The following is a 139,719-nucleotide window of genomic DNA, read 5'->3' as shown; positions in this document are numbered from 1 at the left end:
CAGTTTAAGGCCTACAGCAGTTCGTGTATGAGCTTGTGGCTTGCAACAGACCGCCCCCTAGTATGTGGCCTACATCAGGTGTCCATCAGTTTAAAGTCAACACGATACCCTACAGCCATATATGTTCTCCAGAGAATTACAACAGTGCTCTCTTCAGGTTAGGGCCTGTAATAGAGTGTGCCTGTTTTACAGCCTTCAGCCGTTTAGGTCATAGAGTGCGGATACTGCAACAGGTTTCGTCAGTGCTTACCTATGACTACAGTCAACGGTAGAGTATACCTCAGTTATGAAGTACAACAATGCTTTCCTCGGTTGAAGCGGACCTCTTTTTTTCTTGGGATCTTGAGATAGACTGAAGAGGTAAGGAGATGGAGGCTTTTTTCCGCAGCCACAACTAATATTCCGCAAGCGGCGCTGTACGACGTGATGATTGTGGGTAAATACCCGCTTGGCTTTCATATCCTTGTACGTTGCTCCGCGATGATGATATTTGTTGATATGTTTGTTACGAAGCATCGAATATCACTGCCAGGATTACAAGCAACGTAGTCCCTGCTGGCAAAGAAAAACGGTTGTGAATGGTTGGGAAACTATATAATAATTTTTGCCTTGGACAAAGATAAAAAAAAAACGCTCTCATGGAAATCAGCGTCTGGACTGGTGAGCGAATTGTCAAGGTTCGAGACTGGTCAGGGAAGTTTTGGCTAGGCGTTAGTCCTTAACTGGGTCCCTGTTTATTATTATTATTATTATTTTCTACCACAGACGTGGCCACACATTTACAATGCTAACCAGCATATATCCATTTTCTTCTGTCCTCCACGGACACGGTGAGAGATTTGTGTTCAATGTGTCTATTACATAGTGTCATTCATGTGCATTTACAAATGTAACACGGGACGCGTATTGGCTCTACTTAGTCCTTTACCCGCCCGTAGTTATATATACTTAAACTTAATTCCAAGGGAATGAAGGGACGACGACGTTTCGGACCGTCTTGGACCATTCTCAAGTCGATTGTGGATGACACAATCGACACGAGAATGGTCCAGGACGGACCGAAACGTCGTCGTCCTTTCATTTTCTAGTGTGTGGATTGGTCAACATACTTCAGCCACGTTATTGTGACTCATCTCCTGCACTTGTACAATACATGCTATATCGCACTGTAACTCTGAAATGCCTCGGCGTCTGAAAATTAGTTTTACAGGCTGCGAGAACTTAGTGACAAGAATAGATACATTTTTATTTTCATTTACAGACTGACATATTTTCAACGTCGCTTTTATCTCGCAATATTCGTAATGTACTGACAAAATTATCTTAATCATGCCTCCACAAGCTCAGAATTCCGCAATGACACTCATGTAGTCGTCTCATTTTGTTTTTGTTCTCTAAGATCAGATATTTTAGAGAACAGGGGAACACACCACGGGACAGGCTCCATACGTGGTACTCACGAGAGGAGAATATTATTAGACAGCTCAATAATTTAATAGATAGAATTACAAATAACTTATTTCTCATAAATAAGCACTCCTGAACACCTCAACAAGAAATGATAAAGACGACAGAATCTTATCACGAACAATGCAAAACAGAGCGACAGACACTAAAGTAGAGTGTCACTCTACTTTATATATATAAAATATATGTCGTCAACGGAATTAGTAAGAACAGGGTACAAGAAATGACACAGTATATGATACAATACGAAGTCGAGCACAATACATATATAGACAGAGATTAACACTAAGAATTACAATTGTCAAGTTAAAGGCGCACGAACACACTAGTCACAGATTCGAGGAAATCACTCAAGAAATAGACAACTGCTCTCAGAGTAACACAGAAACCTAGACATTTTCAGTTGTTTGCTTACTGTTACTGGGAAGAAACTACCGAGAGGATATATGTCACAGCCTTGGATATTTCTGGAGCATTTAAATTTTAAAATTTGTCCCGGGGAGCGAGTTTACTGAGCAGCGCCACTCATCCTGTGAGTGGACACACCGTCATAGCAGCATGTACAACACTCCTCAATAGGAAGAAAGCCCGCTGGGTTGTTCATACTGTCACTTGTACCCAGACACAGCTGGTACTTGCTTAACTGTCTCAAGTGAACAGCTTCTCAAATAAGAAGATTAACATTTGTCATCCTTTAATATCTTACGTTATCTTGCGGGTGCAAAATGGGGGAATCTTTTAAGAACAGTATCTATATATGACAAATGGTATTTTCCTAACTCTAACAATGTGGGGTTTATAATTCTACACATATTTCTAATGTCTCTCGGACGTTCACATTCTCTTAGCTAGTGGTCATGGTGGTGTCCGTCACTCTCACCACAGATTCTACAACTCTGCTGCTCAACTGTTGTTTCTATTCCGAATCTCCATGGATATTTGTATCCAAGACGAATTCTTGCTATCACTTGATTGGCCACAATGATTGGGATTGCCAGCTGCAATCATGTTGTACTAGCGTACAGATTCACTGATTTGTGCTTCTATCCTCCTTTCCTCAGTTACCTTATTACGGTCATGTTGCCTGATAATACCTCTAATTTGTAGGAGAGTCATGGGTATGAAGTATTCAATATTGTCTCCTTCAGCAGCCAGCACATATGCTCGTTTATTTCCACACATTCCAACATGGGAGGGGATCCACAGAAACTTGACGACTTTCCCATGATTGATAAGTACTCTCATAGCTCTCTTGATTTCAGCGACTATCGCAACATTTTCAGCCCGATTTTTCCTTAGGCTTTGTAGTACTGCTTTTGAATCAGTGCAGATCACTGCATCGATAGTGGTTCGTTCAAGGAATATTAACACCATAATAATGACAGTTAGCTCTGCTTGCGTGGAAGAGGCATAGTTCTCAATACGTGCTTTATCTTAATTTCCACGTTGAAAGGTATTATTCCTAATTACAGTGTATGCTGCACCAGCCCTGCCATTGAGACGGTTTGATGACCCATCAGTGTAGATTTGATCTAATTCATCTCCGGCCTGTTTATAAATTTCATCGAGATACTTCTGCCTCATTTCTTGTGGAAACATCATGTTGGACGTTTTCGCTGTCATGTCATTGATGATATTCCTGCATGGGTCGTTTATCCAGAGAGGTAACCTCTCTACAGGCATGAGCTCACGGGCTTGCTCAAACAGAGGAAGTTCTTCGAGGTAGCAGACTGATCTATGATGCCATTTTTTTTGTTTCTCCTGTCTTCTCCTGTAAGTAACAAAGAACACTCAGTTTTTTCTTGGCAATATCATTGTAATGGGGATCTCTGGCTATCTTAGTTGCAAGCTTTGCATTCAGGTCTTTAACGGGAGAGAGATAACTTCTCTCGTAGATTAGATGTTTAGGCAGTTTTTAGGATTCGAATAATGACTGTCATGGTTTCATTTGGAATGCTTTCACGTTTTTTCATATCGCTTTGGGAGCATTTCATTTAGTTTGACATAGAACACTGGTGTGTGTAAGCTTAAGAGGCTCAAAGGTGAAGAAAATCTTCTGCACATCACTAAAAATGTCTTTACTAACTGAACTTTTCCAGTTGTCGGCAAGAATGAGTCCTCCCGCCGGCATACCACAGAGACCAGTGGCACCCAACTTGCCTCGACCAGTACGAGTGACTGGTAGCTGAGTGAACATTGCCCAAAGAAAAACACGCCACAGTTCAGAGCTGCCACATGCAGAATACGCGTCTTCAACTCATCCGGTGGTCAGCTATAAGCCAAACATAATTGATATCTGCTGGGTAGACATCCACAAACGTTCTAAATTATGGGACCTACAAGTACTTCTGTTCAGTGGATACTAGCTTAATATACTTGATCCACTGCCGTGCATACAGGTACAGCAGTTGGCATCTCTTCTGTGCTGTGCATACCCAGAACAGGAGAAATGTGGCGGGTCATTGTATATACGACAAAGTTCACAGAAGGTTAACAACCCCCATTTATCTTCTGTACAAGTTCCTCTCTCCGTAACTAAATTACCAAACCGGAGGTGTTTTATGTGACAACCAAATATATGTTCCCTTTGAATGGACAGATCAATATCAACCCTCATGTCACCCCGAAATACGCAAAACTATTCAACACATTTTGACTGCTGATCGTTCTCTAGAGTCGCATAGGCTCTGCCAGTTTCCTTGATCCCAGAACCATGTGGGTGATGCTGCAGTGTTAAAGCTGGTGTTCTGATGATCCAAAGACCCAGCTTAGCCCTGAGAACGACGTGTGATAAGGTGTTCTGCCAGACCAGTCAACACAAGGTCAACTGATGGACCTGATAATGTGAAAAGGAAACGTTTACACGTTTCGTTAGAACGCAGACAGCCAGGGAATCGTCAAATGCTCGTGCCACTTTGTGTTGGTTCATATCTCCCACAAGGATGAAGTGTTGACATTGGTTTTGATCCAGCAGTGCATCTAGAACATCAGTCAGACATAGTACTGGTTCACTTCCTTGCCATTAAGAGGGATAGCTTGAGAGAATCAACTCGAGGGTCATTAACAGTAGTAGAAAGATCAATTCGTTTAAGACCTTTCTATTATTATAATTATTATTATTATTATCATTATTATTATAATTATTATTATTATTATTATTATTATTATTATTATTATTATAAAATTTTTCCTCTTTCATTACGTAGGATTATAAAAAAATTACTAACAATGATAAACTTACATATATTTGGTAAAAATACAAATATATTTCGTATTGTCTAAATGACATGTAAAAGTTTTACAGGCTCAAACCTTCGTAACACCTTCATACATAACATTTCTGCTAAATATTTGCACTGCAGAAGAATAAAAACTAAAAATACAAACTGAAATTAAAAACTGAAATTAAAAGAACTGACCAAAAATATTGAAATAGATGTCATGTCTGTTGGTCGTCAGCTGACGGCGGGGGGGGGGATATGGTGTAGGTCGTGGACCAGGTCCCCGGCTGGTAGGGTTATTGGACGAGAATGACGGCATATCAAAATCTAACAGTGGAACCGGCGTTTTGCCTGTCGTCTTACAAATTACGGCAGAATTTGTCCGTTTGACCTTATGGCTGAAAATGGACGTAATTTGAAAATGAAAAAAAAATGAAAATAAATTTTGAATTTGAATTTTTCCAAAACAGTAAGTTAAGGGTCCTCTGGTAGGTTAGGTGGGCAGGAAATTCTCCTTAAGTTTCAAAACGTCATGAAAAATGTGAATTGAAAGTTTCCTCTCCTAACATTTCTGAGTAAGCCAGAGGACTCAAAGAGAAAACGGGACAGAACGTCACTTTCGTGAGCGGATTTCATTTAAAATTACGTCAATTATTGGCCATAGCGCGCAAACGAGCGAAAACCAACGTTATTTTTAAGAGATCGGGAGGCCACCAAACCGTATTTTGGGTCTTGATTGTTTTCCTGGTCTTCTGAGTAGCACTCCCTGTTGAGGAGGTCAAATATATATACTTTTAGTTCATAACATCTTGCACTCAATTACATTCACTTCCTGATCAATGTTTATAAGTAAGTAATGTGTCTGTAAGATCATAAATGTATTATTGATGTCAATAACGTTTTTGGAAGTTTATCAATTTTTTATCATAATTATTTTTATTATTTAATGACGAAATTTAAAATAGAATTAATATCAACCACGGGAGACCTTGAGAGAAAGACTTTCTTACCGTATGAGATTGCTTGGCATCCCAGCCTCCGGCGACATCTCTGAAACGTCTTGTCTTTCTGGTCACCCTTCCTGCAGGGAGTTCCCGGCCGCCACCTTCTGTAACCAACGACATGCGCGTGTTACAGCCGTCCTTAATGACAGTCAAAACACTCGTTATTGGGCAAGTTTACCGGTGATTAGAGCCGGCAAGGTTCATGCTTATACTGCATGTCAATTTACAAGTAACTCGTGCGAAAGAATTAATTGATATTATCATGCCCCCCCTCCCCCCCAAAAAAAAATCTACCTCTTGTCCAAACTGATGTTGTTCTAAAGTCACAGACAATTGGACTAAAAAAACATTTGTTATATTAGCACGGGGGATCTTAAAGTGGGGTACCGGTACCCTGGAACTCTGACTGGTGTGTGTGTATGTTCCATGCCTGCTCTAGTGTGTATATGTTCCAAGGTTGCTCTAGTATGTATATGTTCCAAGGTTTCTCTAGTGTGTATATGTTCCAAGGTTACTCTAGTGTGTATATATATATATTCCGAGATGAGACGAATATATATATATATATATATATATATATATATATATATATATATATATATATATATATATATATATATATATATATATATATGTCGTACCTAGTAGCCAGAACTCACTTCTCAGCCTACTATGCAAGGCCCGATTTGCCTAATAAGCCAGGTTTTCATGAATTAATATATTTTCTCTATTTTTTTTCTTATGAAATGATAAAGCTACCCATTTCATTATGTATGAGGTCAATTTTTTTTATTGGAGTTAAAATTAACGTAGATATATGACAGAACCTAACCAACCCTACCTAACCTAACCTAACCTATCTTAATATGTTAGGTTAGGTTAGGTAGCCGAAAAAGTTAGGTTAGGTTAGGTTAGGTAGGTTAGGTAGTCGAAAAACAATTAATTCATGAAAACTTGGCTTATTAGGCAAATCGGGCCTTGCATAGTAGGCTGAGAAGTGCGTTCTGGCTACTAGGTACGACATATATATATATATATATATATATATATATATATATATATATATATATATATATATATATATATATATATATATATATATATACATAAAGGCCACGTCTTGGGTGTAAAACAAAACACATGCAACCTCCCCGTGGCTCAGTGGTAAGACACTCGCTTGGCGTTTCTCGAGCGCTATGGCTTGGGTTCGAATCCTGGCCGAGGAGGATTGACCGGGCGCCAATCCTTAACTGTAGCCTCTGTTCACCCAGCAGTGAATGGGTACCTGGTTGTTAAACGATTCGGCGGGGGTTGTATTCCAGAGAAATTAGGATTAAGGACCTGCCCGAAACGCCATGCGTGCTTGTGGCTATACAAAAATATAAAACTCTTGTATGTAAATATAAACACGAGGAAACACACCAGGGAAAAGTGTACCCCCGTTAGAGAACTGTATAATAATTAGCAGGACAAAACTTCTTGATCAGTGTGACTACAGACCAGGGTTGGGTAGTGAGCTGACGAGGACGCTGCACCACAGAGCCAACACCACCACCACACACCACACCACACATGACACCCTCATCCCTCCGGCTCGTCTCCCACACCTCGGACCGGCTGTGCTGGCAAGGGGTCAAGGCCGGATACGGTCTGCTCGTCAGCCCTCGGTAAATGTTCTTCCCTCCTGCAGTAGAGGACAGCAAATTAAAACTCCTAATATTGTATTTTACTAAAAAATATATTGTCTAGAATAATAGTAAAAGAAGGAATAATAATAATAATAATAATAATAATAATAATAATAATAATAATAATAATGATAATAATAATAATAATAATAATAATAATAATAATAATAATAATAATAATAATAATAATAATAGTAATAATAATAATAATAATAATAATAATAATAATAATAATAATAATAGTAATAATAATAATAGTTGTATAAGATAGACAATACAAATAGTCACGTATATATACCCTGAATGTCTTACCAAGCTTCTCGGTGTATATATGCTGGGAGTTTAATGTAGTTCTAGACAATTCTCAGCACTAAAGTATATTTGCTGTTGGTCAATATAATCTACTGTGGCGGTATCAATACCCCGTCTGCCGTTAATAGGCTTTAAGCCCAAAATTAATCAGTTGGTAAGTACTTAGAAATATATCTTGTATAGACAAAAAAAATCTCTTAATAGAATGTATACTAAACCTTTTTTTTTTTTTTTTAGATGTAATAGAAGCCAATTACACCTGTTACTACAGGTGAAAATAAACTGAACAATTATCTTAAACGTAGAGAGGACTGAAGTGTCATTTCCAATGACACAGTTCGAACATTTCTTAGGCTTTGCCACAAACACTTGATTTACAGGCTAAGCGACTTGGTGTTGATGAAAATTTTCTGTGATTCCTTGAAAACTGCTTAAGGAAGCGAACTTGACATGTTTTCACTAACAGTCATTCCTCATGTGAGCTCATCGTAGATTTAAGTGGGCAACAGGAGAGTGAGACCTGACCATTGCTGTGCAACATTTACATCGCTAACATTGCAAATGATTACACACGGCTTTACAGGCGGTAGTCAGAAGATGTAGAACACATTAATGAAAACCTTCAAATTATTTTATCCCGAGGACAAGAGCAAGTTTTTGAGGACCCAGAAAAAAAACCGAGTTATTGCAGCATCCTTGAGTCATTCTTCACCACTAAGATAACAAGCAAGATTACCCTTAACCTCATGCACATCCAGCTATGTAATACTATAGTGTACTAATACTATTGTACTACTAGTGCACTATAGAATGCTAGTCTCTGCCTGAATCCTGCTCATCTGTTCAGTGGTGCTTTCTTCAGTTTAAGGCCTACAGTAGTTCATATTTGAACTTATGGCTTACAACAGACCGCCTTGTAGTATGTGGCCTACATCAGGTGTCCATCAGTTTAAAGTCAACACGATACCCTACAGCCATATATGTTCTCCAGAGAATTACAACAGTGCTCTCTTCAGGTTAGGGCCTGTAACAGAGTGTGCCTGTTTTACAGCCTTCAGCCGTTAGGTCATACAGTGCAGATTCTGCAAAAGGTTACGTCAGTGCTTACCTATGTTTGGGGCGGACGGTAGAGTATACCTCACTATTGAATTATAATAATGCTTTCCTCCGTTGAAGCCGACCTCCTTTTTCGCTGGGATCTTGAGAGAGACTGATGAGGTAAGGTGATGGAGTCTTATTTATGCAGCCACAACTGGTCGTAATAGTCCTGGAATGTCCGCCGCTTCCGTAGGCGGAGCTGTACGACGTGTGGGATCTGGGGAAATACCCTGTTGACTTCTCTGTGGATGTACGATGCACTGTGATGATGATATTTGTTGATATTTTTGTTACGAAGCATCGAATATCATTATTATTAAAATTATTATTTTCTACCAGTGCCAGTATTACAAACAATGTAGTCCCTCCTGGCAATGAAAACGGCTTTGAATGGTTGACAAACTATATCATAATAGGATTTTGTGTTAGGGAAAAAAGAAAAACTCTTTCTTGGATATAGTGACCGATTTGTCAAGGTTCTAGACGAGACATTATCAGGACCCTCAGTTGACGAGAAGGTCAACTGAGGAACCTGATAATGTGGGAACGAAACATTTACACGTTTCGTTAGAACGCAGACAGCCAGGGAATCGTCAAATGCTCGTGGCACTTTTTATTGGTTCATATCTCCCACAAGGATGAAGTGTTGACATTGGTTTTGATACAGCAGTGCATCTAGAACATCAGTCAGACATAGTACTGGTTCACTTCCTTTCCATTAAGAGAGATAGCTTGAGAGAATCAACTCGACGGTCAGTAACCGTAGTAGAAAGATCTATTTGTTTAAGACCTTTCTATTATTATTATTTGTATAATACTTTTCATCTTTCATTACGTAGGATTATACAAAATATACTAACAATAATAAGGTTACATATATTTGGTAAAAGTACATATATGTTTCGTACTAACTACATGATATGTAAAAGTTTCAGAGCCTCAAAGCTTCGTAACACCATTGTGTATAATATTTTTGCTAAATGTTTGCAATGCTGGAAAATAAAAACTGAGATTAAAAGAAATGTAAACAATATTAAATTAGATTTTATGTCTGGAAGTGGTGGTTGGTCCTCAGCTGATGGTGGGAATTAGTGGACCAGGTCCCCCAGCTGGTGGAGGTAGTGGACCAGGTCCCCCAGCTGGTGGAAGTAGTGGACCAGGTCCCCAGCTGGTGGAGGTAGTGGACCAGGTCCCCAGCTGGTGGTAGTGAACCAGGTTCCCAGGTGGTGGAGATCAGGTCCTCAGCTAGTGGGGGTAGTGATAGTGGGCGAGAATCCCGGCATATCAAAATCTAACCGTGGACCAGGCGTCTGCCAAACCATATTTTGGGTCTTCGTCTATTTCCTGGTCTTCTGAGTAGCGCTCCCTGTTGAAGAGGTCAAATATATATATATATATATATATATATATATATATATATATATATATATATATATATATATATATATATATATATATATATATATATATATATATATATTTAGTTCCTAACATCTCGTACTCATTTCCTGATGTAAGTAATGTGTGTGTAAGATCATGTGTATATTAATGATGCCAATATATAAACGTTAATGGAATTTTAAGTTCTTAACAGAGACTGTCTTACCGTATGAGGCCGCTTGGCGTTCTGGCCGCCGGCGACAGATATGTACACTAATTGCGCCTTTCTGGTCACCCTTCTTGCAGGGAGCTCCCCCCCGTCACCTTCTGTAACCAACGACATGCCCTCGTTACTGCCGTCCTTACTGACAATCAAAACACTCGTTATTGGAAAAGTTTACCGGTGATTAGAGTCGGTGAGGTTCATGCTTATACTGCATGTCAATTTACAGGTAACTCGTGCCAACAAACTAATTGATCTTATCCTGCCCCCCAAAAAATCTGCCTCTTGTTCAAACTGATGTTGTTCTAGAGTCACAGACAATTGGACCAAAAAACATTAGTTATATTAGCACGGGGGATCTTAAAGTGGGGTACCGGTACCCTGGAGCTCTGGCTGGTGTGTGTATGTTCCAAGTTTGTTCCAGTATGTATATGTTCCAAGGTTGCTCTAGTGTGGATATATTCCAAGATACGAATTTATATATATATATATATATATATATATATATATATATATATATATATATATATATATATATATATATATATATATATATATATATATATATATATATATATATATATATATATATATATATATATATATATATATATATATATATATATATGGTGGTTAGAGTTGCAATTTGCCATTGTGCAAACACTCCCATCACATTGTTTGGTTAGGTACCCAATAACCCACTGCACAATATGTATTAGAACCCTGACTAAGTAGAACAGATGAGATTGTACATATGCTGGTTAGCACTGTTAAAGATCTTTAGTCACCTCCTATCGTTGAGTGCTCAATAATCATGTCAATAGAGGGCAGAAGAAAATGTATATATTCTAGTTAGCATTGTATAAATAAAGGCCCACGTCTAAGATGGAAAACAAAACACGCGCAACCTTTTAACATATAAACACGAGGAAACACACCAGGGGAAAGTGTACCCCCTTAGAGAACTGTATAATAATTAACAAGACAAAACTACTTGATCAATGTGATTACAGACCAGGGTTGGGTAGTGAGCTGACGAGGACGCTGCACCACAGAGCCAACACCACCACCACACACCACACCACACATGACACCCTCATCGCTCCGGCTCGTCTCCCACACCTCGGACCGGCTGTGCTGGCAAGGGGTCAAAGCCAGATACTTCCTGCTCGTCAGCCCTCGGTGAATGTTTTTCCCACCTGCAGTAGAGGACAGCAAATTGAAACATAATATTATGTTTTACTAAAAATATATTATGTTTAGAATAATAGCAACAGAAGGAATAATAATAATACTAATAATACTACTACTAATAATACTAATACTAATACTAATACTAATACTAATACTAATACTAATACTAATAATAATAATAATAATAATAATAATAATAATTGTTTAAAGTAGATAATACAAATTTACACGTATATACATTGAATGTCTTACCAAATTTCTCGGCGTATATAAGCTGGGAGTTTACTCTACTCCTGGACTATACTTAGTATGAAAGTATACTTCCTGGTTGGTCAATATAATCTACTGTGGCGGCCTTAATACCCCTCCCACCATTAATAGGCCTTAAGCCCAAAATTAATCAAGTGGTAAGCACTTAGAAATATTTCTTGTATAGAGACAAAAAAAACTTTCAATAGAATATATACTAACAAACATATTTTGTTAGAGGACCATAAGACCTAGCTGTTACTACAGGTGAAAATAAACTGGACCCTTGTCTTGAACGTAGAGAGGACTCAGGTGCAGGCGATGAGTCACAATAACGTGGCTGAAGATTGTTGACCAGACCACACACCAGAAGGTGAAGGGACGACGACGTTTCGGTTCGTCCTGGACCATTCTGAAGTCGATTGAGACTTGAGAATGGTCCAGGACGGACCGAAGCGTCGTAGTCCCTTCACCTTCTAGTGTGTGATCTGGTCAACAGGACTCAAGTGTCATTTTCTTGGACACAGTTCGAGCATTTCTTAGACTTTGACACAAAGGCTTGATTTACAGGCTAAGCGACATGGTGTTGAAGGAAATTTTCTGTGATTCCTTGAAAACTGCTTAAGGAAGGGAACTTTACAGGTTTTCACTAACAGTCATTCCTCCTGTGAGCTCACAGTAGATTCAAGTGCCCAACAGGAGAGTGAGACCTGACCATTGCTGTGCAACATTTACATAGCCAACATTGCAAATTATTGCACACAGCTTTACATGTGCTAAGCAGAGGACGTAGATCACTTTAAACCTCCAAATTATTTTAACCTGAGGACGAGAGCAAAATGTTGATGATCCAGACAAAATCGCGAGTTATTGTAGCATCCTTGAATCATTCATGACCACTAAGATAACAAGCAAGATTACCCTTATCATCATGAACATCCAGCTATATAGTACTAGTCTCTGTCTGAGTCCTGCTTATCTGTAAGACTTAAGTTTAAGTAGGACTTTCTTCAGTGTAAGGCCTACAGCAGTTCGTATTTGAGCTTACAGCTTACAACAGACCGCCCTCTAGTATGTGGCCTACATCAGGTGTCCATCAGTTTAAAGTCAACAGGATACCCTACAGCTATCTATGTTCTCCAGAGGATTACAACAGTGCTTTCTTCAGGTTAGGGCCTGTAACAGAGTGTGCCTGTTTTACAGCCTTCAGCCGTTTAGGTCATAGAGTGCAGATTCTGCAACAGGTTACGTCAGTGCTTACCTATGACTGGGGCCAACGGTAGAGTAATGAAGTACAATAATAATAATAATACTTATGAAGACAATACTTATAACAATAATACTTATGAAGTACAATAATATTTTCCTCCATGGAAGCAGACCTCCTTTTTCCTTGGGATCCTGAGAGAAACTGATGAGGTAAGGTGATGGAGTCTTATTTACGCAGCCACAACTGGTCGTGATAGTCCTGGAATGTCCTTCCCTTCCGCAGGCGGCGCTGTACGACGTCTTAGATCTGGGGAAATACCCTGTTGGCTTCTCTGTCGATGTACGATGCTCCGCGATGATGATATTTGTTGATGTGTTTGTTACGAAGCATCGAATATCATTGCTAGGATTACAAACAACATAGTCTCTGCTGGCAAAGAAAACGGATCTGACTGGTTGCCTAACTATATCATAATAGGATTTTGTGTTCGGGGAGAAAATAAGAAAAAAAAAATGCTTGCTTGCAAATCAGCGACTGGACTGGTGACCGGTTTGTCAAGGTTCGAGACTGGTCAGGGAAGTTTTGGCTAGCCGTCAGACATAACCTATTCGCCTCTGTTCACTCAGCAGTAACTGGGTACCTGTTTTTATTATTATTATTTTCTGCCACAGACGTGCCCACACATTTACAATGCTAACCAGCATATATACATTTTCTTCGTCCTCCATGGACAGGGTGAGAGATCTGTTAAACATATAGTTCAGGGATTTATTGAACGCTCAACCGCAGAAGATAGTTGTAGTGATTTAAAAATGCTAAGCTAACCTACAGACTTAAATACATAGGTTGGTAACCTGTTGGAGGGTCGTGTTCCAGGGGAAACTAGTGGGTAAGTCTTACCATGAGATATGGGAAGGGAAAGCTCTAAGCCTGTTAACAGGAGTCAGCAATCATGTGTTCCTGTACCCTGATGTGTAAACAAACAAAAAATCTATGGAGACACCCTTTTAAAAAAATACACTAAGTAATAAAAATAAATAATATAAAAGAAAGTCCAAACGATGACGTGCTCAAAGTGCTGGTAACGTAGGTGCTGTTCAAAGTGCGGTTCTAGAAGTGGGCTTTTAGAACAAACCGTGTAAAGAAGCTCCTCTTTCGTGCCGCAGACAGCTGCAGTTTTACTAAATGCCGCGACAGTCATGGGAAAGATGTGTTCTCTATTCCTTTAGTCTGGTCCAGCAGACCCTAACCACGTAGGGAGCCAGACCAACCTATACCATAGGCACACTGGGCACTACAGTAGACTCTCGTATGCTTTAAAAGTTCCAAGCCACTCTTCTGTCAGCTTTAAACGAACAAATTCGTAATTTGGAGGGATTTTCCATCAATTACTATGACGCTTCGTCACCTTCCTCTTCTTTCCTAATCTCTTGCAACATTATTTGTCCACTTAAGAAACGTGGATTGCTCAGGCAACTAATACAAGAGAAACGTTTCTTGATGACCCCACTTTAGCGCGTCTCAAGTGACGATGTTCTTCACTAGGCCAGCAGGCAAGAAATAAAAAGCAGGTGTTATGTTATTTTTTATTTCAAAGGCTGGGGTTTGAGGTCGGGTAGGGTTGACTTCAGGCAGGAACAAGGCTATATTTTTCTCAAGTGTTGCAAGCAAGAACCTGTCAGTCAGGGGCGAACAGCTAAGGACTGCAATAGTTGCACTATTGTGATAACTAGTGGTGATTTGTCCTCTGTAGGCTGGGATCTTAACGTCACGCCTCTCTGATGGCGTGACTGATTAAGATTAAGTCACCCAAAAGGTGGCATAGACATGAATAGCCCGTAAGTGGAGGCTCCTTGGAGTCATTGCCAGTACCAATAGCTGATGCTGGAGATCTGTGGATGGATGGGGTCCTTTTGTGCGTATGGTTACAGTTTAACTAGGAGCTGCTTCGTATGGGATAGCCTAATTGCTGTGAGGTCGGTGCAGGTGTAAGACATGTGTAGGGTGAGGTGTGTACATGTATTAAACGGATACAGACTAAGGTCTTTAACAGGAAAAGTCTTGCTATCGACATTTTCCAAAACATTGGTATAAAACGAAATAAAATTAGTAAAGAGGGAACAACCTCTTGCTGTTAGACATATAATTATGCTTCTTAATAGGATGTTTAGGTCCATTATTACTTCCAGCAACATCACGACAGCTGGAACTAAGAAGATAGAGATCAGTCTTCCTTTTTTAAGGCTGGCAACACTTTAGCAACCCTCCATGACTTTTCTAAGTCAAATTTACTAAATGGTGCCTTATTTTACACAATCAACTGTCTAAAAAGACGCAGGAAAATAATTATTTTTTTGAGTGAATGTGTTAAACACTACCTACCTTTAGTAGTCATGCTTTGAACTTTTTATTAAGCTTTAATTTTCAAGTTGTATTCAATTTTCTGATTATCAATAAAAACAATTTTTCGCAATATAAAAAAAATGTTCAGTTTGAAATGCATGCATGTTGCTGAAATAGGGGTCACAAATTGAAAATCCCCTACATGGGCAGCTATCACTTTAGTGAAACAAGTGATCTTACATTGTGTTAGTGCCGTAGCGAGACACTTGTTGGGGCTGCAAGGGAACCCTCCCATCATTCCTTCTTGATGGAAAGTAAAAAAAAAAAAGTCAGGGTCGTGTGTTTTTAAAGTTTCAAGTTAATTCGGTAAGATTTCCTTTACCAGGTCGTTATATGCTGAAGAGGAGGGCAAGAAGGCTGGTAGAACGATCTGATTGGCTGTGCATAACCCGAAGCCCTAAAGGCTGGCGGGAAGGTGGATTATTGCCACTGTGGATCACCGCGAGGAAGGCTAAAGAAATTTCGCATAGATTTTAGTAAATGCTTCACTTAGCTTGTCTCACAATTATTTATATTGGTGATCATTCATATTGCACAATGGGTCGTCCCCTCTTTCGTCTTCTTGCTTTTTCCTGCTCTGATTTTTTTAGGTTTCGTATTTGTTATTGTTATCATTTGTGCATTGTGTGTGGTTTTTCGCACAAGTCGGAAAATGGAAATAGTTCTCTTTACTTGGATAGTCATTTGTCGTTCAGTGAATGAAGACACTAGTGTTTTGCCTCTCCTTAGAGGGACGACCAGATATGCATTGCCGAAGAATAAGAAGTTGTGCTAAGCTCATGTTGCTCCAAGAAAGTAATTTGCATCTTTCTTAAACTTATACAATACATGCTACATCGCACTGTACCTCTGAAATGAGAGCCTCGACGTCTACAAATTAATTTTACAGACTGCGGGAACTTAGTGACAAGAATTGGCACATTTTTATTATTTACAAATGGACATATTTTCAACGTCGCTTTTATCTCGCAATATTCGTAATGTACTGACAAAATTATCTTTATCATGCCTCCACAAGCTCGGAATTCCGCAATGACACTCATGTAGTCGTCTCATTTTTCCCCGTTCTCTAAGATCAGACATCTTAGAGAACAGGGGAACACACCACGGGACAGGCGCCACACGTGGTACTCAAGGAAGGAGGATATTAATAGACAGCTCAACAATTAAACAGATAGGATTACAATTAACAACATATTTCTCCATAAATAAGCACTCTTAAACACCTCAACAAGAAATGATAAGGACGACAGAATCTCATCACGGGCAATGCAAAACAGGGTGACAGAGCAGCTTAAAGCTGCTCTGTCACTCTACTTTATGCAAAAAAATATATATATGTCGTCAACGAAACTAGTAAAAACAGGGCACAAGAAATGTCACAGTATGTCATGCAATACAAAGACGAGCTCAATACATATATAGACAGAGATTAACATCAGGAAATATGAATGTCAAGTTAAGGGCGCATGAACACACTAGTCACAGATTCGAGGAAATCACTCAAGAAATAGACAACTGGTCTCTGTGTAACACAACAACCTAAACATTCTCAGCTGTTTATTATTACTGGGGAAGAAACTCTTACACGGGAAGTTTGGTGTGGGGCTTAATGCCTTTCAACTTCTGGAGGGTTATTGAGGCCACCAAATTAGTTTAGTAACCAACCAGCAGGTATACTTTACTCCTGTACATAGTCCAAAACTAAAATAAACTTAGTGTGCATACACCGAGAAGCCAAGTACACCACTGTATATATATATATATATATATTCTATATATATATAGAATGCATTCTTAAAAAAGACGAATATCTGGCGAAAATGAACATCATACTCTCTGACCAAACTAAGTTCCAAAGGGTAACGAAGGACACTACAGCCGAATTAAAAGCAAAGGTCAACAAACTGATCGAAACTGTGAACGCCAAGAAATCCGGACTCCACCTGCCAAAGATCATTGGGGAATATAAACCTGGATATGCGTATGGAAATGTCAAGACGCACAAGCCTGGAAACCCACTTCGGCCAATCATTAGCCAGATACCCACACCCACGTACAGACTGGCGAAGCGACTCAACGGCCTGCTGACTCCTTATGTTCCTTGCGCCTTCAGCCTGAAGTCTCCAAAGGAATTTGTTGACTTACTGCGGGGCACACGGGCCACAGGGATAAGAGCCTCGTTGGACGTAGAATCGCTGTTTACCAACGTACCTGTGGACGAGACAATCGGAATGATAGCCGACAGAGTGTATCGTGATCCAGCCTGTACTCCTCTTGACATACCAGAAAATGTTCTGAGGAAACTACTCCAAGCTTGTACTAAAGAGGCACCCTTCTTGAGCCCGGATGGGCACATGTATAAGCAAGTAGATGGGGTCGCCATGGGTTCTCCCCTAGGTGTCCTGTTTGCAAACTTCTATATGGGTACCATCGAGCAAAAAGTCTTAGTCGACATGAACTTGAAACCGGCCATATACTGCAGGTATGTTGACGACATTTTTACACAGGTACCTGATGTCAGACATCTGCAGGAGCTGAAGGAGGCATTTGAGCAGAGTTCCGTGCTGCGTTTCACTTACGAGACGGAAAAGGATGGTAAGCTGCCTTTTCTAGATGTAACAGTCATGGAAAAGGGCGGAGGTTTCCACACTGCAGTCTACACTAAGGAAACAAACATAGGAATGTGCCTAAATGCCAACAGCGACTGCCCCGGCAGGTACAAGAGGAGTGTTGTTAACGCATATGTCGACCGTGCTCTCAGCCACAGCTCAGAATGGAAGCAAGTCGACGAAGAACTCTGTAGGGTAAGGCAGGTCCTAGTCAATAACGGCTTCTCCAATATGGTTTCGTCGAAGACATCATAAGAAGGAAAGTGAAAAGCCATGCAACCTCTGAAGAGACAACTAACACAACACCTATACCCTCTATTAGACTATTTTACAGGAACTTCTTTTCCACAGCTCATAAAACGGAGGAAAGGGTCCTGAAGGATATTGTTAATAGAAACGTTATCCCTACAGACAAAAATCAGAGGATACAACTGACGATTTACTATAAAACCAGAAAAACGGCCAGCCTACTCATGAGAAACTCTCCAGACACAAAACAGAACGCTTTAAAAGAGACTAACGTCGTCTATGCCTTCAAATGCCCACGTGGGGACTGTAAGCTCCAAAAAACCCAGTATATAGGCAAGACAACAACATCTCTTTCTAGGCGTTTAACGATGCATAAGCAACAGGGCTCCATTAAGGAACATATAATCTCTTCCCACAACCAAACCATCGCCAGAGAAATCCTAGTAAACAACACAGAAATCATCGATAGATACAGCGATAGCAGGCGGCTTGACGTTTGCGAGGCACTACACATCAAGAAGTCAACACCAGCAATCAACAGCCAATTATTGCACAACTATATTCTACCCACCTCAAGACTCCGCTCCAATATAGAAGCATCAAGAAATATGGACCAATAGGCTTTCTACAAACACTTCTATTCAATACCCATTGTTTGTGTTCTGTCTTGTGTTGATACTTTTAATACCCTATTAATATCCCCTCTTGTTCTGTCTTGTGTTAATGCCACATCACCCCTCCCACCTCACTCAAATGTAGATATAAACTCGGAGATACGTAAGTTCTATTCAGTTGTGTATTTGTGAACTAAAGTCTTTGAAAATGTAATAAGTTTTACGAAACGCGCCCGTGTCGCGTCAGACTAGAAATAAAAATGAATTTTGGAGAATTAATTTTTGATTTACCTCCAACAGTGAAGCGTAATGTACGAAAGATTGAGAAAATTCGTGTTAGAATTATTAATCTTACTTTTTCGGTCATATTTAATAATATATATATATATATTATTAAAGGTACGACAGGTACGACATATATATATATATGTCGTACCTAGTAGCCAGAACGCACTTCTCAGCCTACTATGCAAGGCCCGATTTGCCTAATAAGCCACGTTTTCCTGAATTAATATATTTTCTCTAATTTTTTTCTTATGAAATGATAAAGCTACCCATTTCATTATGTATGAGGTCAATTTTTTTTATTGGAGTTAAAATTAACGTAGATATATGATCGAACCTAACCAACCCTACCTAACCTATCTTTATAGGTTAGGTTAGGTTAGGTAGCCGAAAAAGTTAGGTTAGGTTAGGTTAGGTAGGTTATGTAGTCGAAAAACAATTAATTCATAAAAACTTGGCTTATTAGGCAAATCGGGCCTTGCATAGTAGGCTGAGAAGTACGTTCTGGCTACTAGGTACGACATATATATATATATGACAATGTCAGACCACGGAGGAAAAATGAAACAGGAAATTTATTTAAGTACTTTCGTATATTAAATACATGTTCAGAAGGTGACCTTGACCTTCTGAAGATGTATTTAATATACGAAAGTACTTAAGGAAATTTCCTGTTTCATTTTTCCTCCGTGGTCTGACATTGTCACATTCTTAATCACGTGTTTATTTTCGTGATATACACATATATATATATATATATATATATATATATATATATATATATATATATATATATGTCGTATAATTAATTGTTTTTCGACTACCTAACCTACCTAACCTAACCTAACCTAACTTTTTCTGCTACCTAACCTAACCTAACCTATAAAGATAGGTTAGGTTAGGTTAGGTAGGGTTGGTTAGGTTCGGTCATATATCTACGTTAATTTTAACTCCAATAAAAAAAATTGACCTCATACATAATGAAATGGGTAGCTTTATCATTTCATAAGAAAAAAATTAGAGAAAATATATTAATTCAGGAAAACTTGGCTTATTAGGCAAATCGGGCCTTGCATAGTAGGCCGAGTACGACTTTCTGGCTACTAGGTACAACATATATATATATATATATATATATATATATATATATATATATATATATATATATATATATATATATATATATATATATATATATATATATATATATATATCCTGAGACATTCCAGCAACTTTCCGGCCCTCACGCACCAACAAAGACATCTTGCTAATCTTACTGTCGCCTCACACATCGAACATGCGCGACTTTTAAGACAAGAGGGAGACTATCCACCTGAGTCAATCCTGGATCGCCAATGAGAAGAACAGTCTATCGTATAGTTAGATCACGAACTTTATCTCTGATAACGTGCCCAAGAGGACTCGGTCACGTGATCGTTAGACGAGAGCGTTACGTGATACCACCGTAAGTTACGTGACTCTCACTGTCACTACAGTGAGCGTCTGTGACCATGATTATGTTGTCACATAGACTAACAATTAAAGTATCAATATACATATAAAGACCCCAAACGATGATCTATGAGATAATACTAATCTCAGATGACACATGACTCTCACGATATTGAACGAGGTATGCAGACTGACACTAAAGTATGTGAAAATGATCTCAGAGCCACAGGTGACGCGTAGCAGAGGGCGCTACAGGCCGCCGTACAAGACGCTGTCGATGAAGTCGATGTGGTCTGCCACGCTGATGTAGAAACCAGGCAGCACGGAGATGCCGATGTTTCGACAGGAGATGCCGGATCCCACGATCCCCACCAGGAAGCGACGCCCCTGTGGATCATCCAGGAACAGCGGCCCGCCGGAGTCGCCCTATAGGGAGGAGGAGGAGGAAGCAGAGTCAGCGCGTCGTGTTCAAGCTCAAGTGGCAGCACTTGAGTGATGGTGCTCACGCCATTCACAGAAACCATTGTATAACAAAAATCATCAGTGATCACCCAGTCATATATTCACACATGAATAAATAAAAATATATAATTAATTCATAATTATATAAATTATTATGAATAAATATAAAATCTACATCATACTCACATAGATTGCGAGTATGCGTGTGTGAATAAGATATTTTATCATTATATAGTTATTAAAATTTAGACAGTTTAGTAAATACTACCACATGCCAGACAATAGAAATATTTAATACCTGTTAATCTCTATTCCTGTTAATCTCTAAGAAAATAAATTGACTTTCGATTAGAGAAGAAATTTCAACAACGAGCTGTGAACAAAATGCCTCGATCATTACACCTACTGCAGTGTAATAAGAGCGTCTCACCTGACAGGTTCTTCTCTCGGGGAAGGAGGCACACATGATGTCCTTGCCCTGCAGGAGCTCTGGGTACAGCAGCCGCAGATGGGGCTCTAAGTTCTCCTTGATGAATCTGTACTGACACTCGCCCGTCTCCACCACCTTCAGCTCCACCTCCTGCAGGATGGGTGACTGGTGGGCTGCCGGGATCAACAAGCGCATGGGTTAATGTGGGGGTACTTTTCCCTTCCGCATATAAATTGCAAACCAAATTATTTCTCTAAGTTGCTATTGAAAATCTTATGTTTTACTAGTAGATAATTTGCCAGTTGTGGCAGAAAATAGTTATCAGTTAGCGGACAAAGACCTCTGTCAGTTACTCTCCAATATCTGTCAAAACATAAGCTTCTTTATCATTATCATTATATCCCGAAACGCATTGCGTAATTGCCCGAAACGCATTGCGTAATAGTGGCTTTAGGCATTGTATGTACTAGCTCTATCTATATATCAATCCATTAATGTAACATCACTTGTATGTATGTACCTTACCTGAATAAACATATTTATTTATTTATTTATTAACAAATACTAAAATATGTGGCATAAACAAATTGTTAATCATACATTACAGCTCATCTTCACCCATCACCAGAACCATATGTCACAAATAATAATGTATACTAAAAATAAATAAAAGGAAGAGGCTTAATAATAATGTGCAGGCGATGAGTCACAATAACGAGGCTGAAGTATGTTGACCAGACCACACACTAGAAATTGAAGGGACGACGACGTTTCGGTCCGTCCTGGACCATTCTCAAGTCGATTGTCGACTTGAGAATGGTCCAGGACGGACCGAAACGTCGTCGTCCCTTCAATTTCTAGTGTGTGGTCTGGTCAACTTAATAATAATGTCTTAAGCTGAGATGTACATTTACAATAAGCTGTTCCAGGTACCGTCATCTTAGTGAGTCTCCTTGCTCGTAAAAAGCCTCAGAGTCACGCTCGGTACAACACGGAGTATGAGATGCATCATGTATCTCATCAACTAAATAATCATACTTTTTAAAGGTTTTATTATCATGATTTCAATTAACCGTAATCCTTTTTTTCTCAAAATGCTTTTAGTATCCGACTCTTTTCGGGTGAAGAACAAGAGCCAGATCATCACTGCAGACGATCATCATTCCACACGATCATCATTGTAATATCCATATTATTATGGCCGTCCCATTAGGGCCTCAGGATTAAATTAAAATACGAAAATCATGGGTTATTATGGCCACTTTCTACCTCAGTGTCCCTCACAAACCGCATTTTCTGGAGTCTGTTTGCGGTGCTCAAAACAGAAAATGGTAATCATGTCATGGGAAGCTTCTACCAAAGCTTCGAGTTTACCCGAGAGCCACTAAAACCAATAGCCTCGACGAAGACAGGAAGCCAGCGGCTTGTCGAAGCCCCCCCACCTCCCGTTTGCCCAGATGATCTTTTTAAGCTGTGCTTTAAAACCCATCAGCGGTTTGGCATTAACGGCTTCGGCAGGTAGGCGGTTCCATGGGTTAATAACCCTGTGGGTGAAAAAGCCTCTCCTGTTTTCAGTCCTATATTGTGGCTTGTTGAAGTTGAATCCGTTGATCCTTCTTTAGGTTACCCCTGACCTTTTGAAGAAATTTTCCGGATCAACATTTCCGGAACAACAATTTGTTCCTGATATGTGAGATGTCTTCCCTCTGGAATGATTTTTGTTGACCGGTGTTGCATTTTCTCCAGAGCGGCTATATTCTCTTGCGGAATATAATTTTGTCTCCATGCTTGCAAACAGTAATTCAAATGGGGGCGCACCAGAGATTTATACCTTTGAATCACTACCTTCTTTTCCTTGAAACTGGAGGTACGCTTGATTATTCCATGTGTTTAGTTAGCTTTTTTAACTGCTGTTCCTACCTGCTGTGTAACTTTCATTGAGTGGTGTGTTTTGATTCCAAGGTCCTTTTCCACATCCATCTGTTGTAATGTAATGTTATTAATTTGGTAGTTGTGGCGCTGGTTGTTGTGCCCCACGTGCAGGGTTGTGTATTTGTCAATATTAAAAAGCATTTTAAATATGGCAAATGCGATATTTCATCATTTGTGGAGTTCCTGCAGATCTCTTTGTAACGCTCCAACATCATTATAATTTCCCACTTTGCCATAAATCTGTGTTTCACCTGCAAATTTCATGATGTGGTTTGTAATATTCTCATCTATGTCATTGATATATTTGACAAAAAGGGTTTGCCCCAAAATGGATCCCTGTGGTACCCCACATACCACATTTCTCTAATCAGATGCATTCCCAATTAGCATCACTCTTTGTTTTCTCTGTTTTATTCATGGTGTTATCCATTCTAGCATTCGTCCATTTATTCCACGTGCCTGTCATTCCCTTGCTAGTCTTTCATGAGGTACTTTGTCAAAGGCTTTAGGAAAATCCATGTATACTACGTCAAGTGGAAGTCCTGATTATGACTTGTTTGAATATCTTTGAATATTATTTATTCAAATATCATCGCTCTAGGCAGAGCCCAGGAGCTGAAGTCGTATATATCCATTAAACTAATGTCACGCTGCGTTCTAATTAAGTACATGACGTCAGAAGAGAATGATGAGATGTGTCGGTGATTCTTGAGATGAGAATTGGCATAATGGCAATACTTTACAGACTTCGATTATTATGATACGACAGTATTTGTCAGTATCAATGCTACAAACCACCAATACAGTACACAGAGAAATCACAATAGAGCTCAATATTCACATATGACACAGTTTAAAACATAATACGGACACTGTGTCTGTAGACTCATCTTCACCCCCTCCGCAAATACGTTTTTCTCGATTTGAATAGACACACAAACATACGGACACACACACACACACAGACACAAAGTCACACGGACACACAGACATACGGACACACAGATACACAGACAGACACATAGAGAGAATTTCTGCTGCTCTATATATTAAAGATACAAATCCATTCTATAATAAGGCTTGTGAGAACCTTGACCCAGTTATCTGGGGCGATTTAGTTAAGGTGAACAAAGATTAAATGTGAAGATCTCATGGAAAGATATAATTCCTGGAGCTGGTTGATGGGCTTCCACTGTGATATAGTTACTTAACATGACTTTACTATGTATTCTATCTCTCACAAATATGTGGCGCTCGAGCGCCATACGTATTTCTTATTAATATTTCAGTATTTGTTTCCATTCTGTAATATTACACACAAATTTATGAAGAGAGTGTTGTTGTTCCTTCATAACCTTCTGTCTGTTTACAATAACCTACCATAACTTAGTCTATAACAGCAGAGCAGGTAACGCCACAGGTGACCCGACATTTAGAACAGAATTCAATCCAAAGTTAAGAGAGGAGAAACTCACTTTCATTAATAAGGCCGAAGCCGGCGCCGGTGACGAGCGTCATAGGCTCCGGACGTACCCTCGTCAGGCAGTAAGGGAAGACGAATTCGTTGAATGCGATCGTTTCGAATGTCTTCAGCAGCGCTATGTCGTTATATCGCACGCGGGTTTGGTCGCTGTGGACACGGGGGCATGGTTAGTCGGAATATAAACACGGAAGAGATAGAAAAATAGCATCTACGTGAGGAGCAGATGAGTCACAATAACGTGGCTGAGAATGGCATGACCAAACCATACGTCAGAAGTTGAAGCAGCGACGACGACATTTCGGTTCTTCCTTGACCATTATCCAGTCACACGACTTGATAACGGTCCAGGACGGTGCGAAACGCCGTCGTTTCTTCATATTCTGATATGTGGTTTGGTTATCATATCTACGCGAGGAGTTAAACCAAGAGCTGAAACCGGTTAGGTTATTCCCCGGCGTTTTCCTCCTCGGAATACGGTCCTCCCCAATGGCTTGGTACGTGTAAAGGGGCTCCAATCGACCCACCTTTCACTAAGTCCTCTCACTTGCGAGACGAGAATGAGTTGCTGGGGTAAGAGAGGGCTGGGGCAAGAGAGAGGGCGTGGGAGACTCGCGATATGGATAAATGGGTTAGATAATGGAAGTTCTGAATATGGACACGTGTGTGTGTGTGTGTGTTATGGCTCGGTAGGCTGGGGTTTAGGACACGGCTGCATGGGTCGAGGTCATCGCAGCATCTGTTGATGACACGACACGATTGAGCGAGGACACGGCAGGATTGGGTGAGGACGCGCCAGGATTGGGTGAGGGCAAGGCAGGATTACGTAAGAACACGGCAGGATTGGGTGAGGACACGGCAGGATTGGGTGAGGGCAAGGCAGGATTACGTAAGAACACGGCATGATTGGGTGAGGACACGCCAGGATTGCGTGAGAGTAAGGCAGGATCGGTTGCTGATGAATGGAAGGGTGCCAATTTCTGAGGGAATTAAAAGTTGCAAGTTGCTGTGGAATCACAGAGTTGCAAGTTCTACTCCTGATAGAGGGAGTAGCAAGGTGCTCTCAGGGTTACCACACTTGCATGTGTTATAGAGACATCCAGAGATCCTGCTGGACCAAAGTAGGACACACATTAATATCCTAATACACTAAAATATCCAATAATTTCCAATAGAACCCCCACGTGAAACTCTTTTTTCCCCCTGACACAGTATTTTGATTTATTAAATGTAAATAATCGAGCAAAGAATAATATAATATTGACGTATTTACGAGCCGATTACATAACGGCCTTGGAAGAATACAGTAAGAGAGTAAATTAAATAGTAAAATGATTAATAACAAGAAGGAATTATATTGACCAGACCACACACTAGAAGGTGAAGGGACGACGGCGTTTTGGTCCGTCCTGGACCATTCTCAGTCGACTTGAGAATGGTCCAGGACGGACCGAAACGTCGTCGTCCCTTCACCTTCTAGTGTGTGTGGTCTGGTCAACATAATTTAACGACGTTATTGTGACTCGTTGCCTGCAACAAGAAGGAACATCAGCCTCCTGCAGACTACCTACCTAAAGTTTGGGTGGATGATGATCTCCTCAATCTCGTAGTCAACAGGAGCCGAATTCGCCTCTGTGTCTGAGTTAAAGTCCAGTTCCCCAAGGCGCACCACGTTTAACCTGTGGAACTCAGATATAGACGAGGCCTGTAGATGTATAGATAGGAGGGAGGAGAGCCTGGGGCAAGGCTAGAGACATTATAGATTGTTGTGCTCAAAAGAATTTCTGTTTTCAATTCGTATTTTAAAAAGATTGAATTTAATATACATACCATTAATTATCCGATGAAAAGTGGCTTTATATCAAATATACAAAATAATTTTTTATACAAAGTATCTTACCAATTTTTTTATGAGTAAATATATATATATATATATATATATATATATATATATATATATATATATATATATATATATATATATATATATATATTGTGACGATAATCTCCTTCAAGAGATTGAGCCTGCTCTTCCCTCCATAATTACGTCTTCACAATTATATAAAAAGACTATGGAAGAAATGTCCAACAACGACAACAACACCAGCAAGGCTTGCCAGGGTGAGCAGAAACGTATGCAGCCAGCCACCTGTTCGAACTCCAACCACCAAACTACCCGTTGATCGCTACGGCTCCGCTGATTGGTCGCCGGTCTGGCTGCACCTGCCTCGCCCCCCCCAATACTACCTGATGTCTGGGGTCGCCCCAACATCAGTCCTCAGAATGTTCAGTGCTTTCGTAGCCAGCACTCCTCCCAGCTAGACGTTAGCGTGTACTGAGAGAGGTGGTGGCTTTAAGCCAATATTCCAGCACCTCCCACTTACCTTTGTGTTGCACTTCTTGTTATTTTGCCTTAACGTAACTTTTCATTGTGTCATTTAAGTATTCTTATTATTTTGATTGATTGATTTTATTATAAGAATTTGTTTGTGCATTATTTTCATGTTTTGATTTATTTAACGTAATTAAAATTTCATTGTTAAAGTTTTACTTGTGTTTTGTGTGTCTTCTCCTTACCTTACCACAGACGAAGTTCCAGTTTTTCTATTTTTTTTTTATAACTATGTGACGAGGCCATACCCCTAGCCTTAAACAGCCGAACACCAACGCGTTACCGTCACAAGTTATATGGGGGCCTGTCCGGGAGCTTCACTCAGGTACTGGTGCCAAGTGGTAATTTATGGTAAGCGTATTTAACTTTGTTAACGTAGCTTTACTATTTTTCATTCAATTTCATTTTTTATAAGGTGCGGTGTATTGTGCATTACGAGAGTAACATATAGTGAAGGTGAGACAACTTTGGATTACGTGGTGACTGTAGGCCTCAGTCATACTCTTAATTGGTCATCTCTCCCTCCTTGTTATTACTCGTGTTTACCATCTATGTCCCTTGAATATTTCTCATTCTGACAGATCATCATATTGGTACCCTGGTACTGTGGTCTGCCCCGGGTCAAGAGTACCCAATCTTCTGCAATCTGACTGTAGGAGGACAAAGAGGGCCATAGTTCCTCTAGCTCGAACTTTAGTTGCTGAATTGGGACCTCAGCAGCAGTTCTCGTCACCAGTTGACACCTCGCACCCCTACACGTCAGTCAGAGATGATGATACATACAACGGTAGGGAATTAGCTTATTTTCTCAGAGCACAAAAATTCGCTAATTCTGTAAGTATCATATTAAATTCAGTAGGAAAAACTTGCTTTATGTCCTATAGAGACTTGGCAAGGTATGCCTACATCCTTGGACTACCAATTTTACTTTTGAAGCATTTAACTGTTTCATTTGTTTTCGAAACTCTGTTTCATTTGTTAGTAGGATTTTCTTGCCCTTATTCTCTTACATGAGTACCGGGTACAAGATTTCCTGCGCCCTTGATTTAATTTAATCATTTAATATCTTTCACTTAACGTTAATTGTTAAAGATCACACAGGATAGGTACCAGTTGCCACGTTGTCCCGTTTCTGACATTTCATTATTGAATATTCGTGTACCTTTATTTGCTAATTTCACCATGTTTCGTCTCCAAACTTTCCGTGCAAATCCAGCAGGTGAAATAGGGACTTTAAGTCGTGCCAAGAGGACTGAACTACAAACTCTTGCACATGAGTATCAACTAGAAGTTCCCTACCAAGCCAACAAAAATGACCTACACAACCTGTTGCTGGATTACTATTTAGAGCAAGGTAAGATAGACTCTGAAACTCATGAAACTTACTATATTGCAGATAAAACTGATTTGGCAACGCTGAAACTCAAACTAGAGCTGGCCAAGATTGAACGTGAGCAGCAAAGGGAAGCCCGTGAACAGCAAAGGGAAGCAGCTGCTTTGAGGAGAGAGGAACAAGAACGAGAAATCACCCTCAGAGAACGTGAAGCTGCCTTGAGGAGAGAAGAACACGAACGTGGACTCGCCCTCCAGGAACGTGAGGTTGCACTACTCCAGGAGCGGGAACGAGTACAGCTTGAAACCAAACGACGCGAGTTGGAAATACAACGCGAACATGACAAGCAACAAGCGACTCTGGCTCTTGAGTGTCGTCAACGGGAATACACGTTGGAAACTTCACACCTCGCTCAACGCCAGCAAGCTACTGCCAATCTTCCCGTCAGTTTTAATATATCACATGCAAGTAAGTTAATGCCATCCTTTGTAGAAGCAGAAGTTGATGTGTTCTTTACCACCTTTGAAACCCTTGCTAATCAACTCAGTTGGCCTGTCGACCAATGGGCCACACTTCTCAGAGTCCATCTTACAGGTAGAGCTGCAGTCACACTCAGTACTTTGGCGTCTGAGAATGACTACTACACTCTGAAACAAGCAGTGTTAGACGCCTACCTACTTTCCACAGAAAGTTATAGAAGGAAATTCCGTGACCACCTGAAGGCAAGTACCACTACCTTCCTTGAGTTTGCTAACACGAAACGGAGGTATTTCATGAAATGGCTGGAAGCAGCACATGTCTCTACTTTTACAGAACTCGTCAACCTGATGCTTGTTGAAGAATTCTTGAGACGTGTGCCACCTCCTGTCCGCCTCTACTTAGCAGATAAAGAAGAAACCGACTACCTGAAGTGTGCTAAGTCGGCTGACACTTACAGCCTCATCCACCGGCTGACACCTGAACCATCCTCCAGTAAGAAGTCGTGGTACAGTTACGAGAAGGTGAGCCCCGATCAAGCTGGTTCACAACTGTACTGCAAGTATTGTAGACTCTATGGACATACCATAGACAAGTGTGGTAAGTCTCAATACAAGGGAACCACTGACCAACAAAGACCCAAACCAACTCCTCCTAAGTCCGGTAAGCCTGTGATGAATGTTGGTGTTAATGTTAATGATCTTTCTCTTTTCAGTAACCACCTGTATACTGGAACTGTCTCTGCCAACGGTTCAAATCCGGAGGGACGTTTCAAATTGAAGATCTTGAGGGACACAGCGGCTCTACAATCGATCATCTTGAAGTCGGCTGTGCCCAACATAGTCTACACCGGGGAAACAGTCTTCATCACTGACCTCACTGCTACCACTCCATACCCTCTCGCCAGAGTCCACCTGGATTGTCCCTACGTGAACGGGGAAGTCCAAGTCGCCGTCAGGGAAAAGCCTTTTCCCATGCCTGGAGTGCAACTTCTCCTAGGCAACGACTTGGCAGAAGACCTGCAACCGACCAACCTGATCGTCATGGACAAACCCCAGGTGTGTAACTCTGTGCCAATAAATCCTATTCTTGAGTATGTTCCAGCAGAGGTTCAAGAGAGTGATGAAGTTTCTCCTCCGGTTCTCGTGACCACCCGTGCACAAGCCGCACGTCCACAGCCAGCTGACTCTACTGCTACCGCTGTCCCTCAAGACCCTCAGAAACTCCCCCCGCATCTGACCAAGTTGGAGTTCCGTAAGTTGCAGAGGGAAGATCTTACTTTAACACCATTGTTTTTCCAGGCTGAGACACAACCCGACAGTATTCCTGGGTTCTTCCTAGAGAACGACTTGCTCTACCGCAGATATAGACCCAGTAAACTGAAGGAGGAGGACGATTGGGCCAACACCGAACAACTTGTGATTCCCACCAGCCTGCGGCCCACTATTCTACACCTGGCCCATGGAGCATTCTCCCACTACGGCTTCAACAAGACTTACCATGGGATTCGTCAAGACTACTACTGGCCAGGTATGGTAAACAACGTCAAACAGTACGTAAAACAGTGTCATACATGTCAGATGGCAGGCAAACCGAACGTCTCCATTCCCAGAGCACCACTGATTCCCATACAGGTGCCTGCGGAACCTTTCCACAGACTCATAATAGACTGTGTTGGTCCTTTACCTCGGACCAGTTCAGGTAACGCCTACATCCTAACCATCCTGTGTCCTACCACCAGATTTCCCATAGCAGTTCCAGTGAAGAACATCACGGCTGCTACGGTTATCAAACATCTATTGAAGATCTTCACTCAATACGGATTTCCCAGGGAGATTCAAAGTGACTGTGGCACCAACTTCACCAGTGATCTCTTCAAAAGGACACTGGAGGAGTTCAACATCAAACAGGTATTGTCCAGCCCCTATCATCCTGCTTCACAGGGTTCTCTTGAACGTAGTCATCAGACCATCAAAGCACTCTTGAAAAAGTTTTGTAGTGAAACCTCGAAGGATTGGGATAAGCAGATTGACCTAATAATGTGTATTTTCAGAAGTCTCCCCAATGAGTCCCTAGGAGTATCTCCTTATGAGATGCTCTACGGCCGTAAGTGCCGTACTCCCCTTAAGGCTTTCAAAGACTCTCTCAGAGATGCCACCTTCAGTGAGCATCAGAATGTGCCCCAGTTTCTTCAAAACCTTCAACACATTCTAGAGAGAGTCCACCGCTTTGCCCATGATAATCTATTGAAAGCCCAGGTGAGAATGAAGACTCATTACGACCAGACCAGCAAAGTAAGAAAATTCAAGCCGGGAGACTTCGTCCTTGCTTATTTCCCTATCCCAGGTTCACCTTTACAGAACAGATTTTCAGGACCCTACTGCGTCAAAGAGTGCAGGAATAATAATAATTATGTGATAGAGACTCCAGATAGGCGGCGGAAGACCCAGCTGTGCCACGTCAACCTCCTGAAGCAATATAATGGTACTCCTCCCACTGTCTTGACTAACTATTCCACATTCACAGAACCCTACATCCACAGTGAGACCTTCCCAGCTTCTCCTCCCGAAAGCACTGACAAGGAGTCAGCGCTTTCTAATTCCGAAATCCTTAATGATCTTCCCAAATACTTTCAGGATAATCATAGTGCACCTCTCGTCAAGATCTTCAGAGAACATCAAGAGTTGTTCAGAGATGATCCCCAAGAGTGTAATGTTACCCAGCACGACATCCAACTGCTCCCCGACACCCGGCCGATTCGTCAACCCTTCTACCGAATCAGCCCAAGCAAGAAGGAAGTCATGCGTGCTGAGGTGCAATACCTCTTGGATCATGGACTGGCTACACCTTGTGAGTCCCCCTGGGCCTCACCTTGTATCTTGGTGCCCAAACCCCAAGGTAAGGTGCGGTTGTGCACTGACTATCGTAAACTGAACTCTGTCACTGTCAAGGATGCTTACCCCTTGCCAAGGATAGATGACATCCTTGATGCCATTGGTAGTGCCCAGTACTTGTCCCAAGTGGACTTGCTTAAGGGGTACTATCAAGTGTGTCTAACGGAGCGCGCTAAAGAGATATCTGCCTTCATCACTCCTTTTGGACTTTTCAGATATGAACGCCTTCCTTTCGGACTATGTAATGCCCCGGCCACCTTTCAAAGAGCTGTCAACCGTGTCATCCAGGGCTTGGATAACACATACGCCTACCTGGACGATATCGTCGTAGCCTCCAACTCCTGGAGTGAACATCTGCTCCAGCTGCGACGTCTGTTCTCCAAGCTCCTGACAGCCGGCCTCACCATCAACCTGGGCAAGTCCACTTTCGCGAAAGGTAAAGTGCGTTATCTGGGTCATGTTATAGGGAGTGGCAGCATAGCTCCGTTAGACTCACACACTCAAGCCATCCTACAGTATCCACAGCCTACCACCAGGAAGCAGCTCCTGCGCTTCCTTGGTCTTGCCTCTTACTACCGTAGGTTTGTGAGGAATTTCAGTACAGTCGCCACACCTCTAATTCTATTAACCAGTCCCAAGCAACGGTATAATTGGACCATGCAGCAAACCGTTGCTTTTGAACAACTCAAATTCCTCCTCTGTTCTAACCCCATTCTCGCCTCTCCAGATATCACCAAGCCTTTCGTCCTTCATGTCGACGCCAGTGGTACCGGCGTTGGTGGTGTCCTGATGCAACAACGAGGCGAGGAAGTTCTACCTGTCAGCTACTACAGCTACAAACTGAAACCACACCAGAGGAACTACAGCACTATTGAAAAGGAGCTACTATCCATCGTCCTGAACCTCCAACACTTCGCTCCGTACCTACAAGGCGCCAGGTCTACCACCATCTTCTCAGACCACAACCCTCTCCGCTTCCTACATCAAGCCCAATTCACCAACCAGCGTCTTCTACGATGGGCTCTGTATTTACAAGACTTCAACCTGGAGATCCGCTATATCAAGGGTTCTGACAACACCATAGCCGATGCCCTCTCCAGAGTTTATGAAGTAGAAGCGACTCCATCCATTACTCCACCACATAACGACGTACTTCTTCCAGAACCGCAGGCTTCGGGGGAGAGTTGTGACGATAATCTCCTTCAAGAGATTGAGCCTGCTCTTCCCTCCATAATTACGTCTTCACAATTATATAAAAAGACTATGGAAGAAATGTCCAACAACGACAACAACACCAGCAAGGCTTGCCAGGGTGAGCAGAAACGTATGCAGCCAGCCACCTGTTCGAACTCCAACCACCAAACTACCCGTTGATCGCTACGGCTCCGCTGATTGGTCGCCGGTCTGGCTGCACCTGCCTCGCCCCCCCCAATACTACCTGATGTCTGGGGTCGCCCCAACATCAGTCCTCAGAATGTTCAGTGCTTTCGTAGCCAGCACTCCTCCCAGCTAGACGTTAGCGTGTACTGAGAGAGGTGGTGGCTTTAAGCCAATATTCCAGCACCTCCCACTTACCTTTGTGTTGCACTTCTTGTTATTTTGCCTTAACGTAACTTTTCATTGTGTCATTTAAGTATTCTTATTATTTTGATTGATTGATTTTATTATAAGAATTTGTTTGTGCATTATTTTCATGTTTTGATTTATTTAACGTAATTAAAATTTCATTGTTAAAGTTTTACTTGTGTTTTGTGTGTCTTCTCCTTACCTTACCACAGACGAAGTTCCAGTTTTTCTATTTTTTTTTTATAACTATGTGACGAGGCCATACCCCTAGCCTTAAACAGCCGAACACCAACGCGTTACCGTCACAAGTTATATGGGGGCCTGTCCGGGAGCTTCACTCAGGTACTGGTGCCAAGTGGTAATTTATGGTAAGCGTATTTAACTTTGTTAACGTAGCTTTACTATTTTTCATTCAATTTCATTTTTTATAAGGTGCGGTGTATTGTGCATTACGAGAGTAACATATAGTGAAGGTGAGACAACTTTGGATTACGTGGTGACTGTAGGCCTCAGTCATACTCTTAATTGGTCATCTCTCCCTCCTTGTTATTACTCGTGTTTACCATCTATGTCCCTTGAATATTTCTCATTCTGACAGATCATCATATTGGTACCCTGGTACTGTGGTCTGCCCCGGGTCAAGAGTACCCAATCTTCTGCAATCTGACTGTAGGAGGACAAAGAGGGCCATAGTTCCTCTAGCTCGAACTTTAGTTGCTGAATTGGGACCTCAGCAGCAGTTCTCGTCACCAGTTGACACCTCGCACCCCTACACGTCAGTCAGAGATGATGATACATACAACGGTAGGGAATTAGCTTATTTTCTCAGAGCACAAAAATTCGCTAATTCTGTAAGTATCATATTAAATTCAGTAGGAAAAACTTGCTTTATGTCCTATAGAGACTTGGCAAGGTATGCCTACATCCTTGGACTACCAATTTTACTTTTGAAGCATTTAACTGTTTCATTTGTTTTCGAAACTCTGTTTCATTTGTTAGTAGGATTTTCTTGCCCTTATTCTCTTACATGAGTACCGGGTACAAGATTTCCTGCGCCCTTGATTTAATTTAATCATTTAATATCTTTCACTTAACGTTAATTGTTAAAGATCACACAGGATAGGTACCAGTTGCCACGTTGTCCCGTTTCTGACATTTCATTATTGAATATTCGTGTACCTTTATTTGCTAATTTCACCATGTTTCGTCTCCAAACTTTCCGTGCAAATCCAGCAGGTGAAATAGGGACTTTAAGTCGTGCCAAGAGGACTGAACTACAAACTCTTGCACATGAGTATCAACTAGAAGTTCCCTACCAAGCCAACAAAAATGACCTACACAACCTGTTGCTGGATTACTATTTAGAGCAAGGTAAGATAGACTCTGAAACTCATGAAACTTACTATATTGCAGATAAAACTGATTTGGCAACGCTGAAACTCAAACTAGAGCTGGCCAAGATTGAACGTGAGCAGCAAAGGGAAGCCCGTGAACAGCAAAGGGAAGCAGCTGCTTTGAGGAGAGAGGAACAAGAACGAGAAATCACCCTCAGAGAACGTGAAGCTGCCTTGAGGAGAGAAGAACACGAACGTGGACTCGCCCTCCAGGAACGTGAGGTTGCACTACTCCAGGAGCGGGAACGAGTACAGCTTGAAACCAAACGACGCGAGTTGGAAATACAACGCGAACATGACAAGCAACAAGCGACTCTGGCTCTTGAGTGTCGTCAACGGGAATACACGTTGGAAACTTCACACCTCGCTCAACGCCAGCAAGCTACTGCCAATCTTCCCGTCAGTTTTAATATATCACATGCAAGTAAGTTAATGCCATCCTTTGTAGAAGCAGAAGTTGATGTGTTCTTTACCACCTTTGAAACCCTTGCTAATCAACTCAGTTGGCCTGTCGACCAATGGGCCACACTTCTCAGAGTCCATCTTACAGGTAGAGCTGCAGTCACACTCAGTACTTTGGCGTCTGAGAATGACTACTACACTCTGAAACAAGCAGTGTTAGACGCCTACCTACTTTCCACAGAAAGTTATAGAAGGAAATTCCGTGACCACCTGAAGGCAAGTACCACTACCTTCCTTGAGTTTGCTAACACGAAACGGAGGTATTTCATGAAATGGCTGGAAGCAGCACATGTCTCTACTTTTACAGAACTCGTCAACCTGATGCTTGTTGAAGAATTCTTGAGACGTGTGCCACCTCCTGTCCGCCTCTACTTAGCAGATAAAGAAGAAACCGACTACCTGAAGTGTGCTAAGTCGGCTGACACTTACAGCCTCATCCACCGGCTGACACCTGAACCATCCTCCAGTAAGAAGTCGTGGTACAGTTACGAGAAGGTGAGCCCCGATCAAGCTGGTTCACAACTGTACTGCAAGTATTGTAGACTCTATGGACATACCATAGACAAGTGTGGTAAGTCTCAATACAAGGGAACCACTGACCAACAAAGACCCAAACCAACTCCTCCTAAGTCCGGTAAGCCTGTGATGAATGTTGGTGTTAATGTTAATGATCTTTCTCTTTTCAGTAACCACCTGTATACTGGAACTGTCTCTGCCAACGGTTCAAATCCGGAGGGACGTTTCAAATTGAAGATCTTGAGGGACACAGCGGCTCTACAATCGATCATCTTGAAGTCGGCTGTGCCCAACATAGTCTACACCGGGGAAACAGTCTTCATCACTGACCTCACTGCTACCACTCCATACCCTCTCGCCAGAGTCCACCTGGATTGTCCCTACGTGAACGGGGAAGTCCAAGTCGCCGTCAGGGAAAAGCCTTTTCCCATGCCTGGAGTGCAACTTCTCCTAGGCAACGACTTGGCAGAAGACCTGCAACCGACCAACCTGATCGTCATGGACAAACCCCAGGTGTGTAACTCTGTGCCAATAAATCCTATTCTTGAGTATGTTCCAGCAGAGGTTCAAGAGAGTGATGAAGTTTCTCCTCCGGTTCTCGTGACCACCCGTGCACAAGCCGCACGTCCACAGCCAGCTGACTCTACTGCTACCGCTGTCCCTCAAGACCCTCAGAAACTCCCCCCGCATCTGACCAAGTTGGAGTTCCGTAAGTTGCAGAGGGAAGATCTTACTTTAACACCATTGTTTTTCCAGGCTGAGACACAACCCGACAGTATTCCTGGGTTCTTCCTAGAGAACGACTTGCTCTACCGCAGATATAGACCCAGTAAACTGAAGGAGGAGGACGATTGGGCCAACACCGAACAACTTGTGATTCCCACCAGCCTGCGGCCCACTATTCTACACCTGGCCCATGGAGCATTCTCCCACTACGGCTTCAACAAGACTTACCATGGGATTCGTCAAGACTACTACTGGCCAGGTATGGTAAACAACGTCAAACAGTACGTAAAACAGTGTCATACATGTCAGATGGCAGGCAAACCGAACGTCTCCATTCCCAGAGCACCACTGATTCCCATACAGGTGCCTGCGGAACCTTTCCACAGACTCATAATAGACTGTGTTGGTCCTTTACCTCGGACCAGTTCAGGTAACGCCTACATCCTAACCATCCTGTGTCCTACCACCAGATTTCCCATAGCAGTTCCAGTGAAGAACATCACGGCTGCTACGGTTATCAAACATCTATTGAAGATCTTCACTCAATACGGATTTCCCAGGGAGATTCAAAGTGACTGTGGCACCAACTTCACCAGTGATCTCTTCAAAAGGACACTGGAGGAGTTCAACATCAAACAGGTATTGTCCAGCCCCTATCATCCTGCTTCACAGGGTTCTCTTGAACGTAGTCATCAGACCATCAAAGCACTCTTGAAAAAGTTTTGTAGTGAAACCTCGAAGGATTGGGATAAGCAGATTGACCTAATAATGTGTATTTTCAGAAGTCTCCCCAATGAGTCCCTAGGAGTATCTCCTTATGAGATGCTCTACGGCCGTAAGTGCCGTACTCCCCTTAAGGCTTTCAAAGACTCTCTCAGAGATGCCACCTTCAGTGAGCATCAGAATGTGCCCCAGTTTCTTCAAAACCTTCAACACATTCTAGAGAGAGTCCACCGCTTTGCCCATGATAATCTATTGAAAGCCCAGGTGAGAATGAAGACTCATTACGACCAGACCAGCAAAGTAAGAAAATTCAAGCCGGGAGACTTCGTCCTTGCTTATTTCCCTATCCCAGGTTCACCTTTACAGAACAGATTTTCAGGACCCTACTGCGTCAAAGAGTGCAGGAATAATAATAATTATGTGATAGAGACTCCAGATAGGCGGCGGAAGACCCAGCTGTGCCACGTCAACCTCCTGAAGCAATATAATGGTACTCCTCCCACTGTCTTGACTAACTATTCCACATTCACAGAACCCTACATCCACAGTGAGACCTTCCCAGCTTCTCCTCCCGAAAGCACTGACAAGGAGTCAGCGCTTTCTAATTCCGAAATCCTTAATGATCTTCCCAAATACTTTCAGGATAATCATAGTGCACCTCTCGTCAAGATCTTCAGAGAACATCAAGAGTTGTTCAGAGATGATCCCCAAGAGTGTAATGTTACCCAGCACGACATCCAACTGCTCCCCGACACCCGGCCGATTCGTCAACCCTTCTACCGAATCAGCCCAAGCAAGAAGGAAGTCATGCGTGCTGAGGTGCAATACCTCTTGGATCATGGACTGGCTACACCTTGTGAGTCCCCCTGGGCCTCACCTTGTATCTTGGTGCCCAAACCCCAAGGTAAGGTGCGGTTGTGCACTGACTATCGTAAACTGAACTCTGTCACTGTCAAGGATGCTTACCCCTTGCCAAGGATAGATGACATCCTTGATGCCATTGGTAGTGCCCAGTACTTGTCCCAAGTGGACTTGCTTAAGGGGTACTATCAAGTGTGTCTAACGGAGCGCGCTAAAGAGATATCTGCCTTCATCACTCCTTTTGGACTTTTCAGATATGAACGCCTTCCTTTCGGACTATGTAATGCCCCGGCCACCTTTCAAAGAGCTGTCAACCGTGTCATCCAGGGCTTGGATAACACATACGCCTACCTGGACGATATCGTCGTAGCCTCCAACTCCTGGAGTGAACATCTGCTCCAGCTGCGACGTCTGTTCTCCAAGCTCCTGACAGCCGGCCTCACCATCAACCTGGGCAAGTCCACTTTCGCGAAAGGTAAAGTGCGTTATCTGGGTCATGTTATAGGGAGTGGCAGCATAGCTCCGTTAGACTCACACACTCAAGCCATCCTACAGTATCCACAGCCTACCACCAGGAAGCAGCTCCTGCGCTTCCTTGGTCTTGCCTCTTACTACCGTAGGTTTGTGAGGAATTTCAGTACAGTCGCCACACCTCTAATTCTATTAACCAGTCCCAAGCAACGGTATAATTGGACCATGCAGCAAACCGTTGCTTTTGAACAACTCAAATTCCTCCTCTGTTCTAACCCCATTCTCGCCTCTCCAGATATCACCAAGCCTTTCGTCCTTCATGTCGACGCCAGTGGTACCGGCGTTGGTGGTGTCCTGATGCAACAACGAGGCGAGGAAGTTCTACCTGTCAGCTACTACAGCTACAAACTGAAACCACACCAGAGGAACTACAGCACTATTGAAAAGGAGCTACTATCCATCGTCCTGAACCTCCAACACTTCGCTCCGTACCTACAAGGCGCCAGGTCTACCACCATCTTCTCAGACCACAACCCTCTCCGCTTCCTACATCAAGCCCAATTCACCAACCAGCGTCTTCTACGATGGGCTCTGTATTTACAAGACTTCAACCTGGAGATCCGCTATATCAAGGGTTCTGACAACACCATAGCCGATGCCCTCTCCAGAGTTTATGAAGTAGAAGCGACTCCATCCATTACTCCACCACATAACGACGTACTTCTTCCAGAACCGCAGGCTTCGGGGGAGAGTTGTGACGATAATCTCCTTCAAGAGATTGAGCCTGCTCTTCCCTCCATAATTACGTCTTCACAATTATATAAAAAGACTATGGAAGAAATGTCCAACAACGACAACAACACCAGCAAGGCTTGCCAGGGTGAGCAGAAACGTATGCAGCCAGCCACCTGTTCGAACTCCAACCACCAAACTACCCGTTGATCGCTACGGCTCCGCTGATTGGTCGCCGGTCTGGCTGCACCTGCCTCGCCCCCCCCAATACTACCTGATGTCTGGGGTCGCCCCAACATCAGTCCTCAGAATGTTCAGTGCTTTCGTAGCCAGCACTCCTCCCAGCTAGACGTTAGCGTGTACTGAGAGAGGTGGTGGCTTTAAGCCAATATTCCAGCACCTCCCACTTACCTTTGTGTTGCACTTCTTGTTATTTTGCCTTAACGTAACTTTTCATTGTGTCATTTAAGTATTCTTATTATTTTGATTGATTGATTTTATTATAAGAATTTGTTTGTGCATTATTTTCATGTTTTGATTTATTTAACGTAATTAAAATTTCATTGTTAAAGTTTTACTTGTGTTTTGTGTGTCTTCTCCTTACCTTACCACAGACGAAGTTCCAGTTTTTCTATTTTTTTTTTATAACTATGTGACGAGGCCATACCCCTAGCCTTAAACAGCCGAACACCAACGCGTTACCGTCACAATATATATATATATATTATATATATATATATATATATATATATATATATAACTGAAAACTCACACCCCAGAAGTGACTCGAACCCATACTCCCACAACTGGTATGTACAGGGACGCCTTAATCCGCTTGACCATCACGACCGGACTAAGGAAGTGATAGCCGAGGCTATATGAACCACTTCCCCGCCGGCACTCGGATGGTAATCTTGGGCATAGCATTTTATCAAATCACCTCATTCTTTGGGGCACACGTGAGGAACACAAATGCAAACAAGCCTGAATGGTCCCCAGGACTATATACAACTGAAAACTCACACCCCAGAAGTGACTCGAACCCATACTCCCACAACTGGTATGTACAGGGACGCCTTAATCCGCTTGACCATCACGACCGGACTAAGGAAGTGATAGCCGAGGCTATATGAACCACTTCCCCGCCGGCACTCGGATGGTAATCTTGGGCATAGCATTTTATCAAATCACCTCATTCTTTGGGGCACACGTGAGGAACACAAATGCAAACAAGCCTGAATGGTCCCCAGGACTATATACAACTGAAAACTCACACCCCAGAAGTGACTCGAACCCATACTCCCACAACTGGTATGTACAGGGACGCCTTAATCCGCTTGACCATCACGACCGGACTAAGGAAGTGATAGCCGAGGCTATATGAACCACTTCCCCGCCGGCACTCGGATGGTAATCTTGGGCATAGCATTTTATCAAATCACCTCATTCTTTGGGGCACACGTGAGGAACACAAATGCAAACAAGCCTGAATGGTCCCCAGGACTATATACAACTGAAAACTCACACCCCAGAAGTGACTCGAACCCATACTCCCACAACTGGTATGTACAGGGACGCCTTAATCCGCTTGACCATCACGACCGGACTAAGGAAGTGATAGCCGAGGCTATATGAACCACTTCCCCGCCGGCACTCGGATGGTAATCTTGGGCATAGCATTTTATCAAATCACCTCATTCTTTGGGGCACACGTGAGGAACACAAATGCAAACAAGCCTGAATGGTCCCCAGGACTATATACAACTGAAAACTCACACCCCAGAAGTGACTCGAACCCATACTCCCACAACTGGTATGTACAGGGACGCCTTAATCCGCTTGACCATCACGACCGGACTAAGGAAGTGATAGCCGAGGCTATATGAACCACTTCCCCGCCGGCACTCGGATGGTAATCTTGGGCATAGCATTTTATCAAATCACCTCATTCTTTGGGGCACACGTGAGGAACACAAATGCAAACAAGCCTGAATGGTCCCCAGGACTATATACAACTGAAAACTCACACCCCAGAAGTGACTCGAACCCATACTCCCACAACTGGTATGTACAGGGACGCCTTAATCCGCTTGACCATCACGACCGGACTAAGGAAGTGATAGCCGAGGCTATATGAACCACTTCCCCGCCGGCACTCGGATGGTAATCTTGGGCATAGCATTTTATCAAATCACCTCATTCTTTGGGGCACACGTGAGGAACACAAATGCAAACAAGCCTGAATGGTCCCCAGGACTATATACAACTGAAAACTCACACCCCAGAAGTGACTCGAACCCATACTCCCACAACTGGTATGTACAGGGACGCCTTAATCCGCTTGACCATCACGACCGGACTAAGGAAGTGATAGCCGAGGCTATATGAACCACTTCCCCGCCGGCACTCGGATGGTAATCTTGGGCATAGCATTTTATCAAATCACCTCATTCTTTGGGGCACACGTGAGGAACACAAATGCAAACAAGCCTGAATGGTCCCCAGGACTATATACAACTGAAAACTCACACCCCAGAAGTGACTCGAACCCATACTCCCACAACTGGTATGTACAGGGACGCCTTAATCCGCTTGACCATCACGACCGGACTAAGGAAGTGATAGCCGAGGCTATATGAACCACTTCCCCGCCGGCACTCGGATGGTAATCTTGGGCATAGCATTTTATCAAATCACCTCATTCTTTGGGGCACACGTGAGGAACACAAATGCAAACAAGCCTGAATGGTCCCCAGGACTATATACAACTGAAAACTCACACCCCAGAAGTGACTCGAACCCATACTCCCACAACTGGTATGTACAGGGACGCCTTAATCCGCTTGACCATCACGACCGGACTAAGGAAGTGATAGCCGAATGAGGTGATTTGATAAAATGCTATGCCCAAGATTACCATCCGAGTGCCGGCGGGGAAGTGGTTCATATAGCCTCGGCTATCACTTCCTTAGTCCGGTCGTGATGGTCAAGCGGATTAAGGCGTCCCTGTACATACCAGTTGTGGGAGTATGGGTTCGAGTCACTTCTGGGGTGTGAGTTTTCAGTTGTATATAGTCCTGGGGACCATTCAGGCTTGTTTGCATTTGTGTTCCTCACGTGTGCCCCAAAGAATGAGGTGATTTGATAAAATGCTATGCCCAAGATTACCATCCGAGTGCCGGCGGGGAAGTGGTTCATATAGCCTCGGCTATCACTTCCTTAGTCCGGTCGTGATGGTCAAGCGGATTAAGGCGTCCCTGTACATACCAGTTGTGGGAGTATGGGTTCGAGTCACTTCTGGGGTGTGAGTTTTCAGTTGTATATAGTCCTGGGGACCATTCAGGCTTGTTTGCATTTGTGTTCCTCACGTGTGCCCCAAAGAATGAGGTGATTTGATAAAATGCTATGCCCAAGATTACCATCCGAGTGCCGGCGGGGAAGTGGTTCATATAGCCTCGGCTATCACTTCCTTAGTCCGGTCGTGATGGTCAAGCGGATTAAGGCGTCCCTGTACATACCAGTTGTGGGAGTATGGGTTCGAGTCACTTCTGGGGTGTGAGTTTTCAGTTGTATATAGTCCTGGGGACCATTCAGGCTTGTTTGCATTTGTGTTCCTCACGTGTGCCCCAAAGAATGAGGTGATTTGATAAAATGCTATGCCCAAGATTACCATCCGAGTGCCGGCGGGGAAGTGGTTCATATAGCCTCGGCTATCACTTCCTTAGTCCGGTCGTGATGGTCAAGCGGATTAAGGCGTCCCTGTACATACCAGTTGTGGGAGTATGGGTTCGAGTCACTTCTGGGGTGTGAGTTTTCAGTTGTATATAGTCCTGGGGACCATTCAGGCTTGTTTGCATTTGTGTTCCTCACGTGTGCCCCAAAGAATGAGGTGATTTGATAAAATGCTATGCCCAAGATTACCATCCGAGTGCCGGCGGGGAAGTGGTTCATATAGCCTCGGCTATCACTTCCTTAGTCCGGTCGTGATGGTCAAGCGGATTAAGGCGTCCCTGTACATACCAGTTGTGGGAGTATGGGTTCGAGTCACTTCTGGGGTGTGAGTTTTCAGTTGTATATAGTCCTGGGGACCATTCAGGCTTGTTTGCATTTGTGTTCCTCACGTGTGCCCCAAAGAATGAGGTGATTTGATAAAATGCTATGCCCAAGATTACCATCCGAGTGCCGGCGGGGAAGTGGTTCATATAGCCTCGGCTATCACTTCCTTAGTCCGGTCGTGATGGTCAAGCGGATTAAGGCGTCCCTGTACATACCAGTTGTGGGAGTATGGGTTCGAGTCACTTCTGGGGTGTGAGTTTTCAGTTGTATATAGTCCTGGGGACCATTCAGGCTTGTTTGCATATATATATATATATATATATATATTATATATATATATATATATATATATATATATATTATATATATATATATATATATATATATATATATATATATATATATATATATATATATATATATAAATTATTTCTGCTTTAATTTTCCTTCGTGATGAATTATTTTTCACTTGTTGATTGGTCAATTAGCTATTGACGTAGCCTTAACAATCATCCAGAAGTGTATATGGTGACCTGACCTGATCTAACCTAACGTGAAATGACCTGACTCGAACCTACCTTACCTGACCTAACCTAACTTAATCTGACCACACCTTACCTGACCTGACCTAACATGACCTGACCTGACCTGACGAATTTCTAGATAACTAATATTTTTACCAACTTCATACATAGTGAAAGTGAAGTTTGAAGATGAGGTTGGTCTATACCATTTTCTTACGTTATTTAAAGTAGTTTTCGATAAGGAACTTTTGCGAACGTTTTCAGAATATCAGTATGTCTTTATAGCCTTACTTTTGACAAACATATTCAAAATGATGCTAACAAAATCAAGAATATTGGTCAAACACGAACGATTTCTGCAATAACCATTTTGGGAATCTTTAATTTAACAGTGACTCACTAAAAAGTGCAGTTTGTAGTCTCGAACATTGAGTTTACAACTACTAACTTCAAACTGATTGGCTGATAATGGCGAAGGTAAGGCAATTGAAAAAATTGGCTTGGCCAGTACGATTGTGTATCACTTGATGGAATATGAGATCGAGCGCAGACCTGCTAGAAGCGTGACATTTGTAGGTAGCCATTCTTCTTTACCTGTTCCTCCCTCGCGAGTGTCAGATTGAAAAATCCTGATCAAAGTTGTCATAATTTAAACTCCTCTAATATTCCTGAATATAATTTACTCACGGCACGACCTTGTATTGATAATCTCACGAAAAGACATGACAACCTCGTATTGGTTGGTGATCTCAGAGGACGACATTCACAATGCAAATGCAGCGACACCTTTCCCCCGAGTGCGGACGTCATTGTACCACAAATTAACCATTTTAGGACCTATGAACGTCTAATTTCTTTCAGTGACCGACTTCGATGTCACAGGTTCCTTCAGCATGATTCCTTTACAGGAAATATTTCTTCTCTTTAGCCTCTTCTCCTGTTCCCACCTCACCCATATTCCTGTGACTCCCAGTTCTCTACGTGACCAGACGCGGGACTTACGGGTACATTGGGTCGGTGGCGCAGTGGGCCGCCGTCAGGAGGAAGCGGTCAGAGATGGGCGTCGCCCCGCAGAAGGTGTCCGTCACGCTCACCATAGAGTTCTTGTCTGAAGGGAAAATGCGTCAGATAGTGAAATTAACTTTACCAGTGATTCAGTTCGAGTCTTGCATTGAAAACTATTTTATTTCATTAATTACAAAAGAGAGATGAGGGCAGTACCTTCGTTTGTCTTAGGCGCTGCTTTATTTTTCGACTTTTCCTGAAATGGTGAAGGAAAAATGCTATTAGTGTTATGTTCAAAACATCGAGAACACAATGGTAATCTGACAGAAGGATAACCGGTGGGGGATAACCGATGGGGAGGGGAGGGGGTGAAGGTGGCATGTAACTGGAATTTATGTGCACCACAAAATGAAATTTGTAATGTCTATCGAGGCCTAGTGAGCAAACTCAACATTTCTCTTCATTCAAACTTGACCATGAATACAGGTTTACAATTGCCTCTGATTTAATTAACGCAATAACGAGTCATACCACTGACGTTAATTACCTAAAAATCTTCCACCTTAGACTATTACGCAAGATTATATTTTATTATCTCTTAAAAGCATTAGTTTGAATGACACATTAAGGTGTACTTAGGCTTGTTTTGGTACCTAGAGGCACCAAAAAAAAGGTGCCTTTTTTATGGAGCTTCGACAAGATGCAACCCCACAATAATTTCCTAACTCCAGAGTACCTATTTTTCTGTTTGATATCTTCCCGTGACACCTTACCTGTCTAACACCATACCGTGACAAATTTCTTAACTGACTAACACGGTGATGTGTCAAAAGAGGACATACTATTGAGCACAGATGGTATACGAACAAAGAGACACAGGTGGAAACTAATCAAAAATTAATAATTAAGAAAGGTCAAACATGCGAACAAATCTTTTAATTGTGAGAGATTTAAATAATTGGAAAATAGACTGGGAAGCAAGTAAAATTTTGCATGCAATATACAGGTGTTCTCGAGCGGTACTCCCTGACGGCACCGGCGGCAGCGCAGCGGGAAGATAAAGCAATAATTTGTACATACAAGGTGAGCTCTTCGAAGAGCCTCTAACTGGTCTGGAAAGATGATCTGCCGGACACTTCTGCTTAGGCCGCTGCTTCTGCTGCTGCTTCTGCTGCTGCTTCTGCTGCTGGTAGTTTTTACCTTTCGCCCACACTCTACAAAATACACCGTCGATACCATATAAAATATAGCGTAGGGTTACAAATCCAAATTTCACGTGACATAAACATTTCTCTACAAGGTGACGACTTATCAAAGATTGCATCTGAAGAAGAAGAAGGAGATCAACTTCGCCATGATCCTCACCAAAATCGGGGCGGGTGATGGTCTGTCGTTCCTTCAAGAGTTTATGGAGGACAGCATTGTTATCCGTCATCCGATTACAAGCAGCACAGTAGGACTGTGCACGCTGGCCCTGGGCATGGCACGCCTTGCACACTACCCGCCAAGGGCAGTTGAGGCCTGTCTTCTGACACCCGGGATCTGCCATGGCAACATTGCAAATCATTATATATATATATATATATATATATATATATATATATATATATATATATATATATATATATATATATATATATATATATAATCGTTAAGTAATTTAACAGAAAGTGATCAGTGATTCTAAAATGCAAATATGGCACTATACCGTGTAGGGGAAGCAGGGGACATATACCTTATAGAATATATATATATATATATATATATATATATATATATATATATATATATATATATATATATATATATATATATATATATATATATATATATATATATATATATATATATATATTAGTATATTTTGGTAGCAGTCTTTCCTGTAGACATATATTATTAAATATGACCGAAAAAGTAAGATTAATAATTCTAACACGAATTTTCTCAATCTTTCGTACATTACGCTTCACTGTTGGAGGTGAATCAAAAATCACTTCTCCAAAATTCATTTTTATTTCTAGTCTGACGCGACACGGGCGCGTTTCGTAGAACTTATTACATTTTCAAAGACTTCACAAATACACAACTGATTAGAACTTACGTCTCTCTGATATTATATCTACATTTGAGTGAGGTGGGAAGGGTGATGTGGCATTAACACAAGACAGAACAGGAGGGGATATTAATAGGGTATTAAAAGTATCAACACAAGACAGAACAGAAACAATGGGTATTGAATAGAAGTGTTTGTAGAAAGCCTATTGGTCCATATTTCTTGATGCTTCTATATTGGAGCGGAGTCTTGAGGTGGGTAGAATATAGTTGTGCAATAATTGGCTGTTGATTGCTGGTGTTGACTTCTTGATGTGTAGTGCCTCGCAAACGTCAAGCCGCCTGCTATCGCTGTATCTATCGATGATTTCTGTGTTGTTTACTAGGATTTCTCTGGCGATGGTTTGGTTATGGGAAGAGATTATATGTTCCTTAATGGAGCCCTGTTGCTTATGCATCGTTAAACGCCTAGAAAGAGATGTTGTTGTCTTGCCTATATACTGGGTTTTTTGGAGCTTACAGTCCCCAAGTGGGCATTTGAAGGCATAGACGACGTTAGTCTCTTTTAAAGCGTTCTGTTTTGTGTCTGGAGAGTTTCTCATGAGTAGGCTGGCCGTTTTTCTGGTTTTATAGTAAATCGTCAGTTGTATCCTCTGATTTTTGTCTGTAGGGATAACGTTTCTATTAACAATATCTTTCAGGACCCTTTCCTCCGTTTTATGAGCTGTGGAAAAGAAGTTCCTGTAAAATAGTCTAATAGGGGGTATAGGTGTTGTGTTAGTTGTCTCTTCAGAGGTTGCATGGCTTTTCACTTTCCTTCTTATGATGTCTTCGATGAAACCATTGGAGAAGCCGTTATTGACTAGGACCTGCCTTACCCTACAGAGTTCTTCGTCGACTTGCTTCCATTCTGAGCTGTGGCTGAGAGCACGGTCGACGTATGCGTTAACAACACTCCTCTTGTACCTGTCGGGGCAGTCGCTGTTGGCATTTAGGCACATTCCTATGTTTGTTTCCTTAGTGTAGACTGCAGTGTGGAAACCTCCGCCCTTTTCCATGACTGTTACATCTAGAAAAGGCAGCTTACCATCCTTTTCCGTCTCGTAAGTGAAACGCAGCACGGAACTCTGCTCAAATGCCTCCTTCAGCTCCTGCAGATGTCTGACATCAGGTACCTGTGTAAAAATGTCGTCAACATACCTGCAGTATATGGCCGGTTTCAAGTTCATGTCGACTAAGACTTTTTGCTCGATGGTACCCATGTAGAAGTTTGCAAACAGGACACCTAGGGGAGAACCCATGGCGACCCCATCTACTTGCTTATACATGTGCCCATCCGGGCTCAAGAAGGGTGCCTCTTTAGTACAAGCTTGGAGTAGTTTCCTCAGAATACTTTCTGGCATGTCAAGAGGAGTACAGGCTGGATCACGATACACTCTGTCGGCTATCATTCCGATTGTCTCGTCCACAGGTACGTTGGTAAACAGCGATTCTACGTCCAACGAGGCTCTTATCCATGTGGCCCGTGTGCCCCGCAGTAAGTCCACAAATTCCTTTGGAGACTTCAGGCTGAAGGCGCAAGGAACATAAGGAGTCAGCAGGCCGTTGAGTCGCTTCGCCAGTCTGTACGTGGGTGTGGGTATCTGGCTAATGATTGGCCGAAGTGGGTTTCCAGGCTTGTGCGTCTTGACATTTCCATACGCATATCCAGGTTTATATTCCCCAATGATCTTTGGCAGGTGGAGTCCGGATTTCTTGGCGTTCACAGTTTCGATCAGTTTGTTGACCTTTGCTTTTAATTCGGCTGTAGTGTCCTTCGTTACCCTTTGGAACTTAGTTTGGTCAGAGAGTATGATGTTCATTTTCGCCAGATATTCGTCTTTTTTAAGAATGACATATATTGGCGACTTGTCACCTCTCCTGACAACTATCTCCTTGTTCTCACGAAGGCTTTTAGCTGCCGCTTTAAGCTCGGGGGACAGTATGGTGCTTCTGTAGTTGCCTCGATTCTTTCCTCCTTCTGCAATAAGTTCTGCTTGTAAGGTATCTTTGGTAGTGACCTTCTTTTGTGTCTCGAGGTCGAATATGTCGTCCAACAGAATTTCTAACTCTACTTTCCGGGCCATTTCACTCGGTCTGGACATAACATGACAGTTTATGCCCAGATTTAGGAGAGTGACTTGGTCCTCAGTGAGGTTAATTCCTGCAAGGTTCAGGAAGCCATCTCTTGGTCGTTGAATTGCCATAGGTCCTCCATATAATGTTGTTAGTTTCTTGATAATCCTTGTTTCAGTGCTGAGGTGATGTTGGTCTGTGAGGATGTCGAGGTGTTGTCGCAACTACTTCATGCTACAAACGAGTGGAGAAATAGCAACATCGACCATAGTATCCGTACCCGCATTGAACAACACCTCGACATCCTCACAGACCAACATCACCACAGCACTGAAACAAGGATTATCAAGAAACTAACAACATTATATGGAGGACCTATGGCAATTCCACGACCAAGAGATGGCTTCCTGAATCTTGCAGGAATTAACCTCACTGAGGACCAAGTCACTCTCCTAAATCTGGGCATAAACTGTCATGTTATGTCCAGACCGAGTGAAATGGCCCGGAAAGTAGAGTTGGAAATTCTGTTGGACGACATATTCGACCTCGAGACACAAAAGAAGGTCACTACCAAAGATACCTTACAAGCAGAACTTATTGCAGAAGGAGGAAAGAATCGAGGCAACTACAGAAGCACCATACTGTCCCCCGAGCTTAAAGCGGCAGCTAAAAGCCTTCGTGAGAACAAGGAGATAGTTGTCAGGAGAGGTGACAAGTCGCCAATATATGTCATTCTTAAAAAAGACGAATATCTGGCGAAAATGAACATCATACTCTCTGACCAAACTAAGTTCCAAAGGGTAACGAAGGACACTACAGCCGAATTAAAAGCAAAGGTCAACAAACTGATCGAAACTGTGAACGCCAAGAAATCCGGACTCCACCTGCCAAAGATCATTGGGGAATATAAACCTGGATATGCGTATGGAAATGTCAAGACGCACAAGCCTGGAAACCCACTTCGGCCAATCATTAGCCAGATACCCACACCCACGTACAGACTGGCGAAGCGACTCAACGGCCTGCTGACTCCTTATGTTCCTTGCGCCTTCAGCCTGAAGTCTCCAAAGGAATTTGTGGACTTACTGCGGGGCACACGGGCCACAGGGATAAGAGCCTCGTTGGACGTAGAATCGCTGTTTACCAACGTACCTGTGGACGAGACAATCGGAATGATAGCCGACAGAGTGTATCGTGATCCAGCCTGTACTCCTCTTGACATGCCAGAAAGTATTCTGAGGAAACTACTCCAAGCTTGTACTAAAGAGGCACCCTTCTTGAGCCCGGATGGGCACATGTATAAGCAAGTAGATGGGGTCGCCATGGGTTCTCCCCTAGGTGTCCTGTTTGCAAACTTCTACATGGGTATCATCGAGCAAAAAGTCTTAGTCGACATGAACTTGAAACCGGCCATATACTGCAGGTATGTTGACGACATTTTTACACAGGTACCTGATGTCAGACATCTGCAGGAGCTGAAGGAGGCATTTGAGCAGAGTTCCGTGCTGCGTTTCACTTACGAGACGGAAAAGGATGGGAAGCTGCCTTTTCTAGATGTAACAGTCATGGAAAAGGCCGGAGGTTTCCACACTGCAGTCTACACTAAGGAAACAAACATAGGAATGTGCCTAAATGCCAACAGCGACTGCCCCGACAGGTACAAGAGGAGTGTTGTTAACGCATACGTCGACCGTGCTCTCAGCCACAGCTCAGAATGGAAGCAAGTCGACGAAGAACTCTGTAGGGTAAGGCAGGTCCTAGTCAATAACGGCTTCTCCAATGGTTTCATCGAAGACATCATAAGAAGGAAAGTGAAAAGCCATGCAACCTCTGAAGAGACAACTAACACAACACCTATACCCCCTATTAGACTATTTTACAGGAACTTCTTTTCCACAGCTCATAAAACGGAGGAAAGGGTCCTGAAAGATATTGTTAATAGAAACGTTATCCCTACAGACAAAAATCAGAGGATACAACTGACGATTTACTATAAAACCAGAAAAACGGCCAGCCTACTCATGAGAAACTCTCCAGACACAAAACAGAACGCTTTAAAAGAGACTAACGTCGTCTATGCCTTCAAATGCCCACTTGGGGACTGTAAGCTCCAAAAAACCCAGTATATAGGCAAGACAACAACATCTCTTTCTAGGCGTTTAACGATGCATAAGCAACAGGGCTCCATTAAGGAACATATAATCTCTTCCCATAACCAAACCATCGCCAGAGAAATCCTAGTAAACAACACAGAAATCATCGATAGATACAGCGATAGCAGGCGGCTTGACGTTTGCGAGGCACTACACATCAAGAAGTCAACACCAGCAATCAACAGCCAATTATTGCACAACTATATTCTACCCACCTCAAGACTCCGCTCCAATATAGAAGCATCAAGAAATATGGACCAATAGGCTTTCTACAAACACTTCTATTCAATACCCATTGTTTCTGTTCTGTCTTGTGTTGATACTTTTAATACCCTATTAATATCCCCTCCTGTTCTGTCTTGTGTTAATGCCACATCACCCTTCCCACCTCACTCAAATGTAGATATAATATCAGAGAGACGTAAGTTCTAATCAGTTGTGTATTTGTGAAGTCTTTGAAAATGTAATAAGTTTTACGAAACGCGCCCGTGTCGCGTCAGACTAGAAATAAAAATGAATTTTGGAGAAGTGATTTTTGATTTACCTCCAACAGTGAAGCGTAATGTACGAAAGATTGAGAAAATTCGTGTTAGAATTATTAATCTTACTTTTTCGGTCATATTTAATAATATATATATATATATATATATATATATATATATATATATATATATATATATATATATATATATATATATATATATATATATATATATATATATATATATATATATATATACACACACCAGGGTATACCAATTCATCCTTGTATACTAATACACGGAAATAAGGGAACGGAAGGGAACTATCAGGAGAAAGCGCCAAACCATTAAGACTATATAGCAGTTAGAAGGTGTCAGGATAAGGATTACGAATATTACAGGAGGGGGGGGGGAGGAATGGCGGCCGCAACCCCTTGGTGGACGGTCGAGGGGATTGAACGCCGACCTGCATGAAGCGAGACCGTCTCTCTACCGTCCGCCCCCCCCCCCCCCAAGTAGTTGGAAACACACCAGAAAAGAAGCTGAGCTTACTTGTGCAAACGCCACAGGTGGCTGGGCAGGCTTGGGTCATGGTTCGAGGCTCGCGCTCGCACCGGCCGGTGACGCCCCACGCCAAGCACTCGGACCTGGTGTCTCTGCAGCTTGCTGTGGAAGACGCACAGTTTTTTCCACCTTATTCGTAAGTGAGTACTCGTGTTGTCTAACATGTCGACCACAACGTTCTCGGGTACATATATGTGTGTGTACTCACCTCAGATCTGTCCTTGTTTGTGTGTTTTTCGGTCAGCCTTCCTGCTATTGTCTGTCTGTCTGTCTGTCTGTCTGTCTGTCTGTCTGTCTGTCTGTCTGTCTGTCTGTCTGTGTGTCTCGTCTGTCTGTCTCGTCTGTCTCTGTCTGTCTCTCTCTCTCTCTCTCTCTCTCTCTCTCTCTCTCTCTCTCTCTCTCTCTCTCTCTCTCTCTCTCTCTCTCTCTCTCTCTCTCTCTCTCTCTCTCTCTCTCTCTCTCTCTCTCTCTCTCTCTCTCTCTCTCTCTCTCTCTCTCTGTCTCTCTCTCTCTCTCTGTCTCTCTCTCTCTCTGTCTCTCTCTCTCTCTCTCTCTCTCTCTCTCTCTCTCTCTCTCTCTCTCTCTCTCTCTCTCTCTCTCTCTCTCTCTCTCTCTCTCTCTCTCTCTCTCTCTCTCTCTCTCTCTCTCTCTCTCTCTCTCTCTCTCTCTCTCTCTCTCTCTCTCTCTCTCTCTCTTTCTTACAATATCACTAATAAGACAATAAGAGTACATGTCAGATGTCTTTGTAATTAATGAAAAATACAAAGAATAAAATAGTTACCCGTTTCCTTGGAATCTGTTGGCGGGAATTGGATCGGCCTTCGATGGGAAGGGGCTGTAGGGGGGAAGAAGGGGCTGTGTTGATGCTAAGTATTTTATAGTGTTATGGTCAAAGTGTGAATTGCAGAAAATGTTCTGATAAATTTGACCATCAGCCCATAGTGTTGTATATATTACAATCGGAAAAAACAAATAAATGTTTTAACATTTTTGTTTTCAAAAAAATTAGCCAGGCGTAGCCAGTGCCAAACTCATCTTGGGTGCCAGTATATGACCATGGCAGGGTATTGCCTCTTCAGTTGTAGTGAACCTAATCCCACCATGTTGGGCATACACTCAATAAGGAGAGAGAGAGAGAGAGAGAGAGAGAGAGAGAGAGAGAGAGAGAGAGAGAGAGAGAGAGAGAGAGAGCTTACTCTCCTTGAACCCGCCCATGTCGGGCTTGTACAATCAGCATACACTGGCAGAACTTGTAATTATTTTCAGCGGATAAATGGAGTCGATGCAGATCCGCCTATGACAATGCACCCCCCTTAACCCTCCAGTCATCCTGCAAAGTTGGATAAAAGCATCGTAATTTATATAATTTAATTTTCCATAAACCTGCATCTTTCTCTTACCGGTTTGAGAGTGTAATGGCGTGAAGCAGAAGAGCACCAAGAGCATCAAGGCCGCCCACACCTCACCACACGACGCCATTATCAATGTGGCTTTCCTTGAAGCAACTGTTGGGGTAAGCCACTGAACGCTGTCCTTCTCCTGTTGGATCAAGCCACTGAACGCTGCCCCTCTCCTGTTGGATCTGTGATACTGGATGTGTGTATCTGTAGGGAGAGAGATGGATCAGAACTCCCCTAGTTATGTTTGCGGGGGTTGGACTCTGGCTCTTTGATCCCGCCTCTCAACCATCAATCAACTGGTGTACAGGTTCCTGAGCCTATTGGGCTCTATCACACCTACACTTGACATCTATCACACCTACACTTGACACTGTGCAGGGAGTCAGCCTCCACCACATCACTGCCTAATGCATTCCATTTGTTGAAAGTAAGGGTGGTCAAGGCTACGGCTGCTGGGGGACGGAACACCTTGACATGTTGGGCTCTAATACCCGGGGAAAACCTGAGTTGGCCGCTCCTTGGGGCGCAGCTGTCTAGTGTGTTGCTGTTGTTTTGTTTTGTGGCTGTGTGTAGTGTTGTCTTCAGTGTTGCTGTTAGACTCTTGAACCTTGTTTAAGTGCACACCATCAGTTGCTCACACGACGTTAGTCACTGTACCCACACGACGTTAGTCACTATACCCACACAATGCTAGTCACTATGCCCACACAATGCTAGCCATTATACCCACACAATGCTAGCCACTATACCCACACGACTCTAGTCACTGAACACACACGACTCTAGTCACTGTACCCACACGAAGCTAGTCACTGTACCCACACGACTCTAGTCACTGTACCCACACGACTCTAGTCACTGTACCCACACGACTCTAGTCACTGTACCCACACGACTCTAGTCACTGTACCCACACGACTCTAGTCACTGTACCCACACGACTCTAGTCACTGTACCCACACGACTCTAGTCACTGTACCCACACGACTCTAGTCACTGTACCCACAAAACGTTAGCCACTATACCCACACGACGCTAGTCACTGTACCCACACGACGCTAGTCACTGTACCCACACAACGCTAGTCACTGTACCCACACAACGCTAACCACTGTACTCACACAAGGTTATCTTGAGGTTATCTTGACATGATTTCGGGACTTTTAGTGTCCCCGCGGCCCGGTCCTTGACCAGGCCTCCACCCCCAGGAAGCAGCCCGTGACAGCTGACTAACACCCAGGTACCTATTTTACTGCTAGGTAACAGGGGCATAGGGTGAAAGAAACTCTGCCCATTGTTTCTCGCCGGCGCCTGGGATAGAACCCAGGACCACAGGATCACAAGTCCAGCGTGCTGTCCACTCGGCCGACCGGCTCCCCTCACCGACCGGCGAAGGTTAGCCACTATACCCACGCTAGCCACTAGCCACTGTACCCACACAACGCTAGCCATTATACCCACACAACGCTAGCCACTATACCCACACAACGCTAGCCACTATACCCACACAACGCTAGCCACTACACCCAATCAATGCTAGCCACTGTACCCACACAACGCTAGCCACTATACCCACACAATGCTAGCCACTAGCCACTGTACCCACACAACGCTAGCCACTATACCCACACAACGCTAGCCACTATACCCAAACAATGCTAGCCACTGTACCCACACAACGCTAGCCACTATACCCACACAACGCTAGCCACTAGCCACTGTACCCACACAACGCTAGCCACTATACCCAAACAATGCTAGCCACTGTACCCACACAACGCTAGCCACTATACCCACACAATGCTAGCCACTGTACCCACACAACGTTAGCCACTGTACCCACACAACGCTAGCCACTATACCCACGCAACGCTAGCCACTATACCCACACAACGTTAGCCACTGTACCCACACAATGCTAGCCACTGTACCCACAGAACACTAGCCACTGTACCCACACAACGCTAGCCACTGTACCCACACAACGCTAGCTACTATACCTACACGACGCTAGCCACTGTACCCACACAACGCTAGCCACTATACCCACACGACGCTAGCCACTGTAAACACAAAACGTTAGCCACTATACCCACACAACGCTAGCCACTGTACCCACACAACACCAGCCACTGTACCCACACAACGTTAGCCACTATACCCACACGACGCTAGTCACTGTACCCACACGAAGCTAGTCACTGTACCCACACAACGCTAGTCACTGTACCCACACTATGCTAACCACTGTACCCACACAACGTTAGCCACTATACCCACACAATGTTAGCCACTATACCCACACAACGCCAGCCACTGTACCCACACAACGTTAGCCACTATACCCACACAACGCTAGCCACTGTACCCACACAACGTTAACCACTGTACCCACACAACGTTAGCCACTATACCCACACAACACCAGCCACTGTACCCACACAACGTTAGCCACTATACCCACACAACGCCAGCCACTGTACCCACACAACGTTAGCCACTATACCCACACAACGCTAGCCACTATACCTACACAACGTTAACCACTGTACCCACACAACGTTAGCCACTGTACCCAAACAAAGTTAGCCACTATACCCACACAACGTTAGCCACTGTACCCACAAAACGCTAGCCACTATACCCACACGACGCTAGCCACTGTACCCACACAACGCTAGCCACTATACCCACACTACGTTAGCCACTGTACCCACGCAACGCTAGCCACTATACCCACACAACGCTAGCCACTATACCCACACAATGCTACCCACTGTACCCACACAACGTTAGCCACTGTACCCACACAACGCTAGCCATTATACCCACACAACGCTAGCCACTGTACCCACAAAACGCTAGCCACTATACCCACACAATGCTACTCACTGTACCCACACAACGTTAGCCACTGTACCCACACAACGCTAGCCACTGTACCCACACAACGCTAGCCACTGTACCCACACAACGCTAGCCACTGTACCCACACAACGCTAGCCACTGTACCCACACAACGCAAGCCACTGTACCCACACAACGCTATCCATTATACCCACACAACGTTAGCCCCTATACCCACACAACGCTTGCCACTGTACCCACACAACACCAGTCACTATACCCACACAACGCTAGCCACTGTACCCACAAAACGTTAACCAATGTACCCACATAACGCTAGCCACTGTACCCACACAACGCTAGCCACTGTACCCGCACAACACCAGCCACTATACCCACACAGCGTTAACCACTGTACCCACATAACTCTAGCCACTGTACCCACACAACGCTAGCCACTGTACCCACACGATGCTAGCCACTGTACCCACACAACGCTAGCCACTGTACCCACACAACGCTAGCCACTGTACCCACACAACGCTAGCCACTGTACCCACACAACGCTAGCCACTGTACCCACACAACGCTAGCCACTGTACCCACACAACGCTAGCCACTGTACCCACACAACGCTAGCCACTGTACCCACACAACGCTAGCCACTGTACCCACACGACGCTAGCCACTGTACCCACACAACGCTAGCCACTGTACCCACACAACGTTAACCACTGTACCCACACAGTGCTAGCCAATGTACCCACACAACGCTAGCCACTGTACCCACAAAACGCTAGCCACTATACCCACACGACGCTAGCCACTGTACCCGCACAACGTTAACCACTGTACCCACACAACGCTAGCCACTATACCCACACAACGCTAGCCACTGTACCCACACAACATTAACCACTGTACCCACACAACGTTAACCACTGTACTCACACAACGCTGCTACACACCCACACACAACACCAGCCACTACACCAGCGACCACTTACCAGAAGCAGCGCAGGAACACCTTCCCACCTCCGCACTCCTCTGCTTCTCCTCACACACTGCCTCCCCTCCACAACTCCACCTTATACAACCTCTCATGTCTCCGCTAATTTCCCGGTCCGGCTTGGGTTTGTTATGGCGCCCAATATATATATATATATATATATATATATATATATATATATATATATATATATATATATATATATATATATATATATATATTTCTTCAGCTTGTTTAGGTCTTCTTGACGCCTCAAGCGGTCCTCCTCTGTCTTAATCCTTCTCATAATTTTGGTATCGTCAGCAAACATTGAGAGAAATGAATCTATACCCTCCGGGAGATCATTTACATATATCAGAAACAAGATTGGACCAAGTACAGAGCCCTGTGGGACTCCACTGGTGACTTCACGCCAATCCGAGGTCTCACCCCTCACCGTAACTCTCTGCTTCCTATTGCTTAGGTACTCCCTTATCCACTGGAGCACCTTACCAGCTACACCTGCCTGTCTCTCCAGTTTATGTACAAGCCTTTTATGCGGTACTGTGTCAAAGGCTTTCCGACAATCCAAGTAAATGCAGTCCGCCCAGCCTTCTCTTTCTTGCTTAATCTTTGTCACCTGGTCGTAGAATTCTATTAAGCCAGTCAGGCTAGATTTATCCTCCCTGAATCCATGTTGTCGATTTGTCACGAAGTCCCTTCTCTCCAGATGTGTTACTAGGTTTTGTCTCACGATCTTCACCATCACCTTGCATGGTATACAAGTCAAGGACACTGGCCTGTAGTTCAGTGCCTCTTGCCTGTCGCCCTTTTTGTATATTGGAACCACGTTCGCCGTCTTCCATATTTCTGGTAGGTCTCCCGCCTCCAGTGACCTACTATACACTATGGAGAGTGGCAAGCAAAGTGCCTCTGCACACTCTTTCAGTACCCATGGTGAGATCCCGTCTGGACCAACAGCCTTTCTAGCATCCAGATCCAGCAGGTATCTCTTGACCTCCTCACTCATAATTTCGAACCCTTCCAAGGCCGCCTGGTTTACTTCCCTTTCTCTTAGCACAGTGACCTCACCTTGTTCTATTGTGAAAACCTCCTGGAACTTCTTGTTGAGTTCTTCACACACCTCTTTGTCATTCTCTGTATACCTGTCTTCGCCTGTTCTAAGTTTCCTTACCTGTTCTTTCACTGTTGTTTTCCTCCTGATGTGACTATGGAGTAGCTTTGGTTCGGTCTTGGCTTTGTTTGCCATATCATTTTCATAATTTTTCTCTGCTTCTCTTCTCACCCTAACATACTTATTCCTGGTTCTCTGGTATCTCTCTTTGCTTTCTGGTGTTCTGTCATTCCCGAAGTTCCTCCACGCCCTTTTGTTCAGTCCCTTTGCTTCCATACATGCCCTATTATCAACCCGTTCTCACACAAGACAGCACATATATGACTTAATGCTTAAAGTCAATATGTTGAATATGAATTAGTAAATATGTGATATATTCCCAGTTACTTTTTTTTCCAAGGCCCAAACTCTTCCTCACGTACCAATTTACGTCTCACAGTACCCGTCCGTCAACCTAGATAGCAGAATAGTCGTGATTGGTTCAATTATAAGGAAAATTGTACTTTTCAGGTCCCACACGGGTTGTGAAATTTACCTACTATTGTCCATGCTCTTAGAATATTATAGATCAGCTACTTTCTATTGAAGGCTCGTAGTTTTGTTTTGAGAAATATTAGTTGTTCTTAGTAAATTATAATAAGCACTAAAAATGATTACATAGAATAACAGTCCTTCACCAATCAATATTATATACCATAGTTTGTGCTTTACAAATCTTTAAAGGATGTTTTGTAGGAACGCTAACAGAAAATGATGGTACATTGGAATGTCTATGGGGTAAACTACTGTAAACAGGATGGTATTGTGTCTACTATACCAACTACAGGATCGGTATATTGTCCACTACCACCTGTTAGGTGGGTAAGGGGTGCAATACCACCCACAGTATGGGTATGAGGGTCACATCCACCCAGAGGATGGGAATGAGATACTCAACACAAAGCTGCTATTAGGACAATATCCAATTCTGGCCCCAGACATCACTCGGTACCCCTACTCAAATCTCTGAATATGTTAGACATTAAGTCACTGCACATTCTCTCATGTGTATTATACATATATAAAACGCTAAACTATAATGCCAATCCTGATCTCAAAAGCTTCATAGAAGGTTGTAACAGAACCCATGAGCACCACACCAGAAATAAATACAGTTTTGATATTCCTAGAGTACGACTAAATCAAACCAGAAATGCTCTACAAATCAAGGGGCCCAGAATGTGGAATGACCTTCCCAACCATGTTAAAGACTGTACCTCTCTCAACCAGTTTAAGTTAAAAACGAAGCTATACCTAATAAATTTCATGTAACCCACCTTACCCCCCTGTTGTCAACCCATGTATATTTTTTGTTTTTTTGTTTTTCAAATCAACGCTGTTTGAATGTAATTTTCTGTAATAATTTGTAATTGTATTTGTGCTGCTTTTTCAACAATGTTCCCCCCTCTTTTACCTCTATTTTTTATATGTACTCATCACATCTTTTCTTCTTACCCATTAGTTTTAAGCTGTAGTCATTAATGTTTTTCATGCCCGAAACGCTTTGCGTAATAGTGGCTTTAGGCATTGTATGTACTAGCTCTATCTATAAAGCCAACAAACTTTGTAAATCTCTTTATGTATGTACCTTACCTAAATAAAGATTATTATTATTATTATTAATGGGGATCACATCCACCCACAGGAAGGGTATGGGGTCCAATACCACCCACAGGATGAGTATGGCGTCCACTACAACCCACAGGATAGGTATGGGGCTCCAACCACCCATAGAATGGGTATGGGGCTCCAACCACCCATAGAATGGGTATGGGATCCAATAACACCCACTGGATGTATATGGCGTTCATTGCCGCGCGTCGAGCTCGAAAACCGCAGCATTCATCTCAGAACCATGCCTATTTCACGCAGATTCCTTAATAAACGTAAGAATTTTATATGTCACAAGAAAGATAGAAATATAAGCTTTATTCTAAATACCTTACCATGGGCATATTTAAATTTAAAGCGAAGATACATGTACTTTTATAATAGCCGAGCTCCGACCCCGGACAGATCAATCCACCGAGCCTCTCTCTCTCAGAACAATGTTTATTTCACGTGAATTCGTTAATAAACATATATGTTTTATATGTCTCAAGAAAGACAGACATATAAGCTTCACTTTAAACACTTTACCATAGACATACTTAAAGTTCTAATGAAGATACATGTATTTTAAAAATTAAGGAGCTCCCACCCCGTACAGACTGAACAACAGAGCAACTCTCTCTCAGATCAATGTTTATTTCACGTAAATTCGTTAATAAACACAAATGTTTTATATGTCTTAAGCAAGATAGAAATAAGAGCTTCATTTTAAATACATTACAATATACATATTTATAGCTCAAGTGAAGATACATATGTTTTTATAGTAGCGCTTAGTAGCTTGTCGGGCATGGAGTGCAGACGCCTACGCACTTGCCGATATATTGTATAATTAACAAAGATTCGCTAATAAAGCCTAAAATCTTATATGCCTCCAGAAAGACCGAGATATGAACATTATTATGATTGCACCAAATGAAATATATCATGTTCGAGAACAGAGATATATCAATTTTAAATTAAGTTTCGACTCTTGCTCGGGCGAGAGAGATGGGGCGACTCTCGCCCCATCTATTGGAGATTCTGTGCACTAAAGACCCAAAGCTACTCAACCCCTCTTAGCATTATTTAAGTAATGAAGTAATATGATATATTTACTCACTATAATGTTGGTGCTGAATGCAGAACATGAGAAAACATATATTTACTCCAAACTAATGTAATTTCATTATGAAATAAGTAGCATCAAAGGAAGTCGATGGTCCAAGCGGCAATGTTGTGGAGCGACTTATCCAAGATATATCGTTGTTTGGTAAGTGTTTGTTGGCATATCCAGTTGTCGCACTTCTCTGCACAAATTATCACAAATTTAAAATATAATGTTAACAAGTAGAATACGTATTTTTAATAAAATCTAACATAACTAGCCAGAAAACATTTAACATTTATTAAAATATATATGTTTGGAAGTTAAATCGACTTCATAGGACAATAGTTGTTGTTACAAGAATGTAACAACACTTGTAATATATACTCGTTATTCGTTGACATGCGTTCGCTACTTAAACTACCATGTACTGTACTTATGTAAAATCTCCCATGTCTCTTCGCTCATCTCACCGAACCCTACAGGCTCTGTGATATATTGTTTAATTAATTGAGATTCACAAATAAAGCTTATAATTGTATCTGTTAACAAAAAGGCAGAGCTTAGTTTAGTTCATTTATTATGCACCCCATACCCATCCTATGGGCGATAGTGGAGTGTTACAGAGGCACATAATGGGCTCAGGGACTGAGCTCCACAATTCATATAGCTAAGCAAGTTATAATCTTGATAAGGTAGTTACAAAAGTCAATGCACATTGTCACATCAACAATGGGCTCGAGACCGACCACAAGTACAGTTTATAATTTAAGCAACTGACATATATGGAGGGCTAGTGTCACAATTGATATGTTTATCTTACACATAACCCCCTCTCCCCCATCCAATGGGCAACGGTGGATAGGTTACAATCAAGTCGTTTTTTGCGTTTTATTCAGAGATTAGATCTTATTGGGTGAGGAAAGATATTCATATTTTAAAGAAGGCTTCTTGGCTGATGCTCTCCATTGATGGAAAATATACAACCTTTTGAAAATCAATGTTAGTTTGATCTAGATATTGTAATTAACGCAGTTACCTGGTGTTATTCTTCACCTATATCTTTTTCTGGTTAATCCCTATTTACATTATGCAGTTCAGGTTTCGTCGCCAGACTATAGTTTTTAGTTTAGTTAATTTATCACATAATGGATTCAGGGACTGAACACACAATTTATTTATCTAAGCAAGTTACAATCTTGAGGAGCTGGCCACAAAATTCATAACACATCGTCACATCAACAACATGGGTTCGAGATCGACCACAAGTACAGTTTCTAAATTAAGCAAATGCCATATGTGGAGAGCTAGTGTCACAATTGATATGTTTGTCCTGCACATTTCCACAGTAGTTTGCTTGGGTTATTTTAATTATCTTAAATATCATTGAAGAGAACCTCCTAGGTACTATACTGTATATATGCTGGTAAGAAGTATAATAATCCTGAGAAATCGTGAAATTATGTTGTACGAGTGCTTCCAGTTAAGTAACATAGTTCATTTGTGTGCGCGTGCTTGAAGAGGAAATGTTATCCCCCCCCTTGTAAATATTTGTGGGTTTCAGACCATACGACCACGGCATACCCTCGCCGCGGTCGAGGGTAAGAACACTGGATGTATACCCAGTATTACAAGTAAACATTAGCAATAACAATTATGGAAAGTTCCTTCACCTATACATAGACAAGAGACTGAACTTCAGCACCCACATACAACACATAAGGGGATGCTCTGAGAGAGAGAGAGAGAGAGAGAGAGAGGGAGAGTAAAATTATCCACTGAGGTCTGATTAAGTCCTTTTGGGGACCTTAATCATTAGGACGTCCAATGATTAACGCAAAGTGAAGCGTATTCAGATGGTATATTGACAACATTCAGCATATCTCATAATGACCTAGTAGTACTTGGTGCACAAATACCTTTTCCAAAGGAATCGCAAAACATAATTAAACACAACTGTACCGTACAGTGTTATATATTTATTTCAGTTTGAACAATTTTCAACATTAACATTCCAACATTCATTTTAGCAAGTTCTCTCAGAATGACGTGTGGGTTAGCATTGTCAAAGGCTGACTTAAGATCTAGGAAAGTGGTATATGACCTATCAGTATGCAGGGTGAGGAATGTGGTAATACAGTGATGTACACTCTTTCCATGCGTAAAGCCATATATCTGGGGAGACAACATATTATTAATTTTGTAAAGGAGACGGTTGAGAACCATCCTCTCAAGACACTTATAGAGACAACTAGTGAGGGTGATTGGGCGAATAGCACTCGGCTGGTGAGGTTTAGAAATGGGAATAATAAGACTGTTGGTCCATGACTTAGGAAGCGCCCCAGTTACATAGCTCATATTATACAATTGAAGCAAGGGATTCCCTGGAACTAGCAGAAGCATACGCAGTATGCCGTAAGTAACTCCATCCTCCCCAGGTGATGTAGCTTTGCCTTTATGTAGAGCAGAATCTAGTTTGTATTCAGTAAAAAGCATGTCACAGTCATCCTCTTGATGACGCATAAAGTCAAGGAGCCTTGCCCTATCAGTATATCTATCATTTAATTCATTCTGTGAGGGTAGAGGAAGACTGTCAAAGCTGGAAGTCGTGGCCCAAGCACCAACAAGCTCATTTGCTCTGTGCAGAGGATTAGGGTACGAGATCTCTGCAGCATTTTTCCCATTGATCTTGTTGATATCCTTCCATGCCCGACTTAGTGGCGTGTGAGAATTGAGACCACTGACAAAAGTTTCCCAGTCTGTCTACCTCAGCTCCACCATACGTTCCCTGGCCTTAGCCAGAGCCGCTTGAAAGAGCCGAAGCATTTCAGCAGTGCGGGTCCTTCTACAAGCTAGTCCAATTATTCTGGCAGTGCGTTTTAGTGTATGCAATTTAGAATCATTATAATAAGCATAAGTGTTATGACCAGTGTAATTTGGGTTACGTGGCCTGGACGATGGATCAAGTGATTCTATAAACTGCTCGAGAGTACCTGTGAGCCCATTGTTAAAATCTTCAACTGATGAAGGCTCAGATGAACTGCACCAATCTGACACATGAGCAACAAGATTGTCTCGTTGATCGATGGACACAGCCAGCCTCTTCCGCTTGAACACTCCACCAGGGAGGATAGAGCTTCCAATGCTTACAGTGTCTAATATGGTCAGAAGATCAGACGCCATATCTGGCACTATTGACGAGGCGCACACGGTGTGGGAGACGTTGACACCGAGACATAGATCAAGAATACCTCTGTAGATATGCGTTGGTTCAAGGTCACCCACAATCTGTGCATCATCGTGACTACCTAATAGTGACACCAGTTGGTTGCCGTTACGATTACTGAACTGCGAATTACCAATATTCCTATGCCTAGCGTTATAATCACTTATAATGATGGTAGGCTCAGTCTGAATACAGATAGGAAGGTCAGCATAATTAAAGTTACAAGGAGTTGATTATTTAGTACATAGTTGTATTTCTCTTTAATTGGATGATAGAGGGGCAGTCTTTAACGTGATTGGGAATACATACATACATACATACATACATACATACATACATACATACATACATACATACATACATACATACATACATACATACATACATACATACATACATACATACATACATACATACATACATACGTACATACGTACATACATACATGCATACATGCATACATGCATACATACATACATACATACATACATACATACATACATACATACATACATACATACATACATACATACATACATACATACATACATACATACATACATACATACATGCGTATATACATACATACATACATGCGTATATACATACATACATGCGTATATACATACATACATGCGTATATACATACATACATACATACATACATACATACATACATACATACATACATACATACATACATACATACATACATACATACATACATACATACATACATACATACATACATACATCCATACATCCATACATACATGCATGCGTACATATACACATCCATCCATCCATCCATCCATACATACATACATACATACATACATACATACATACATACATACATACATACATACATACATACATACATACATACATACATACATACATACATGCATACATACATACATACATACATACATACATACATACATACATACATACATACATACATACATACATACATACATACATACACGTCCAGTCAGCATATAGCTATTTCGAGATAAAATCCAATACAGTTTATATTGGTGAGACGCCACTGTGATGAGGAGTTTAAATATCACAGGAACTGTAGGTTAATGTGTGACATAGGTGAGGTTAGATGAGGCATCTACAAGCACCAGCTGGAGGCTGCTGGAGAGTTGTGGAGGCTGCTGGAGAGTTGTGGAGGCTGCTAGTACTATGCCCAGATGTTGGAGGGTGGATTTGACTCTCCCACCCTCCCTCCCCCCCCCCCCCCCCCCACATTGACCGCAGTACGTCTAAGGTTACTTTCCACTCTCACTTACCAAGGGTATAACCCCCGCCCCCCCCCCCCCCCAACACACACACATGCATCAGATTCTTAACTTACAATATTTATGATTTACCAATTTATGTTACTACACTGACTCTCAATTTCACAATATTGTATAAACTTTGATGAATCGCTCGTCTATGGGTCATCCAATAATGTTAACTGACTTCTAGATGTTAATTACCACTGCTAGGTTTAGGCTCAGCTACAAGTTCCTCTGGGAATTTGTAACATCTGACGATGTAGATTTGACTAAATGTAAACTCTGTCAGCAGAACTATTCGCATACTTTGCGTCATTATATAATGGAATGTGAAAAAATCGCGGAATTTAAAGATAACAACATCAATAGTGTCCATGAAATGTGTATAAGTACTTCATTCATAATGATGTGCTGCCCGAAATCTTAGCGAAGTATCCAAAATTTGCTTACTGTAGGTAATGCATGCACATGACTATAAAGCTGCTGCCCAGTTGGGTGGGTGTGGAGCACATGACTGTAAAGCTGCCGCCCAGTTGGGTATGTATGCCCAGTTGGGTATGTATGCAGCACATGACTGTAAAGCTGCCGCCCAGTTGGGTGGGTGTGGAGCACATGACTGTAAAGCTGCCGCCCAGTTGGGTGGGTGTGGAGCAATTAGACTAGTAACTGTGCGACTCCTCATAGATGTAAAGTGCCTTTTATAGTGACTATTGTGAGCCTCTTGTTGAATTACTTGTGACACAAAAGATTAATGATGTGTGTATTTGTGTGGGTGATTAAACTGAAGCCCTCCAAGCCTTCTTCCTTGAAGGTCAGCATCCCTCCAAATGGGTTACCGTAATTGCCAATGTGCTCAGAATGTATAACTTTCATCACCCCTACCAAGAGAGACAACAACAACACTTTCCTGCCCCATGGGAGATCACTCCTTTCCAAATTACTGTCCCCCCTTTCCCACCCAAGAAGCTGATTAAAGAACAGTCCTTGCTTCGACAAGAAGCAAAGTACAATGCCTTAAGCCAAATTGATGTTTTAGTCAGAGAGCGCTCCCTTTCCCAAATTATTTACACTGATGGATCCTTGCATCAGTCCCATGGTGCAGCTGGAAATGCAGTTATTGTGACAGGGAGAGATGGTTCCATCTCCCATGAGTGTGGAGCGCGTCTAAGTAACTGGGCCTCCACTCTTCAAACAGAATTGGTTGCCATAATCCTTGCACTAGAGCGCGTATATGAATCCAAAGTTGACACGCTAATTGTAAGTGACTCCTTGTCATCCTTGACTGCCCTCAGCTTCCCAAGGCATAACTGTGACGTGCTTATCTCTGAAGCTAGACACAGATATAGTGAAATAATCAATGATGGAGTCAGAGTTTGTCTCCTGTGGATTCCTTCCCATATTGGTCTCCGAATGCATCTAGTGGGACATATATGAATGAGCATTCATTTAGGCCCCTTAACTCGAAAGTTTGGTTCATCCCACAGCGCCAGTTCTGCTTACCAAAAATGGTCCACTAGATACTCAGACTTCTAGATGTTACCACTGCTAGGCTTAGGCTCGGCTACAAGTACCTCTGGGAGTTTGTAACATCTGCTGATTTACATTTGACTAAATGTAAACTCTGTCAGCAGAACTATTCGCATACTTTGCGTCATTATATAATGGAATGTGAAAAAATTGCGGAATTTAGAGATAACACCATCAATAGTGTCCAAGAAATGTGTAAGTACTTCATTCATAATGGTGTGCTGCCCGAAATTTTAGCGAAGTATCCAAAATTTGCTTACTGTTGGTAATGCATGCACATGACTGTAAAGCTGCCGCCCAGTTGGGTGGGTGTGCAGCAAGACTAGTAACTGTGTGACTCACTATAGATGTAAAGTGCCTCGTATAGTGACTGTTGTGAGCCTCTTGTAATATGTCACTAGTGACACAAAGATTATTAATGTGTGTAATTATGTGGGTGATTAGATATGTATGTATATGTGTATACGTATATATATATATATATATATAAATATATATATATATATATATATATATATATATATATATATATATATATATATATATATATATATATATATATATATATATATATATATATATATATATATATATACATGTATGTATGAGGGTGTGTACATGTGTATACAACATTGATAATTTTTTAACTAGCGTCATATATTGTTATTTGCTTAGCTAAACGAACTAGAGGGTTCAGTTCCTGAACCGATTATGTGCCTCTGTAATCCTGTACACCACCGCCCACGGGATGGGTATGGGGTGCATAATAAAGAAAGAAATTGAATATGAAGTCGATTTAACTTCCAAACATATATATTTTAATAAATGTTAAATGTTTTCTGGCTAGTTATGTTAGATTTTATTAAAAATACGTATTCTACTTGTTAACATTATATTTTAAATTTGTGATAATTTGTGCAGAGAAGTGCGACAACTGGATATGCCAACAAACACTTACCAAACAACGATATATCTTGGATAAGTCGCTCCACAACATTGCCGCTTGGACCATCGACTTCCTTTGATGCTACTTATTTCATAATGAAATTACATTAGTTTGGAGTAAATATATGTTTTCTCATGTTCTGCATTCAGCACCAACATTATAGTGAGTAAATATATCATATTACTTCATTACTTAAATAATGCTAAGAGGGGTTGAGTAGCTTTGGGTCTTTAGTGCACAGAATCTCCAATAGATGGGGCGAGAGTCGCCCCATCTCTCTCGCCCGAGCAAGAGTCGAAACTTAATTTAAAATTGATATATCTCTGTTCTCGAACATGATATATTTCATTTGGTGCAATCATAATAATGTTCATATCTCGGTCTTTCTGGAGGCATATAAGATTTTAGGCTTTATTAGCGAATCTTTGTTAATTATACAATATATCGGCAAGTGCGTAGGCGTCTGCACTCCATGCCCGACAAGCTACTAAGCGCTACTATAAAAACATATGTATCTTCACTTGAGCTATAAATATGTATATTGTAATGTATTTAAAATGAAGCTCTTATTTCTATCTTGCTTAAGACATATAAAACATTTGTGTTTATTAACGAATTTACGTGAAATAAACATTGATCTGAGAGAGAGTTGCTCTGTTGTTCAGTCTGTACGGGGTGGGAGCTCCTTAATTTTTAAAATACATGTATCTTCATTAGAACTTTAAGTATGTCTATGGTAAAGTGTTTAAAGTGAAGCTTATATGTCTGTCTTTCTTGAGACATATAAAACATATATGTTTATTAACGAATTCACGTGAAATAAACATTGTTCTGAGAGAGAGAGGCTCGGTGGATTGATCTGTCCGGGGTCGGAGCTCGGCTATTATAAAAGTACATGTATCTTCGCTTTAAATTTAAATATGCCCATGGTAAGGTATTTAGAATAAAGCTTATATTTCTATCTTTCTTGTGACATATAAAATTCTTACGTTTATTAAGGAATCTGCGTGAAATAGGCATGGTTCTGAGATGAATGCTACGGTTTTCGAGCTCGACGCGCGGCAATGAACGCCATATACATCCAGTGGGTGTTATTGGATCCCATACCCATTCTATGGGTGGTTGGGGCCCCATACCCATTCTATGGGTGGTTGGAGCCCCATACCCATCCTGTGGGTTGTAGTGGACGCCATACTCATCCTGTGGGTGGTATTGGACCCCATACCCTTCCTGTGGGTGGATGTGATCCCCATTCTCATCCTCTGGGTGGATGTGACCCTCATACCCATCCTGTGGATGGTATTGCACCCCTTACCCACCTAACAGGTGGTAGTGGACAATATACCGATCCTGTAGTTGGTATAGTAGACACAATACCATCCTGTTTACAGTAGTTTACCCCATAGACATTCCAATGTACCATCGTTTTCTGTTAGCGTTCCTACAAAACATCCTTTAAAGATTTGTAAAGCACAAACTATGGTATATAATATTGATTGGTGAAGGACTGTTATTCTATGTAATCATTTTTAGTGCTTATTATAATTTACTAAGAACAACTAATATTTCTCAAAACAAAACTACGAGCCTTCAATAGAAAGTAGCTGATCTATAATATTCTAAGAGCATGGACAATAGTAGGTAAATTTCACAACCCATGTGGGACCTGAAAAGTACAATTTTCCTTATAATTGAACCAATCACGACTATTCTGCTATCTAGGTTGACGGACGGGTACTGTGAGACGTAAATTGGTACGTGAGGAAGAGTTTGGGCCTTGGAAAAAAAAGTAACTGGGAATATATCACATATTTACTAATTCATATTCAACATATTGACTTTAAGCATTAAGTCATATATGTGCTGTCTTGTGTGAGAACGGGTTGCCTATTATACCATGGATTCTTCTTTTGCTTCTCGGATTTTTCCCTTTGGGACGGGATGAACCTGTTTACTGCCTCCTGACACTTTTGGGTGACATAGTCCATCATATCCTGTACTTATGCATACATTTTTAAGAGATGTTTATATCCTAAGCTTAATTGCACAGGCAAATCGTATTTATTCTGGCCTTAAGTTCTAATATATAGTCTACGTTTAAAAACACATACCATACTCTAAAATCTATATCAATAATACTAGATTACAGTACATTCCAGCCACCCATGTGCCCATGTCCAGGCCAGTACCTTCCTATAGTCCCCATAACACGAAATACCTAAAGCTGCACCAATTGTTAGTGATTCTGAAATATTCGTAAAGTTTTAGTGTCATTTTTTGGTCTTGTCCTAGCTGTCGGTGTGTCCAAACCGGTGGGCGCGGCCCTCCAGCCGTTTGCTAGCGACACGGGGCACCCCCTTCCCACTGTCCGCCATTCGGAGACAATTGGATTAGAATTCTCTGGACGGGCGTCGTACCTCTCAGTGGAGGTACTGGATATGCTGCGAGTTGAGATAGCAGACGTCTGTGGAGTGCAGCTCTTAACGACTCACCGTGCGCTTGGTAAGCTCGGCTCTTTGGCCGTTTACAGGGATTTAGTGTCCCGCTACGATGGTTGTTGTTCCCACTCACTGATGATGGTGGTACCGTCACTGTTTCAGACTGCTGCTGTACTCTCACGTATGTGGGGCTTCATAGGGTTCCGTTTGAGTTCCCGGACAGTTTGCTACGCCTTTACTTTGGAAAATAGGGTGCAGTGGCGTCCCACCGGACGAACTTTGTTTCTTCCGGCAGGTGGTGGGGGAGGGGGTCTCGAACAGGACCTAGACCGTCTCTCTACGTCTCCAGTCTCCTGTTCCGTCTACTGTCACGTTGCTTGGTTACACCATACGTGCCTTCTACGCTGGGCAGCCCTGGACATTTTTCCGGTGTGGCCTTGAGGGGCTATAGGTGGCGGTCTGCAGTGGTGTGGTGGCAGCTCAGGTCAATTTGTTCCGGGAGGAGAACTTTCCCCCGGTTGGTGGCCCCGGACCTGTTGCTTTGTGATGGTGTGGTGGGGGAGGCTTCCCTGCCATCTGATGCCTCTGTGGTGTTGCCGAGTTTTGCCGCCTGCACGGACAACGTTGAGGTTGGTGGTGTAGCCGTTCCGGTGTAGCCCTTAGATTGTGAACTTGTGACCCCGGTCGTCGATCCTGCTGTGATTCGGAGTCGTGCCTTGCATGGTGTGGTACGGCCGCCCAGAGGCTCTCCTGGTGTGCTTCCTAGGAGGTGCAACAGTTTTGACGATCAACAGCCTGTGTTCAAACGATCCAGGAGGGTTCAGAGTGTGTCGCCCCCTCGTGCGTGGGTTGACGAGCGAAACTTTAAGAACTCTACGAGCTCTATCTCTATGGAGTGCGATGATGGTGTGATGGGGGCTTGTGTGGTACCGGCGAGTGGCGTGGGCGGGTTTGGTGGCTGCTGACCCTGTTGTGGGGGTGGGGGCTGGTGCGGGGACTTTGTTTCCTGCTTCGGGTGCCTCACACGCATCCGTGTGTTTCGGTTCCCTGGTGTTGGGGGTGGTCCACCCTGAAGGGGAGGTTGGTGGGGCTCGTGATTTCATCGTGGTCCTGAGGAAGTATGCTCGCCGGACGGGCTCTGTGTCTAACCCGTTCTCGAACTTGCTTATAATCAATATTTTGCTTATGAATAAGTACATATGTGATATACTAATTTATTGTGAATATTTGAGTTTACCTGAAAAGCTCAACTAAATATATATTTTACGCGTCACTACAACATTGAGATGTCAGAGTGATCACTGCACACATGCCACCACAATATAGTGACGTCAGGGATCTCTCCACACATGCCACCACAATATAGTGGCGTCAGGGATCTCTCCACACATGCCATCACAATATAGTGACGTAGAGATCACCCCACACATGCCACCACAATATAGTGACGTCAGAGACCACTCCATACATGCCACCACAATGTAGTAACGTCAGAGATCACTCCACACATGCCACCACAATATAGTGACGTCAGAGACCACTCCATACATGCCACCACAATGTAGTAACGTCAGAGATCACTCCACACATGCCACCACAATATAGTGACGTCAGGGATCTCTCCACACATGCCATCACAATATAGTGACGTCAGAGATCACTCCACACATGCCACCACAACATAGTGACGTCAGAGATCACTCCACACATGCCACCACAATATAGTGACGTCAGGGATCTCTCCCCCCCCCATAGGCCGTCACATTCTTATGCAGAACTTAAAAAAAAATACAAAACTGAAAATCTTGGTATGAAGACAGACAAAATTAGACCAAAATTATATAATAGAGTTGTGCTAAATATTTGCAAAAAGAATATGTAGTAAATTTGCATGATTTTTTTTTTTTTTACCTCTTTGGAGTTTAAAGAAGCAGTAGTTTGCTGGTTCGTCTGCAGTCTTTAGTGTTTGCGTGAGCGTATATGCACTCACCAGCCTGACTTGCGTGAGCGTATACGCACTCACCAGCGTTACTCGTGCAAGTGTATAGGGTCTCCCGATCTGTTCTTATACATTCATTTTAAGAGTCTGACAACTGTTATATGTGTACAGCCTATCGGGGAATTTTCCCGTGGCAAAACCCTTATATATTCCCCACCCCGGGTTCTAACTGGCCTTGTTGTTGTTGTTCTGTTAAGTAGGAAAGATTTGAAAGATTGTGAAAGGAAAGATTGTGAGGAAAAAGCTCGTAGAACATCTAGAGAGGAACTTTGTAACACACCACCAGCATAGGTTCAGGGATTATCATGCCTCACAGGTTTAATAGAATTTTATGATAAAAATATGACCAGAAAGAAAGATGTGGTCAAATTGCATTTTCTTAGGCTGTCAGAAAGCCTTTGACACAATACCCATATGAGGCTGGTACAGAAGTTGGAAAAAAAACAGACATGAATAACAGGTAAGGAGCTCCAGTGGATAAGGGAGTATCGTAGCAACAAAAATACAAAGTTACTATGAGTGGGGAAGACCTCAGAGTGTCAAGATGTCACCAGCGGAGTCCCACAGGCATCTGCACTTGGACCCATCCTGTTTCTGATATATACAAACGATCTTCCTAAGGATATAGACGCATTGCTCTCAATGTTTGCCGATGATGCCAAAATCATTAGAATTCTTGTATTAAACGCACATTTTATGATGCAAATCAACCTTCTTGTTTCAGTTTAAGACGACAACTGCAGGGATGGTTAGTCTTGAGCATAAGCGGAACATTCTCAACTTTCAGTAATATCACAGTTGATCAGGCGAACTTCAGCTTACATTAACGATAAAAAAAACTAATTGTTTGCTGGATAATGTATAGAGAGGTACAAACATTATACAGAAAAATCCTTATAATTTAATTTATTTCATGTACATATGGCGAATTTATTCCTGATATAGTATGGAAACGTTCGTTAGCAATTGTACATAAACTTAACAGAAAACTTTCTCTAAGTTAATTCACATCTGGAGCTTAATCTCTTCCTGAGTGTTAACATCGATGACAGTGTTGATCAAGGCTTCATCTGCCTCGCCAGAATTGGGGACCAAAACTCACACGCGGTGAATGGCTATATCTGTTCAAAGCTATCAACGCTCCCTGCAAAATGGGTAAAGGAAGTCTTATTTCGTCACTCTAGAAAGTAAATTCATAAAAAACTAAAAAAAAAAAAAGTTTTCACCTCAGCAATTATTTTACCTACTCCTCGTCCTTGTTTATCTGGTCTGTCTGTTGGTTGTTGTTTATTTACACCCAAAATAGTTGGGTGATAATAACAGTACAGTATAAATACTCGGTGATAACACCCATACAATATAAATACTCGGTGAGAACACCCATACAATATAAATACTCGGTGAGAACACTCATACAGCATAAACAGTTGGGTTCCTGCTAGCATCACCCATAAGTATCCTCACTTCCTTGTGGATCTAATGTTCTCACATGTTTCCTGATGTGTATTTATGTTTATATGTGATATATAAGAACAAACACATGACAACGTATGCTGTCTACATTACCGTGTGGGAACTTATGGCGGGAAATCCTCCAGCGATCCTCTTCCCTTCATTGTTGAAGCGTTCTGTTCGTGAAGACATTCGGATATATATATATATATATATATATATATATATATATATATATATATATATATATATATATATATATATATATATATATATATATATATATAATTTTTTATACATATAGCAAATCTGATCAATATGGAGCTGTATAATTTATACAAATCTGGAGTTTAATTTATATTATTAATTAATTTTGGATTTTTTATTCAACGATTTAATAAAATTTCTTGAAATAACAGATGTACATTCAGTACATGAATTGTCCAGTGAGTCGAATGATGAAGTGAACCAATTTTATTTAAGGGAGTTTTGTAATAAAGTTTTGTAATATCATGATGGGATGAGTAAAAGGGTTCTTAAGAAGGAAAATCTGCTGTTTTTCAGTATAGAAAAACCTTAAAGTTATAATCAAATTTATACACAGATACATGTAAAGATGCCAAAGAACTGATTTGTTAAATTTCCATTGTTAACTTAATAGAAGGGGGGAAATGGGGAGGGGGTTGATTAACTATAATAAAACACACTGAGCTTGCTCACACAGTGTGTGTAAGCAACTCGCACACACACTGTCTGTACTTGCTTGAGTATATACTCAAGCAAGCACAGACACACTCATTGGATCATTTAATGTGATTGAAAGACAGGAAAAATGCACGCTAACACTGTCATAAAATATTGCACACACAAGTTCAAGTATGTTTATTGAGATAAGAAAGAAATACATCTCAAAGGGATAGAGTAGCTTAGGCTATTTCTACCCCCATGCACACACATATACTCACGCGCTTCAAGGAGCGAGGGCGTCCAGCAGAGAGAGAGCACCAGCACCACCAGCATCAGGTAGGTCTTGGTGCCAGCCATTACTCACTGTGGAGATGAAACATCATCTTGGTTACTGTTACTGTTAACACTTACATTAAATATTTGAAGGAACCAAAGGTTATGCAAGCCGTACTAAACATGTGAGGTGCCGGATGCCTCTTTCATTATCTCCTATGCCAACGATTTTACTTTCCCCCAGGACGCTACGGCTCACACGATGAGTAAGCGACGCACAGTAAACTGCTGCTCACAGGATGAGTAAGGAATGCTCAATACACTACTGCTCACAGGATGAGAAAGGGATGCACAATACACTACCATTCACAAGATGAGTAAGGAATGCACAATACATTACCACTCACAGGATAAGTAAGGAATGCACAATACATTACCACTCACAGGATAAGTAAGGGATGTACAATACACTACCACTCACAGGATGAGTAAGGGATGCACAATACACTACCACTTACAGGATGAGTAAGGGATGCACAATACACTACCACTTACAGGATGAGTAAGGGATGCACAATACACTACCACCCTCCGGCAACAACAGTCAACAGTTGCTATACCTCCAGGATACCAATATTTTTTTCTACATGAGCCGAGGCATCAGACGCAAGGAAACGAACTAAAACCAATGTAGAGGAAAAACAAAGAGGAGGGAAGAGGAGTTGAAGGTAGAGAGGAAGAGAGAGAGAGAGAGAGAAGCCATCAGCATGGGGAAGAGAACTTCCCAGCAGCCTCCAGAGCTTGGAACACGGATAAATGACGCCACATGGACGCAAGAGATTGACAGAATCCAGCAAGATCAGTCAGTGGGGCAGTTACAATCAACCAGTCGGGCTTACAGAGAGCAATTAACCATTGTTCCACCTTTGTATCCTCCTCTCAGTTACCCCAAACAGCCTCCCGGACCGGCAATCACATCTCCCCTCCCTCGCATCCCTCTCCTAATACTCCTTCATAACTCTCCCTCATTGGTTAAAAAACCAACATTTGCGTATATGTGAAATTTATGAAAGGAATTTACATAACGTCTTTCGCACTCTCGTAAATGCTTTATCAAGGTCTGAGTGTATGATTAGGACGAGACTTACATCTCAACGTCTAATCAAATAAGTCCTGCATCTTATTTACAAATTACAGCTTATGTCTTGATTACATGATACAAACTGTTATTAAGCTCAGGTCAAACTCTTGTGATGAAGGAATTCACGTATCTCATGATGAGGTCCTATTCAATTTACGAAATAAATTAAAGGCTGTACAAATAAACACGTGATCGCAGGATTGTTACAACCCCAGCTTAGAAATGTATAAAAATAACAATGTTAAGTATAAATACTAGTTCCCTCGTCTCATCAAACAGGCCTTCTGCATTTTTCCTGTTTCTTTTGTTCTTGTGAATGTAATTTGTACTGCTTCTGTACTGGCAAGCATGATTATTGAAAGCCTTTTATTCAACAATATATTTGAATAGTGTAGCTCTACAGAACAGGTTACTTGAGGAACAGCGAAAGGCATTTGCGTTAAGGATATCACCTGTGTAGAGTTTGCAGTTTTTGGGTCAAACCAGTCTCAAGACTTTGTGAAGTCACTGGAATCAACGACACTGCAGAAGAGTGTGTTTGAAGACGCTGGAATCATCTACCGAGGAGATGTTACTCTGTGCTGCTCCTTTTGAAGTATACTCACTCTGCCAGGCGGCGCCATGTTTATATAGTCGTGCTGGCAGTATAATCATCCCAGGAAAACCCGATGTATTTCCAGCCACAGGTGGGAGCGCAACCTTTCCTCCAGTCCAAGCAAAAAGTTAAATTCTGGCTTTGTTTCTACCAAATTATTGCAATGTTTGACTTAATCAGCAACCAACTAACTGACAGGATGTATCTTCCATACGTTAGAGTAACAAACTATTTGTTTTCTGAAGTGTAAATTAATATTATTTACTTTGTGGTTTTATGTATAGTTAGGTCTAGGTTAGGTTAGGTGGTGTGGTGACGTTGATTTAAGGAGTGTTTACACTACAGGCTGAAGGTGAACGAGGCACAGCCTTGAACATGGTGAGGTGGATTATAACTTCAAATACTAACTTATTATATAGAGTTTTTGTAGTCAATATTTGACTTATAAGTTTTGAACCTCATAACCCTTTATTTTGACAACGGCAAGAACATGATCCAAACGAAAATTTCTAAGCCTTTTCTCTCTCAGATTTTAGCTAATGGTGAGGTAATTTGATCTTGATAATAAAGCTTCAAATTGACATAGCTGGTCTCAACAAAAAATTGCATTTGCTAATCGCAAGGTAAAGACTATCTTTAACGCAATTATTTTTATTCGGGCTTTTCCAGAAGAAGAACTGAGCATGATTCTGAGTAATGCTCAAATAATTTAATTAGTTTTTTATATATTTCTGTTCTCAACCTTAGACTGAATATATGGTTGAGACTTTGCGTGACTGACCTTGACCCTCGGTGTTGTGAGCCTGATTGATGAAGATTAAGCCTCCCCAAGAGGTGGCACGAGCATGAATAGCGTGTAATGTGAACCTGAGGCTCGCGTCTGCAGCATCGATATCTCCGTGTCTTCACACCAAAATATTGTTATTAACTGTCAGTGGAGCTGCTTCGATTAAGGTGACTCAAGAACTCTCCTGTTCCAGACAAATGGAACTAAATAAATAAAACTTATTGGATGCGAAGCTCTGAGAGTAAACAGCTTGGAGGGATAAACAACCAGGCAACGAACATGCTGCGTATTTAATCTTGAGCTCAGTAAAGACTGGAACACAGGTCTGGAGCAGGGAAGATGCAGGCACTTCTCAAGTTACTAGGCACTGCACAAGAATTAAGCATTAATGAGCTCTGAGAAAACTTAAAAAATGATTCCTGTTCACCCAGCACTAAATATGTTCCTGAGTACAAGGTAACTGTTGACGGTTTATTCCTGGAAAGGGTTAGTGATTGGCCGTGGGTTTCCTCTGAGTTCATCGGTCTTCTTTCATGTTTACAACACGCTCTATCTCTTTGTGGCCCGCATACTTGCTGATATTACTGGTAACTGCAGCATCTAGAGCCCTGCGGAACACCGCTAGTAGCATCTATTCTCTCTCACTTCTCTCATTCATATTAACCCTTTGTTTTATGTCCGTGAGGCATTCTCCGAACCAATTCACCAAGTTTCTTCCGATGGCGTGCTCTTCGACCTTCCTAAGTAGCAAGAGTTAACCAACATCCCCCCGACTTCTTGAATTTAGTGATCGACCACGTAAGTGACCCTCCAGGTAGTAGGGACAGAATCAGTTCGACCTTACCTTCATTAAGGGCTCTCTCAAATATCTCATCAGGACCAGGAGATTTGATGGGTTTTTGTCTCTCGATCTATTTAAGTGTGTCGTTCGTTGTTACACAGTCTGTTTTCTTCAACGTCTTCATGGATTTCAAAGGAAATTGTTTAGCGCCACCTTTGTGATAACATTAAATTGTTGAGCATAATGCTCATTTGTGTTATCTTCGTTATATATATATATATATATATATATATATATATATATATATATATATATATATATATATATATATATATATATATATATATATATATATATATATATATATATATATATATATATATATATATATATATATATATTGGAAAAAACATTTATTTGTCAAGTTTGCATCTCCGGCTATCTTAGCTTCGTAAGCTCTTTTGACTTGTCATATTTCCTGCTTGATCTGTTATTTTAATTTTTAATGATCTAGCAAGTGTTGCTCTGAGTTTTTTTTTTCTGTACTCTTACTTGTCGAATTAAATTATTAACTTTGCTTATCATGCATTAAAAATCATTGTTAATTGATCTATTTTGTTTGCTAGTGATATTTTTTTTTAAATATATATATATAAGTTCAACAAAGTTTCCATGTTCTAAAGACCACAAAATTCTGGTCCCCAATCGGGCTTGTATTACCTTCCACGGAGTATTTCGTTGTGGTCTGTTTCAGCTCCTGCCGCAGTTATTCGTAATTTACCGTCCAAAAATCTGGGACATAATTAGGACAAATGGAGTCAGTGAGGCGTCCATAAACTGAATATTTAACATGAAAACAGATATCGTTCTGATAAGATTGACGCCCCTAGACTCAACACAGATATCGTTTTCTGTGGTAAGAATAGTTTCCAGTGCGCATGAGCCTCATACTCTCGGCTCCTGGGGAAACTAGGACTAACTAATATGTTGTCAAAATTTGCTGATATTTTATTCATTCTGCATATTAGATAATGAGTTCTAGTCTCATATTTTGTAGCCACGGTAGTGCAGTACTCGCCGGTCACTTCAGATGTCTGCTTAATGATTCTTCTATGTGATAAAGTTGAATATATAAACCATCTTAGTGAATTACTGAACAGAAGCGAATGTGTTGTCATCGCCAGAGACTCAGAGATGCGTAACTTATCAGGTTTGCAACTTAACTAATGAAGAAAAAGTTCTTTTCTAAGCACACATCACTGAAAAATGTGGCCAAACGGCGAGATTTGTATGTTTATAATTTTCTGTCTATGTGTATCCTTCGTTAAAAGAGTTATGAGTAAAAGTAAGAGCTGCAGTTATTTTTAACATACTTGAATTCTGTAGTTAAATCCCTGAACTAAACATGACTAAGCTCTTCACATATTAGAGTCAAGCGTAAGGTGAGCTGTGGGAAGGGAGCGCTCTGTGCCCACATTCAATATGAGCTGTGGTAAGGGAGAGCACTAAGCTCGCCAACAAGACGCTCTACGGGAATGTTCACCTTCATCATAGGTGAAGGATGATGGCTGGCTGGGTGACCTTCCTGGCGTGGGTGGTTGTGTTGCTGCGCTGTGGCGCTCCCTCACAGGCTCTGTCTGGTAGCTACCCTAATGCATCTGTTCTCTTATATGTTGCCGTAGTATATCGACATCTGTTTTATACTCTTGTACGATTGAAAGTACAATCTTTGACTTTTAGTTAGAAGCACAATTTCGCGAATTTTTATAGTCTAAAATGTACTTAAGAATAAACTCACATGAATATTATGGGACAGTTTTCGGGTCTGAATTTACATCATATAATTGGATTAGTATAGCGACGTCTGCGACAGAAAGCTTGTTAGCCTCTTGGAAGTCGTCCAACCCAGCGACAGGTAGTCCTCAAGATGCAACCCACAACAGCTGGCTAACTCCCTGGTGTACCTATTGCTCTTACATGAATGGGGGGGGGGGGGGGAATCAGGAGGTACGAAAATGGACCAAAACATGCCGTCCTGGCCTGGCCGGGTCGAATATTAAATTATTGGCCGATTCCACTGTTCACTGCTCTAAAATGCCATGTTACAAAAATATATTTTTTTATTGTAACAATGTACAATTTCGTACCAATATCTGTACACAACCTTTTGTACGGGGTAAAACGAAGACGAGATGGAAGAAAACAAATGGAAGATAGTAAGAAAAAGATTCATAGTTCCTTTCATCTCAATAAAGTTGTGGTAAGCTGTAAGTCACACTAATGAGGTAATAATGCCCGCGGGTGGTAAGAGTGAACCAGCAAACGAACAGAGGATGAAGGAACACCAGAAAACTGAGCGGCCCGGTGAACCACAAACAAAAATAAACGCTGATAGGAAACGATGATCGCGCTCACCTCCATATTGCTTACATTATGGGAGAGAAAACAAAAGAGAGTCGGGTGAGTGAATATAAGTACCAGACAAGATCTTAGAAAACAGGAAAATTCTTGCCGGTAGTAACAAATGAAACCTCGAGACTCAAGTAGTGAAACGAGTTTTTACACCTACTGACGTCCACGGTAAGACATTTAAGCGCAAGACCAGCCAGCACAGTACAGGTAGAGACGCCAGTGAAGCCGGCAGGTCGCTCCTCACACACAGACCAAAGTGTGGCATCAAAACTTGACTACCAACGATAAAAGGTAAACTTAACTTTTTAAAACCTTCGTGCATACATATTTTCCTTTTTAGTAGCACTATTTTTTCTTTTTAGTGGCTGGTCAATAGGGCGGTGTGCCAGTGTTAAGAGCATACCTCAAAGTGGATGCTCCTCGCTAGGCTTCCCTGGAGCACGACGTCCACGCTCCGGGGGCCGCCACGACCGCTCGTGGCCTCACCTTAAGAAATTAACTTTTCGCGGTGGACGACACTGGGCAAGTGGCTCGTGGCCTGCCCGGGTCTCTTACTTGAACACAAAGTTTTATATATAAAGTGTTAACCTAACCAGTAACGAATGCACCCATGCCCCCCACCTAACCTTTCCTGCCGATGCATAGAAGATGGGGATAGTTGTGTGCTAACAACTTTTCATAGTACTTTGTAATTTGTACGTTGAGGACCATAACGAACGGAATGAGAATGAGTAATAGTTGAGAGGAGAGGTTGTAATGTTATTGGTGCTTGCATCCTGCAACACAGCCTTGATGTGGTAGTCGTACAAGCATCTTGAACCACAGATGGTATGCGGTAGACGTGCCTGCGTCCTGTACCACAGGTGTTATAGGGTAGACGTGCCTGCGTCCTGTACCACAGGTGTTATAAGGTAGACGTGCCTGCGTCCAGTACCACAGGTGTTATAGGTTAGACGTGCCTGCGTCTTGTACCACAGGTGTTATAAGGTAGACGTGCCTGCGTCCTGAACCACAGGTGTTATAAGGTAGACGTGCCTGCGTCCAGTCTCACAGGTGTTATAAGGTAGACGTACCTGCGTCCTGTACCACAGGTGTTATAAGGTAGACGTGCCTGCGTCCAGTACCACAGGTGTTATAGGTTAGACGTGCCTGCGTCTTGCCCACAGGTGTTATAAGGTAGACGTGCCTGCGTCCTGTACCACAGGTGTTATGAGGTAGACGTGCCTGCGTCCAGTACCACAGGTGTTATTAGGTAGACGCGCCTGCGTCTTGCACCAAAGGTGCTATGTAGTAGAAGTGCTCGTATTCTACACCACAGGTAATACGAGGTAAGCATGCTTGCGTCCTGTACCTTATGTATTTGTGGTAAATGTGCTTGCATCCCACACCAAACGTATTATGTGGTAAGCGAGCTTGTGTCCTGCACCACAAGTATTAAAAGATGAATGTGCTTGGCTCCTGTACCATATGTGTTATGTGGTAATTGTGCTTGCACAGCCGGCGGCTGAGCGGACAGAACACTGGACCCGTGATCCTGTGTTCCCAGGTTCGTTCCCGGTCGCCGGTGAGAAACAATGGGCAGAGTTTCTTTAACCCTGATGCCCCTGTGACCTAGCAGTAAATAGGTATATGGGAGTTAGTCAGCTGTCACGGGCTGCTTCGTGGGGGTGGAGGCCTGGTCGAGGACCGGACCGTGGGGACACTAAAGCCCCGAAATCATCGGAAGATAACCTGAAGATAGCCACCTGCACCATGTGTGTTAAGAGGTAGACGCACTCTCATACTACACTACAGGTGTGATGAGTTAGACCTGTGGCGCAGCCGGAAGCGCCACAGGTCCTATGAGGATGACGTGGTTTTGTCTTGCATCATAGGTGTTATGAGGCTGAGGTGCTCACATCTCACAATTGAAGGATCACAGACTACATAGTGAACGTCTCATTCCTTTGTCGAGTAATACCTGGACGGACCAAGAGCTGGGACATGATGACGGAGTAATGGAATGGTGCCAACCCTCTAGCACTATCGGGGAATCGAACTCCGAACTTGCTACAATCGAGGCAATGGCTCTTTTGACCATTGTGGCATCTGTGATGAATAAATGCATTTCACCTGATTATTACTCACACTACATAAGATCATTTTCTTAAATATCTCTGATTATTTTATATTGCCTGACTCATATAAATGATTCCACAGGTGAAGGATGATGACTGGCTGGGTGACCTTCCTGGCGTGGGTGGTTGTGTTGCTGCTCTGTGGCGCTCCTTCACCGGCTCTGTCTGGTAGCTACCCTAATGCATCTGTCCTCTTATATGTTGCCGTAATATAGCAACAAAAGTTATAACCATACGATATGCATCTGTTTTCAAATCTTACAAAAATTGCTATTGTAATATTGGTAAATGAAGATTTATATTAGCCTTTCACCGTATAATTCTCTATAACACTGATGTTAACACTGATGTCTCCTGCTCCCAGACGAGCCGCAGGAGATACAGGTGATCGTACGTGTCATCTCTCTCTCTCTCTCTCTTCCTTACAGAGAAGGTAGGGCGGCCGGGTGTTCCTGGAGGCGGCGCCAGGCGGGCCAAACGGGTCCCGATCGCTGTATCACGCGATCGTAATCCACATTGTTCATCAAGTGATGATGGTATTATTGGTGGACGTTATGCCTGCGAACCGAGCACGGTAATATTGCAGTGTCTTTCTTGTAGACATATATTATTGACTATGATACAAGGGGGGTTATCTTGAGATGGTTATCTTGAGATGATTTCAGGGCTTTAGTGTCCCCGCGGCCCGGTCCTCGACCAGGCCTCCACCCCCAGGAAGCAGCCCGTGACACCTGACTAACACCCAGGTACCTATTTTACTGCTAGGTAACAGGGGCATAGGGTGAAAGAAACTTTGCCCATTATTTCTCGCCGGCGCCCGGGATAGACCCCGGGACCACAGGATCACAAGTCCAGCGTGCTGTCCGCTCGGCTGACCGGCTCCCGGGGGGGGGGGGGGGTAGCCCAATGTTTCTAGCACGAATCTTTTCTATGCATTTAATGTTCTTCACTCGAGAAGGAAGTTCAAAAATAAACTCTCCAAAGATCCTTTTACACTCTTATACTGTTTGCCGCTATACAGGAGAGTGAATGATGGACTGTAATGGAAAACACAAATGATGCTAGGTTAAAAAAAATTTGAAATATCGCCTATTGAATTGATATTATTATTATTATCATCTCCATGCACTGTTAGTATGTTTAAGGATTTGATCTTTTCATGTGTGTTTATTTTCTTTCCAGGGAGCGGTATATTTTTCGCCAGACATCAGTAACAATAGAACACCTATAATCAGAAAAGGGTCCAGGTTTCCGCCACGGTTACCGTCCCAGCACAGAGACTAACTTCACGTCACCTGGCTGAGGGCTTCACCTGGCTGATGGCGTCACCTGGCTGATGGAGTCACCTGACTGATGACGTCACCTGGCTGATGGCGTCACCAGGCTGATGGCGTCACCTGGCTGATGGCGTCACCTGTCTGATGGCGTCACCTGGCTGATGGCGTCACCTGGCTAATGGCGTCACCAGGCTGATGGCGTCACCTGGCTAATGGCGTCACCAGGCTGATGGCGTCACCTGGCTGATGGCGTCACCTGGCTGAGGGCATCACCTGACGTCACCTGGCTAATGACATATACTCAACACTTGCGGAGTTCAGAACAAGCAAAACTCCTCCAACATTGCATTTTCTATAGATATAAATAAAACATAATAAAACGATACATTTCCCGTTTCTTTATTTGTGATTTGTGGTGAAGGTGGACCTGCCGGAGGGCGCCGCTCACCTTGCTTGCGCAACGAAGAGTGTTTCCTGACTTTTACGTTGTTAGGCGTAACTGTTACTGTTGTTAGACCATAGTACTGTTGTTAGGCCGGAGTACTGTTGTTAGGCCAGGGTGATGTTGTTAGGCCAGAGTGCTGTTGTTAGGCCAGAGTACTGTTGTTAGGCCAGAGTGCTGTTGTTTGGCCAGAGTACTGTTGCTAGACCGGAGTACTGTTGTTAGGCCAGAGTACTGTTGATAGCCCAGAGTACTGTTGTTAGGCCGGAGTACTATTGTTAGGCCAGAGTACTGTTGTTAGGCCAGAGTACTGTTGTTTGGCCAGAGTACTGTTGCTAGACCGGAGTACTGTTGTTAGGCCAGAGTACTGTTGCTAGGCCAGAGTACTGTTGTTAGGCCGGAGTACTGTTGTTAGGCCAGTGTGCTGTTGTTAGGCCAGTGTGCTGTTGTTAGGCCAGAGTACTGTTGTTAGGCCAGAGTACTGTTGTTAGGCCAGAGTACTGTTGCTAGGCCAGAGTACTGTTGCTAGGCCAGAGAACTGTTGTTAGGCCAGAGTACTGTTGCTAGGCCAGAGTACTGTTGCTAGGCCAGAGAACTGTTGATAGGCCAGAGTACTGTTGCTAGGCCAGAGTACTGTTGCTAGGCCAGAGTACTGTTGTTAAGCCAGAGTACTGTTGATAGGCCAGAGTACTGTTGTTAAGCCAGATTACTGTTGATAGGCCAGAGTACTGTTGTTAAGCCAGAGTACTGTTGAGAGGCCAGAGTACTGTTGTTAGACCAGTGTATTGTTGTTATATCAGTGTACTGTTGTTAGGTCAGAGTACTGTTGATAAGAAAGAGTACTGTTGATAGGCTAGAGTACTGTTGATAAGCCAGAGTACTGTTGATAGACCAGAGTACTGTTCACTTAAAAACACTTACGTACAGAGTACACTTAAAAACCTCTTGGGACATATAGGCCCCTTAAAACATTACATCCAGTACAAGGTGATGAGAAATTCCCTGATAAAAAAGATAGTAGAATATCCGGTGAGACAAATACCAGCGCAGGTTAATGAACAACAAATATTGCCTCACAAACTTTATATAATTCTATGACTGAGGGACAGAGATCAGATGAGACAAAGATCAGATCTAGACAAATGATCGCCCAGAAGGAATGTACTACTTCCTTTCGATGTTTGCTGATGATGCAACAATTATAAAGAGGAAACATTTAGTGGAGAAGTATATTAAGCTACACAATGAAATGGACAAATTTACGTAAAGTATCAAGAATCGAACATAGAAAAGTCCTGGAGAGTTTATATTATGACATCGAACCTGTCACTCGAGAACAACATCAAAGCTGTCACTCGAGGCCCTCATCAAACGAATATCATTAGCTGCACATGTAAGATTGACCAACATAAGAACTTCCACCAGAAACCAAAATACAGATTGATTTAGGACCCTGCATACCACATACCTGCATACCACATATACACCAAACCAACCAGGTTTGGAATATGTGGCGAGAGCATGGAGCGGTTAGTTTGTTAAACACGCATTAAAAAAAAAACTCCAGAGGCATACCGATAGACAAGTCGAAGAGTTGAGAGAGATGAGTTATGAGGACAAAATAGCAGACTTAATCTATGTCACTGGACAACCCGTTCTCGCACTTGCTTATAGTCAATATTGGCTTATTCAATATGTGGATATGTGACATACTAATTGATTGTGAATATTTTATTTTACCTTGAAATGCTTTATAGAAAACACCGTCCTCACCTAACCTTCTTAGTATGTTAAGATAAGCATCTTATTGCTTCTTAATTACAATTATTACTTAACCTATACCGTTGATATGTTAAGTAATAATTGTAAATAAAAAGTAATAACATGCTTATCTTAACATACTAAGAAGGTTAGGTGAAGTCGGTGTTTTCTATGAAGCTTTTCAAGGTAAACTAAAATATTCGCAATCAATTAGTATGTCGCATGTGCACTTATTAAATAAGCCAATATTGACTATAAGCAAGTGCGAGAACGGGCTGCACTGGAAAGACAGAAAAGTTAGGTAAGATATTTTTACAATATAGTGACAAGGTAGAGACAAGGACATACTTGGAATTGGTGCTACTCAAACACATGGAACACAGCTCGAAACCAAGTACCCAAATAAGAAAGACAAACAATTGAAAGAATTGTTCATTGTCAGAAACAGTAAACAGAAGAAATGGATTAGAAAGTAAAATAATGTATGCGAACTCTATTCGCTGCTTCAAATGTATATACATCATATGAGAGGCAAGACAAATGAGTTGAATCTTAATAAGGGAACGCAAAATTAGGTGAGTACACATATACACTCACACAAACACACGGGGTCCCACGAGGCCGTGAATCTTCTCTAACTTTGTCTTTTGTTTAACTAGGTTTGGACTCCAGGCAGGAGCTGCATATTCCAGGATTGGTCTGACATAAGTGGGACTACGTTAGTTGTCTTCAAACTTTCTGGTAGGTCTCCTGTTTCCTGTGACCTGTTATACACCATGGCACACTTAGTGCTTCTGCACTCTCCTTTAGTATCCACGGTGAGATTCTGTCAGGCTCTACAGCCTTTGTCACATCCAGCTCCAACAGACACCTTTTGACCTCATCACTGGTGAGGTCAAATTCCTCCAAGGTTGCTTGGTTTGCCTCCTCCTCATTTAGTGCCGGGGCTTCTCCATGTTCTATTTTGAGGACCTCCTGGAATCTTTTGTTGAATTCTTCACAGTTCTTGAGTGTGTGTGTGTGTGTTTACTATTTGTGCTTGCAGTGTCGAGCTATTAGCTCTTGGACCCCCGCCTCTCTGACCAATCTTTTTTCTCTTTTATATCTACTACATATATTTTTCTCTCAAACACACGCACACATATCCCCAGGAAGCGACCCGTATAAGCTGTCTAACTCCCAGGTACCTATTTACTGATAGATGAACAGACCATCTGGGTAAAGGAAACTTTGCCCATTTGTTTCCGCCTCCACTGGGGATCGAACCCGGGCCCTTAGGACTACACCCCCCCCCCTAGATCTATCCACTCAGCCGCGAAACCCCCCACTGCCTCGTCTGGCCCCGTATGTTTGTGTGTGTGTATATGTGTACTCACCTAATTGTGTGTTCCCTTATTAAGTTTCAACTCGTTTGTCTTGCCTCTCATATGTTGTATATACATTTGAAGCAGCGAATAGAGTTCGCAGTCACTATTTTACTTTCTAATCCATTCCTTTTGTTTACTGTTTCTGACAATAAACAATTCTTTCAATTGTTTGTCTTTCTTATTTGGGTACTTGGTTTCGAGCGGTGTCCCGTGTGCTTAATTGTGTAGCATCAGTTCGAAGTATATGTTCTTGTCTCTACCTCGTCACTGTCAATGAGACATTTATTGTAAAAATATCTTACCTAACTTTTCTGTCTTTCCAGTGACATAGATTAAGTCTTCTATTTTGTCCTCATAATTCATTTCTCTCAACTCTTCGACTTGTCTATCGGTATGCCTCTGGAGATTCTTTTTTTTTAATGCGTGTTTAACAAAATAACCGCTCCATGCTCTCGCCACATATTCCAAACCTGACTGGTTTGATGTATATGTGGTATGCAGGTATGTGGTATGCAGGGTCCTAAATCAATCTGTATTTTGGTTTCTGATGGAAGTTCTTATGTTGGTCAGTCTTGTATGTGCAGCTAATGTTATTCGTTTGATGTGGGCCTCGAGTGACAGGTTTGATGTGGGCCTCGAGTGACAAGTTTGATGTGGGCCTCGAGTGACAGGTTTGATGTGGGCCTCGAGTGACAGGTTTGATGTGGGCCTCGAGTGACAGGTTTGATGTGGGCCTCGAGTGACAGGTTTGATGTGGGCCTCGAGTGACAGGTTTGATGTGGTCCTCGAGTGACAGGTTCGATGTGGTCCTCGAGTGACAGGTTCGATGTTATATCAACTCTTCAGGACTTTTCTATGTTCGATTCTTGATACTTTGCGTCTGGATTCATGTTGCCTCAACATTAATTTGTACTTGCCTGAGTTAAAGTCTAGTAGCTACTTTTTGGGGACCGCGTTTTTTAATTTTTTCCAGATCATCATGTAGCTTATTATACTTCTCCACTATATGTTTCCTCTTTACAATTGTTGCATCATCAGCAAACATCGAGAGGAAGTAGTACATTCCTTCTGGGAGATCATTTGTCTAGATCTGAATTTTGTCTCATCTGATCTCTGTCTCTCAGTCATAGAATTATATAAAGTTTGTGAGGCAATATTTATTGTTGTTAAACCTTAGCTAGTGTTCGTCTCTCCGGATGTTCTACAATCTTGTTTCTCAGGGAATTTCCCATCACCTTGTACTGGATGTAATGTTTTAAGGGGTCTATATGTCCCAAGAAGATTTTGAGTGTAACTAAAAAAAAAAAAGATGTTTTTCACCTCCAGGTCACTGAACACACTGAACACCACCAGGTCATCACTGAACACCACCAGGTCATCACTAAACACCACCAGGTCATCACTAAACACCACAAGGTTCTTAATGAACATCATCACTATACTGACAAGTGTGATAAAGGCTCCTGTCCTCACACTTAACGCACGTCAATATATACGCTATAGATCACAGCGTCATATTCCCAGTGCTTTATGAAAGTATAAGTTCCATAATATCGATCCTCCGTGGTGGACGTTTGACCCTGTCGTCTATAGCTTTTGGTTAGACAAAACCACTTAAAATTTGACGCTTATGAGACGGTGGGGACAATTCATAGTTGCCTTGTGTACTAGATACAGTACTCTGGCCTAACAACAGTACTCTGGCCTAACAACAGTACTCTTGCCTATCAACAGTACTCTGGCCTAACAACAGTACTCTGGCCTAACAACAGTACTCTGGGCTATCAACAGTACTCTGGCCTAACAACAGTACTCTGGCCTAACAACAGTACTCTGGCCTATCAACAGTACTCTGGCCTAACAAGAGTACTCTGGGCTATCAACAGTACTCTGGCCTATCAACAGTACTCTGGCCTAACAACAGTACACTGGCCTAACAGCGGCGCCCTCCGGCAGGTCCACCTTCACCACGAATAAAGAAACGGGAAATGTATCGTTTTATTATGTTTTATTTATATATATAGAAAATGCAATGTTGGAGGAGTTTTGCTTGTTCTGAACTCCGCAAGTGTTGAGTATATGTCATTAGCCAGGTGATGCCCTCAGCCAGGTGACGCCATCAGCCAGGTAATGCCCTCAGCCAGGTGACGCCATCAGCCAGGTGACGCCATCAGCCAGGTGACGCCATCAGCCAGGTGAAGTGAAGTTAGCCCCTGTACCATTGTCAAAAGAATCGCCCGGATAGCCCAAAGCTGATTCGAGGTCTCCAAACGGAATTACTGCCTTACCAAGAAGTAAATAACGCTCCCTGGAAAGAAAATAAACACACATGAAAAGATCAAATCCTTAAACATACTAATAGTGCATGGAGATGATAACAATAATAATATCAATTTCATAGGCGATATTGCAATAAATTTTTAACCTAGCATCATTTGTGTTTTCCATTACAGTCCATCATTCACGCTCCTGTATAGCGGCAAACAGTATAAGATTGTAAAAGGAACTTTGGCGAGTTTATTTTTGAACTTTCTTCTCGAGTGAAGAACATTAAAAGCATAGAAAAGATTCGTGCTAGAAACATTGGGACAACCCCCCCCCCCCTTGTATCATAGTCAATAATATATGTCTACAAGAAAGACACTGCAATAATACCGCGCTCGGGTAGAAGGCATTCCATCCACCTGCAACTCTACCTCCACCTCCACCATTACCACCGAACTGGGCGTGTCTGGCCAGCCTGGCGCTGCCTCCAGGAACACCCGGCCGCCCTACCGTCTCTGTAAGGAAGAGAGAGAGAGAGAGAGATGACACGTACGATCACCTGTATCTCCTGCGGCTCGTCTGGGAGCAGGAGACATCAGTGTTATAGAGAAGGTTACGGTGGAAAGCTAATATAAATCTACATTTACCAATATTACAATAGCAATTTTTGTAAGATTTGAAAACAGATGCATATCGTATGGTTATAACTTTTGTTGCTATATTAAGGCAACATATAAAAGGACAGAGGCATTAGGGTAGCTACCAGACAGAGCCGGTGAGGGAGCGCCACAGAGCAGCAACACAACCACCCACACCAGGAAGGTCACCCAGCCAGTCATCATCCTTCACCTGTGGAATCATTTATATGAGTCAGATAATATAAAAGAATCAGAGATATTTAAGAAAATGATCTTATGTAGTGTGAGTAATAATCAGGTGAAATTCATTAATTTATCACAGATGCCACCATGGTCAGTAGAGTCATTGCCTCGATTGTTGTAAGATCGGTGTTCGATTCCCCAATGGTGCAAGAGGGCTGGTTCCGTTCATCTGGTGTTGGTACTTCGTCATCATGTCCCAGCTCTTGGTCCGTTCAAGTATTCCCCGACTAAGGAATGAGACGTTCACTATGTAGTATGTGATCCCTCAATTGTGAGATGTGAGCACCTCAACCTTATAATATCTATGATGCAAAACAAAAACACGTCAACCTCATAGGACCTGTGGCGCCGGATGGAATCTCACAATGGATACTAAAGGAAGGAGCAGAAGCTCTGTACCTGCCACTATTAATGGTGTACAACAAATCATTAGTAACAGGTGAACTGCCAAAAATGTGGAAGACGGCCAATGTAGTCCGATTATAAATGAAGGGTGATAGTCAGGAGGCACAGTACTACAGGAAAGTGTCCCTAACTTGCATACCATGCAGGATGATGGAGAAGATTGTGCGAAAAAAACTAGTGGAACATCTGGAGCGAAAGAACTTTGTAACACAACAGAAGCATCGGTTCAGGAATGGCAAATCATGCCTCACAGGATTAATTGAATTCTATGACCAGGCAAAACATATCAGGCACGATAGAGAGGGCTGATCAGACTGCATATGTTTGGATTGCAAGAGAGCCTTTGACACAGTACCTCATAAGAGACTAGTGCACAAGCTGGAGATACAGGCGGGAGAGAGAGAGAGAATTATCAGGGGAAAGCGCCAAGCCATTATGACCATATAGCACTGGGAAGGGGTCAGGATAAGAATTTGGGATGGGACGGGGTAAGGAATGGTGTCCAACCACTTGGACGGTCGGGGATTGAACCCCGGCCTGCATGAAGCAAGACCGTCGCTCTACTGTCCACCCAAAGTAGTTGGACGTGAAAGGGAAGGTACTCCACTGGATAAGGGAGAACCTAAGCAACAGAAGACAGCGAGTCACTGTGAGGGTGAGGTCTCGGAGTGACGAGGCATCACCCGTGGAGTCCCACAGGGTTCAGTCCTTAGACCTATACTGTTTCTGATATATGTAAATGATCTCCAAGAATGATTAGACTAGTTCCTCTCAATGTTTGCTGATGATGCAAAAATTATGAGGATGATTAAACCAGAAGAAGATAGTATAAGGCTACAAGATGACCTAGAGAAACTGAAGGAATGATCCAACAAATGGTTACTAAAGTTCAACCCAAGTAAATGTAAGGTGATGAAACTGGGTGGAGGAAATCAGAGGCCAGACACTGGATACCGAATAGGAGCGAAAGTCCTTCACGAAACGGACAGAGAGAAAAATCTAGGAGTTGATATCACGCCAAACCTGTCTTCTAAAGCCTACATCAAACGAATAACATCGGCGGCGAATGCGAGGCTTGCTAACATCAGAACTGCGTTCAGAAACCTGTGTAAGGAATCTTTCAGAACCTTGTAAACCACATATGTAAGACCAATCCTAAAGTATGCGGTCTCAGTATGGAGTCCGTACCTTGTCAAGCACAAGACGAAGCTGGAAAAAGTTTAGTGGTATGCCACTAGGCTAGTCCCAGAACTAAGAGGCATGAGTTACGAGGAAAGGCCAGAAGAGCCTTGGAGACATGAACACCACATACAAAATTTTCAAGGGAATTGACAGGGTAGACAAGGCTTGATTATTTAACACGCGTAGTACGCGAATAAGGGGACACAGACGGAAACTGAGTACCCAAATAAACCACAGAGACATTAGAAAGAACTTATTCAGTGTCAGAGTAGTTAGTAAATGGAATGCACTTAGAAGTGATGTGGTGATATAATAGAGCCCAGTAGTCTCAGGAATCTGTACATCAGTTGATTGACGATTGAGAGGCGAGACCAAAGAGCAAAAGCTCAACCCCTCCCCCGTAAGCCCAACTAGGTGAGTACAACTAGGTGTGTACAACTAGGCGAGTACAACTAGGTGAGTACTCACACACACACACACCACTCACTTACTGGTGAGTGGTGTGTGTGGCATCTCACCAGTAACTAGATGACTTCGTCACACGTGCTCTGTGAACTTCCGTGTGAAGTTACGCCTACTGGTAAGGGGACTCCTGGTCCATCCATGACGACGAGCGGACGACTGGGAACCTACTCCTCCTGGGGACTACCGGAACTCATAACGCGATATTACGCATTGCGTTATGGCCGTCAGACATTCCCTTCCAACGGTCCGAATTGCTACGACGCCTAGCGCACTTACCGCCAACGGTAGCAGGGAAGTTTCTATATATGTATATTTCCAGTTAGATCTCCGGGCGCAGTCAAATAGCTTCAAAGAACCAACCGATCCAATCAAAGCCTTTGCATGATAATGAGCACCGACCTAACGTCGAGGGAGCACAATAAATACGAGGCAGGAAAGTGGATACCGAGACACAGAACAAAGGCTGCCACTCAAACGATGGTACTTTTCAGAGAACTGCTTGTATCTTGTAGTTAATATTTCAGGTTCCTCACACCCACACTTGAAGACGGGCTCGCATGGGATTAATAAAGTGCGTGAAGTGATGCGATCATTGTCACACTGTATTCTTTGGAACCGTGACAATTTGTTTCGTAATTTGCACCTAAATATTTGCAGATCAGCCTCCTACTCTGCACAATAAAATCATAACGTGGTGGATTGGGTGATAATAAAGATATAATAAAATAAATCCAGTAAGATGTCTGGGTGCCATATTGAGCGCTGTTAGAGAACAGTGTGTGATTGGTGAGGAGGTCCTCGACTCTCCCGTCTCCAGCCAGCAAACGCAAGAAATATTTCTGTAACAAAGACGGAAGCTTTTATTAGGAGGGACTTTAATATCTTTATTTTAAATTTACTAGATCAGCCAGGATGTGATAGCTATTTGGTCCTGCGGGATGCTAAGATAATCATCCTCACCAATCACGCAATCACAAAGGAAGCGACGGAGGCTGCCCAAAATTGGAGCACACTCGAAATCGACCACAGGTAAACTGTGAGTGGACAACTTGTCCTTGCCGGGAACCAAGTTGTCTAAAACCAAACAATATACAGAGTGCGCGCGCGCGCGCGCGTGTGTGTGTGTGTGTGTATGCGTGTGTGGGGTTTTTATCACATTTATGTCAAGGCAAATACTGCTAGGAGTGATAGGGAGGGTCTCTGCCTAGATCTGGCGAGGTTCATGCACCAGACAAATGATAGTCACCTTGTTCACGTTTGTTCACTCGGCGTAACTGACTGCGTTCACTTGCGTTACCCCTCTGACCATATCCACTTGCGTCACCATGCTGACTGCCTTCAGGTTTTGTGTATTGAAGAAAATTTGACGTTATCAGAAGGGAAACACCTGCTGGGATTATCTTCGCGGAGGCACTGCAGCTGTGTACTCACCTAGTTGTGAGTACATAGCTCTAGTGCCTTCGCGAGGGGTATCCCAGCAAATGTTTCCTTTCTGATAAGTGTGTGTGTGTGTGTGTGTGTGTGTGTGTGTGTGTGTGTGTGTGTGTGTGTGTGTGTGTGTGTGTGTGTGTGTGTGTGTGTGTGTGTGTGTGTGTGTAGTACTCACCTAGTTGTGCTTGCAGGGGGGTTGAGCTCTGGCTCTTTGGTCCCGCCTCTCAACCGTCAATCAACAAGTGTACAGGTTCCTGAGCCTATTGGGTTCTATCATATCTACAATTGACACTGTGTATGGAGTCAGCCTCCACCACATCACTGCCTATTGCATTCCATTTGTCAACCACTCTTGAAATAGGTCAGTCTGGGCAAAGCCAGGCACCTTGTGAGAAGGTACAAAGCATCGTGGGCGTCCAAAGCCCCTATTCTTCCCTCCATCCTCCTCAGGTCGTTCAGCTTTTCCTCGAGGATTACCTCAATGGCGCTCGAGTCCAGAGGTGCCCCTAGCAGCACACTGTCGGTGGGCACGATCACTGGGGCTCATGCCAATATGATTCGTACTGCATCTATGGTTGGTTGGCTAGATGAGATGATTTCACACTTTGATGGGTTTAGGGTAAGTCCTAACTCCTCTCTCTTAGATTTTACCAGCTGTAGATCTTCTAGCAAGGACTCCTGTGTCCCTGCCAGGGTGCCATCGTCCAGGAACCAGACGTTGAGTTCGCTGGTCAACCTGCTTGTGACCTCTTACTGCCATGCAAACACACACACACACACGCACACACACACACACACACACACACACACACACACACACACACACACACACACACACACACACACACGCACACACACACACACACATATATATATATATATATATATATATATATATATATATATATATATATATATATATATATGTATATATATATAAATATATATATATATATATATATATATATATATATATATATTAATAAATATATATATATATATATATATATATATATATATATATATATATATATATCTATATATATATATATATATATATATGAATATATATATATATATATATATATATATATATATATATATATATATATATATATATATATATATATATATATATATATATATATATATATATATATATATATGTCGTACCTAGTAGCCAGAACTCACTTCTCAGCCTACTATTCAAGGCCCGATTTGCCTAATAAGCCAAGTTTTCCTGAATTAATATATTTACTATAATTTTTTTCTTATGAAATGATAAAGCAACCCTTTTCTCTATGTATGAGGTCAATTTTTTTTTATTGGAGTTAAAATTAAGGTAGATATATGACCGAACCTAACCAACCCTACCTAACCTAACCTAACCTACATTTATAGGTAAGGTTAGGTTAGGTAGCCAAAAAAAGCTAGGTTAGGTTAGGTTAGGTAGGTTAGGTAGACGAAAAAACATTAATTCATGAAAACTTGGCTTATTAGGCAAATCGGGCCTTGAATAGTAGGCTGGGAAGTGCGTTCTGGCTATTAGGTACGACATATATATATATATATATATATATATATATATATATATATATATATATATATATATATATATATATATATATATATATATATAAACAAAAAGTTTCTTGTTCCAGCGCCTCAGTGTTGCGATTCAGAGGGGAAATGCCTGTTGCGTCTTGGGCACTAGTCCAACTTCAGAGGAATTCGAAGAAGTGTTTGACTTGCAACAATGATCGAACCCGTCTGTGACATTCATCAATGTTTCCCATTGTTGTGTTTTTCAAGAGATCCATAACCTTTAAGCACCTTTTTGCATTATTATTTTTGTATCAACCCATGGATATCTTGTAACCATCAAATGCATAATAAAGCACAAAAAATAAAAAAGGAAGGGGGTGGTAGGAGAAAAGCTCACAGAAACTGTATTGGAGGGGATCTAAACATTCCCTCTAATGCGTTATGCGTGGTTTCCTCCGAGGCTATGGGTCCCCCTTCTTCCAGCTAGAGGTGGTACTCCCTTCTATATATATATATATATATATATATATATATATATATATATATATATATATATATATATATATATATATATATATATATATATATATATATATATATATATATATATATATATATATATATATATATATATATATATATATATATATATATATTATATATATACATATTACATATATATACACACACAGGTTTTTGATTCGCCGATATATATATATATTAAAAATAATACGGCTAGTTCTGAATTTTAGACACATCATTATCAGGTCATGTGTTTACAGTGTAAAGAACATGCTTGCAAATGCAATTTTTTTCCGTTGGACGTATATATATTTTAGTCGTAAAATACAACCGAAAAATTCATTCTGTTGTTTTAACCCTACAGTGGTTTATTTCGATTTTTTAATTTCTAAAATAAACAAAGTTATATTGTAATCATATATACCGTTAATCACTAAAGAAGATTCAAAAGAACGAACCAGGTTTCAACAAAAATTTGATAATATTTTGTTACAAAAGTAAGCTATATCCAAACTTGTAAATCGACTCCAATGTGCAATTTTATATACAAATATATATTTTGCACGTCTCTACAACATAGACGTCAGAGAGATCACTCCACACATGCCACCAGAATATAGTGACGTCAGGGATCTCTCCCCCCTCCCCATAGGCCGTCACATTCTTATGAAGAACTTAAAAATAATTACAAAATTGAAAATCTTGGTATGAAGACAAAGGCAAAATTAGACCAAAATTATATAATAGAGTTATGCTTAATATTTGCAAAAAGAATATGTAGTAAATTTGCATAAAATTATTATTTTTACCTCTTTGGAGTTTAAAGCAGTAGTTTTCTGGTTCGTCTGCAGTCTTTAGTGTTTGCGTGAGCGTATATGCACTCAACCGCGTTACTTGCGTGAGCGTATACGCACTCACCAGCGTTACGTGGGCAAGTGCATAGGGTCTCCCGATCTGTTCTTATATATTCATTTTAAGAGTCTGGCAACTGTTATATGTGTACATCCTGTTGGGGAATCTTCACGGGGCAAAACCCTTATATATTCCCCACCCCGGGTTCTAACTGGCCAGATTGTTGTTGTTTTTCTGTTAAGTAGGAAAGATTTTAAAGATTATGAAAGGAAAAATCGTGAGGAAAAGCTCGTAGAACATCTAGAGAGGAACTTTGTAACACACCACCAGCATAGGTTCAGGGATTATCATGCCTCACAGGTTTAAGAGAATTTTATGATAAAAATGTGACCAGAAAGAAAGATGTGGGCAAACTGCATTTTCTTAGGCTGCCAGAAAGCCTTTGACACAATACCCATATGAGGCTGGTACAGAAGTTGGAAAAAAACAGACTTGAATAACAGGTAAGGAGCTCCAGTGGATAAGGGAGTATCGTAGCAACAAAAACACAGAGTTACTGTAAGTGGGGAAGACCTCAGAGTGTCAAGATGTCACCAGCGGAGTCCCACAGGGCTCTGTACTTGAACCCATCTTGTTTCTAATATATGTAAACGATCTTCCAAAGGATATAGACGTATTGCTCTCAATGTTTGCCGATGATGCCAAAATCATATGAAGTCTTGTATGAAACGCACATTTTGTGATGCAAATCAACCTTCTCGTTTCAGTTAAAGACCACAGCTGCAGGGGTGGTCAGTCTTGAGCATAAGCGGAACATTCTCAACCTTTAGTAATAACACAGTTGATCATGCGAACTTCAGCTTACATTAATGATAAAAAAAACTAATTGTTTGCTGGATAAAGTGTAGAGAGGTACAAACATTATACAGAAAAATCCTTATAATTTAATTTATTTCAAGTACATATGGCGAATTTATTCCTGATATAGTATGGAAACGTTCGTTAGCAATTGTACATAAACTTAACAGAAAACTTTCTCTAAGTTAATTCACATCTGGAGCTGAATCTCTTCCTGAGTGTTAACATCGACGACAGTGTTGATCAAGGCTTCATCTGCCTCGCCAGAATTGGGGACCAAAACTCACACGCGGTGAAGGCCTATTTCTGTTCCCAGCTATCAACGCTCCCTGCAAAATGGGTAAAGAAAGTCTTATTTCGTCACTCTAAAAAGTTAATTCATAAAAAACTAAAAAAAAAAAAAATGGTTTCAGTTCAGCAATTATTTTACCTACTCCTCGTCCTTCTTTATCTGGTCTGTCTGTTGGTTGCCGTTTATTTACTCCCAAAATAGTTGGGTGATAATAACAGTACAGTATAAATACTCGGTGAGAACACCCATACAGCATAAACAGTTGGGTGAGAACACCCATACAATATAAATACTCGGTGAGAACACCCATACAGCATAAACAGTTGGGTGAGAACACCCATACAATATAAATACTCGGTGAGAACACTCATACAACATAAATACTCGGTGAGAACACCCATACAGCATAAACAGTTGGGTGAGAACACTCATACAACATAAATACTCGGTGAGAACACTCATACAACATAAATACTCGGTGAGAACACTCATACAACATAAATACTCGGTGAGAACACCCATACAGCATAAACAGTTGGGCGAGAACACTCATCCAGCATAAAAAGTCGGTGAGAACACCCATACAGCATAAACAGTTGATGAGAACACCCATACAGCATAAACAGTCGGTGAGAACACCCATACAGAATAAACAGTTGATGAGAACACCCATACAGTATAAATACTCGGTGAGAACACCCATACAGCATAAACAGTTTGGTGAGAACTCCCATACAGCATAAACAGTTGGTGAGAACACCCATACGGCATAAATAGTTGGGTGAGAACATCCATACAGCATAAACAGTCGGTGAGAACACCCATACAGCATAAACAGTCGGTGAGAACACCCATACAACATAAACAGTCGGTGAGAACACCCATACAGCATAAACAGTCGGTGAGAACACCTATACAGCATAAACAGTCGGTGAGAACACCCATACAACATAACCAGTCGGTGAGAACACCCATACAACATAACCAGTCGGTGAGAACACCCATACAGCATAAACAGTCGGTGAGAACACCCATACAGCATAAACAGTCGGTGAGAACACCCATACAACATAAACAGTCGGTGAGAACACCCATACAACATAAACAGTCTGTGAGAACACCCATACAGCATAAACAGTCGGTGAGAACACCCATACAACATAACCAGTCGGTGAGAACACCCATACAACATAAACAGTCGGTGAGAACACCCATACAACATAAACAGTCGGTGAGAACACCCATACAGCATAAACAGTCGGTGAGAACACCCATACAGCATAAACAGTCGGTGAGAACACCCATACACCATAAACAGTCGGTGAGAACACCCATACAACATAAACAGTCGGTGAGAACACCCATACAACATAAACAGTCGATGAGAACACCCATACAACATAAACAGTCGGTGAGAACACCCATACAACATAAACAGTCGGTGAGAACACCCATACAACATAAACAGTCGGTGAGAACACCCATACAACATAAACAGTCGGTGAGAACACCCATACAACATAAACAGTCGGTGAGAACACCCATACAGCATAAACAGTTGGGTTCCTGCTAGCATCACCCATAAGTATCCGCGCTTCCTTGTGGATCTAATGTTCTCACATGTTTCCTGATGTGTATTTATGTTTATATGTGACATATGAGAACAAATACATGACAACGTATGCTGTCTCCATTACCGTGAGAGGTCTGTTGGCGTTATGTCCTCCTCTGGCCCTGTACACGTTCCTGAATGAGGCCAAGCTTCCTGTTCGTGAAGAAATTCATATATATATATATATATATATATATATATATATATATATATATATATATATATATATATATATATATATATATATATATATATATATATATATATATATATATATATATATATAAATATAACAGATTTTCTGCAGTTTCATCTATTCTTATGTTCATATTTCCATAATTTTATACATATAGCAATTCTGATCAATATGAAGCTGTCTAATATATACATTTCTGGAGTTAAATTTATATTATTTAATTAAATTTTTAATTTTTATTCAACGATTTAAAGAAATATATTGAAATAACAGATGTACATTCAGTACATGAATTAGCCCAGTCAGTTGAATGGTGAAGTGAACCAATTTTATTTAAGGGAGTTTTGTAATAAAGCCTATACGATATGTGGCACTACTTTCTTGATCTACATATTCAGAACAACTTATCCTTTACAGCTCGCAAAAACATTGAAGAAAATGCATCACGTTTTACTCTATCAAGATGGGATGAGTAATAGTGTACTTAAGAACGAAAATGTCCTGTTTTCCTATTTAGAAAAAAACATAGTTATAATAAATTTTATACACTGAAACATGTAAAAATGCTAAAGAATTGTTTTGTTAAATTTCCATTGTTAACTTAATAGAAGGGGGGGGTTGATTAACTATAATAAAAACACACTGTGCTTGCAAGAGCATGTGCTCACGCAAGCAGTGACACACTTACTGGATCATTTAATATGACTGAAAGACAAAAAAAAAAAAAAAATGCACGCTAGCACAGGACTTAAAATGCCGTGAAATATTGCACACATATACTCACGCGCTTCAAGGAGCGAGGGCGTCCAGCAGAGAGAGAGCACCAGCACCACCAGCATCAGGCAGGTCTTGGTGCCAGCCATCACTCACTGTGGAGATGAAACATCATCTTGGTTACTGTTACTGTTAACACTTACATTAAATATATGAAGGAACTAAAGGTTATGCAGAGGCTCAAAAGAGGGATGCAGGGGCTCAAGAGAGTGATAGAGAGGCTCACGAGAGTAATTCAGAGTATTACGAGAGTGATGCAGAGGCTTAAGAGAGTGATGCAGAGGCTTACGCGAGTGATGCAGAAGCTTAAGAGAGTAGTGCAGAGTCTCAAGAGAGGGATGCAGAGGCTCAAGAGAGGGATGAATAGGCTCAAGACAGGGATGCAGAGGCTCAAGAATGGGATGCAGAGGCTAAAGTGAGTGATGCAGAGGCACAAGAGAAAGATGCAGAGGCACTTGAGAGTGATGCAGAGGCTCAAGAGAGGGATGCAGAGACTTAAGAGAGGGATACAGAGGCTTAAGAGAGTGATGCAAAGGCTCAAGAGATGGATGCAGGGGCTCAGGAGAGTGACGCAGAGGCTCAAGAGAGGGATGCAGAGGCTCAAGAGAGTGATGCAGATAATTAATAGAGGGATGCAGAGGCTCAAGAGAGTGATGCAGAGGCTTAAGAGAGGGATGCAAAGGCTCAAGAGAATTATGCAGAGACTCAAGAGAGTGCTGCAAAAGGCTGAAGAGAGGGATGCTGAGGCTCCAGAGAAAGATGCAGAGGATCAAGGGAGAGAAGCAGAGGCTTAAGAGAGTGATGCAGAGGCTGAAGAGAGTGATGCAAAGGCTCTAGAGAGTGATGCAGAGGCTTAAGAGAGGGATGCAGAGGCTTAAGAGAAGGATGCAGAGGCTCAAGAGAGTGATTCAGAGGCTTACGAGAGTGATGCAGAAAATCAAGTGAGTGATGCTGAGGCTCGAGAGAGTTGTGCAGAGTCCTCAAGAGAGGGATTCAGAGGCTCAAGTGAGGGATGCAGAGGCCCAAAATAGGGATGCATAAGCTCTTGAGAGTGATGCAGAGGCCCAAGAGAGGGATGCAGAGGCTTAAGCGAGTGATGCAAATTCTCAAGAAAGGGATGCAAAGGCTCATAAGAGGGATGCAGTAGTTAAAGAGAGAGATGCAGAGGCTCAAGAAACGGATGCAAAGGGCTACGAAAGTGATGCAGAGGCTCAATAGAGGGATGCAGGGGCTCAAGAGAGTGATAGAGAGGCTCACGAGAGTAATTCAGAGTATTACGAGAGTGAACAGAGGCTTAAGAGAGTGATGCAGAGGCTTACGCGAGTGATGCAGAAGCTTAAGAGAGTAGTGCAGAGTCTCAAGAGAGGGATGCAGAGGCTCAAGAGAGGGATGAATAGGCTCAAGACAGGGATGCAGAGGCTCAAGAATGGGATGCAGAGGCTAAAGTGAGTGATGCAGAGGCACAAGAGAAAGATGCAGAGGCACTTGAGAGTGATGCAGAGGCTTAAGAGAGGGATACAGAGGCTTAAGAGAGTGATGCAAAGGCTCAAGAGATGGATGTAGGGGCTCAGGAGAGTGACGCAGAGGCTCAAGAGAGGGATGCAGAGGCTCAAGAGAGGGATGCAGAGGCTTAAGAGAGTGATGCAAAGGCTCAAGAGAGGGTTGCAGAGGCTCAAGAGAATGATGTAGAAGCTTAAGAGAGGGATGCAGAGGCTCAAGAGAATGATGCAGCGGCTCAAGAGAGTGATGCAGAGGATCAAGTGAGTGATGCAGGGGCTCAAGAGAGTGATGCAGGGATTCAAGAGAGTGATGCAGGGACTCTAGAGAGTGATGCAGGGGCTCAAGAGAATGATGTAAAGGCTTAGGAGAAGGATGTAGAGGCTCAAGAGAATGATGCAGAGGCTCAAGAGAGTGATGCAGAGGCTCAAGAGAATGATGTAGAGGCTTAAGAGAGGGATGCAGAGGTTTAAGAGAGTGATGCAGAGGCTCAAGAGAGTGATGCAGAGGCTAGAGAGAGTGATGCAGAGGCTCAAGAGAGTGATGCAGAGACTCAAGAGAGTGATGCAGAGGCTCAAGAGAGGGATGCAGAGGCTCAAGAGAGTGATGCAGAGGATTAATAGAGGGATGCAGAGGCTCAAGAGAGTGATGCAGGGGCTTAAGAGAGGGATGCAAAGGCTCAAGAGAATTATGCAGAGACTCAGGAGAGTGCTGTAAAAGGCTCAAGAGAGGGATGCTGAGGCTCCAGAGAAAGATGCAGAGGATCAAGAGAGTGATGCAGAGGATCAAGAGAGAAAGGCAGAGGCTTAAGAGAGTGATGCAAAGGCTCAAGAGAGTGAAGCAGAGGCTCAAGAGAGTGATGCAGAGGATCAAGTGAGTGATGCAGGGGCTCAAGAGAATGATGTAGAGGCTTAGGCGAGGGATGCAGAAGCTTAAGAGTTTGATGCAGAGGCTCAACAGAGTGATGCAGAGAATAAAGAGAGGGATGCAGAGGCTTAAGAGAGTGATGCAGAGCCTCAAGAGAGTGATGCAGAACCTCAAGAGAGTGATAGAGAGGCTCAAGAGAGTGATGCAGAGGCTCAAGAGAGTGATGCAGACGACCAAGAGAGTGATGCAGAGGTTCACGAGAGTGATGCAGAGGATCAAGAGAGGGAAGCAAAGGCTTAAGAAAGTGCTGCAGAGGCTGAAGAGAGTGATGCAGAGGCTAAATAGAGTGATGCAGAGGATCAAGAGAGGGAAGCAGAGGCTTAATAGAGTGATGCAAAGGCTGAAGAGAGTGATGCAGAGGCTTAAGAGAGTGAGGCAGAGGCTTAAGAGAGGGTTGCAGAGGATTAAGAGAGGGATGCAAAGGCTCAAGAGAGTGATTCAGAGGCTTACGAGAGTGATGCAGAGGTTCAAGAGAGTGATGCAGAGGATTAATAGAGTGATGCAGAGGCTTAAGAAAGTGAGGCAGAGGCTTAGGAGAGGGATGCAGAGGCTCAAGAGTGTAATGCAGAGGCTGAAGAGGGAGATGCAGATGCTTAAGAGAGTGATGCAGAGGCTCAAGAGAGTGATGCATTGGCTCAAGAGAGTGATGCAGGGGCCTCAAGAGAATGATGTAGAGGCTTAGGAGAAGGATGTAGAGGCTCAAGAGAATGATGCAGAGGCTCAAGAGAGTGATGCAGAGGATCAAGAGAGGGATGCAGAGGTTTAAGAGAGTGATGCAGAGGCTCAAGAGAGTGATGGAGAGGCTCAAGAGAGTGATGCAGAGACTCAAGAGAGTGATGCAGAGGCTCAAGAGAGGGATGCAGAGGCTCAAGAGAATGATGTAGAGGCTTAAGAGAGGGATGCAGAGGCTCAAGAGAATGATGCAGAGGCTCAAGAGAGTGATGCAGAGAATCAAGAGAGTGATGCAGAGGCTGAAGAGAGAGATGCAGAGGCTTAAGAGAGTGATGCAGAGGCTCAAGAGAGTGATGCAGAGGCTCAAGAGAGTGATGCAGAGGCTCAGGAGAATGATGTAGAGGCTTAGAAGAAGGATGTAGAGGCTCAAGAGAATGATGCAGAGGCTCAAGAGAGTGATGCAGAGGATTAAGAGTGGGATGCAGAGGTTTAAGAGAGTGATGCAGAGGCTCAAGAGAGTGATGCAGAGGCTCAAGAGAGTGATGCAGAGACACAAGAGAGTGATGCAGAGGCACAAGAGAGGGATGCAGAGGCACAAGAGACTGATGCAGAGGATTAATAGAGGGATGCAGAGGCTCAAGAGAATGATGCAGAGACTCAAGAGAGTGCTGGAAAAGGCTCAAGAGAGACTGATGCTGAGGCTCCAGAGAGGGATGCAGAGGATCAAGAGAGTGATGCAGAGGCTCAAGAGAGAAAGGCAGAGGCTTAAGAGAGTGATGCATAGGCTCACGAGAGTGAAGCAGAGGCTCAAGAGAATGATATAGAGGCTTAGGAGAGGGATGCAGAGGCTCAGGAGTATGATGCAGAGGCTCAAGGGAGTGATGCAGGGAATCAAGAGAGGAATGCAGAGGCTTAAGAGAGTGATGCAGAGGCTCAAGAGAGTGATGCAGAGCCTCAAGAGAGTGATAGAGAGGCTCAAGAGAGTGATGCAGAGGATACAGAGAGTGATGCAGACTATCAAGAGAGTGATGCAGAAGCCCAAGAGAGTGATGCAGAGGATCAAGGGAGAGAAGCAGAGGCTTAAGAGAGTGATGCAGAGGCTGAAGAGAGTGATGCAGAGGCTCTAGAGAGTGATGCAGAGGCTTAAGAGAGTGATGCAGAGGCTAAACAGAGGGATGCAGAGGCTTAAGAGAAGGATGCAGAGGCTCAAGAGAGTGATTCAGAGGCTTACGAGAGTGATGCAGAGAATCAAGTGAGTGATGCAGAGGCTCGAGAGAGTTATGCAGAGGCCTCAAGAGAGGGATTCAGAGGCTTAAAAGAGTGATGCAGAGGCTGAAGGGAGTGCTGCAGAGGCTTAGGAGAGGGATGCAGAGGCTCAAGAGAGTAATGCAGATGCTTATGAGGGTGATGCAGAGGCTCAAGAGAGTGATGGAGAGGCTTGAGAGAGGGATGCAGAGGCTTAAGAGAGTGAGGCAGAGGCTTAGGAGAGCGATGCAGAGGCTGAAGAGAGTAATGCAGAGGCTTAAGAGGGTGATGCAGAGGCTCAAGAGAGTGATGGAGAGGCTTGAGAGAGGGATGCAGGGGCTCAAGAGAGTGATGCAGAGGCTCAGGAGAGTGATACAGAGGCTTAAGAGATTGATGCAGAGGCTTAAGAGAGGGATGCAGAGGCTCAGGAGAGGGATGCAGAGGCTGAAGTGAGGGATGCAGAGGCACTAGAGAGGGATGCAGAGGCTCTTGAGAGTGATGCAGAGGCTCAAGAGAGGGATGCAGTAGGCTTAAGAGAGTGATGCAAAGGCTCAAGAGAGGGATGCAGAGGCTTATGAGAGGCATTCAGGAGTTCAAGAGAGGGATGCAGAGGCTCGAGAGAGTGATTCAGACGCTTACGAGAGTGGTGCAGAGGCTTAATAGAGTGATGCAGAGGCTTAAGAGAGGGATGCAGACGCTCAAGCGAGGGATGCAGAAGCTCAAGAGAGGGATTCAGGGGCTTAAGAGAGGGATGCAGAGGCTCAAGTGAGGGATGCAGAAGCACAAGAGAGGGATGCAGAGGCTCTTGAGAGTGACGCAGAGGCTCAAGAGAGAGATGCAGAGGCCTAAGAGAGTGATGCAAAGGCTCAGGAGAGGGATGCAGAGGCTCATGAGAGGTATGCAGGAGTTCAAGAGAGTGATGCAAAGGCTCAAGAAAGGGATGCAGTGGCTTACCAAAGTGATGCAGGGGCTCAAAAAAGGGATGCAGAGGCTCAAGAGAGTGATGCAGAGGCTGAAGAGAGTGTTGCAGAGGCTTAAGAGAGGGATGCAGAGGCTTAAGAGAGGGATGCAGAGGCTTAAGAGAGTGATGCAGAGGCTGAAAAGAGTGTTGCACAGGCTTAGGAGAAGGATGCAGAGGCTCAAGAGAGTGATGCAAAGGCTCAAGAGAGTGATGCAGAGGCTGAAAAGAGTGTTGCAGAGTCATAAGAGAGGGATGCAGAGGCTTAGGAGAGTGATGCAGAGGCTGAAGAGAGTGTTGCAGAGGCATAAGAGAGGGATGCAGAGGCGCAAGAGAGTGATGTAAAGGCTCAAGAGAGTCATGCAGAGGCTTAAGAGAGGGATGCAGAGGCTCAAGAGAGGGATGTAGAGGCTCACGAGACTGATGCAGAGGCTCAAGAGTGGGATGCAGAGGCTGAAGAGAGAGATCCAGAGGCTTAAGAGAGTGATGCAGAGGTTCAAGAGAGTGATTCAGAGGCACAAGAGAATGATGCAGGGGCTCAAGAGAGTAATACAGAGGCTTAAGAGAGGGATGCAGAGGATCAAGAGAATGATGCAGAGGCTTACAAGAGGGATGCAGAGTCTCAAGAGAGTGATGGAGAGGCTGAACAGAGTGATTCAGAGGCTCAACAGAGTGATTCAGAGGCTTACGAGAGTGATGCAGAGGCTTAAGAGAGGGATGCAGTGGCTTAAGAGAGGGATGCAGAGCCTCAAGAGAGGCATGCAGAGGCTCAAGAGAGGGATACAGAGGCTCAAGAGAGGGATGAAGAGGCTCAAGTGAGAGAAGCAGAGGCTCAATAGAGTGATGCGGAGGCTCTTAAGATTGTCGCAGAGGTTCAAGAGAGGGATGCAGAGGCTTAAGAGAGTGATGCAAAGGCTCAAGTGCGGAATGCAAAGGGTCATGAGAGGGATGCAGGAGTTTAAGAGAGTGATGCAGAGGCTCAAGAGAGGGATGCAGAGGGTCTTGGGAGTGCTGCAAAGGCTCACGAGAGTGATGCAGAGGCTCAAGAGAGTGATGCAGAGATTCAAGAGAGTGATGCAGAGGCTCAAGAGAGGGATGCAGAGGCTCAAGAGAGTGATGCAGAGGATTAATAGAGGGATGCAGAGGCTCAAGAGAGTGATGCAGAGGCTTAAGAAAGGGATGCAAAGGCTCAAGAAAATTATGCAGAGACTCAAGGGAGTGTTGCAAAAGGCTCAAGAGAGGGAGGCTGAGGCTCCAGAGAAAGATGCAGAGGATCAAGAGAGTGATGCAGAGGCTCAAGAGAGAAAGGCAGAGGCTTAAGAGAGTGATGCAAAGGCTCAAGAGAGTGAAGCAGAGGCTCAAGAGAATGATGTAGAGGCTTAAGCGAGGGATGCAGAGGCTTAAGAGTATGATGCAGAGGCTCAAGAGAGTGATGCAGAGAATCAAGAGAGGGATGTAGAGGCTTAAGAGAGTGATGCAGAGCCTCAAGAGAGTGATGCAGAGCCTCAAGAGAGTGATAGAGAGGCTCAAGAGAGTGATGCAGAGGCTCCAGAGAGTGATGCAGACGACCAAGAGAGTGATGCAGAGGTTCAAGAGAGTGATGCAGAGGATCAAGAGATGGAAGCAGAGGCTTAAGAAAGTGCTGCAGAGGCTGAAGAGAGTGACGCAGAGGCTCTAGAGAGTGATGCAGAGGCTTAGGAGAGTGATGCAGAGGCTTAAGAGAGGGATGCAGAGGATTAAGAGAGGGATGCAGAGGCTCAAGAGAGTGATTCAGAGGCTTACGAGAGTGATGCAGAGAATCAAGAGAGTGATGCAGAGGCTCGAGAGAGTTATGCAGAGGCCTCAGGAGAGGGATTCAGAGGCTTAAAAGAGTGATGCAGAGGCTGAAGAGAGTGCTGCAGAGGCTTAGGAGAGGGATGCAGAGGCTCAAGAGAGTAATGCAGATGCTTATGAGGGTGATGCAGAGGCTCAAGAGAGTGATGGAGAGGCTCGAGAGAGGGATGCAGAGGCTTAAGAGAGTGAGGCAGAGGCTTAGGAGAGCGATGCAGAGGCTCAAGAGAGTAATGCAGAAGCTTAAGAGGGTGATGCAGAGGCTCAAGAGAGTGATGGAGAGGCTCAGGAGAGTGATGCAGAGGCTTAAGAGATTGATGCAGAGGCTTAAGAGAGGATGCAGAGGCTCAAGAGAGGGATGCAGAGGCTCAGGAGAGTGATGCAGAGGCTTAAGAGATTGATGCAGAGGCTTAAGAGAGGATGCAGAGGCTCAAGAGAGGGATGCAGAGGCTCAAGAGAGGGATGCAGAGGCTCAAGTGAGGGATGCAGAGGAACAAGAGAGGGTTGCAGAGGCTCTTGAGAGTGATGCAGAGGCTCAAGAGAGGGATGCAGTAGGCTTAAGAGAGTGATGCAAAGGCTCAAGAGAGGGATGCAGAGGCTCATGAGAGGCATGCAGGAGTTCAAGAGAGGGATGCAGAGGCTCGAGAGAGTGATTCAGAGGCTTACGAGAGTGGTGCAGAGGCTTAAGAGAGTGATGCAGAAGCTTAAGAGAGGGATGCAGAGGCTCAAGCGAGGGATGCAGAAGCTCAAGAGAGGGATGCAGAGGCTCAAGAGAGGGATGCAGAGGCTCAAGTGAGGGATGCAGAGGAACAAGAGAGGGTTGCAGAGGCTCTTGAGAGTGACGTAGAGGCTCAAGAGAGAGATGCAGAGGCCTAAGAGAGTGATGCAAAGGCTCAGGAGAGGGATGCAGAGGCTCATGAGAGGCATGCAGGAGTTCAAGAGAGTGATGCAAAGGCTCAAGAAAGGGATGCAGTGGCTTACGAAAGTGATGCAGGGGCTCAAAAAAAAGATGCAGAGGCTGAAGAGAGTGATGCAGAGGCTGAAGAGAGTGTTGCAGAGGCTTAAGAGAGTGATGCAGAGGCTTAAGAGAGGGATGCAGAGGCTCAAGCGAGGGATGCAGAAGCTCAAGAGAGGGATGCAGAGGCTCTTGAGAGTGACGTAGAGGCTCAAGAGAGAGATGCAGAGGCCTAAGAGAGTGATGCAAAGGCTCAGGAGAGGGATGCAGAGGCTCATGAGAGGCATGCAGGAGTTCAAGAGAGTGATGCAAAGGCTCAAGAAAGGGATGCAGTGGCTTACGAAAGTGATGCAGGGGCTCAAAAAAAAGATGCAGAGGCTGAAGAGAGTGATGCAGAGGCTGAAGTGAGTGTTGCAGAGGCTTAAGAGAGGGATGCAGAGGCTCAAGAGAGGGATGCAGAGGCTTAAGAGAGTGATGCAGAGGCTGAAAAGAGTGTTGCAGAGGCTTAGGAGAAGGATGCTGAGGCTCAATAGAGTGATGCAAAGGCTCAAGAGAGTGATGCAGAGGCTGAAAAGAGTGTTGCAGAGTCATAAGAGAGGGATGTAGAGGCTTAGGAGATTGATGCAGAGGCTGAAGAGAGTGTTGCAGAGGCATAAGAGAGGGATGCAGAGGCTCAAGAGAGTGATGTAAAGGCTCAAGAGAGTGATGCAGAGGCTTAAGAGAGGGATGCAGAGTCTCAAGAGAGGGATATAGAGGCTCAAGAGACTGATGCAGAGGCTAAAGAGTGGGATGCAGAGGCTGAAGAGAGAGATCCAGAGGCTTAAGACAGTGATGCAGAGGTTGAAGAGAGTGATTCAGAGGCACAAGAGAATGATGTAGAGGCTTAAGAGAGGGATGCAGATTCTCAAGAGAATGATGCAGGGGCTCAAGAGAGTGATACAGAGGCTTAAGAGAGGGATGCAGAGGATCATTTTTATCGTATATTTAATGAATTAATAATAATAACTGAAAATTTACAAAAACGTGGAAAAACCGCAAAATATTGCCTAATTCGATGATATTTTGTTTATATCACATAAATGAAAAGGGGATGATAAACGTCAAAATATTGCTGAATTCGATGATTTTTAGTACGGAACAAAATGCAAGAAAACTTGCTTAAATGCAATATTATGCGAAAATCTGAGATTTGAAGGCCAAATCACATATCGTGATACTACATGAAATAGTATCGAAATAATGGTAAAAAGAATATATTTACGTAATATCAAACTACATGAAAAACGTGAAAAAAGTCATTATTATACCAAATATGAGGATTTTAACTTCGAATCATAGAGCTACGTTTCAAATTTTTTAGACCCTAGAAAAGACGTATAAAGATGTTGCTTCTAATACAAATGATAAAAATCAATGTGTTTTCATTAAAATTAACTAAAATGTTCCTGATTTTTGGTTTATATTACCGATGGAAGATGTACACGTAAAACCGTTCTAATTCGGCTGAAACGTCGATATATGCAATAAAAACAGAACTTCTCCCCTTTCCAATATCATACTCAGTATTTTAACGAGAAACAAATAGATGATTGAAAATGAAGTATTTAAGGTTATTTTCTGATCAATTATGTGTTTGCATCTTTTTTATTGTATATTTAATGAATTAATAACAATAAACGGAAAATTCACAAAAAAGTGGAAAAACGGCAAAATATTTGCTAATTCGATGATATTTTGTTTAAATCACATAAAGAAAAAGTGGATGATAAAGGTAAAAATATTGCAAAATACGATGATTTTTAGTACAAAACAAAATGCAAGAATACTTGCTTAAAATTCAAAATTTGTGAAATTCTGAGATTTGAAGACCAAATCACATATCGTGAGAAAACATGAAGTAATATCGAAATATTGGTAAAAACGAATATATTTACGTAAAATCACACTACATGAATAACGTGAAAAAAGTCAAGTCACATCCAAATCACATATCGTGAGAAAACATGAAGTAGAATCGAAATATTGGTAAAAACGAATATATTTACGTATGATCACACTACATGAATAACGTGAAAAAAGTCACTATTTTACCATATTTGAGGATTTTAACTTCAAATCATAGAGCGAGGTTTCGTATTATTTACATCCAAGAAAAGACATATGACAATGTTGTTTCCAATACAAATGATAAATATCAATGTGTTTTCATTAGAATTAACTAAAATGTTCCTGATTTTCCGTTTATATTACCGATGGAAGATGTGCACGTAAAACAGCTCTAATCCGCCTGAAACGTCGATATATGCAATAAAACATAACTTCTCCCCTTTTTAATATATTACTCAGTATTTTAACGAGAAACAAATAGTTGATTGAAAATGAAGTGTTTATGGTTAATTTCTAAACAATTATGTGTTTGCATCATTTTTATCGTATATATAATGAATTAATAACAATAAACTGAAAATTCACAAAAACGTGGAAAAACGGCAAAATATTGCCTAATTCGATGATATTTTGTTTATATCACATAAAGGAAAAGGGGATGATGAACGTCAAAATATTGCTGAATTCGATGATTTTTAGTACAGAACAAAATGCAAGAAAACTTGCTTAAATTGCAATATTATGCGAAAATGAGAGATTTGAAGGCCAAATTACATATCGTGATACAACATGAAATAGTATCGAAATATTGGTATAAATGAATATATTTACGTAATATCAAACTACATGAAAAACGTGAAAGAAGTCATTATTATACCAAATTAGAGAATTTTAACTTCGAATCATAGAGCGACGTTTCGTATTTTTTAGACCCTAGAAAAGACGTAAAAAGATGTTGCTTCTAATACAAATGATAAAAATCAATGTGTTTTCATTAAAATTAACTAAAATGTTCATGATTTTCCGTTTATATTACCGATGAAAGATGTACACGTAAAACCGTTCTAATCCAGCTGAAACGTCGATATATGCAATAAAAACAGAACTTCTCCCCTTTTCAATATCTTAATCAGTATTTTAACGAGAAACAAATAGATGATTGAAAATTAGGTATTTAAGGTTATTTTCTGATCAATTATGTGTTTGCATCATTTTTATCGTATATTTATTGAATTAATAAAAATAAACTGAAAATTCTCAAAAACGTGGAAAAACGCATAAATATTGCCTAATTCGATGATATTTTATTTATATCACATAAAGGAAAAGGGGATGATAAACGTCAATATATTGCTGAATTCGATGATTTTTACGGAATATTTACGGAAAAAAATGCAAGAAAACTTGGTTAAAATGCAATATTATTCGAAAATCTGAGATTTGAAGGCCAAATCACATATCGTGATACTACATGAAATAGTATCGAAATATTGGTAAAAATGAATATATTTACGTAAAATCATACTACATAAATTACGTGAAAAAAGTCAAGTCATATCCAAATCACATATCGTGAGAAAACATGAAGTAGAATCGAAATATTGGGAAAAACGAATATATTTACGTAAAATCACACTACATGAATAACGTGAAAAAAGTCACTATATTACCATATTTGAGGATTTTAACTTCAAATCATAGAGCGAGGTTTCGTATTATTTAGATCCAAGAAAAGACATATGACAATGTTGTTTCCAATATAAATGATAAAATTCAATGTGTTTTCATTAGAATAAACTAAAATGTTCCTGACTTGCTTGCTTAAATGCAATATTATGCGAAAATCTGAGATTTGAAGGCCAAATCACATATCGTGATACTACATGAAATAGTATCGAAATATTGGTAAAAATGAATATATTTACGTAATATCAAACTACATGAAAAACGTGAAAAAAGTCATTATTATACCAAATATGAGGATTTTAACTTCGAATCATAGAGCGACGTTTCGTATTTTTTAGACCCCAGAAAAGACGTATAAAGATGTTGCTTCTAATACAAATGATAAAAATCAATGTTTTTCATTAAAATTAACTAAAATGTTCCTGATTTTTGGTTTATATTACCGATGGAAGATGTACACGTAAAACCGTTCTAATTCGGCTGAAATGTCGATATATGCAATAAAAACAGAACTTTTACCCTTTTCAATATCATACTCAGTATTTTAACAAGAAACAAATAGATGATTGAAAATGAAGTATTTAAGGTTATTTTCTGATCAATTATGTGTTTGCATCTTTTTTATTGTATATTTAATGAATTAATAACAATAAACGGAAAATTCACAAAAACGTGGAAAAACGGCAAAATATTGCCTAATTCGATGATATTTTGTTTAAATCACATAAAGGAAAAGTGGATGATAAAGGTAAAAATATTGCTAAATTCGATGATTTTTAGTACAAAACAAAATGCAAGAATACTTGCTTAAAGATGCAAAATTTGTGAAATTCTGATTTTTGAAGATCAAATCACATATCGTGAGTAAACATGAAGTAGTATCGAAATATTGGTAAAAACGAATATATTTACGTAAAATCACACTACATAAATAACGTGAAAAAGTCACTATATTACCATATTTGAGGATTTTAACTTCAAATCATAGAGCGAGGTTTCGTATTATTTAGATCCAAGAAAAGACATATGACAATGTTGTTTCCAATACAAATGATAAAAATCAATGTATTTTCATTAGAATTAACTAAAATGTTCCTGATTTTTCCGTTTATATTACCGATGGAAGATATACACGTAAAACAGCTCTAATCCGCCTGAAACGTCGATATATGCAATAAAACATAACTTCTCCCCTTTTCAATATTTTACTCAGTATTTTAACGAGAAACAAATAGTTGATTGAAAATGAAGTGTTTATGGTTAATTTCTAATCAATTATGTGTTTGCATCGTTTTTATCGTATATATAATGAATTAATAACAATAAACTGAAAATTCACAAAAACGTGGAAAAACCGCAAAATATTGCCTAATTCGATGATATTTTGTTTATATCACATAAAGGAAAAGGGGATGATAAACGTCAAATTATTGCTGAATTCGATGATTTTTAGTACGGAACAAAATGCAAGAAAACTTACTTAAAGTTCAATATTATGCGAAAATCTGAGATTTGAAGGCCAAATCACATATCGTGATACAACATGAAATAGTATCGAAATATTGGTAAAAATGAATATATTTACGTAATATCAAACTATATGAAAAACGTGAAAGAAGTTATTATTATACCAAATTTGAGGATTTTAACTTCGAATCATAGAGCGACGTTTCGTATTTTTTAGACCCTAGAAAAGACGTATAAAGATGTTGCTTCTAATACAAATAATAAAAATCAATGTGTTTTCAATAAAATTAACTAAAATGTTCCTGATTTTCGGTTTATATTACCGATGGAAGATGTACACGTAAAACCGTTCTAATGCAGCTGAAACGTCGATATATGCAATAAAAACAGAACTTCTCCCCTTTTCAATATCTTAATCAGTATTTTAACGAGAAACAAATAGATGATTGAAAATTAGGTATTTAAGGTTATTTTCTGATCAATTATGTGTTTGCATTATTTTTATCGTATATTTAATGAATTAATAAAAATAAACTGAAAATTCTTAAAAACGGGGAAAAACGGATAAATATTGCCTAATTCAATGATATTTTATTTATATCACATAAAGGAAAAGGGGATGATAAAGGTAAAAATTTTGCTAAATTCGATGATTTTTAGTACAAAACAAAATGCAAGAAAACTTGCTTAAAAATGCATAATTTGTGAAATTCTGAGATTTGAAGACCAAATTACATATCGTGAGTAAACATGAAGTAGTATCGAAATATTGGTAAAAGCGAATATATTTACGTAAAATCACACTACATAAATAACGTGAAAAAAGTCAAATCACAGCCAAATCACATATCGTGAGAAAACATGAAGTAGTATCGAAATATTGGTAAAAACGAATATATTTACGTAAAATCACACTACATGAATAACGTTAAAAAGTCACTATATTATCATATTTGAGGATTTTACCTTCAAATAATAGAGCGAGGTTTCGTATTATTTAGATCCAAGAAAAGATATATGACAATGTTGTTTCCAATACAAATGGTAAAAATCAATGTGTTTTCATTAGAATTAACTAAAATGTTCCTGATTTTCCGTTTATATTAACGATGGAAGATGTACACGTAAAACCGCTCTAATCCGGCTGAAACGTCGATATATGCAATTAAACAGAACTTCTCCCCCTTTTCAATATCTAACTCAGTATTTAACCGAGAAACAAATAGTTGATTGAAAATGAAGTGTTTGAGGTTAATTTCTAATCAATTATGTGTTTGCATCATTTTTATCGTATATTTAATGAATTAATAACAATGAACTGAAAATTTAATAAAACGTGCAAAAACCGCAAAATATTGCCTAATTCGATGATATTTTGTTTTCCCATTCTTGAGCCTCTGCATCCCTCTCTTGAGCCTATTCATCCCTCTCTTGAGCCTCTGCATCCCTCTCTTGAGACTCTGCACTACTCTCTTAAGCTTCTGCATCACTCACGTAAGCCTCTGAATCACTCTCTTAAGCCTCTGCATCACTCTCGTAATACTCTGAATTACTCTCTTGAGCCTCTCTATCACTCTCTTGAGCCCCTGCATCCCTCTATTGAGCCTCTGCATCACTCTCTTGAGCCTCTGCATCACCCTCTTAAACCTCTGCATCCCTCTTTTGAGCCTCTGCATCACTTTCGTAACCCTCTGCATCCGTTTCTTGAGCCTCTGCATCTCTCTCTTTAACTCCTGCATCCCTCTTATGAGCCTTTGCATCCCTCTCTTGAGAATTTGCATCACTCGTTTAAGCCTCTGCATCCCTCTCATGGGCCTCTGCACCACTCTCAAGAGCTTATGCATCCCTATTTTGGGCCTCTGCATCCCTCACTTGAGCCTCTGAATCCCTCTCTTGAGGCCTCTGCACAACTCTCTCGAGCCTCAGCATCACTCACTTGATTCTCTGCATCACTCTCGTAAGCCTCTGAATCACTCTCTTGAGCCTCTGCATCCTTCTCTTAAGCCTCTGCATCCCTCTCTTAAGCCTCTGCATCACTTTCTTAAGCCTCTGCATCACTCTCTAGAGCCTCTATATCACTCTCTTCAGCCTCTGCATCACTCTCTTAAGCCTCTGCTTCTCTCCCTTGATCCTCTGCATCACTCTCTTGGGCCTCTGCATCACTCTCTTGATCGTCTGCATCACTCTCTGTATCCTCTGCATCACTTTCTTGAGCCTCTCTATCACTCTCTTGAGGCTCTGCATCACTCTCTTGAGCCTCTGCATCACTCTCTTAAGCCTCTGCATTCCTCTCTTGATTCCCTGCATCACTCTCTTGAGCCTCTGCATCACTCTCTTCAGCCTCTGCATCCCTCTCTTGAGCCTCTGCATCATTCTCCTAAGCCTCTGCATCACTCTCTTGAGCCTCTGCATCACTCTCTTGAACCTTTGCATCCCTTTCTTAAGCCTCTGCATCACTCTCTTAAACTTATGCATCACTCTTTTGAGCTCTGCATCACTCTCTTGAGCCTCTGCATCCCTCTCTTGAGCCTCTGCATCATTCTCCTAAGCCCCTCCATCCCTCACTTGAGCCTCTGCATCCCTCTCATGAGCCTCTGCATCCCTCTCTTGAGCGTTTGCATCGCTCTCAAGAGCCACTGCTTCCCTCGCTTCTGCCTCTGCATCACTCTTTTGATTCTCTGCATCCCTCTCTTAAGCCTCTGCATCCCCTGTCTTGAGCCTCTGCATCACTCTCTTGAGTCTCTTCATCCCTCTCTTGAGCCCCTGCATCCCTCTCTTGAGCCTCTGCATCGCTCTCTTGAGCATCTGCATCCCTCTCTTAAGCCTTTGCATCACTCTCATAAAATTCTGCATCACTCTCGTAAGCCTCTGCATCATTCTCGTGAGCCTCTGCATCCCTCTCTTTAGCCTCTGCATCACTCTTTTCGGCCTTTGCATACCTCTCCTGAGCCTGTGCATCATTCTCTTAGGCCTCTGCATCTATTGAGCCTCTGCATCCCTCTCTGGATCCTCAGCATCCCTCGCTTAAGCCTCTACATCACTGTCATGATCCTCTGCATCACTCTCGTAAGCCTCTGCATCACTCTCCTGAGCCTCTACATCCCTCTCTTGAGCCTCCGCATCATCAAGGGAGTGATGCAGAGGCTTAAGAGAGGGATGCAGAGGCTCAAGAGAATGATGCAGAGGCTCAAGAGTGTGATGCAGAGGCTTACGAGAGTGATGCAGAGGATCATGAGAGTGATGCATAGGCTTAAGAGAGGGATGCAGAGGCTCAAGAGAATGATGCAGAGGCTCAAGAGAGTGATGCAGAGGCTTACGAGAGTGATGCAGAGGATCATGAGAGTGATGTTGAGGCTTAAGCGAGGGATGCTGAGGATCCAGAGAGGGATGCAGAGGCTCAAGAGAGTGATGCAGAGGCTCAATAGAGAAAGGCAGAGGCTTAAGAGAGTGATGCAGAGGCTCAAAATAATGATATAGAGGCATAAGAGACGGATGCCGAGGCTCAAGAGAATGATGCAGAGGCTGAAGAGAGTGATGCAGAGGCTCAAGAGATGGATGCAGAAGCTCAAGAGAGTGATGCAGAGGCAAAAGAGAGGGATGCAGAGGCTCTTGAGAGTGATGCAGAGGCTCAAGAGAGGGATGCAGAGGTATAAACGAGTGATGCAAAGGCTCAAGAGAGGGATGCAGAGGCTCATGAGAGGGATGCAGGAGTTCAAGAGAGAGACGCAGAGGCTCAAGAAAGGGATGCAGAGGCTTAAGAAACTGATGCAGAGGCTCAAAAGAGGGATGCAGAGGCTTAAGAGGGTGATGCAGAGGCTGAAGAGAGGGATGCAGGGGCTCAAGAGAGTGATGGAGAGGCTCAATGAAGTGATTCAGAGGTTTACGAGAGTGATGCAGAGGCTTAAGAGAATGATGCAGAGGCTTACGAGAGTTATGCAGAAGCTTAAGAGAGTGATGCAGAGGATTCTGAGAGTGATGCAGAGGCTTAAGAGAGTAATGCAGAGGCTCAAGAGAGGGATGAATAGGCTCAAGAGAGGGATGAAGAGACTCAAGAGAGTGATGCAGAGGCTCAAGAGAGGGATGCAGAGGCTCAAGAGAGTGATGCAGAGCTCAAAAGAGCGATGCATAAGCTTAAGAGAGTGATGCAGAGGCTTGAGAAAGGGATGCAAAGGTTCAAGAGAGTGATGCAGAGGCTCAAGAGAGTGATGCAGAGGCTTAGGAGAATGATGCAGAGGCTCAAGAGAGGGATGTAGAGGCTTAAGAGAGTGATGCAGAGGCTTAAGAGAGTAATGCAGGGGCTCAAGAGAATGATGTAGAGGCTTAAGAGAGGGATGCAGAGGCCCAAGAGAATGATGCAGAGGCTCAAGAGAGTGATGCAGAGGATCAAGAGAGGGATGCGGAGGCTTAAGGGAGTGATTCAGAGGCTCAAGAGAGTGATCCTCTGCATCACTCTCTTCGGCCTCTGCATCACTCTCTTAAGCCCCTGCATCCCTCTCTTGTGCCTCTGCATCACTCTCTTGAGCCTCGGCATCCCTCTCTTAATCCTCTGCAACACTCTCTTGAGCCTCTGCATCACTCTCTTAAGCCTCTGCATCCCTCTCTTGAGCCTCTGCATCCCTCTCTTGAGCTTCTGCATCATTCTCTAGAGCCTCTGCATCAATTTCTTGGGCCTCTGCATCACTCTCTTGAGCCTCTGCATCACTCTCTTGAGCCTCTGCATCACTCTCTTTAGCCTCTGCATCCCTCTCTTGATCCTCTGCATCACTCTCGTAAGCCTCTGCATCATTCTCATGAGCCTCTGCATCACTCTCTTGAGCCTCTGCATCCTTATCTTGAGATCTTTAGATGATTTCGGGGCTTTAGTGTCCCCGCGGCCCGGTCCTTGACCAGGCCTCCACCCCCAGGAAGCAGCCCGTGACAGCTGACTAACACCCAGGTACCTATTTTACTGCTAGGTAACAGGGGCATAGGGTGAAAGAAACTCTGCCCATTGTTTCTCGCCGGCATCCTTCTCTTAAACTTCTGCATCACTCTCTTTAGCCTTAGCATCATTCTCTCTAGCCTCTGCATCCCTCTCTTGAGCCTTTGCATCACTCTCTTAAGCCTCAGCATCCCTCTCTTGAGCCTCTGCATCCCTCTCTTGAGCCTCTGCATCCCTCTCTTGAGCCTGTTCATCCCTCTCTTGAGCCTCTGCTTCCCTCTCTTGAGCCACTGCACCACTCTCTTAAGCCTCTGAATCACTCTCGTAAGCCTCTGCATCACTCTTTAAAGCCTCTGCATCACTCTCGTAAACCTCTGAATCACTCGCTTCAGCACTCTCTATCACTCTCTTAAGCCTCTGCATCACTCTCTTAAGCCTCTGCATAACTCTTTTTAGCCTCTGCATCACTCTCTTGAGCCTCTGCATCTCTCTATTAAGCCTATGCAACACTCTCTTAAGCCTTTGTATCACTCTCTTAAGCCTCTGCGTCACTCTCTTGAGCCTCTGCATCACTCTCATGAGCCTCTGCATCACTCTCTTGAACCTCTGCATCCTTGTCTCAAACGTCTGCATCACTCTCTTTAACCTCTGCATCACTCTCTAGAGCCTCTGCATCACTCTGTTGAGCCTCTGCATCACTCTCTTTAGTCTCTGTATTACTCTCTTGATCCTCTGCATCACTCTCGTAAACCTCTGCATCACTCTCTTTAGCCTCAGCATCATTCTCTCTAGCCTCTGCATCCCTCTCTTGAGCCTTTGCATCGCTCTCTTAAGCCTCTGCAACCCTCTCTTGAGCCTGTTCATCCCTCTCTTGAGCCTCTGCATCCCTCTCTTGAGCCTCTGCACCACTCTCTTAAGCCTCTGCATCACTCTCGTAAGCCTCTGCATCACTCTCTAAAGCCTCTGCATCACTCCCGTAAACCTCTGAATCACTCGCTTGAGCCTTTCTATCACTCACTTGAGCCCTTGCTTCCCACTATTGAGCCTCTGCAACACTCTCTTGAGCCTCTGAATCACTTTCTTAAGCCTCTGCATCCCTTTCGTGAAACTCTGCATCTCTCTCTTGAACTCCTCCATCCCTCTCATGAGCCTTTGCATCCATCACTTGAGCCTTTGCATGACTCGCTTAAGCCTCTGCATCACTCTCTTAAGCCTCTGAATCACTTTCTTGAGCCTCTGCATCACTCACTTGAACTCCCGCATCCCTCTCATGAGCCTCTGCATCCCTCACTTGAGCCTTTGCATCACTCTCTTAAGCCTCTACATCCCTCTCTTGAGCCTCTGCGTCACTCTCAAGAGCCTTTGCATCCCTCTCTTGTGCCTCTGCATCCCTCAAGCCTCTGCATCCCGCTCTTGAGCCTCTGCATCCCTCTCTTGAGCCTCTGCATCCCTCTCCTAAGCCTCTTCATCACTCTCTTAAGCCTCTGCATCACTCTCGTAAGCATCTGAATCACTCTGTTGAGCCTCTGCATCACTTTCTTGAGCCTCTCCATCACTCTCTTGAGCCTCTGCATCCCTCTCTTAAGCCTCTGCACCATTCTCTTTAGCCTCTGCATCACTCTCTTAATCCTCTGCATCATTCTCTTTAGCCTCTGCATCACTCTCCTAAGCCTCTGCATCACTCTCGTAAGCCTCTGCCTCACTCTCTTAAGCCTCTGCATCATTCTCTTGAGCCTCAGCATCCCTCTCTTAAGCCTCTGCATCACTCTCTTGAGCCTCTGCACCCCTCTCTTAAGCCTCTGAATCCCTCTCTTGAGGCTTCTGCATAACTCTCTCAAGCCTCTTCATCACCCTTTTAAGCCTCTGCATCCGTCTTTTGAGCCTCTACATCACTTTCTTAAGCCTCTGCATCACTCTCTTAAGCCTCTGCATTACTCTCGTAAGCCTCTGAATCACTTTCTTGAGCCTCTGCATCCCTCTCTTGAGCCTCTGGGTCACTCTCAGGAGCCTCTGCATCCCTCTCTTGTGCCTCTGCTTCCCTCACTCTAGCCTCTTCATCCCTCTCTTGAGCCCCTGCATCCCTCTCATGAGCCTCTGCATCCCTTTCTTGAGCCTCTGCATCCCTCTCCGATGCCTATGCATCACTCTCGTAAGCCTCTGCATCACTCTCGTAAGCATCTGAATCACTCTGTTGAGCCTCTGCATCACTTTCTTGAGCCTCTCCATCACTCTCATGAGCCTCTGCATCCCTCTCTTAAGCCTCTGCATCATTCTCTTTAGCCTCTGCATCCCTCTCTTAATCCTCTGCATCTTTCTCTTTAGCCTCTGCATCACTCTCGTAAGCCTCTGCATCACTCTCGTAAGCGTCTGCCTCACTCTCTTAAGCCTCTACATCATTCTCTTGAGCCTTAGCATCCCTCTATTGAGCCTCTGCATCACTCTCTTGAGGCCTCTGCATAACTCTCTCGAGCCTCTGCATCACTCTCTTGAGCCTCTGCATCACTCTCTAAAACCTCTGCATCCCTCTGTTGATTTAGGCTTAAGAGAGTGATGCAGAGGCTTAGGAGAGGGATGCAGAGGCTCAAGAGAGGGATGCAGATGCTCATGAGAGGGATGCAGGGGCTCAAGAGAGGGATGAAGAGGCTAGAGTGAGGGAAGCAGAGGCACAAGAGAGGGATGCAGAAGCTCCTGAGAGTGACGCAGAGGCTCAAGAGAGGGATGCAGAAGCTCAAGAGAGTGATTCAGAGGCTTACGAGAGTAATGCAGAGGCTTAAGAGAGTGATGCAGAGGCTTAAGAAAATGATGTAGAGGCTCAAAAGAGGGATGCAGAGGCTTAAAAGGGTGATGCAGAAGCCTCAAGAGAGGGATTCAGAGGCTTAAGAGAGGGGTGCAGAGGCTCAAGAGAGTGATGCAGAGGCTTAAGAGAGGGATGCTGAGGCTCAAGAGAATGATGCAGAGGCTTAAGAGAGTGAGGCAGAGGCTTACGAGAGTGATGCAGAGGCTTAGGAGAGTGATGCAGAGGCTAAAGAGAATGATGCAGAGGATTAAGAGAGGGATGCAGAGGCTAAAGAGAATGGTGCAGAGGCTTAAGAGAGGGATGCAGAGGCTCAAGAGAGTGTTGTAGAGGCTCAGGAAAGTGATGCAGAGGCTCAACAGAGTGATTCAGATGCTTACGAGAGTGATGCAGAGGCTTAAGAGAGTGATGAAGAGGCTTAGGAGAGGGATGCAGAGGCTAAAGAGAATGGTGCCAAGGCTTAAGAGAGCGATGCAGAGGCTCAAGATAGTGATGGAGAGGCTCAAGAAAGTGATGCAGAGGCTCAACAGAGTGATTCAGAAGCTTACGAGAGTGATGCAGAGCATCAAGAGAGTGATGCAGAGGCTCATGAGAGTGATGCAGAGGCTTACGAGAGTGATGCAGAGGATCAAGAGAGTAATACAGAGGCTAAAGAGAATGATGCAGAGGCTCAAGAGAGTGATGCAGAGGCTCAAGAGAGTGATGCAGAGGCTCTAAAGAGTGATGCAGAGGTTAAAGAGAGTGATGCAGAGGTTTAAGAGAAGGATGCAGAGGCTCATGAGAGTGATGCAGAGGCTCATGAGAGTGATGCAGAGGCTCAAGAGCGGGATGCAGAGGCTTAAGAGAGTGATGCGGAGGCCGAAGAGAGTGATGCAAAGGCTTAAGAGAGTGATACAGAGGCAAAAAAGAGTGTTGCATAGGCTTAATAGAGAGATGCAGAGGCTCAAGAGAGTGATGCAGAGGCTAAAAGAGTTATGCAGAGGCTTTAGAGAGTGATGCAGAGGCTTAAGAGAGTGATGCAGAGGCTTTAGAGAGGGATACAGGGGCTCTAGAGAGGGATGCAGAGGCTAAAGAGAGTGATGCAGAGGCTGAAGAGAGAGATGCAGAGGCTTAAGAGAGTGATGCAGAGGCTCAAGGAAGTGATGCAGAGTCTCAAGAGAATGATGTACAGGCTTAAGAGAGGGATGCAGAGGCTCAAGAGAATGATGCAGAGGCTCACGAGAGTGATGCAGGGGATGAAGAGAGTGATGCCGAGGCTCAAGAGAATGATGTAGAGGCTTAAGAGAGGGATGCAGAGGCTCAAGAGAATGATGTAGAGGCGTAAGAGAGGGATGCAGAGGCTCAAGAGAATGATGCAGAGGCTCAAGAGAGTGATGCAGAGGATCAAGAGAGTGATGCAGAGGCTGAAGAGAGAAATGCAGAGGCTAAAGAGAGTGATGCAGAGGCTCAAGAGAGTGATGCAGGGGCTCAAGAGAATGATGTAGAGGCTTTAGAGAAGGATGTAGAGGCTCAAGAGAATGATGCAGAGGCTCAAGAGAGTGATGCAGAGGATCAAGAGAGGGATGCAGAGGTTTAAGAGAGTGATGCAGAGGCTCAAGAGAGTGATGCAGAGGCTCATGAGAGTGATGCAAAGGCTCAAGAGAGGGATGCAGAGGCTTAAGAGAGTGATGCGGAGGCCGAAGAGAGTGATGCAGAGGCTTAAGAGAGTGATACAGAGGCTTAAGAGAGTGTTGCATAGGCTTAATAGAGAGATGCAGAGCCTCAAGAGAGTGATGCAGAGGCTAAAAGGAGTTATGCAGAGGCTTAAGAGAGTTATGCAGAGGCTTAAGAGAGTGATGCAGAGGCTTAAGAGAGGGATTCAGGGGCTCTAGAAAGGGATGCAGAGGCTAAAGAGAGTGATGCAGAGGCTGAAGAGAGAGATGCAGAGGCTTAAGAGAGTGATGCAGAGGCTCAAGAGAGTGAAGGAGAGTCTCAAGAGAATAATGTAGAGGCTTAAGAGATGGATGCAGAGGCTCAAGAGAATGATGCAGAGGCTCAAGAGAGTGATGCAGAGGATGAAGAGAGTAATGCCGAGGCTCAAGGGAATGATGTAGAGGCTTAAGAGAGTGATGCAGAGGCTCAAGAGAATGATGTTGAGGCTTTAGAGAGGGATGCAGAGGCTCAAGAGAATGATGCAGAGGCTCAAGAGAGTGATGCAGAGGATCAAGAGAGTAATGCAGAGGCTGAAGAGAGAAATGCAGAGGCTAAAGAGAGTGATGCAGAGGCTCAAGAGAGTGATGCAGGGGCTCAAGAGAATGATGTAGAGGCTTTAGAGAAGGATGTAGAGGCTCAAGAGAATGATGCAGAGGCTCAAGAGAGTGATGCAGAGGATCAAGAGAGGGATGCAGAGGTTTTAGAGAGTGATGCAGAGGCTCAAGAGAGTGATGCAGAGGCTCGAGAGAGTTATGCAGAGGCCTCAAGAGAGGGATTCAGAGGCTCAAAAGAGGGGTGCAGAGGCTCAAGAGAGTGATGCAGAGGCTTAATAGAGGGATGCTAAGGCTCAAGAGAATGATGTAGAGGCTTAAGAGAGTGAGGCAGACGCTTACGAGAGTGATGCAGAGGCTCGAGAGAGTTATGCAGAGGCCTCAAGAGAGGGATTCAGAGGCTCAAGAGAGGGGTGCAGAGGCTCAAGAGAGTGATGCAGAGGCTTAATAGAGGGATGCTAAGGCTCAAGAGAATGATGTAGAGGCTTAAGAGAGTGAGGCAGACGCTTACGAGAGTGATGCAGAGGCTTACGAGAGTGATGCAGAGGCTAAAGAGAAAGATGCAGAGGATTAAGAGAGGGATGCAGAGGCTAAAGAGAATGATGCAGAGGCTTAAGAGAGGGATGCAGAGGCTCAAGAGAGTGATGGAGAGGCTCCAGAAAGTGATGCAGAGGATCAACAGAGTGATTCAGATGCTTACGAGAGTGATGCAGAGGCTTACGAGAGTGATGCAGAGGCTTAGGAGAGGGATGCAGAGGCTCAAGAAAGGGATGCAGAGGCTCATGAGAGGGATGCAGGGGCTCAAGAGAGGGATGAAGAGGCTAGAGTGAGGGAAGCAGAGGCACAAGAGAGGGATGCAGAGACTCCTGAGAGTGACGCAGAGGCTCAAGAGAGGGATGCAGAGGCTCAAGAGAGTGATTCAGAGGCTTACGAGAGTAATGCAGAGGCTTAAGAGAGTGATGCAGAGGCTTAGGAAAGTGATGTAGAGGCTCAAAAGACGGATGCAGAGGCTTAAAAGGGTGATGAAGAGGCTTGAGAGAGTTATGCAGAAGCCTCAAGAGAGGGATTCAGAGGCTTAAGAGAGGGGTGCAGAGGCTCAAGAGAGTGATGCAGAGGCTTAAGAGAGGGATGCTGAGGCTCAAGAGAATGATGCAGAGGCTTAGGAGAGTGATGCAGAGGCTAAAGAGAATGATGCAGAGGATTAAGAGAGGGATGCAGAGGCTAAAGAGAATGGTGCAGAGGCTTAAGAGAGGGATGCAGAGGCTCAAGAGAGTGTTGTAGAGGCTCAGGAAAGTGATGCAGAGGCTCAACAGAGTGATTCAGATGCTTACGAGAGTGATGCAGAGGCTTAAGAGAGTGATGAGGAGGCTTAGGAGAGGGATGCAGAGGCTAAAGAGAATGGTGCCCAGGCTTAAGAGAGCGATGCAGAGGCTCAAGATAGTGATGGAGAGGCTCAAGAAAGTGATGCAGAGGCTCAACAGAGTGATTCAGAAGCTTACGAGAGTGATGCAGAGCATCAAGAGAGTGATGCAGAGGCTCATGAGAGTGATGCAGAGGCTTACGAGAGTGATGCAGAGGATCAAGAGAGTAATACAGAGGCTAAAGAGAATGATGCTGAGGCTCAAGAGAGTGATGCAGAGGCTCAAGAGAGTGATGCAGAGGCTCTAAAGAGTGATGCAGAGGTTAAAGAGAGTGATGCAGAGGTTTAAGAGAAGGATGCAGAGGCTCAAGAGAGTGATGCAGAGGCTCATGAGAGTGATGCAGAGGCTCAAGAGAGGGATGCAGAGGCTTAAGAGAGTGATGCGGAGGCCGAAGAGAGTGATGCAAAGGCTTAAGAGAGTGATACAGAGGCTTAAAAAAGTGTTGCATAGGCTTAATAGAGAGATGCAGAGGCTCAAGAGAGTGATGCAGAGGCTAAAAAGTTATGCAGAGGCTTTAGAGAGTGATGCAGAGGCTTAAGAGAGTGATGCAGAGGCTTTAGAGAGGGATACAGGGGCTTTAGAGAGGGATGCAGAGGCTAAAGAGAGTGATGCAGAGGCTGAAGAGAGAGATGCAGAGGCTTAAGAAAGTGATGCAGAGGCTCAAGGAAGTGATGCAGAGTCTCAAGAGAATGATGTACAGGCTTAAGAGAGGGATGCAGAGGCTCAAGAGAATGATGCAGAGGCTCACGAGAGTGATGCAGGGGATGAAGAGAGTGATGCCGAGGCTCAAGAGAATGATGTAGAGGCTTAAGAGAGGGATGCAGAGGCTCAAGAGAATGATGTAGAGGTGTAAGAGAGGGATGCAGAGGCTCAAGAGAATGATGCAGAGGCTCAAGAGAGTGATGCAGAGGATCAAGAGAGTGATGCAGAGGCTGAAGAGAGAAATGCAGAGGCTAAAGAGAGTGATGCAGAGGCTCAAGAGAGTGATGCAGGGGCTCAAGAAAATGATGTAGAGGTTTTAGAGAAGGATTTAGAGGCTCAAGATAATGATGCAGAGGCTCAAGAGAGTGATGCAGAGGATCAAGAGAGGGATGCAGAGGTTTAAGAGAGTGATGCAGAGGCTCAAGAGAGTGATGTAGAGGCTCATGAGAGTGATGCAAAGGCTCAAGAGAGGGATGCAGAGGCTTAAGAGAGTGATGCGGAGGCCGAAGAGAGTGATGCAGAGGCTTAAGAGAGTGTTGCATAGGCTTAATAGAGAGATGCAGAGCCTCAAGAGAGTGATGCAGAGGCTAAAAAGAGTTATGCAGAGGCTTAAGAGAGTTATGCAGAGGCTTAAGAGAGTGATGCAGAGGCTTAAGAGAGGGATTCAGGGGCTCTAGAAAGGGATGCAGAGGCTAAAGAGAGTGATGCAGAGGCTGAAGAGAGAAATGCAGAGGCTTAAGAGAGTGATGCAGAGGCTCAAGAGAGTGAAGGAGAGTCTCAAGAGAATGATGTAGAGGCTTAAGAGATGGATGCAGAGGCTCAAGTGAATGATGCAGAGGCTCAAGAGAGTAATGCAGAGGCAGAAGAGAGAAATGCAGAGGCTAAAGAGAGTGATGCAGAGGCTCAAGAGAGTGATGCAGGGGCTCAAGAGAATGATGTAGAGGCTTTAGAGAAGGATGTAGAGGCTCAAGAGAATGATGCAGAGGCTCAAGAGAGTGATGCAGAGGATCAAGAGAGGGATGCAGAGGTTTTCGAGAGTGATGCAGAGGCTCAAGAGAGTGATGCAGAGGCTCGAGAGAGTTATGCAGAGGCCTCAAGAGAGGGATTCAGAGGCACAAGAGAGGGGTGCAGAGGCTCAAGAGAGTGATGCAGAGGCTTAATAGAGGGATGCTAAGGCTCAAGAGAATGATGTAGACGCTTAAGAGAGTGAGGCAGACGCTTACGAGAGTGATGCAGAGGCTTACGAGAGTGAAGCAGAGGCTAAAGAGAAAGATGCAGAGGATTAAGAGAGGGATGCAGAGGGTAAAGAGAATGATGCAGAGGCTTAAGAGAGGGATGCAGAGGCTCAAGAGAGTGATGGAGAGGCTCAAGAAAGTGATGCAGAGGATCAACAGAGTGATTCAGATGCTTACGAGAGTGATGCAGAGGCTTACGAGAGTGATGCAGAGGCTTAGGAGAGGGATGCAGAGGCTCAAGAAAGGGATGCAGAGGCTCATGAGAGGGATGCAGGGGCTCAAGAGAGGGATGAAGAGGCTAGAGTGAGGGAAGCAGAGGCACAAGAGAGGGATGCAGAGACTCCTGAGAGTGACGCAGACGCTCAAGAGAGGGATGCAGAGGCTCAAGAGAGTGATTCAGAGGCTTACGAGAGTAATGCAGAGGCTTAAGAGAGTGATGCAGAGTCTTAAGAAAGTGATGTAGAGGCTCAAAAGACGGATGCAGAGGCTTAAAAGGGTGATGAAGAGGCTTGAGAGAGTTATGCAGAAGCCTCAAGAGAGGGATTCAGAGGCTTAAGAGAGGGGTGCAGAGGCTCAAGAGAGTGATGCAGAGGCTTAAGAGAGGGATGCTGAGGCTCAAGAGAATGATGCAGAGGCTTAAGAGAGTGAGGCAGAGGCTTACGAGAGTGATGCAGAGGCTTAGGAGAGTGATGCAGAGGCTAAAGAGAATGATGCAGAGGATTAAGAGAGGGATGCAGAGGCTAAAGAGAATGGTGCAGAGGCTTAAGAGAGGGATGCAGAGGCTCATGAGAGTGATGGAGAGGCTCAAGAAAGTGATGCAGAGGCTCAACAGAGTGATTCAGATGCTTACGAGAATGATGCAGAGGCTTAAGAGAGGGATAAAGAGGCTTAGGAGAGGGATGCAGAGGTTCAAGAGAGTGATGCAGAGGCACAAGAGAATGATGTAGAGGCTTATGAGAGGGATGCAGAGGCTAAATAGAATGATGCAGGGGCTGAAGAGAGTGATGCAGAGGCTCAACAGAGTGATTCAGAGGCTTACGAGAGTGATGCAGAGGCTTAAGAGAGTGATGCAAGGGCTTAAGAGAGGGATGCAGAGGCTAAAGAGAGGGATGCAGAGGCTCAAGAGAGGGATGCAGCGGCTCAGGTGAGAAAACAGAGGCACAAGAGAGGGATGCAGAGGCTCTTGAGAGTGACGCAGAGGCTCAAGAGAGGGATGCTGAGGCTTAAGAGAGTGATGCAAAGGCTCAAGTGAGGGATGCAAAGGCTCATGAGATGAATGCAGGAGTTCAAGAGAGTGATGCAGAGGTTCAAGAGAGGGATGCAGAGGCTCAAGAGAGGGTTGAAAAGGCACAAGAGAGGGATGCAGAGGCTCTTGGGAGTGATGCAGAGGCTCAAGAGAGGGATGCAGACGCTCAAGAGAGTGATTCAGAGACTTACGAGAGTAATGCAAAGGCTTAAATTAAGAGAGTGATGCAGAGGCTTAAGAAAGTGATGCAGAGGCTCAAAAGAGGGATGCAGAGGCTTAAAAGGGTGATGCAGAGGCTCAAGAGTGGGATGCAGGGGCTATGGAGAGTGATGCAGAAGCTCAAGAGAGTGATTCAGAGGCTTACAAGAGTGATGCAGAGGCTTAAGAGAGTAATGCAGAGGCTCATGAGAGTGATGCAGAGGATCAAGAGAGGGAAGCAGAGGCTTAAGAGAGTGATGCAGAGCCTGAAGAGAGTGATGCAGAGGCTCTAGTGAGTGAAGCAGAGGCTCAGGAAAGTAATGCAGAGGCTCAGGAGAGTGATGCAGAGAAACAAGAGAGTGATGCAGAGGCTCAATAGAGGGATGCAGAGGCTGAAGAGAGTGATGCAGACGCTCTAGAGAGTGATGCAGAGGCTTAAGAGAGTGATGCAGAGGCTTAAGAGAGGGATGCAGATCCTTAAGAGAGGGATGCAGAGGCTCAAGAAAGTGATTCAGAGGCTTACGAGAGTGATGCAGAGAATCAAGAGAGTGTTGAAGAGGCTCGAGAGAGTTATGCAGAGGCCTCAAGAGAGGGATTCAGAGGCTTAAGAGAGTGATGCAGAGGCTGAAGACAGAAAGGCAGAGGCTTACGAGAGTGATGCAGAGGCTCACGAGAGTGAAGCAGAGGCTCAAGAGAATGATGTAGAGGCTTAAGAGAGGGATGCAGAGGCTCATGGGTATGATGCAGAGGCTCAAGAGAGTGATGCAGAGAATCAAGAGAGGAATGCAGAGGCTTAAGAGAGTGATGCAGAGGCTCAAGAGAGTGATGCAGAGCCTCAAGAGAGTGATAGAGAGGCTCAAGAGAGTGATGCAGAGGCTACAGAGAGTGATGCTGAGGCTACAGAGAGTGATGCAGACGATCACGAGAGTGATGCAGAGGCCCAAGAGAGTGATGCAGAGGATCAAGGGAGAGAAGCAGAGGCTGAAGAGAGTGATGCAGAGGCTCTAGAGAGTGATGCAGAGGCTTAAGAGAGTGATGCAGAGGCTTAAGAGAGGGATGCAGAGGCTTAAGAGAGGGATGCAGAGGCTCAAGATAGTGATTCAGAGGCTTACGAGAATGATCCAGAGAATCAAGTGAGTGATGCTGAGGCTCGAGAGAGTTGTGCAAGGCCTCAGGAGAGGGATTCAGAGGCTCAAGTGAGGGATGCAGAGGCCCAAAATAGGGATGCATAAGCTCTTGAGAGTATTGCAGAGGCCCAAGAGAGGGATGCAGACGCTCAACAGAGAAACGCAGACGCTTAAGAGAGTGATGCAGTGGCTCAAGAGAGTAAAGCAGAGGCTCAAGAGAATGATGTAGAGGCTTAAGAGAGGGATGCAGAGGCTCAAGAGTATAATGCAGAGGCTCAAGAGAGTGATGCAGAGAATCAAGAGAGAGATGCAGAGGCTTAAGAGAATGATGCAGAGGCTCAAGAGTGTGATACAGAGCCTCAAGAGAGTGATAGAGAGGCTCAAGAGAGTGATGCATAGGCTCAAGAGAGTGATGCAGACGATCATGAGAGTGATGCAGAGGATCAAGAGAGTAAATCAGAGGATTACGTGAGTGATGCAGAGGCTTAAGAGTGGGATGCAGAGGCTCAAGAGAGTGATTCAGAGGCTTACGAGAGTGATGCAGAGGCTGAAGAGAGTGTTGCAGTGGCTCAAGAGAGGGATGAAGAGGCTGAAGAGAGTGATGCAGAGGCTCAAGAGAGGAATGCAGAGGCTCAAGTGAGTAATGAAAAGGCTTAAGAGAGGGATGCAGAGGCTCAAGAGAGTGATGCAGAGGCTTGAGAAAGGGATGCAGGGGCTCAAGAGAGTGATGCAAAGTCTCAAGAGAGGGATGCAGAGGCTCTTGAGAGTGATGCAGAGGCTCAAGAGAGGGATGCAGTGGCTAAAGAGAGTGATGCGATGGCTCAAAAGAAGGATGCAGAGGCTCATGAGAGCGATGCAGGAGTTCAAGAGAGGGATGCAGAGGCTCAAGAGAGTGATTCAGAGGATTACGTGAGTGATGCAGAGTCACATGAGAGGGATGCAGAGGCTTAAGCGAGAGATGCAGAGGCTCAAGAGAGGGATACATGGGCTCAAGAGAGGGATGCAGAGGCTCAAGTGAGGGATGCAGAGTCACAAGAGCGGGATGCAGAGGCTCTTGAGAGTGACGCAGAGGCTCAAGAGAGGGATGCAGAGGCTTAAGAGAGTGATGCAAAGGCTCAGGAGAGGGATGCAGAGGCTCATGAGAGGGATGCAGGATTTCAAGAGAGAGATGCAAAGGCTCAAGAAAGGGATGCAGAGGATTAAGAAAGTGCTGCAGAGGCTGAAAAGTGTGTTGCAGAGGCTTAAGAGAGGGATGCAGGGATGCAGAGGCTCAGGAGAGTGATTCAGAGGATTACGTGTGTGATGCAGAGTCACAAGAGAGGGATGCAGAGGCTCAAGCGAGGGATGCAGAGGCTCAAGAGAGGGATGCAGAGTCACAAGAGCGGGATGCAGAGGCTCTTGAGAGTGACGCAGAGGCTCAAGAGAGGGATGCAGAGGCTTAAGAGAGTGATGCAAAGTCTCAGGAGAGGGATGCAGAGGCTCATGAGAGGGATGCAGGATTTCAAGAGAGTGATGCAAAGGCTCAAGCAAGGGATGCAGAGGATTAAGAAAGTGATGCAGAGGCTGAAAGGTGTGTTGCAGAGGCTTAAGAGAGGGATGCAGAGGCTCAAGAGAGTGATGCAGAGACTAGAGAGAGTGATGCAGAGGCTCAAGAGAGTGATGCAGAGGATCAAGAGAGTGATGCAGAGGCTTACGAGAGCCATGCAGAGAATCAAGGGAGTGATGCAGAGGCTCGAGAGAGTTATGCAGAGGCCTCAGGAGAGGGATTCAGAGGCTTAAGAGAGTGATGCAGAGGCTGAAGAGAGTGTTGCAGAGGCTCAAGAGAGGGATGAAGAGGCTGAAGAGAGTGGTGCAGAGGCTCAAGAGAGGGATGCAGAGGCTCAAGAGAGTGATGCAGAGGCTTAAGAGAGTGAGGCAGATGATCAAGAGAGGGATCCAGAAGCTTAAGAGAGTGCTACAGAGGCTTAGGAGGGATGCAGAGGCTCAGGCGAGTGATGCAGAGGCTCACGAGAGTAATGCAGAGGCTTAAGATGGTGATGCAGAGGTTCAAGAGAGTGATGCAGAGGCTTGAGAGAGGGATGCAAGGGCTTAAAAGAGGGATGCAGAGGCTCAAGAGAAGGATGCAGAGGCCCAAGAGAGGGATGCAGAGGCTGAGGAGAGTGATGCAGACGTTCAAGAGAGTGATGCAGAGGCTTAAGAGAGGGATGCAGAGGCTCAAGAGAGGGATGCAGAGGTTCAAGAGAGTGATGCAGAGGCTCAAGAGAGTGATGCAAAGGCTTAAGAGAGTGAGGCAGAGGCTTAGGAGAGAGATGCAGAGGCTCAAGAGAGTAATGCAGAAGCTTAAGAGTGTAATGCAGAGGCTCAAGCCAGTGATGCAGAGGCGTAAGAGAGTGATTCAGAGGCTTAAGAGAGTGATGCAGAGGCTTAAGAGAGGGATGCAGAGGCTCGAGAGAGGGATGCAGAGGCTCAAGTGAGGGATGCAGTGGCTTTAGAGAGTGATGCGAAGGCTCAATAGAAGGATGCAGAGGCTCATGAGAGGGATGCAGGAGTTCCAGAGAGGGATGCAGAGGCTCAAGAGAGTGATTCAGAGGATTACGTGAGTGATGCAGAGTCACAAGAGAGGGATGCAGAGGCTCAAGAGAGGGATGCATGGGCTCATGAGAGGGATGCAGAGGCTTAAGTGAGGGATGCAGTCACAAGAGAGGGATGCAGAGGCTCTTGAGAGTGACGTAGAGGCTCAAGAGAGGGATGCAGAGGCTTAAGAGAGTGATGCAAAGTAAGAGGAGAGGGAAGCAGAGGCTCATGAGAGGGATGCAGGATTTCAAGAGAGTGATGCAAAGGCTCAAGAAAGGGATGCAGAGGCTTAAGAAAGTGATGCAGAGGCTGAAAAGAGTGTTGCGGAGGCTTAAGAGAGGGATGCAGAGGCTCAAGAGAGAGATGCAGAGGCTTAAGAGAGTGATGCAGAGGCTGAAAAGAGTGTTGCAGAGGCATAAGAGAGGGATGCAGAGGCTCAAGAGAGGGATGTAGAGGTTCAAACGAGTGTTGCAGAGGCATAAGAGAGGGATGCAGAGGCTCAAGAGAGGGATGTAGAGGCTCAAACGAGTGATGCAGAGGCTCAAGAGAGGGATGCAGAGGCTGAAGAGAGAGATGCAGAGGCTCTGCATCCCTCTCTTGAGCCTTTGCATCACTTCCATGAGCCTCTGCATCCCTCTCTTGAGCCTTTGCATCACTTCCATGAGCCTCTGCATCCCTCTCTTGTGCCACTGCATCCCTCACTCTAGCCTCTGCATCCCTCTCTTGAGCCTCTGCATCCCTTCCTTGGGCCTCTGCATCCCTCTCTTGAGCCTCTGCATCCCTCTCTTAAGCCTCTGCATCACTCTCTTGAGCCTCTGCATCACTCTCTTGAAAGTCTGCATCACTCTCTTCAGCCTCTGCATCCCTCTCTTGAGCTTCTGCATCCCTCTCCTAAGCCTCTTCATCACTCTCTTAAGCCTCTGCATCACTCTTGTAAGCATCTGAATCACTCTGTTGAGCCTCTGCATCACTTTCTTGAGCCTCTCCATCACTCCTTTGAGCCTCTGCATCCCTCTCTTAAGCCTCTGCACCATTCTCTTTAGCCTCTGCATCCCTCTCTTAATCCTCTGCATCATTCTCTTTAGCCTCTGCATCACTCTCCTAAGCCTCTGCATCACTCTCGTAAGCCTCTGCCTCACACTCTTAAGCCTCTGCATCATTCTCTTGAGCCTCAGCATCCCATTCTTAAGCCTCTGCATCACTCTCTTGAGCCTCTGCACCCCTCTCTTAAGCCTCTGAATCCCTCTCTTGAGGCTTCTGCATAACTCTCTCAAGCCTCTTCATCACCCTTTTAAGCCTCTGCATCCGTCTTTCGAGCCTCTACATCACTTTCTTAAGCCTCTGCATCACTCTCTTAAGCCTCTGCATTACTCTCGTAAGCCTCTGAATCACTCTCTTGAGCCTCTGCATCCCTCTCTTGAGCCTCTGCGTCACTCTGAGGAGTCTCTGCATCCCTCTCTTGTGCCTCTGCTTCCCTCACTCTAGCCTCTTCATCCCTCTCTTGAGCCCCTGCATCCCTCTCATGAGCCTCTGCATCCCTTTCTTGAGCCTTTGCATCCCTCTCCTAAGCCTCTTCATCACTCTCGTAAGCCTCTGCATCACTCTCGTAAGCATCTGAATCACTCTGTTGATCCTCTGCATCACTTTCTTGAGCCTCTCCATCACTCTCTTGAGCCTCTGCATCCCTCTCTTAAGCCTCTACATCATTCTCTTCAGCCTCTGCATCCCTCTCTTAATCCTCTGCATCTTTCTCTTTAGCCTCTGCATCACTCTCGTAAGCCTCTGCATCACTCTCGTAAGCGTCTGCCTCACTCTCTTAAGCCTCTACATCATTCTCTTGAGCCTTAGCATCCCTCTATTAAGCCTCTGCATCACTCTCTTGAGCCTCTGCACCCCTCTCTTGAGCCTCTGAATCCCTCTCTTGAGGCCTCTGCATAACTCTCTCGAGCCTCTGCATCACTCTCTTGAGCCTCTGCATCACTCTCTAAAACCTCTGCATCCCTCTCTTGATCCTCTGCATCACTCTCTTGAGCCTCTGCATCATTCTCTTGAGCCTCTACATCCTTCTCTAAAGCCTCTACATCATTCTCTTGAGCCCCTGCATCACTCTCTTGAGCCTCTGCATCACTCTCTTTAGCCTCTGCATTTCTCTCTTCAGCCTCTGCGTTACTCTCTTGATCCTCTGCATCACTCTCTTGAGCCTCTGCATCATTCTCTTGAGCCTCTGCATCCCTCTCTAAAGCCTCAACATCATTCTCTTGAGCCTCTGCATCACTCTCTTAAGCCTCTACATCATTCCCTTGAGCCTCGGCATTACTCTCTTCATCCTCTGCATCACTCTCTTGAACCTCTGCATCATTCTCTTGAGCCTCTGCATCCATCTCTTAAGCCTCTACATCATTCTCTTGAGACTCTCCTTCACTCTCTTGAGCCTCTGCATCACTCTCTTAAGCCTCTGCATCTCTCTCTTCAGCCTCGGCATCACTCTCTTTAGCCTCTGCATCCCTTTCTAGAGCCCCTGAATCCCTCTCTTAAGCCTCTGCATCACTCTCTTAAGCCTCTGCATAACTCTCTTAAGCCTCTGCATAACTCTTTTTAGCCTCTGCATCACTCTCTTGAGGCTCTGCATCTCTCTATTAAGCCTATGCAACACTCTCTTAAACCTCTGTATCACTCTCTTAAGCCTCTGCATCACTCTCTTCGGCCTCCGCATCACTCTCTTAAGCCTCTGCATCCCTCTCTTGAGCCTTTGCATCACTCTCATGAGCCTCTGCATCACTCTCTTGAGCCTCTGCATCACTCTCTTAAACCTCTGCATCCCTCTCTTGATCCTCTGCATCACTCTCTTGAGCCTCTGCATCATTCTCTTGAGCCTCTACATCCTTCTCTAAAACCTCTACATCATTTTTTTGAGCCCATGCATCACTCTCTTGAGCCTCTGCATCACTCTCTTTAGCCTCTGCATTTCTCTCTTCAGCCTCTGCATCACTCTCTTGATCCTCTGCATCACTCTCTTGAGCCTCTGCATCATTCTCTTGAGCCTCTGCATCCCTCTCTTACGCCTCTACATCATTCTCTTGAGCCTCTGCATCCCTCTCTTAAGCCTCTACATCATTCTCTTGGGGTTCGGCATCACTCTCTTCATCCCCTGCATCACTCTAGTGAGCCTCTGCATCATTCTCTTGAGCCTCTGCATCCCTCTCTTAAGCCTGTACATCATTCTCTTGAGACTCTGCATCACTTCCTTGAGCCTCTGCATCACTCTCTTAAGCCTCTGCATCTCTCTCTTCAGCCTCTGCATCACTCTCTTTAGCCTCTGCATCCCTCTCTAGAGCCCCTGTATCCCTCTCTAAAGCCTCTGCATCACTCTCTTAAGCCTCTGCATCACTCTCTAAAGCCTCTGCATAACTCTTTTTAGCCTCTGCATCACTCTCTTGAGCCTCTGCATCTCTCTATTAAGCCTATGCAACACTTTTTTAAGCCTCTGTATCACTCTCTTAAACCTTTGCATCACTCTCTTCGGCCTCCGCATCACTCTTTTAAGCCTCTGCATCCCTCTCTTGAGCCTCTGCATCACTCTCATGAGCCTCTGCATCACTCTCTTGAGCCTCTGCATCCTTCTCTTAAACCTCTGCATCACTCTCTTTAACCTCTGCATCACTCTTTAGAGCCTCTGCATCACTCTCTTGAGCCTCTGCATCACTCTCTTGAGCCTCTGCATCATTCTCTTTAGCCTCTGTATTACTCTCTTGATTCTCTGCATCACTCTCGTAAGCCTCTGCATCACTCTCATGAGCCTCTGCATCACTCTCTTGATGCTCTGCATCACTCTCGTAAGCTTCTGAATCACTCTGTTGAGCCTCTGCATCACTTTCTTGAGCCTCTCCATCACTATCTTGAGCCTCTGCATCGCTCTCTTAAGCCTGTGCACCATTCTCTTTAGCCTCTGCATCCCTCTCCTAAGCCTCTTCATCACTCTCTTAAGCCTCTGCATCACTCTCGTAAGCATCTGAATCACTCTGTTGAGCCTCTGCATCACTTTCCTGAGCCTCTACAACACTCTCTTGAGCCTCTGAATCCCTCTCTTGAGGCCTCTGCATAACTCTCTCGAGCCTCTGCATCACTCTCTTGAGCCTCTGCATCACTCTCTAAAACCTCTGCATCCCTCTCTTGATCCTCTGCATCACTCTCTTGAGCCTCTGCATCATTCTCTTGAGCCTCTACATCCTTCTCTAAAGCCTCTACATCATTCTCTTGAGCCCCTGCATCACTCTCTTGAGCCTCTGCATCACTCTCTTTAGCCTCTGCATTTCTCTCTTCAGCCTCTGCATTACTCTCTTGATCCTCTGCATCACTCTCTTGAGCCTCTGCATCATTCTCTTGAGCCTCTGCATCCCTCTCTAAAGCCTCAACATCATTCTCTTGAGCCTCTGCATCACTCTCTTAAGCCTCTACATCATTCCCTTGAGCCTCGGCATTACTCTCTTCATCCTCTGCATCACTCTCTTGAACCTCTGCATCATTCTCTTGAGCCTCTGCATCCATCTCTTAAGCCTCTACATCATTCTCTTGAGACTCTCCTTCACTCTCTTGAGCCTCTGCATCACTCTCTTAAGCCTCTGCATCTCTCTCTTCAGCCTCGGCATCACTCTCTTTAGCCTCTGCATCCCTTTCTAGAGCCCCTGAATCCCTCTCTTAAGCCTCTGCATCACTCTCTTAAGCCTATGCATAACTCTCTTAAGCCTCTGCATAACTCTTTTTAGCCTCTGCATCACTCTCTTGAGGCTCTGCATCTCTCTATTAAGCCTATGCAACACTCTCTTAAACCTCTGTATCAGTCTCTTAAGCCTCTGCATCACTCTCTTCGGCCTCCGCATCACTCTCTTAAGCCTCTGCATCCCTCTCTTGAGCCTTTGCATCACTCTCATGAGCCTCTGCATCACGCTCTTGAGTCTCTGCATCACTCTCTTAAACCTCTGCATCCCTCTCTTGATCCTCTGCATCACTCTCTTGAGCCTCTGCATCATTCTCTTGAGCCTCTACATCCTTCTCTAAAACCTCTACATCATTTTTTTGAGCCCATGCATCACTCTCTTGAGCCTCTGCATCACTCTCTTTAGCCTCTGCATTTCTCTCTTCAGCCTCTGCATCACTCTCTTGATCCTCTGCATCACCCTCTTGAGCCTCTGCATCATTCTCTTGAGCCTCTGCATCCCTCTCTTACGCCTCTACATCATTCTCTTGAGCCTCTGCATCCCTCTCTTAAGCCTCTACATCATTCTCTTGGGGTTCGGCATCACTCTCTTCATCCCCTGCATCACTCTAGTGAGCCTCTGCATCATTCTCTTGAGCCTCTGCATCCCTCTCTTAAGCCTGTACATCATTCTCTTGAGACTCTGCATCACTTCCTTGAGCCTCTGCATCACTCTCTTAAGCCTCTGCATCTCTCTCTTCAGCCTCTGCATCACTCTCTTTAGCCTCTGCATCCCTCTCTAGAGCCCCTGTATCCCTCTCTAAAGCCTCTGCATCACTCTCTTAAGCCTCTGCATCACTCTCTAAAGCCTCTGCATAACTCTTTTTAGCCTCTGCATCACTCTCTTGAGCCTCTGCATCTCTCTATTAAGCCTATGCAACACTTTTTTAAGCCTCTGTATCACTCTCTTAAGCCTTTGCATCACTCTCTTCGGCCTCCACATCACTCTTTTAAGCCTCTGCATCCCTCTCTTGAGCCTCTGCATCACTCTCATGAGCCTCTGTATCACTCTCTTGAGCCTCTGCATCCTTCTCTTAAACCTCTACATCACTCTCTTTAACCTCTGCATCACTCTTTAGAGCCTCTGCATCACTCTCTTGAGCCTCTGCATCACTCTCTTGAGCCTCTGCATCATTCTCTTTAGCCTCTGTATTACTCTCTTGATCCTCTGCATCACTCTCGTAAGCCTCTGCATCACTCTCATGAGCCTCTGCATCACTCTCTTGATGCTCTGAATCACTCTTGTAAGCTTCTGAATCACTCTGTTGAGCCTCTGCATCACTTTCTTGAGCCTCTCCATCACTATCTTGAGCCTCTGCATCGCTCTCTTAAGCCTGTGCACCATTCTCTTTAGCCTCTGCATCCCTCTCCTAAGCCTCTTCATCACTCTCTTAAGCCTCTGCATCACTCTCGTAAGCATCTGAATCACTCTGTTGAGCCTCTGCATCACTTTCCTGAGCCTCTACAACACTCTCTTGAGCCTCTGCATCCCTCTCTTAAGCCTCTGCACCATTCTCTTTAGCCTCTGCATCCCTCTCTTAATCCTCTGCATCATTCTCTTTAGCCTCTGCATCACTCTCCTAAGCCTCTGCATCACTCTCGTAAGCCTCTGCCTCACTCTCTTAAGCCTCTGCATCATTCTCTTGAGCCTCAGCATCCCTCTCTTAAGCCTCTGCATCACTCTCTTGAGCCTCTGCACCCCTCTCTTAAGCCTCTGAATCCCTCTCTTAAGCCTCTGCATCACTCTCTTGAGCCTCTGCACCCCTCTCTTAAGCCTCTGAATCCCTCTCTTGAGGCTTCTGCATCACCCTTTTAAGCCTCTGCATCCCTCTTTTGAGCCTCTACATCATTTTCTTAAGCCTCTGCATCACTCTCTTAAGCCTCTGCATTACTCTCGTAAGCCTCTGAATCACTCTCTTGAGCCTCTGCATCTCTCTCTTGAGCCTCTGCGTCACTCTCAGGAGCTTCTGCATCCCTCTCTTGTGCCTCTGCTTCCCTCACTCTAGCC

The 139,719-nt window shown here is 43.3% G+C and overlaps 1 protein-coding gene and 7 long non-coding RNA genes across 8 annotated transcripts in view; 1 reads left to right on the top strand and 7 right to left on the bottom strand.

The window, feature by feature from the left end:
- LOC138360803 (uncharacterized) overlaps positions 1-331 on the bottom strand; it is an 11,418-nt gene extending 11,087 nt beyond the window's left edge. The window contains exon 1 of the long non-coding RNA XR_011226666.1: positions 251-331. This is a non-coding gene — a long non-coding RNA (uncharacterized lncRNA). The remainder of the gene's footprint in view (positions 1-250) is intronic.
- Positions 332-5,144: 4,813 nt separating this feature from the next.
- LOC138360797 (uncharacterized) lies at positions 5,145-8,932 on the bottom strand. Its single transcript, XR_011226660.1, has 4 exons — positions 8,801-8,932; positions 7,193-7,376; positions 5,699-5,796; positions 5,145-5,454 (listed from the first exon to the last, which is right to left on the bottom strand). It is a non-coding gene; the product is annotated as an uncharacterized lncRNA (long non-coding RNA).
- Positions 8,933-9,660: 728 nt separating this feature from the next.
- On the bottom strand, positions 9,661-13,124 carry LOC138360795 (uncharacterized). Its single transcript, XR_011226659.1, has 4 exons — positions 13,098-13,124; positions 11,409-11,592; positions 10,397-10,497; positions 9,661-10,156 (listed from the first exon to the last, which is right to left on the bottom strand). It is a non-coding gene; the product is annotated as an uncharacterized lncRNA (long non-coding RNA).
- A 7,304-nt stretch (positions 13,125-20,428) lies between these two features.
- On the bottom strand, positions 20,429-57,775 carry LOC138360796 (CLIP domain-containing serine protease B15-like). The gene is made up of 12 exons (XM_069320341.1): positions 57,718-57,775; positions 53,864-54,067; positions 53,245-53,298; positions 52,452-52,565; positions 46,463-46,639; positions 46,178-46,311; positions 45,314-45,353; positions 45,095-45,200; positions 26,537-26,644; positions 24,961-25,115; positions 21,554-21,726; positions 20,429-21,087 (listed from the first exon to the last, which is right to left on the bottom strand). The coding sequence occupies exons 2-12, from the start codon at positions 53,940-53,942 to the stop codon at positions 20,911-20,913; spliced, it is 1,317 nt and encodes a 438-aa protein (XP_069176442.1). The 5' UTR covers positions 53,943-54,067; positions 57,718-57,775; the 3' UTR covers positions 20,429-20,910.
- Positions 57,776-73,889: 16,114 nt separating this feature from the next.
- On the bottom strand, positions 73,890-77,155 carry LOC138360800 (uncharacterized). Its single transcript, XR_011226664.1, has 4 exons — positions 77,007-77,155; positions 75,419-75,503; positions 74,568-74,629; positions 73,890-74,145 (listed from the first exon to the last, which is right to left on the bottom strand). It is a non-coding gene; the product is annotated as an uncharacterized lncRNA (long non-coding RNA).
- Positions 77,156-81,269: 4,114 nt separating this feature from the next.
- Positions 81,270-84,908, top strand: LOC123760395 (uncharacterized). The gene is made up of 4 exons (XR_011226661.1): positions 81,270-81,420; positions 83,329-83,414; positions 83,675-83,820; positions 84,429-84,908. It is a non-coding gene; the product is annotated as an uncharacterized lncRNA (long non-coding RNA).
- A 5,176-nt stretch (positions 84,909-90,084) lies between these two features.
- Positions 90,085-97,735, bottom strand: LOC138360799 (uncharacterized). Its single transcript, XR_011226663.1, has 4 exons — positions 97,599-97,735; positions 91,122-91,207; positions 90,749-90,873; positions 90,085-90,401 (listed from the first exon to the last, which is right to left on the bottom strand). It is a non-coding gene; the product is annotated as an uncharacterized lncRNA (long non-coding RNA).
- Positions 97,736-98,562: 827 nt separating this feature from the next.
- LOC138360798 (uncharacterized) lies at positions 98,563-101,539 on the bottom strand. Its single transcript, XR_011226662.1, has 3 exons — positions 101,384-101,539; positions 100,489-100,556; positions 98,563-98,828 (listed from the first exon to the last, which is right to left on the bottom strand). It is a non-coding gene; the product is annotated as an uncharacterized lncRNA (long non-coding RNA).
- Positions 101,540-139,719: the final 38,180 nt, after the last annotated feature.

This window comes from Procambarus clarkii, unplaced genomic scaffold (genome assembly GCF_040958095.1).
Source record: "Procambarus clarkii isolate CNS0578487 unplaced genomic scaffold, FALCON_Pclarkii_2.0 HiC_scaffold_118, whole genome shotgun sequence".
Taxonomy (NCBI): domain Eukaryota; kingdom Metazoa; phylum Arthropoda; class Malacostraca; order Decapoda; family Cambaridae; genus Procambarus; species Procambarus clarkii.
Note: the sequence above shows the minus strand (reverse complement) of the source record. Positions and strands in the feature narration are given on the sequence as shown.

Bases quoted from the DNA above. Each gene is read 5' to 3' on its own strand.
- LOC138360796 (XM_069320341.1), bottom strand. From the start codon at position 53,942: ATGGCGTCGTGTGGTGAGGTGTGGGCGGCCTTGATGCTCTTGGTGCTC. The intron at 53,299-53,863 runs GTAAGAGAAAGA...TCCCCCCTACAG, and splicing joins GCCATTACACTCTCAAACCG to CCCCTTCCCATCGAAGGCCG. The intron at 46,640-52,451 runs GTAAGCTCAGCT...TTGCCATGGCAG, and splicing joins CACCTGTGGCGTTTGCACAA to ATCCCGGGTGTCAGAAGACA.